The 144179-nt window shown below is 39.6% G+C and overlaps 2 protein-coding genes across 9 annotated transcripts; one reads left to right on the forward strand and one right to left on the reverse strand.

Moving 5' to 3' along the window:
• Positions 1–1215: 1215 nt before the first annotated feature.
• Positions 1216–37850, forward strand: LOC131228597 (uncharacterized). Of its 4 annotated transcripts, XM_058224373.1 has the most exons (4): positions 1216–1273; positions 1356–1448; positions 1531–1638; positions 1724–2134. In XM_058224373.1, exons 2-4 carry the CDS (start codon positions 1446–1448, stop codon positions 2000–2002), a joined length of 390 nt encoding a protein of 129 aa, XP_058080356.1. In that variant the 5' UTR covers positions 1216–1273; positions 1356–1445; the 3' UTR covers positions 2003–2134. The 4 variants fall into 4 exon arrangements, 2 of the variants coding, with proteins under 2 accessions (XP_058080356.1, XP_058080347.1); XR_009163022.1 differs by lacking the exons at positions 1216–1273; positions 1724–2134 and adding an exon at positions 37747–37850 and having other exon boundaries at positions 1293–1448; XR_009163021.1 differs by lacking the exons at positions 1216–1273; positions 1531–1638; positions 1724–2134 and adding exons at positions 37561–37641; positions 37747–37827 and having other exon boundaries at positions 1293–1448.
• An 8508-nt stretch (positions 37851–46358) lies between these two features.
• On the reverse strand, positions 46359–114497 carry LOC131237062 (protein DETOXIFICATION 45, chloroplastic-like). 5 transcript variants are annotated; one of them, XM_058234706.1, is made up of 15 exons: positions 114308–114497; positions 106115–106518; positions 102821–102963; positions 82577–82720; positions 82265–82443; positions 81564–81699; positions 78000–78096; positions 72905–73005; positions 54589–54752; positions 52597–52668; positions 52143–52259; positions 51962–52057; positions 51731–51852; positions 48538–48592; positions 46359–46656 (listed from the first exon to the last, which is right to left on the reverse strand). In XM_058234706.1, exons 2-15 carry the CDS (start codon positions 106462–106464, stop codon positions 46633–46635), a joined length of 1800 nt encoding a protein of 599 aa, XP_058090689.1. In that variant the 5' UTR covers positions 106465–106518; positions 114308–114497; the 3' UTR covers positions 46359–46632. The 5 variants fall into 5 exon arrangements, with proteins under 5 accessions (XP_058090689.1, XP_058090693.1, XP_058090692.1 ...); XM_058234710.1 differs by having other exon boundaries at positions 46359–48462; XM_058234709.1 differs by having other exon boundaries at positions 46359–46666; positions 114308–114495.
• Between the last annotated feature and the right edge of the window lie 29682 nt (positions 114498–144179).

A 144179-nucleotide genomic window follows, 5' to 3' on the forward strand; every position in this document is an offset into this window, starting at 1 on the left:
GAGGAAAAATTATGCCATCGCAAAGAAATTCTGGAGCTGATGGAGATATATAACTGCGGGAAACGAGATATAGAAGATGCGACTCTGTCACTTACACATCTGAATGGATTCCCAAGAGACCAGATTTCTCCTATCGTGACTAGCATGTTGGCTGTAAATATGTCAAGTGCTTCACACGAAATGACATATGCTTCTGAAGCATACGATAGCTTATGCAGGGAGTACTTCGGATAGTTTACCTCAAAGTTGTTTCGTATTACAATGAAATATGTGTATTTAATATAGAATGACAATATATAATGAAATTTCCAATGGTTATAAATTAAAGTTTACAATTTTATTATATTCTGCTTGCATTATAGTGTAATGGTCTAATCATATTTTAATCATCTCTCTAAGCATAAGCACAAATGCATTGTATCGTCAACACTACTTGTATATTGTTTTAGTATATTCTACTTGTATTGAAATTGTTTAAATTTATAAGTTCGTAGCTCACACACATTCAGTGATGGCACCAGGTGGGAGAGTACGTCGTTCACGCACTGGATCTACCCCTTCTACCCATGATGCGACGGAGCCAGCATCACCGCCACATGTTGCATCGCAGGCTTTTGATCCCTCAGTTATGCATACACCGGGCACTGCATGTAAGTCTAGACGTATATTTCTTTTAATGATTTCTGTTTATGTTTAGACTTACATATTTCTTTTGCAATGGCGTCGTCGACCAGCCGACGAGGACGTGGACCCACGGGCAGGTTGCTTTTAGAGTAACTTATGCATGAGGGTAGGGTGACGGTAGAGTTCCCACAGGACTGCATTAGACCTATTAGGAACAATGCCATGTTGTTTACGTCGGAGCTCGGTGTCTTATGCCGATCTCTGATCCCCCCACCACTCCCCGTTGGGGAGAGGTGACAGATGATGTGCGGCAACTCATCTGTCAGCGCCTTCAGGTAAATTTTAATAAATTAAAATTTATTTTATAAAAGTTCATTTACAGTTAAGTTATTTTCTTAATAAGTTTATTGTCTTAATCTATTATTTACGAAACTGTAAGATAAATTTGACTTGAGTTTGAGTGTTCCGTACATCTCTCATGCCGTCAACGACATGATGAAGGAGCGGTTCAAGGATTACCGCAGTAAGTTACACCGGTAGTACAAGCGGTGCATGAGCCACGAGGAGGCCGTACAGTCCGCACCGCTGCACCGTGACCGATGAGGACTAGCGGATACTCTGCGATAGGTTTTCGTCTGATTCTTTTTAGGTAATATTTACATATTTATGATATCTTAACGTAATAATTAAATTCACAATTAATAACAATGTATTATGAATAATGTGTTCAGAAGAGGAGCAAAATAAATTCTGACAACAGAGGAAAGTTAGAAGTGAACTACATAGCTGGTTCAAAGTCATTTGTACAAATTCGTCACGACATGGTAATAAAGTACTGATAATTATTATGTTTATATATTCTTTCCATGCATTTATATTAATTCTATTATCTTTTCGATTGCGTAGCGAGATTCTATCACTAGCCAGGAGCCCGGACCAATAGACTTCTACAAAGGGACTCATTGTCGGCAGGCGACAGGATCTTGGGTACATCATAGAGCCAGTGAGATTTGGGTAAAGATCCTTACATTGTAAAATTTATTTACATTAAATTATAATAATGTCATTTATTATGAAAATTCATATGTTTTCATTACAGGAGGAGATGGACACCTTACGCAATCAGCCCACTCCCGATGGTACTCAGTGGAGTGAGCCAGAGATCTTGAGTCAGGTGCTTAACACCCGTTCTAGATATGTGCATGGATTTGGCCATGGTGCCAAGCTCATGGCACCCGCTAGAGCTGCCTCTAGCCGATCCATCGTCATTGGCGATAGTGCCGTACGCCGAGCTGATATCCTAGAGAGAGAGGTTCAGCAGCTACGGGTCATCGTCGATGACATCAAAGATCAGCTGGACAGGCAGAGGGAGGAGTAGGAGAGGAAGATGATGGATCAGCTGGCGAGGTAGAGGGAGGAGCAGGAGAGGAGGATGGAGGAGATACGGGTGGAGCATGAGCAATGGATGATGGAGATGTTTCAGGTTATCGCTGCACGCTTACCCACCGATGCCCCAGCGCTTCCGCCTTCATCTGTGTGATTTTTTTATATATTTGTTTATTATTTAAGTTTATATGTATTTATACGTGAATGAATGTGATGCGGATAAGATTGTTTGTGTTTGGATGAATGTAGTTTATGTTTGGGTTTAGGTTAATTTAGATGGATGTGAATGTGAATATGATGAAATATATTATATAATAGGTGTATATCAGGATGAATATGATGAAATATATTGTTAACAGGTGTATATCAGGAATTTTCTGCGGAATTTTGAGCTGTATATTAAAAAAAAAGGGACTTTTAATGACGAAAATTTTCGTAGCTAAAAGTTTTCTAAATTTTTAGCAGCAAAAATTTTCGTTGCTAAAGGTGTAACGAATTTTTTGGCAGCGAAAAGTTTCACTACTAGAAGCCATGTAAAGGTTTTTTAGCGACGAAAATTTTCGTCACTAAAAAGAACCAATTTTTAGCAGCGAAAAGTTTCGTTGCTAAAAGTATTGTTCGGTTTTTTTAGCGACGAAAATTTTTGTCGCTAAAAGTTGAAGGATTTTTTTTAGTGAAAATTTTTGCTGCTACAAGTCTTGTACAGTATTATTAGCGACGAATATTTTCATTGCTAAAGGTGTAACAAATTTTTTGGCAATGAAAAGTTTCACTGCTAAAAGCCATGTAAACGTTTTTTAGCAATGAAAATTTTCGTTGCTAAAAAGGAACCAATTTTTAGCAGCGAAACTTTTCGCTACTAAAAGTATTGTTCGGTTTTTCTAACGATGAAAATTTTCGTCGCTAAAAGTGTAACGAATTTTTTAGCAACTAAAACGTTTCACTGCTAAAAAGTCTGTACATGTTTTTAGCAATGAAAATTTTCGCTGCTAAAAGTCTTGTACAGTTTTTTTAGCGACGAAAAGGTTCGTCGCTAAAAGGGTAACGAATTGTTTTAGCAGCGAAAATTTTCACTGCTAAAAGTCTTGTATATTTTTTTAGCGATGAAAATTTTCGTCGCTAAAAAGCTTGCTTTAGCGATGATTTAGATTTTTCACCGATAAAATCCTTGTACGTCAGTCTTTTAGCGACGAAAATTTTCGTCGCAAAAAGTCTTTTAGCTACGAAAATTTGACTTTTAGCGACGAAAATTTTCATCGCTAAAAGTGGTATTTCTTGTAGTGTCATATACTTTAAGCATCAATGTTCAGAGCTACATCGATAAGAAGAGTACATTTCAAGACTCAAGTACAACTCAAAATGAAGTTCAAGCTTTTGAAGATCTCAAGATCAAGCTACATCAAGATAGAGATCTCAAGTTTCATAAGGTTCAAAGGTCAACCTACATCTGAAAGGATGAAGTTCAATTTTCATACTTCATGTCCCAGGTATGATAGACCTTAGATTAACCTTAGGGTAGGTCATTTTGTATACATAATTCAAAATGAATCTATTGATATGAATTGGTTTTTTCTAAGACTAGTCCTGGACCTTATTTGACTAGTCCTAATACTGGTTCAACTAGTCCAAGAAATTCCATGACCAGTCCTAAGTTGTTGAAGATTTTTAAAATTTTTTGGTTACTCTACGACCAGTCCTGGAGACTGTTCGACCGGTCGTAGGGAGGTCGCGACTTGACCTTCGACCAGTCCTAGAACTACGACTCAAACTCCAACAACCAAACCTGGTTCTCTACGACCAGTCCTAGGTCAGATACGACCGGTCGTAGGTGGTCCACAACTAGTCGTAGACTCCTTAAGACCAATCGTAGAATGGTTTTCAAAGATCGCGCTTAAAAATTCAAAATGTCATTGAAGCTACAACCAGTCGAAGGGTTCTTAAGACCAGTCATAAACGTGATTTCTGGTTCTATAAATTGAGCATGAATCTCAGAATTTTACAACTCAATTCAAAGAAATTTAAGGCTCCACTCTGAGATAAGTTAGTGTTCATTTTAAGCTACTTTGTGCATAATTAATATTTCCTTTTATTAGCTTATTTTTATTTGATTTTGATCTACATTCCAATCTGATTTGAAAAGGGGAAATTTTATAATTCCTTCTTCTTGGAATCAAAATCAAATAGAGGTAGCCCATTGGATTTAATTTAAAATCAATTAGAACTTAGAACCATTTTAAGTGAGTATTGGACATTGAACGTTGATTCGAACTTCTACTCCGATTGGTTCTTCCGGGCTACTATGAAAGGAGAAATCCAGGTATTTTACGTTTATGTAAAATTTGTTTGAGATTCGCCAGAAAAATCTCATTGTGTGGTTATCTAAGGAGAGCCAGAAAACTCAGACAGTGTGGGTTTTTGGATTGTGTAAGCCCAAGTTAAAAAGACACAATTGTGAAGGTTTTAGGAGAACCTGTGAAACCTATTTTGTTAGTTAACGCTAATATCCCCTGTGTGAGGATATTAGGAGTGGAGTAGCATTCTGTGTGGCTGTTGTGAAACAGTTGGTGTACACACAGGTGAACCACTATAATTATTTTTTTTGTGGTTTGAATGCTTGGTTAAGTTTTATATCTTTTATCATTCAAGTTTGTGGGATGTATGTGTGGATGTGAATGTTGTAAAATTTATATTTAAGCTAGTGCGTGGAATGTTATAATAATCTAGATTTAAATTCCTGCAATTTATTTCAATTCCTTGTTATTTATTTATATCTCTTCAGATTGAGTTTTTGATACAAAGGACATTCTAGAAATAAGGTTGTCCTGCCATAAACCCTTGGTTTTTATGGTGTAAGGTTGTCCTTAGAACTGAATTCATATCAACCTCTCAATACTTGTTTATTGAGGTTGATTTTATTTCAGCATTGTGAATTGATTTATTTTATTTGGCTATCTCTTCATTTTATCCTGCTATTATAATTATTATTTGGTATCATCCTATTCACCCCCCCCCCCCCCAATAGGGCGTATAGCTAGGCAGTTTCAATGACACATACAATTTCAGAGTGCATTTATCTATGAATGGTGATACAGGCGTTAAGGGGAATAGCTGCATCAAGATAGGGGGAGAATGCTGTTGTTAGGGGGAGCAGCTACTGATCATGTGTATGGTTTCACTAGACATTGTAAAATTGTGTAAAATACATCTACACACAATTTAGGGTGTGTTTGTCTAGATGTTGTTCTAGGGTGTTTTGGTATTTTGTCATGTAATTGACAAAGAGGGAGATTGAAAGTGCCATGGTTTGTCAATTAGTGTGAGTGTTGAGTCAGCTAGACTGCAGAGCCTTATAAGAAGATCGATCAAAGCGTTTGCCTCAACCAGATGTGTGCACGAACTCACCACAGGTAAATCTAAGCCTCACATCCCTTATCCCAAAATACCATGTGATTAAAACCCTTAAAAATTGACTAGAATATTATAGGGTTTTTGAGTTAGAAAAATTTTCAAAATATCAAAAAATCTCCTAAATTTTCTACCTCTGTCGATTCATTGATATGCTTATCGATATAATCGAGAAGTGTTGTCGATGTCCTCGATGATCAATCGATACCATCGAAATGAGGACCAAAGATGTTTAGCAACTACATATTCATCTGGACGGAATTATCGATGTATCGATACCCCTATCGATATCATCGATATTTGAAACTCGAGTCTATCAAAGTTGACTCGATAAAATCGACAACAGAGTGTATGTGTCCCTATTTTTTATAAGAAAATCATATAGATCTTCGTTATATTGAAGTACTCCTTAATATCTTCGAAATTCAAATACTGATGATATTGGAAGGCCTTCGATGATATCGATTTTGGACACAATTTTTTCAGCAACAATTTTCAGGTGGTTTTTATCTTGGATCGAAGGTCACTCGATAGAATCAATATTCAAATATCGATGATATCGAGGCCGGATCGATGGCATCGAGAAATGACATAAACTGTCTAGCAAGCTCACTGATAAAATCTTTGGATTTATCGATGCATCAACACGACCTTCCATATCATTAACATTCAAATTTCGATGATATCAAGTGTACCTCGATCATATCCTTGACCTGAAAATTTTTAAAGGCTTTCTCTCTCATTTTCAAATATCGAGGAATTGAACCTCGTATCGATAATATCGGAGTTCGAAATTCGATGTCATCGACACCTGTTTCAATTTCCTCGATCAGCTGACAAAAAGTTTCAAAAGCGTATGACATTTGAGTTTGAGTCATCGAGTGGCCAGTCGATACAATCGAGAGTACACGCTTGATGATATCGACCCTATTCGATAATATCGAACTCAATCATAAATGTGACCGTTTTATATCCATTGGAACATTTTGCCTATATATAGAGAGCTTGTCTTTTGTTGCTTGTAGAGAAAGAAGAGAGTGCTTTTGAGTGTTTAACCTTAGATCATATACCCAAAGCCCTTTCTCTCAAGGAAATTCATCCTCTAATGCACCCTCATCATTGATATTCAATAGAGTGGATTGAGGAATAAACTTTCGCATTCAAGAATCCTTCAGCTACCACCTTAATGGCAAATCATTGAACTGGGATGTCTTAAATGCATAGATGATTAGAATCACTCAATCTCCTTTATAGGAAAATATTTGAGAGTAGGATTCCATCATAACCTTGGCCCAGCCCGTCGCCATACATTGGTATATCTTCTAAGTTGCGGTTCAAGGAAGCTGAAGACTCTTCATCAACAAAGGAGGAGATCTTCGACAACGAGCAAAAAGGAACTCATCTAATTATCTGTAAGTTATCAGAGTCCAGAGGACCCTTGTGATCATTCCTTTATAGGATTAGGTCTAAAGTATTTCTCACCCCTTGCAAGTCCTCAAGGAGGCCTCTGGTGGGAGTGTACGTGGTGGGTGCATTGTATTGACCCTTTTTCTGTAGAGAGCATAAACAGTTAGGGTCTTATGGAAGATCCTTAGCTAGTGTGCCTAAAAGTGGGTGCGTTGTGTTGACCCTTGCTTGTGAGAGCATAAACAGTCAGCCTAGGTGTAGGTTGTAAAGGTTAAAGGTGAACCTGATTTAAAACCTTGAGTTTGGGGTGAACCGTGTGAAACCTCCTTAGTGAAATCCGGTACACTTAAGGGTTGAGTGCGGTTACCGAGAGTGGAGTAGACAAGTAGTCGAACTAATGCAGGCAATAGGCAAAGCTGTACCATTTCCAACTGCAAGAGCATCATCGCCTACATAATTAGAATAAATGGATAGGTTGTTCAAGTCAGAGGTAACATAATTTGTAGCAGTAGAGTCTGTAAACTAGGTAGAATTTGTCCCAAAGTCATTGTACTTGGCAGCAGCCATAGCTTGAAGCTTTTGAGGGGGCTGGCGGCCTTGAAACAAAAGATCTAACCGATGGAGGCAGTCAAGAGCAAAGTGCCCCACTCGATTATAGATTTGGCACAGTGCGATAGAAGAGATGAATGTCCACTATGCGGCGCGGTAGAGCTACCCCTTACACCAAAATTGTGACCATGGCCACGTCCACGAAACATAGGTCTACCACGTCGTCCATCATGAGATGTAGAACCACGAGTAGTAGAAAGTGCAACTGGAAATTGGTCATTAGTTTGGATGGAATGGCGGGATTCTAAATGATGTTTAAAAGTGAGAAGTTGGCCAAATAATTCTTCAAAGCAAATCGGGTGAACCATATTAGCAATAGAGGTTTATACAGGGTCATGTTCTTGACCAAGGCCATTAAAAACTTGATTACACAAATCAAATTCAGTGACTGGCTAACTAATCGCCTCAAGCTCATCCGCTAAACTCTTTATCCTATCAAGATAGTCAGAAATTGAAGAGCCCCCCTTTGTTAGATTCTGAAATTAATGTTTTAACTGCAGAAGACGTGAATGCGACTGAATGAGATAAAGGTTCTCCAATTGTTGCCACACTTCTCGAGTAGTTTGAATCCCAACTACCCACTGAAGAATTTGACGAGTGAGGGTGGCACTGATCGGTGGCACTGATCCATAACAACACAAGTGAATCATGTTCTATCCACTCCTCATAGGTAGGATTGATAGTCGATGTACGGTCACCATTGTCATTTAGAAGAAATTGATTCGGGCAAATAGGGGATCCATCCACAAACTGCAGTAACTTATTGGTACGCATAATGGGAAGAAATTGACTCTTTTAGAGTAAATAATTTTCCCGATCCAACTTAATTGACACCAAATTTGTAACATTTAAAACAGAAATCGTAGTAGATGATGCCATGTGTAATAATCAAGTAAGCAAAAGTAAGTAAACCTAGTCTTAGATTGAGCGACGGTAGAGAAAAGAATGTAATCGGCTAGATTGGTGAGCCCCTGAAAGTATGCCAATCAGTGGAGCGGCAGCAGCTTAGGTAAAGACGGAACGACCGCTCCTTTTAATTGTTGACATGTCCTGTTGTGGCAGTGGACAAATGAATGACTCAATAATATGTGCTGGACCTCACAAGTTCAACACTGTGAAGAAAACCAAATGAAAAAAGTCATGTGAAAAGTGACCATCATTTTTTTTTTTGACATGATGTTATGGAAACCAGCAACTACTAAAAGTAAGATCTAGCAGATTAGTGTGCCATAAGGAGATGACAACATCCAAGAGATGAAAACGCAGCAAATCGTCCAACGATCAGGAAATGGAGACGACCAGGACCAGAGAGCTGATTAGGATTAGAAAATTGAGAGAGAATATTCTATCTATAGTCTCTGATACCATAAAGAAATAGGTTGTTAGAAGTAAACCCACCTTGAATTGGATCACATGGATCCTTTGTATTTATATAGTTATAGAGTATACCAATTTGTTTGGATAGACTATAATTTGAATTGGAAACTAAAATTTGAAGCCTTCATGGATAGATAGGGTTGTACATCGAGCCGAGTCGAGTCAAATTGGGCCAAGCTTGGCTTAACTCGCTTGTGCTCTCCTCAAGCTCGAGCCACTACAAGAAACCGTGCTTTTACCGACAAAATTTTTTTCGATAAAAAAATTTCGTCGGTAAAAGTACATTTTACCGACAATTTTTTTTTCCATTACTAAAACTTCACTTTTACCAACGAAATTTTTTTCGTCAGTAATAATATTTTTACCGATGAAAATTTTTGTTGGTAAAAGTATTTTAATTGTTAAGGTAGAAAATTTTCGCGCTATTTTGAAAATTTCGCGGTAAGAGTTTTACCGACGAAAATTTTCGTAGGTAAAAAGCACAAAACCACTTTTACCGACGAAAATTTTCATCGATAAAAGTATTATATTTTTCACTTAAAAAATTTTGGCAAAAATGTAGAGGCGACTTTTACCTATGAAAATATTCGTAGGTAAAAAACGTGGATGGAACTTTTACAGACAAAAATTTTCATCGGTAAAAGTGTTATATAGACTTTTACCTACGAAAATATTCGTAGGTAAAAATGTGGAAGGGACTTTTACCAATGAAAAAAATCGTCAGTATAATTGTTATATTTTTCACTTACAAAATATTGACAAAAACGTGGAAGGGGCTTTTACCCACGAAAATATTCGTAGGTAAAAAACGTGCATGGGACTTTTACCGACGAAAAAATTCGTTGGTAAAAGTGTTATATTTTTCACTTACAAAATATTGGCAAAAACGTAGAGGAGACTTTTACCTATGAAAATATTCGTAGGTTAAAAACGTGGATGGGACTTTTACCGATGAAAATTTTCGTCGATAGAAGTGTTATATTTTTCACTCAATAAATTTTAGCAAAAACGTAGAGGGGACTTTTACCTATGAAAATATTCGAAGGTAAAAACATGGATGGGACTTTTACCAATGAAAAGTTACGTCGGTAAAAGTCTTATATTTTTCACTTATAAAATATTCGCAAAAACGTAGTGGAGACGTTTACCAATGAAAATATTTGTAGGTAAAAAATGTGGATGGGACTTTTACCAACAAAATATTTCGTAGGTAAAAGTCTCTTTTTTTTTTTACCAGCACAATATTCCTGATATACACCTATTACAATATATTCTTCCTGATATACACCTGTTATATAATATATTTCATCATATTCACATTCACATCCATTTAAACCCAAACTACATAAATCCATCCAAACATAAACTACATTCATCCAAACATAAACTACATCCATCTAAACACAAACAATCTTATCCACATCACATTCATCCATGCATAAATACATATAAGTTTAACATTATAAATAAAATACAAAAAAGTATTCATAGCCTATTTCCTGGTAGGGCTCACAAAATTCAGTGTGGTGAACACATCGCCGACTGTGCACACACACCTAGGTCCATACTCGTGCCTTCATGGTAGATTCAAAATAGTTTCAATACAAGGTCACAAGTTCACGTACCCATTGTGGCCGTAAGCGACTCTGGTGTATGAGTGTGTGTTAAAAGAAAAGGAAAGAAAGAAAATGCTGATTTATCTTTTGGGTTAAGCCTAATGGTACTTGGTGATTTCTCATTAGGTAGAAATTATTATTAGTTATTTTTAGAAAGGTAAGATTAGGCCACTTATAATTATATTAACATGATAAAATGTTATATGTATATTTGAGCAGACACCACAAAATAAACAATCCTAAGGAAAAAAATAAATGAAAAGAGAGAGAACATATGAAAGGTGATCCTTATCTTCTTTCATGGATCCAAGCTGCATGTGCCCTACTCAACTTCCTATAAGGAGAAGTTATATGGATCTTGGAATAATGTTGGTGACAAATCCACCTTGTCTATTAATATTATCATATTGTGTTAGGACATGACTCTAAAAATGAGATAAATCCAAATCTCAAATAATCTATGCTATAAGAGATAGATAGTGGAGATGGAAATAGATACATTGTGATGCTTGAGTTCGAGTATGGTTGCCAACAAAGCAAGATTTTCTGGTTTGTTGCCATGTGATTGAGCTACATTATTACATCAATCGGGTTCGGGTTCGGGATCGGGTTTAGGTTTGAGTTTTCAAATTTAGCTTTAGGTTTAAGTTAAGGAGTTGAGATTAGGATTAGGTGTAGGTTTGGGTTTAGGGATTTGAGAATACATTTAGGTTTTAGATTTAAGTTTAGGTTTTAGGTTATAGGTTTAGGTTTAGGTTAAGGTTAGGTTATAGGTTATAAGTTTAGGTTATAGGTTATAGGTTATAGGTTAAGGTTTAGGTTATAGGTTTTGGTTTAGGTTCAGGTTATAGGTTTAGGTTTAGGTTTAGGTTATATGTCACGCTCCGAATTTGAAAATCGGACTCACAAAATTTTCGATCGCTGAATCCGACACCGACAGCCTCCGTAGTACCCCATTCTCAGCTCCCGACACCCATACACCAGGTTCCAATCACCCACATTATATGTTTAGGTTAAGGTTTAGGTTTAGGTTATAGGTTTAGGTTAAGGCTTAGGTTTAGGTTGGAATTGAGAATAGGTTAAGGTTTAGGTTTAGGAAATCGGGTTCGGGTTCGGGATCGGGTTTAAGTTTGGGTTTTCAAGTTTAGGTTTAGGTTTAGGTTAGGGAGTTGAGATTAAGATTAGGTGTAGGTTTAGGTTTAGGGATTTAAGAATACATTTAGGTTTTAGGTTTAGGTTTAGGTTTTAAGTTATAGGTTTAGATTATAGGTTTAGGTTTAGGTTTAAGGTTTAGGTTAAGGTTAGGTTATAGGTTATAAGTTTAGGTTATAGGTTAAGGTTTAGGTTATAGGTTTTGGTTTAGGTTTAGGTTATAGGTTAAGGTTTAGGTTATAGGTTTTGGTTTAGGTTTAGGTTATAGGTTTAGATTAAGGTTTAGGTTTAGGTTATAAGTTATAGGCTATAGGTTATAGCTTTAGGGAATTGAGAATAGGTTAAGGTTTTGGGTTCAGGAAATCGGGGGTACGGGATCGGGTTTAGGTTTGGGTTTTCAAGTTTAGGTTTAGGTTTAGGTTAGGGAGTTGAGATTAGGATTAGGTGTAGGTTTAGGTTTAGGAATTTGAGAATACATTTAGGTTTTAGGTTTAGGTTTAGGTTATAAGTGTAGGTTATAGGTTTAGGTTTAGGTTAGGTTATAGGTTAAGGTTTAAGGAATTGAGTTTAGGTTGTAAGTTATAGGTTTAGGTTATAGGTTTCGGTTTAGGTTAAGGTTTAGGTTTAGGTTATAGGTTTTGGGATTTGAGAATAGGTTTAGGTTATAAGTATAGGTTTAGGGATTTGAGAATACATTTAGGTTTTGGTTTAGGTTTAGGTTTTACGTTTAGGTTAAGGTACAGGTTTAGGTTATAGGTATAGGTTTAGGTTATAAGTGTAGGTTATAGGTTTAGGCTTAGGTTAGGTTATAGGTTAAGGTTTAGGGAATTGAGAATAGGTTAAGGTTTAGGTTTAGGAAATCAGGTTCGGGTTTAGGTTTGGGTTTTCAAGTTTAGGTTTAGGTTAAGGAGTTGAGATTAGGATTAGGTGTAGGTTTAGGTTTAGGGATTTGAGAATACATTTAGGTTTTAGGTTTAGGTTTAGGTTAGGTTATATGTTATAGGTTATAGGTTATAGCTTTAGGAATTGAGAATAGGTTAAGGTTTAGGTTTAGGAAATCGAGTTCAGGTTTGGAATCGGGTTTAGGTTTAGGTTTTCAAGTTTAGGTTTAGGTTAAGGAGTTGAGATTAGGATTAGGTGTAGGTTTAGGTTTAAGGATTTGAGAATACATTTAGGTTTTAGGTTTAGGTTTAGGTTTTAAGTTAAGGTTAAGGTTATAGGTTTATGTTTAGGGAATAGAGAATAAGTTAAGGTTTAGGTTTAAGAAATCAGGTTCGGGTTCGGGTTCGAGTTTAGGTTTGGGTTTTCAAGTTTAGGTTTAGATTAAGGAGTTGAGATTAAAATTATGTGTAGGTTTAGGTTTAGGGATTTGAGAATACATTTAGGTTTTAGGTTTAGATTTAGGTTGGGTTATAGGTTATAGGTTATAAGTTATAGGTTATAGGTTATATCTTTAGGGAATTAAGAATAGGTTAAGGTTTAGGTTTAGGAAATCAGGTTCAGGTTTGGGTTCGGAATCGAGTTTAGGTTTGGGTTTTCAAGTGTAAGTTTAGGTTAAGGAGTTGAGATTAGGATTAGGTGTAGGTTTAGGTTTGGGATTTGAGAATATATTTAGGTTTTAGGTTTAGGATTAGGTTAGGTTATAGGTTATAACTTTAGGGAATTGAGAATAGGTTAAGGTTTAGGTTTAGGTTAAAGAGTTGAGATTAGGATTAGGTGAAGGTTTAGGTCTAAGGATTTGAGAATACATTTAGGTTTTAGGTTTAGGTTTAGGTTTTAGGTTTATGTTAGGTTTAGGTTTAGGTTATAGGTTAAGGTTGTAGGTTTAGTTTTAGGTTATAGGTTAACGTTTAGGTTTAGGTTAAGGTTAAGGTTTAGGTTTAGGTTTAGGTTATAGGTTTTAGGATTTGAGAATAGGTTTAGGTTAAGGTTATAAGTTTATGTTTAGGAAATCGGGTTCAGGTTCGGGATCTGGTTTAGGTTTGGGTTTTCAAGTTTAGGTTTAGGTTTAGGTTTAGGTTAAGGAGTTGAGATTAGGATTAGGTGTAGGTTTAGGTTTAGGGATTTGAGAATACATTTAGGTTTTAGGTTTAGGTTTTGGTTTAGGTTATAAATGTAGGTTATAGGTTTAGGTTTAGGTTAGGTTATAGGTTAAGGTTTAGGGAATTGAGTTTAGGTTATAGGTTATAGGTTTAGGTTATAGGTTATAGGTTAAGGTTTAGGTTTAGGTTATAGGTTTAGGTTTAGGTTAAAGGTTTTGGAATTTGAGAATAGGTTTAGGTTATAAGTATTGGTTTAGGTTAATATTGTAAGTTATAGGTTTAGGTTATAAGTTTCTGTTAATGTTGTAGGTTATAGGTTTAGGTTATAAGTTTAGGTTTAGGTTTATATTTAGGGATTTGAGAATACATTTAGGTTTTAGGTTTAGGTTTAGCTTTTACATTTATGTTAAAGTTACAGGTTTAGGTTTAGCTTTTAGGTTTAGGTTTAGGTTTAGGTTATAAGTGTAGGTTATAGGTTTAGGTTCAGGTTAGGTTATAGGTTAAGGTTTAGGGAATTGAGTTTACGTTATAGGTTTAGGTTATAGGTTATAGGTTATAGGTTAAGTTTTAGGTTTAGGTTATAGGTTTAGGTTTAGGTTAAGGTTTAGATTTAGGTTATAGGTTTTGGGATTTAAGAATAGGTTTAGGTTATAAGTATAGGTTTAGGTTATAAGAATAGGTTTAGGTCATAAGTATAGGTTTAGGTTTAGGTTAAGGTTATAGGTTATAAGTGTAGGTTATAGGTTTAGGTTTAGGTTAGGTTATAGGTTAAGGTTTAGGGAATTGAGTTTAGGTTTTAGGTTTAGGTTTTAGGTTAAGGTTTAGGTTATAGGTTAAGGTTTAGATTTAGGTTAAGGTTTAGGTTTAGGTTATAGGTTTTGGGATTTGAGAATAGGTTTAGGTTAAGGTTATAAGTTTAGGTTTAGGAAATCGGGTTCAAGTTCGGGATCGGGTTTAGCTTTGGGTTTTCTAGTTTAGGTTTGGGTTTAGGTTATGGGGTTGAGATTAGGATTAGGTGTAGGTTTAGGTTTAGGGATTTGAGAATACGTTAAGGTTTAGGTTTAGGAAATCGGGTTCGGGTTCAAGATCAGGTTTATGTATGGGTTTTAGGTTTAGGTTTAAGTTATAGGTTTAGGTTTAGGTTAAGGCTATAAGTGTAGGTTTAGGTTTAGGTTTTAGGTTTTAGGTTTAGGTTATAGGTTATAGTTTAGGTTAAGGTTTAGGTTTAGGTTATAGGTTTTGGGATTTGAGAATAGGTTTAGGTTATAAGAATAGGTTTAGGTTATAAGTATAGGTTTAGGTTTAGGTTTTAAGAATAGGTTTAGGTTATAAGTATAGTTTTAGGTTTAGGTTTTATGTTTAAGTTAAGGTTATAGGTTTAGGTTTAGGTTAGGTTATAGGTTAAGGTTTAGGGAATTCAGTTTAGGTTATAGGTTTACATTATAGGTTAAGGTTATAGGTTAAGGTTTAGGTTTAGGTTTAGGAAATCGGGTTTGGGTTCGGGATCAAGTTTAGGTTTGGGCTTTCAAGTTTAGGTTTAGGTTTAGGTTAGGGAGTTGAGATTATGATTAAGGTGTAGTTTTAGGTTAGGGATTTGAGAATACATTTAGGTTTTAGGTTTAGGTTTAGGTTTTAGGTTTTAGGGTTAGGTTTAGGTTATAGGTTTAGGTTTAGGTTAAAAATGTAGGTTATAGGTTTAGGGAATTGAGTTTAGGTTATAGGTTATAGGTTATATGTTATAGGTTAAGGTTTAGGTTATAGGTTAAGGTTTAGGTTTAGGTTTAGGTTATAGGTTTAGGTTTAGCTTAAGGTTTAGGTTTAGGTTATAGGTTTTGTTATTCGAGAATAGGTTTAGGTTATAAGTATAGGTTTAGGTTAATGTTGTAGGTTATAGGTTTAGGTTATAAGTTTATGTTAATATTGTAGGTTAGGTTTAGGTTTAGGGATTTGAGAATACATTTAGGTATTAGGTTTAAGTTCTAGGTTTTGGTTTTGGTTTTACGTTTAGGTTAAAGTTACAGGTTGAGGTTATAAGTATAGGTTATAGGTTTAGGTTCAGGTTAGGTTATAGGTTAAGGTTTAGGGAATTGAGTTTTGGTTATAGGTTATAAGTTATAGGTTATAGGTTAAGTTTTAGGTTTGGGTTATAGGTTTAGGTTTAGGTTAAGGTTTAGGTTTAGGTTATAGGTTTTGGGATTCGAGAATAGGTTTAAGTTATAAGAATAGGTTTAGGTTATAAGTATAGGTTTAGGTTTAGGTTTTATGTTTAGGTTAAGTTTTAGGTTTAGGTTTAGGTTATAAGTGTAGGTTATAGGTTTAGGTTTAGGTTAGGTTATAGGTTAAGGTTTAGGTTTAGGTTTAGGTTATAGGTTTTGGGATTTGAGAATAGGTTTAGGTTTAGGTTTAGGTTTAGGTTTTAGGGTAGATCTAAAGCTCAAGTAGACCTCGAAATGAATTGGGGCCACAAAAGTTTTCGATCAAGCTGATATTTGTGTTATTCCTTCTTCAGGTCTAGGTCTGTGTGAACTTACCAACAAGTTGGATCTCAAATAACCACCATGGTGGGTCCCAGGAAGGAATCAACGGTCGAGGGCACTATCTCCACCATGATGTTTAGTTTTAGATATTAGTTCTAAGTGTAGGTTTAGGTTTAGGGTTATACTAGGGCTACTCCAACAATTTCGAGCTAATACATAAACATGGCCTGTCTAAATGGCCAGGCCACTCTAATGTTGTCCATAGAAAATGGACAGCTTCATCATAGTCATAACAGCAGTTCCTGCCTTCTAGGGACCCCCGTTCAACATCCGGATAACTCCGACGCACATCCGAGTTTGCTACATCAATTTCGAGCAAATACATAAACACGACCTGTCCAAATGGCCAGGCCACTCTGATGTTGTCCATAGGAAATGGACAACTTCATCATGGTCATAACAACAGTTCCCACCTTCCAGGGACCCCGCTCAACATCCGAATAGCTCCGACGCACATCCGGGTCTGCTCCATCAATTTCGAGCAAATCTTATCAATCTCAGTGAAACATATATCCCCAAACCTATCCACTATCAGTCTAAAGTACTAGGCCAATTTTCAGCCCAATCTTAGCCCCCTAATTGTCTTATAAACAACCCTCAACAACTGTCCCTATCTACAGTCAAACAGACCCAAACTCAAGCACTCTATCCTATTTTAACAAAAATAATAAAAAAAAAGCTATAGAATACACTAACAAAGAGTGTAGACAGACAATAAAGACATACAATAAATGGAGTTGCAATAAAACTCAAGCACTCTTATCCTACCATCAACTATCTAACAAAGTTAAACACTTTCCTATCAACCTTGAGTTGGTGTAAGTGGGGTATCAACCTAGGGGAATCGTACATGAGAGTTTTTGTCACGCCCCAAACTCGGAAACTGAGCTCACAAAATTCACATTCGTCGAATCTGACGCCGACAGCCTCCATAGTACCCCATTCTTGGCTTCCAACGCTCATACGCCAGAATCCGATCCTGGGATCCTATAAGGAGGATTTTCAACATGAATTTGTTTCATAAGAAGCATAACCACAAGTATACCCAAATCCTAAGAACAACATCATCACCACATATCCACTAATATAATCATTTGAATACAATACTGAAAAGGAAATACATGCATATAATAAAATCTCCAGAAGCTCTGCCGCATGCTCCTGCCCTAGTTCGACTGCGTCCTATCATCACCTGCACGCATCTATCGTGCATAAGCTTATAGAAAGCTTAGAAGGTGGTGTAAGTGTGTGCACAAGATAAGTGCCAAGTATTAAATGCAATGCCATAATCATACAATGTCAGAAATATTGGTAAGATCATGAATCATACGATGACAGAGTAAGTGGAAATACTAACATGCTCATAATTCATACAATATCAGAGTAATGCGAAAACATATTAATAGGCCCATAAATACCATCAGCCTTATCCAGGCTATGAGATGCAGAAATATAGTAAAAATAATATCATATACTGATGAAGTAATGTAGATCAACTATGCAATGCGGAGACAGTAAGCTAAACATCAGATGCTGATGATGCAATGCAATATGCAAATCCTAATGAGTCAACGAATACCATCAATCGTATCTAGGTCGTATAAATGCAGAAATATAATAACCCAAAATACCATATGCTGTGGATGTAATGCGATATTCGGTGCGAATGGAATGACCATATTGGAGTGTAAAGTCGGGATGATAGTACATAGTATCGTAGGCTATGAGGTCCATCACAAGGGACATCTATCCAAACTAGTCCCATACCTAAATTTGGATAGTCAGACTCAATGTGGTAAACTGTTGATCTCAAGTTAGTCACGCGCTCCAACCGAAATTCTGGCTATTGCGAAGGCACACGTAACAAATAGTTGCGCACCACCAGCCCGAGTGGATAGTGAATGAATGAATGAATGAATACGCAACTCCTGCCCAATCAGTACTGTATATCCCTAGGATCATCACCACGGTCTAGTACACTCCAAACTATCTACTGCCCTGCAGGCCGCATAGCCCAGCGAGTGAAAAAGACCTCACTACTAGCCTACCAGCAGTATATCAATGCCTACCCGGCTCGTCGATAGCGGACCCATTTAGGAGTTGGTCAGACTGAGCCTAGCTATGGCTACTCCCTCAAGCGGGTAAGGCCACACCCCCTCCCAACTGACCACAACACAGTAGGAGACGCGGCCTCCTGGTATTTGACACTCAAGCGCTCATGTATCCACTCAGTCTCGATGTTGAGGCGTCCTCTGGTACCAAGAGGGTTTAGAGATTTTCACCCAGGGCCATCTATGGTCGCCCGATGCTAGTAACAGATTTTTAGTGTCCCATCTGGCCATCTATGATATACCTGTAGAGGATACGGCCCAGATGTCGCTAGGGCGTATAGTAATCACAACACACAATGCAAGATGCATGAGTTATACAATCTAGTCATGCATCAACCCTGTACATACCGTGCGCTCATGTGAGATAACCTCTGCCTATCGGGGAGTCTCATAACAATCTGCCCAATGACATATACATTGGTCAACTACATCTCATAACAAACATACAGATGATGCATATGGGCATGTATCATGATGCTATTCTATCACATACTCATAATCGGTATTAATAACTAGCATTGACAATATGGACATTTAACCAACATTGCCCCCAAGGAATGGCCCACATAGAGCCTAACATATAGTGGACACATGGCCTCACACAAGGGCCTAATATACAACACCATGGGCCTCACTCAAGAGCATATTTCACATCACGATAGGCCTTTCACATGGGCCTAACATACATCACAATGGGCTCCATCGCCTGGCCCTTAAATGCATCACAATAGGCCTCATCCCATAGGCCTCATATACATCACATTAGGCTTTAAACATGGGCTAAATACACCACAACGGGCCTCAAATACGGGCCACATATACATCACATTGGGCCTCAAACACGGGCCGAATGTGCATCACAATGGGCCTCAAATACAGGCCGCATATTCATCACATTGGGCCTCGACAATCGACCTCGATATCTAGCCTCGACAATCGGCCTATACAATCAGCCTTAATAATCAGAATTGATCAATAATTGGCCTTGATGATCGAAATCGGCAATCGGCCACAATAATTGAAATCGATCGATAATCGGAATCGGTAATCGGCCACAACAATAAGAATCGATCAATAATCGGCCTCGATGATCGGAATCGGCAATCAGCCACAACAATCGGAATCGATCGATAATCAGCCTCGATAATCGGAATCAGCAATCGGCCACAACAATTAGAATTGATTAATAATCGGAATTGGCAATCAGCCTCGACAATCAGCATCGATAATCAACCTTGACGCAAGGCAGAGTCCATAGATGGACAACCGAAGATGGATTAATGAAAATCAATGGGGCCCAAGCGTTTGGGTTAACCCCCTAGAGAATGATGAGGAAGGGCCTAACAAGGCCTATAGGAAGGTCACAATGTGGACGTCCAACCATCATTGCCCACTAATGTGGAGCTTTAACCAACATTACTCCCAAGGAATGACGCTCATAGGGTCAATCGTGTAATGGATCCACAGTCTTATACAAGGTTCTGATACACATCGTCATGGGCCTCACTTATGGGGCATATATGCATCACATTGGGCCTCACTCATGGGCCAATGTACATAATATCGAATCGTATCAACGGGTCAAATCAAATGGACCAAATTAAATGGGCCGGTACAAAGGGGCCGAGTCAATGGGCCGACTCAAATGGGCCAAGTTAATTGGGCCGATCAAAAGGGCCAATACAAATGAGCTGAGTCAATGGGCCAACTCAAATGGGCCAAGTCAATTGGGCTAATCAAAAGGGCCGATACAAATGAGCCGAGTCAATGGGCCGACTCAAATGGGTCAAGTCAATTGGGCTGATCAAATGGGCCGATACAAATGAGTCGAGTCAATGGGCTAACTCAAATGGGCCAAGTCAATTGGGTTAATCAAATGGGCCGATATAAATGAGTCGAGTCAATGGGCCGACTCAAATGGGTCAAGTCAATTGGGCCGATACAAATGAGTCGAGTCAATGGGCTAACTCAAATGGGCCAAGTCAATCGAGTTGATCAAATGGGCTGATACAAATGAGTCGAGTCAATGGGCCGACTCAAATGGGCCAAGTCAATTGGGCCGATCAAATGGGCCGATACAAATGAGTCGAGTCAATGATCAAAATATCATTTGGACCACATCATAAATAGCAGTGAAAATAGTGATTTTCACTATTAGAAAATTTCATAGAGACCACCATAACATTTATTTTCCATCCAGACTATTCATAAAGTCATAAAGACCCGAATAGGAGGAAAAATAAATTTCATTTTGGTCCAAAACTTTTGTGACCCAAAGGATTCCAGTGCTGGGCATTCAATCCTCACCCCACTGTTATGGCAGTGTGGTCCACTTGATAACTAGATCAGTCTTATTTTTCTTCTCAAGCTCAAGGACGAGCTCACCAAATGTATGGATGGTTTGGATGAATTACGTACATCAAGTTGGGGTCCACATACGTGGCCCACCTGAGATATGAATATGCTTCATTTTTTTGCCCAAAGTGCTGCTGCTGCACTTGCAGCAGCAACTGATATCGGCCGCTGGCCCACCGTCAAATCAGATAGATGGTGGGGATTCAAAATGGATGGACGGCGTGATGTATACATGCATCATGGTGGGGTCCTACAGCAGATGGGCCCCACTGTATTGGATGCTAATACAGCAACCTTTAAGCTCCGTAGGATCGATGCAGCGTCAGCTGCTGCTGACGATACAGGTGGGTCCCACACACGGCCCACCACCATGTATTTTAAGGCATATATGTGTGTATATATATATATTATTATATTATATTTATATAATATAATATAATATATATATAGTATATTATATAATAGCATAACATACAAACAGGAGTCATATAAAAAAAAGAGCCACCATCTAGACCCTTGGGTGCTCTGAACAATGCTGATCTTACGCATAATTCATGGTGGGTCCCACATGTGTGGCCCACCTCTCATATATATAATGTATAATATATATATATATATATATATATCATACTTTCTTCTTCTTCTTCTTCTTTTTTAAGTTAGCTAGTTAATACATTCCAGCATCAGTCCATAATACACTGTTAGCCACACCCCATGCTGTCCACGTCCAACCATGTGGACGGTGGACAGTATGGAATCAACACAGGCATCATGGTGGGTCCTGCATGGACGTGGCCCACTTGTTGGATTGATCTGATGTTTGTATTTTTCCTTTCCATCTGGGCCCGTAACGAGCTGAACGGTGTAGATCTAACACATCCATCGGGTGGGTCCCACAAATGTGGATGGCATGGATAAGATACATACTCATGGTGGGCCACACACACACACCATCCTTAGAAGAGAGAGAGACGGTGAGATAGAGGGATCCCACCACTATGGGCCCCTCTCTACATTACATACATCGATGTGGGTCCCACAACAAGTGAGCCCTAAAATTGAAATTAACGGTGGATCACCCACCTATCGTCCTTCTTCTTAGCTCCTTGAACTCCTATGCCCCTTGGCTTACCTTTTGAAGGATGTTGATGAAGGATGAACGGTTGGGATGGAAGATGAGTGAGTGGGAAAGTGGGCCACACATGTTGCTCTTGGAAATGCTTGGACATTGGAATTTGCTCTTGGGTGTTTGGAGAATTGCTTAGAGAATGAGAGAGAGAGGGAGGTGATGGATTGATAAGGAATGGTGGTACGAGTGTTGTAAGGAATGAGGATGGGAAGGTATGGGTTTAGTTGAAAATTGTGTAAAAGAGGGATGGGTAGGGGGAGAGAGAGTTGACTTGTGGAAAAAGAGGGAATGAGCATTGTACTTATTATAGGGTGAGGTGACATTGAAGTATGGTGGTGTACTTAACTTGATTTGATGTGACGGGTCGTAAAGATTCTCTTAGAATTCGCAATGCGCGGCATTTTCCTAGAGATGAACACGGGCCCACATCTCCTGGCCTGGGTTTCGGATCGGTGCGCGAGTCACGGCGTTGGAACCGCGGTGATGGTGCGGTCGCTAATGTCACGTCCCAAACTCGAAAATCGGGCTTACAAAATTTTCGATCACCGAATCCGGCACCGACAACCTCCATAGAACCTCATTCTCGGCTCCCAGCACCCATTTGTCAGGTTCCGATCCTGGGATGCTACGAGGAAGATTTTTAATATCAATTTAATTCGTAATAAGCATAACCAAAGGCATAACCCACAAACAACAACCAAAAACTCCATCACATTTCCACTATGATCAAAACTTTACAATTACAATGAGCATAAAGGAAAATACAATGATGATGAATAAAACTTCAAAATAATCAGCCACGTGCCCAAGCCTCAGCGCTGCTGCGATCCAACGTCACCTGCACGCAACGGTCGTGTATAAGCTTATAGAAAGCTTATAGGGTGGTGAAAGTGTGTGCTCAAGGTGGTAATGCAGTTATGTAGTATCAGAGTAATGCGGAACATGCTGATGAAAGCTAAGAATACCATTAGCCGTACCAAGGCCATGCGGTGCAAAGAATGATGTCGGTCATACCAAGGCCATGCAATGCGAAATGCAACTCAAGTATACAAATCCTCATCAAGTCCACATATCAATACAGCTCAAATTCTAGAATATCACCGGGGTCTAGTACACTCTAAACCAGATCGCCGCCCCATCCCGCGCAATAAGGTAAGTGGAAGAGACCTCACTATCTGCCTACTAATATCGGGCTCAGCTCGTCGATAGCGGACCCATTCCTCGAGCTAGTCAAACTCAGCCTAACATTGCCTCCTACTTTCGAGCGGGTAAGGCCGCACCCCCTTCCAACTGACCATGACACAGTGGAAAGCGCAACCGTCTGGTAATCAGCACTCGGCGCTCATGCACCCACTTGGTCTAGACGTTGGAGCAACCTCTTGGTACCGTAAGGGTTTAGGGACTTTCACCCAGGGATATCTATAGCACCCCATGTAGAATAATATTTCTAGTATCCAATCCTGCCAACCACGATACGTTAGTGGAGGCTACGGCCCTGATGTCGCTAGGGCGTACAGTAACCATATCACACGATGCGAATGCATGAATCATACTATCCAGTCATACAGCAATCCTGCGCGTATCATGCGCTCATGTAGGGCAACACCCTCTATCCGGGAGCCCCTAGACAATCTGTCCGAAGGCATATGCTATGATTAGTCACTTCTCATATCAAGCATACATATGATGCGTATGATCATGAGTTATGGAGTTATACTACACATGTTATAAAGTAATGCACTATCCTTACAACGCAGATGGCTTAGACGGCCTACACACGACAAGTATGGGCCAAACAATGGGCCCTAAGAAGAGTTGTAATGTGGAGATTTAACCAACATTATACTTGCAATGTGGATGTCAAACCAACATTGCTCCCAAGGCACGACCGTCATAACATCATTACATAAACCATATTGGGATGGCACATTGCAATGGACCTGAGGTACATCCCATTGGGCCTTAAATACATCAATTGGGCCATATCAATGGGCCGCACCAATGGGCCTTATGTACATTGCAATGGGCCATAACCCGTGGGCCTTAGAATGTATCAAATGGGCCTAATCTCATGGGTCTTATGTGTATCAAATGGGCCACACCAATTGGGCCCCATATGTACATCAAATGGGCCTCAACCCATAGGCCCCAATACATATTAATGGGCCTTAACCCATGGGCCCCTAATACATCAAATGGGCCTCGACCCATGGGCCTTACATATATATTAAGGCGGGCCTCAACCATGGGCCACAAATACAACTAATGGCCTCATAACATGCCAAGGTGGGGTCCACTTAGACTATGGATCTGGCTCATTCTCTAAGCCCATGCCATAAAATGGGCTTCTAAGATGGTTGGACGGATTGGGTGCAACCCATGCATCATGGTGGGTCCCACAGACCCTGTTGATGTCAACAGCAGTGGGACCCCCCTGTCCCTGTGGAATGGGTGGACGGCCTGTCCAAAACACATGCCCCATAGTGGGTTCCACCGTCCCTGGGCGGTGGGAATAAAACACATCAATCATTGTGGGTCCCAAGTGAGGCCCACCACAATGTTTGTATGCCATCCAATCTGTCCATACGGTCACAGAGACCCGAACGAAGAGTAAAGAAAAATTTCATATTGAGTTAAAAAAATCCTATGGCCCAGAAAAGGATTTTAAGGGTAGCCATTTAATCACCGTTGTTTCCTATGATGTGGGCCACCTGAGCGTTGGATGCAGCCGAAATTTGAAGGGAAGTGGGCCACCTAATGAACGGCATGGATGGTAAACAAGCATCATGGTGGGGCCCACGGCTGGGACCGTGGGTCCCTGGTCCGTCCGCCCGTCCGCCCGCAATTGGCGTTGTCAGCGCCTCTGACACAGCAGCCAACGCTGCTGTGTCATGTAACACTTTTTTTTTTTTATTTTCTGACTTTCTGTGGTTTTTCACAGGTGGAGTCCACATCCAGAAAATCAAACCCAGCCATTGGATTCCACATCTCAAGATAAGCCATAAGAGTCCAATATTGAGTATTTTTCGGTGTATTAAACTATCAGGGAAGATTTCAATGGTGAAAACTACCATTTGCTATGGTATGGCCCGCCCGAAGGTCTGATTGGTCTCATCTTTCGGCTCAACGCCTAAAATGAGCTTGGGAAAGGAATGGACGGTGTGGATCGAATACATACATCAAGGTGGGGCCTATATAAGTGGGCCACCCCCATTGGCTTGGAACCAAGCTAATATTTGTGTTTTCCATGCACGTCTAGCGTCCCTGGACGCTGGACGGTCTGGGCCTCACACGCACAAGGTGGGCCCTATTTAGGTGGGCCACCAAAGGGTAGGTGGTGTGGGTGCAATACATATAAGGTGGGCTCCACTTGAAGATGGTTTGGATAAAATACATGTTTCAAGGTGGGGTCCATCCAAGTGGGCCATACAACCCTGTTATGATCACATAAAAAATGAAATAGAGAGGGAGAGAGAGAGAGAGAGATAGAGAGTGGGACACGCATGATGGAGGGACCCTGGCACTATGGGCCCTCCCTTGCAACCAAACATACATCAAGTGGGTCCCATTACACATGGGCCCATTAAATCAAAATCCAACGGTGGAGATCCCTTCTCCACTAAAATAGACAGTCTAGATGACCCTAGGTATGCAAGGAAAATAAACATCATGATGGGGTCCATGGAGAATGGCCACATCATGGAATGATCATGATGATCCAAGTGGGCCATCGGCCACATCTTAGGGTCCAAAGTGAGATCCAAACCATTGATCGGTTGGCCTCACTTGACCTATCTTAAAATAAAAAAAATTAAAACTACCCTATCAAAGCACCCACCACTTGATCTTCTTGCTCCCTTGGCTTCCTTAGCTCTTTGTGCTTCTCTTTGATGGAGGAAGATGAGAAATGGGTGGCTAGGATGGGAGATCTAGGGATGGAAAGGTGGGCCTCACACATGCATTTTTCTCTCCATGGGAGGGCTTGGACGTGTGGAGTTCTTCCTTGCTTACTTGGGAAGTGAGTTGAGAGAAGAGAGAGAGAGAGAGTTGTAAAGAGAGATAGGTGATGTGTGATGGAGTGATGGATGGGAAGAGAGGGATGGGTGAGTAAGGCTTCTTTTGACTTTTGTGGTTGCTTGGTGTAAGAAAAGCATGGGTGAGTAAGAGACTTTTTGACTTTGGGGTTGCTTGGAGATGGGTGAAAGGTGATGTGTACTTGACATGTACTTGACATGATGGGATTGATGGGTTGATTGATTGATGTGACATCTCGTAGAGATTCTCTCAGAATTTGCACGCGCGGCGTTTTCCTCGCACCGAACGCTGGCCCACATCTCCTAACCAAGGTATCGCCTCAGCGCGCGAGTCGCGGTATCAGAACCACAGCGACGACACGGTTGCTATGGTAACGGCATAAGAATCAAGGTCGTGCGCAAATACCGGTTAAGGGTCGAGGTTGTCGAAATTCGACCGGGAAGACTGCGGAAGCCTATGGAACGGTACGGTCTAGGATACGTGTCTTACAGCTAAGGTACAAGTTTCGGGTCGAGCCAACTTTGTTACGCTGGACTCGGCTTAGGATCGCGTGCAAACGTCGGATATAGGTCGAGGGTTGTCGAAATTCGACCGGGAGGATCGCGAAAGCCTCCGGAACGGTACGGTCTAAGATACGGGTCTTACAGTTTTTAATGAGTTTATTATAATCATTAGGTTGAATCATATGTACACTAATTTAGGATATTAAAGCTAATTTGGAATATCACATATGTACTTGTGAATATGTTGAAAATTTCCAATGCATTCCCATTCCTCTCATTTACTCCCATGTAACAAAGCCATTTACTCCCAATTCATTTAACTCAAATTACATATCCTATTTACTTCCATTTACAAGATCCAAACCAGTAGTTATTTACTTTTTTTGTGAATGTATTCTGTAAGCAAGTCTCATTCCATTTAATGGGGGAAAAAACATGGCCCGCCTAGATCAATGGATTGGATGTGGATCAGTTTTTCTCTGAATTTCAATGAAGAACATGTCCTGACTATATATGGACACACATACTAAGACATATGTGTGTGAGATTGGTGAAGCTAAATTTCAATGGATCACATTAACTCGACAAAATCAAATGTCAAGTTCATTCTTGGGGTGTTGTCATTGCACTATTAGCTCATATATGGTAGTTACACAGATGATGAACGGTTCTAATCTTTGGATCATCTCTACATGTGGGCCCATGATGGTGATCCTGAACCAGCACGTAGGGGAAGCAAAACCTATAAAGAAGATCTACCCCTAGCCAAGCAGCCACACAGACTATAACAACCATCAAACTATATTCATACAGGTCATAAAGAAATAAGAGAAGGAAAAAAAAAAGGCATAGATGTTGTCCTTACTCTAAAAAAATTAGTGGGGCAGCCTCTCGCTGCTCATCATCCCAACATTTCAACATGCAATGCCCAAGCAAGAAGATTGAAAAAACAAAACTAAAAATAAAATTAAAACTTAAAAAAAAAAAATTTACATGATTCATGTTTAATTAAACAATATTCAACCTTTGCTCTTTCTAATAGTAACACTATTGTTTAATCCTTCTTTGTTTAAAGTATTAAAATCCTCAAGATCCCTAAATCCCTAAAATCCTCAAGATCCCTAAAATTCTATAATTCCCAAATCCCTAATTTGTAATATCAGAAAATCCCCAGTCCACATTGAAATCTGTAAGCCCTAAAATCCCAAAATCCCTAAATGAGGGTCCACACCGAATCAGGAATCCACAGATTGCTAAATCTCCAAATCCCTAAATCGGTATTGAGATTGAGAGAGATTGAGAGAGAGAGAGATACCACATGGTCAGGAATGAACCAGCCTTCAACCGAGCTTCAGAGAGAGAGATAGAGAGAGGGCGCGCGTGAGTAGGTCATTCGGCAATAGTAGATCTGTGGTGGAGAGAGAGAGAGAGAGAGAGAGAGAGGAAAAGAGAGACAAAGAGAGAGAGGAGGGAGAGGGTGTGAAAGAGACAGAGAGACGAGGGAGAGGGTGCGGGAGAGAGGAGTGGGAGAGGAGAGGGTGCGAGAGCCAGATAGAGAGAGAGGGTGCGAGAGACAGAGAGATAGAGAGGACTGGATTTGGGTGGACGTGGATTACATTCTAACAAGGTCAGTAGCCAAATCGCTACTGAAGTGACGTCACCAAGCTATGTGGACCCCACCATGGTGCATGTGTTGTATCTATACTATCCATTAATTTGGAGAGATAGTTTTATGGTATGAGAAAAAAGAATGAGATAAATCTAAAGTTCAAATGGACCCCACCATAGAAAACAGTGGGGACAGTGACATTCACCGTCCAAAACTTCTCAGGGCTGATATTTTTGTTTTCACCTCATCCATCTCTATGTTAACTTATGAATAGGTTGGATCTCAACAATACATCATGGTGGACTCTATAAATGTTTCAACGATGGGTATGACTGCTCCCATGGTTTTCTGTGGTGGGTCCACTTGAACTTTACATCTATCTCATTCTTTTTCTCATGCCATAAAATGATCTCTACAAATGGTTGGACAGTATGGATACAACACATGCATCATGGTGGGGTCAGTGTACGAAAACGGATTGGCTACTCCCCCAGTGGCCGGTGTTCATACTTTGTGAGCCCCACCATAATGTATGTATTTCATCCATTGCGTTCATCCATTTTTAAAGATCATTTGAGGGATTTATTCCAAAAATGAGAGGTATATAAATCTCAGGTGGACCACACCACATGAAAACAATAGTGATTGGATATCCATCATTAAAATCCTCCTAAGGCCCACTGTATTGTTTATTTGACATCCAATATGTTTATTAGGTCATACAAGCATAGATGAAGGGGAAAAACAATGTGGAATAATGATTTCCATCGTTGATACCTTCCTTGGGCCCACAGTAATGTTTATTTGTCATCCAACCTATTCATAATATCAAAAAGATATGAATGAATGGAAAACACAAACATCAGCTTGATCCAAAACTTCTATGGCCTCTAAGAAATTTTCAATGGTAGAGGTTCAATCACACTATTTCCTGTGGTGTGGTCTACTTGAGCTTTGGATATGCTTCCTTTTTATTTTTTAGACTTCAAATTATCTGTTAACATGAATGAATGAAGTGGATAAATTAAATAAATAATGATGGACCCCACAAAGTTTACTCTGGTAAGGTTAATGAGTAACTCACCTAAATGTAGTGGAGAGAGGTTTCCTTAAAACATTCATAATCATATATTGGGCTTGCCTAAATATGATTCACATATCTAACCCACCCATTATGTGTGTCCCACTTGGATGAGGGGTCAAACCAAGTTTTAGCATAATCAAAAACTCATGTGGGCCCCACCAAGTGCTTTTATATTTTTTAGGATGTCTTCACATACTTTTAGATGGTATGGCCCACTTGAGTTTCGTATACAGATGATTTTTGAGATATCTCATAACCTAAAGGGGACACATCAAATCCACGGTGTTGATGTTCGACACACATCATGATGGGGCCCACAAAACTTACTAACATCAATTCTTAGGTTCTCACGAGGTCAGTAAGCTGGGTCACAATTTTGACCAAAATATTTTGCCCATTTTACATGTCTGGTCCGTTCACTTTATTTTACTGATCAATACCCTTAATTTGACTAGTTACTCTCCTCAATTAGGCTACATATGGGAAAAGATATTGGGCATATCAAGATTGATCAACAATTTTAGTGAAATTTGAATTAAACATCTGAAGTTATTTACTCTTCAATTTAAACTGATTAGATTGTCCAAAAAATGGTTAAATGTTGTTCATAATATCAAAAATATACGAATGAATAGAAAACACAAACATCAGCTTGATCCGAAACTTCTATGGCCTCCAAGAAATTTTAAATGGTAGAGGTTCAATCACACTATTTCTTGTGGTGTGGTCCACTTGAGCTTTGGATATGCTTCCTTTTTGTTCTTTAGACCTCAAATTATCTATTAACATGGATGAACGGAGTGGATAAATTAAATAAATAACAGTGGACCCTACAGAGTTTACTCTGGTAACGGTAACGAGTAACTCACCTAAATGTAGTGGAGAAGGGTTTCCTTAAAACATTCATAATCATATATTAGGCCTGCCTAAATGTGGGACACACATAATGGGACCAATTAGTACTATTAAGCATCAACGATTAAAATACATTTGGGGCCATAAAAGTTTTAGATCAAGCTGATTTTTGTTTTTTCCCTTCATCTGGCCTTGTATGACCTAATCAACATATTGGATGTCAAATAAACAATACAGTGAGACTTAGGAGGATTTTAATGATGGATATCCAATTAGTACTATTGTTTTCATATGGTGTGGGGCACCTAAGATTTCTATGGTGGGGTCCACTACAAATTTTTATCTGCCGCATTCTTTGGCTCATGACTTAAAATGATATCTCAAAATGGATGGACGGTGTGGATATAACAAATACATCATAGTGGGGCCCACAAAATTGGTGTCGTCACCATATGGCATCTAAGAGGGAAACGGATTGGCTACTCCCCCTGCAGACCCATGGCTGGTGGTCAGTGCTCTATGGGTCCCACCATGATGTATGTGTTTCATCCATGTTGTCCATCTATTTTTACATATCATATTAGGGCTTGATACCAAAAAAGAGAGGGATGTAAATATCAAGTGGACCACACCACATGAAAACAATAGTGATTGGATATCCACCATTAAAACCCTCCTAAGGACCACTGTACTTTTTATTTGACATCCAATCTGTTGATTAGGTCATACAGGCCCAGATGAAGGGAAAAAAATATTAGATTGATCCAAAACTTTATATGGCCCCCCAAAAGGTTTCTAATGGTCGATGCTCATTCAACACCGTTTCCTATAACGTGGTCCAGTTAAGATTGGGATATACCTCATTTTTTGTCTCATACCATAAAATGAAATGGAAAAATAGATGGACGGCAGGGATGAAACACATACATCATGGTGGGGCCCACAGAGCAATGACCACCAGCCCTTAGCGCTAGTGTCAAGGCGAGCAGCCAATCCATTTCCTGAGAGAGACAAAAGTCTCTCTCTCTCCTCTCTCTCTCTCTCTCTCTCTCACTCTCGTGCCCTCTCTGTCTCTCGGACCTCTCTCACCCTCGCGCACTCTCTCTCTCTTGGTCCTCTCTCTCTCTCTCGCCCTCTCTCTCTGTCTCTCTCGGTGCTCGCTCTCTCTCGTGCATCCTCTCTCTCTCTGTCTCTCTTGGTCCTCTCTTTCTCTCACGCATCTTGTCCCTTCTCTCTGTCTCTCTCGCATCCTCTCCCTCTCTCTCTCTCTCGGTCCTCTCTCTCTCTCTCTCTCTCTCTCTCTCTCCCCTCAGAGCTCGGGAACCCTATTTTCGGTGTGGACTCGTGAGCGGGGCTCCAACTCAAATAGGAAGTTGTTCTCTTCCTTTAAAGCTCAGTTAACCATGAGGTGTATCTCTCTCTCTCTCTCTCAATCTCTCTCAATCTCAATACCGATTGAAATGATTTGGGGATTTAGGGATTTAGGGATTTGAGGATTTAGGGATTTGGGGAGTTAGGGTTTTTTGGGATTAAGGCGGGCCCTACTGAGTTTACTTAGTACAATAAGAGTGTACTGAGTAACTCAGTATGCAATCCGATTTCCTCTGCAACACCTCCTATGTATACGGGCCCACCATGGCTAGTGGTCGGTGATCTATGGCCCCACCATGATGTATATATTTTATCCATGCCATTCATCCATTTTTACAGATCATTTTAGGGCTTTATCCCAAAAATTAGAGGGATGTAAATCTCAGGTGGACCATACTAAAGGAAAATAATAGTGTTTGGATATCCACCATTAGTCCAATGTGGATTAGGTCATACAAACTTAGATGAAGTTAAAAAACAAAGATTAGCTTGATCCAAAACTTTTATGTCCCCCAAAAAGTTTTTAATGGTTGACGTTCAATCAACATTGTTTCCTGTAATGTGGTCTACTTGAGATTGGGATTTTGAGTTGGGTGGATGCATGTTTTCTTAATCTTTAGTTCTCTATCAAAAATAGACTTTTTGTTAAACACCCTACCACATTTTTTTCTGATTAGGTAGATCTTTAGCTTTTAATTAGAATCATTGATTGCCATAACTAAATAATTTTAAAGCACCTTGTCTCCCTGTCTAGATTGGGTTCGAGTCGAATCCACTTAGGTCTATTACTGTGTTGTTCAAACCTGGCCGATCTAGAAGTAAGAAAAGGATAACTTAAATAAGGCCCTCTTAGACAAATCAATTGCCTTTTAGTCATTAGCTAATTGGGTTAGTTTTTAGGCCAGGAGGAAATAAAAGGTCCATATCCATATCCAAGTTGATTTATTATTAGCCAAGTCTGGTAATCTGGTGGATTAACCCAACCCTTAGGATGTGTTTGGTCCGTGGAATTAAATGGTATTGAATTATATTAGATGTGATTAACATCATTATTACATAATGATTGTATGTTTAGAAATACCATGGTATTGTAGCCATCCAATCTCATGTTTAGAATATAAATTTTGCTAGGGGAAAACACCAAATTAAGTAAAATCATGTTTGGTGAACCATGGGATTAAATGCAATTCTATCCCACTTAATCCCAACCTTTCCCATCTTCTCCAAATGCGGGATGGAATTGCACAGGACCAAATGCAATTTTATCCCACCTAATCACATCTAATACCCTACATTCTAGAGCTTTTCTTTCATGTAAAATTTTGTTAGATTTATTTACTTAGCATTGTATTTCTGTTCTTAGTATGAAGATAAAATGTGTATATTATTCCATTGCCTTCTGTTGCCTAAAATTGTCCTTGCAAACCCTAATAAGCTTGTATATTACATTTTTTTGTCTTAAAATATTATTGTGATTAGTTAGTTTATACTTGTGACTTATAATTGTGATTTGTAAGTTAAATAATTAGTTGCCCGTTTGAGGATTTCTATGGGGCCATACATAGATATGGTGTGTTTTTGGTGGCATAGAAATTGCTCAAATTGTCCCATTTTGGACAGTTCAAGGCTAGATGGATAGTATGCTTTCATATAATCTATTTAAATGTTTATGCCTGATCCACGGTCCATCTCCTCGTTTCTATCTGGATCTGTTTCTTCCGTTCCGTATCCAATGTCAAATATCTTCACATTGCTTTAAATATTTAACGTCGGAATGTAACGTAAGATCAACTTATCTGGAGAGGCATGGGGAGATGCTGCCAGATTTTTGGCGTGGACTAACAAATGAGAATATGAAAGTATTACAATCTATCCAACCTTAGATGGGTAACTAATTTAGGATTTAATTGAGCGAGGGTCCCTAGAAGGTGAGAACCGCTGTTATGACCATGATGAGTTGCTGTCCATTTTCTATGAACAGCAATATGGGTGGCCTGGCCATTTGGACAGGCCCGTATTTATGTATTAGCTCGAAATTGATGAAGCAGACCCGAATGTGCGTCGGAGCTATCCGGATGTTGAGTGGGGGTCCCTAGAATGTGGCAACCGCTGTTATGATCATGATGAAGCTGTCTATTTTCTATGAACAGCATTTGAGTGGCTTGGCCAGTTGGACAGGCCGTGTTTATGTATTAGCTCAAATTTGTTGGAGCAAGCCCATGTTTATTAAAATTTTAGTGCTTTATCCCAAAAATGAGGTAGATCTAAGTCATACTGGACCACACCATGGGAACAATTAGTGATTGAATTTCCACTATTAAAACTTAAACCTAAACCTATAACCTTAACCCATAACCTAACATATAACCTAAACTCAATTTTCTAAACCTTAACCTATAACCTAACATAAACCTAAACCTATAACCTACACTTATAACCTAAACCTAAACCTATAAACTAAACATAAACCTATAACCTAAACCCATAACCTTAACCTAAACCTAAAACCTTAACCTATTCTCAATTCCCTAAACCTATAACCTAAACCTAAACCTATAACCTAAACCAATAACCTTAACCTATAACCTATAACCTATAACCTAAACTCAATTCCCTAAACCTAAACCTATAGCCTTAACCTACAACCTATAACCTATAACCTAAACTCAATTCCCTAAACCTTAACCTATAACCTAACCTAAACCTAAACCTATAACCTATAACTTAAACCTATAACTTAAGCCTATAACCTATAACCTAAACCTAAACCTAAACCTATAACCTAATCCTAAACCTAAACCTATAACCTTAACCTAAACTTAAAACCTAAACCTGTACTTATAACCTAAACCTATTCTCAAATCCCAAAACTTATAACCTAAACCTAAACCTATAACCTAAACCTATAACCTTAACGTATAACCTAAACCTATAACCTACACTCAATTCCCTAAACCTTAACCTATAACCTAAACCTAACCTAAACCTAAACCTAAACCTATAACCTATACTTATAACCTAAACCTAAACCCTAAACCTAAACCTTAACCTAAACTTATAACCTTAACCTATAACCTATAATTTAAACTCAAATCCCTAAACCTATAACCTATAACCTAAACCTATAACCTTAACCTATAACCTAAACATATAACTTAAACCTAAACTCAATTCCCTAAACCTTAACCTATAATCTAACGTAAACCTAAACCTTAACCTATAATCTAACGTAAACCTAAACCTATAACCTGCACTTATAACCTAAACCTAAACCTATAGACTTAACCCATAACCTTAACCTAAACTTAAAACCTTAACCTATTCTCAATTCTCTAAACCTATAACTTATAACCTAAACCTAAACCTTTAACCTTAACCTATAACCTATAACCTAAACTCAATTCCCTAAACCTTAACATATAACCTAACCTAAACCTAAACCTATTACCTACACTTATAACCTAAACCTATAACCTATAACTATAACCTAAACCTAAACCTATAACCTATACTTATAACCTAACCTAAACCTATAACCTAATCCTAAACCTAAACCTATAACCTAAACCTAAACCTATACTTATAACCTAAACCTATTCTCAAATCCCAAAACCTATAACCTAAACCTAAACTTATAACCTAAACCTATAACCTTAACCTATAACCTAAACCTAACCTAAACCTAAACCTATAACCTAACCTAAACCTAACCTAAACCTAAACTCAATTCTGTATATGATAATAAATGAAGACGTTGTGCACTAGCAACTCTACGGATGCGTCTGATGCACTCTATTCACTGGCGTGTGGCCCTGATAGACGTGTATGTAGATATACAGGTTATATTACAAATAGGATTCAATTCCACATTGAAGAACGTGAGAAGTATAGGACCACACAAAATAGTGGGGTGGTTGTGAAGGGAACGCATGAGGAGATAGAAATTGACCTTTATGGCATTTTGACGGATATTATTGAGCTGAGTTATTGTATAAAAAAGTGAGTGTACTTATTTAAATGTGATTGGTGGGACATTAGAAATAAGAAGTTGGGAATACAGACTGACAACTACTTTACGAGCGTAAATTTATCTCGGAAGTGGTTTAAGGATAACACATTTGTCCTCGCTAGCCAAGCTAAACAAGTATTTTACCTTGCTGACACCAAGTTAGGTGGCTCTTGGCACGTGGTACAGAAAATAAAGCCCAGGAACATATTTGACGTTCCCATACCAGAAGTTGAAGATAACGAGGACGGGGGAAATGAAATGTCTACATTTGAAGAAGCATATGAAAAAATATGTCATCTAGGGATACAGGGACTGATTCAAGTGTTGATATTGATGTGGTGCAATTGGACAGAGATGATGTACCACCTGATCATATTGATGCCTCAATAATACATGACATTGTTAAATATGATAGCGATTTCATTGATGACGACGTTACAGACGATGAAGAGAAAATATTGATCAGTGATAGTAATGGTGAATAAGAAATAGTCCTAAGCGATAGTTATACAGACGACGATTATTAAATGTACACATGATTTACATATCATTTTTCACTTCGAATAATTTATGTGTTCCAAGTATACGTGAAAATTACAAGTCATGATTTATTCCTTTAATTGACTAGTTTATAATCCACATTTGCAGTTGAGTCAATTTCTGATCATGTCCTCCTCAAATCAGAGCATAGCGAAAGCACGGGTCATACTTCATCAGCTGTTACAGATGGACTCTCCAATCCTATCTTCTTCGGGTAGGGCCAAAGAGATACCCAGTCTGGTCAATGAGTGTACCGCGGAATATATCAACGATGACTCAGATGAAAGATTACATTATCTCAAACAAATTTCAGAGCTGATGGAGATATATAACCGCGGGAAACTTGCTATGGAAAATGCGGCTTTGTCACTTGTATATCTGAATGAAGTCTCGAGAACCAGATTTCGCCTATTATGACTGGCATGTTGGCTATAACAATGTCGAATGCTTCACACAATATGACATATGCTTCTGAAGCGTATGATAACTTACACAAAGAGTACTTCAGATAGTTTACCTAAAAGTTATTTTCTATTACAATGAAATGTGTATTTAATATATAATGAAAATGTGTAATGGAATTTTTAAGGGTTATAGATTAAAGTTTACAGTTTTATTATATTCCGCTTGCATTATAGTGTAATAGTCTAATTATATTTTAATCATCTTTCTAAGCATAAGAACAAATGCATTGTACCATTAACACTACTTGTATAATGTTTTAGTATATTTCACTTGTATTGACATTGTTTAAATTTATAAGTTCGTAACTCGCACATATTTAGTGATGGCACCAGGTGGGAGACCACGTCATTCGTGCATTGGATCTACCCTTTTTACTCGTGATGCGATGGAGACAGCATCGTCGTCACATGTTGCATCGCAGGCGTCTGATCCCTCAGTCCCGCATACACCGGGTACTGCATATAAGTATAGACATATATTTCTTTTAATGACTTCTATTTATGCTTAGACTTACATATTTCTTTTACAATAGCATCGTCGATCAGCCGACGAGGACGTAAACCCACGCGTGGGTTACTTTTAGAGTGACTTACGCGTGAGGGTAGGGTGACGGTAGAGTTTCCACAGGACTGCATTAGACCTGTTGGGAACAATACCGGGTTCTTTACATCGGAGGTCGGTGTCTTATGCCGATCTCTGATCCCCCACTACCCCCCATTGGACGAATGTGACAGATGATGTGCGGCAGCTCATCCGTCATCGCCTTCAGGTAAATTTTAGTAAATTAAAATTTATTTTATAAAAGTTCATTTATGATTAAGTTATTTTCTTAATAAGTTTGTTGCCTTAATCTATTATTTATGAAACTGCAAGATAAATTTGACTTAGATTTGAGTGTTACACACAATTCTCATGCCGTCAACAACATGGTCAAGGAGCAGTTCAAGGAGTACCACAGTGACTTACACAGGCGGTACAAGCGGTGTAAGAGCCACGAGGAGGTCGTACTGTCTGCACCGCCGCACGTGACCCATGAAGACTGGCGGATACTCTGCGAAAGATTTTCGTCTGGGTCTTTTCAGGTAATATTTTCATATTTACGATATCTTAAGGTTACAATTAAATTCGTAAATAATAACAATGTATTATGAATAACGTGTTCAGAAGAGGAGCAAAATAAATTCTGACAACAAGGAAAAGTTAGAAGTGAACCACGTAACTGGTTTAAAGTCATTTGTACAACTCCGTCATAATATGGTAAGAAATTACTGGTAATTATTAAGTTGATATATTCTTTCCATGCATTTATATTAACTCTATTATCCTTTCGATTGCGCAGCGAGATTCCGTCACTGGCCAAGAGCCCGGACCAGTAGACCTCTACTGAGGGACTCACTGTTGGCAGGTGACGGGATCTTGGGTACATCCAGCAAGAATTGGGTAAAAATCCTTATATTGTAAAATTTAATTGCATTGAATTATAATAATGTCATTTGTTATGAAAATTCATACGTTTTCATTATAGGTGGCGATGGACACCTTACGCAGTCAGCCCACTCCCGATGGTACTCAGCGGAGTGAGCCAGAGATTTGAGTGAGGTGCTTGGCACTCATTCTGGATATATGCGTGGGCTTGGCCATAGTGTCAAGCTCATGGCACCCGCTAGAGCTACCTCCAGCCGATCCATCATCATTAGCAATCGCGTCGTACGCCAAGCTGATGTCGCAGAGAGAGAGGTTCAGTAGCTACGGGTCATCATCCATGACCTCAAAGAGCAGCTGGATATGGACAGGGAGAAGCTGGAGAGGAGGATGGAGGAGCTGGCGAGGCAAAGAGAGGAGTAGGAGAGAAGGAGGATGGATGAGCAAGCGAGGCAGAGGGAGGAGCAGGAGAGGAGGATGGAGGAGATGCGGGTGGAGTATAAGTGACGGATGTTGGAGATGTTTTAGGCTCTCACTGCACGCTTACCCACCGATGCCCCACCACCTCTGCCTTCATCTTTATGATTTTTTGTATTTTATTTATGATGTTAAACTAATATGTATTTATGTGTGAATGAATGTGATGTGGAAAAGATTGTTTGTGTTTAGATGAATGTAATTTATGTTTGGATGGATTTACGTAGTTTAGGTTTAGATGGATGTGAATGTGAATATGATGAAATATATTATATAATAAGTGTATATCAGGTAACATGTGTATATTAGGAATTTTGTAATGGAATAATGAAAAAAAAAAAAAGACTTTTACCTACGAAAATTTTCGTAGGTAAGGTAAAAGTCGTGAAATGTTTTTACCTACGGAAAAACTTGTCGGTGAAAGTTTGTACTTATTTTTTACCAACAAAATAATTCATCGGTAAAAGTTTGATACTTATCTTTACCTATGAAAAAATTTGTCGATAAAAGTTTTACATATTTTTCACCGATGCAAAAATTCGTCAGTAAAAGTTTTGTAAATATCTTTATCGATGAAAAAAATCGTCGGTACAACTTTTTAAGTTATTTTTTATCGACGAAACAATTCGTCAGTAAAAGTTTTGTAAATATCTTTACCGACAAAAAAAATTGTCGGTAAAACTTTTTTAATTATTTTTTACCGATGAAAAAATTCGTCGGCAAAAGTTTTCTAAATATCTTTACCTACAAAAAAAATCGTTGGTAAAAGTTTTTGTACTAACAAAAAAATTCGTCAGTAAAAATTTGTCATTGCCGATGATTCAAATTGTCATCGGTAAAAGTATTTTCCTTCGGTCTTTTGCCGACGAAAAAAATGCTTTTAACGACGAAAATTTTCGTCGGTGAAAGTGGGTTTTTTTGTAGTTTGCTCAACCTTGAGGTTACCATTGGAGCTTGGCTTGTTTGCCAAACCCTTCGAGTCGAGCTAGTGAATCAAGTCGAGGCGAGCTTACCTTGAGTCGAGTCGAGTTGAGCCTGCTCCCAACCCAACCCAACCCAGCGCCCAACCCGCGCCCGACTCAACCCAGCAACCCGACCTAATAGGCACCCAACCAAACTCCAAATCAAATATTTAATTAATAATATATATATATATATATATATATATATATATATATATATTAGATAGAGCCATAGAGGTGCCCTGTTATTGGTGTTAAGAGAGAGAGAGAGAGAGAGAGAGAGAGCTCGGGCGAGTGGCCGAGTGCAGGCCGTATGGTTGAGACGAGTTGGGCAGACACTGAATCGAGCTTGGGCGAGTAGGCAAGTGTAGAGAGAGAGAAGTAACGCCCTGAAAATCGGGGGTCGAACAAGAGCCCAACTCCCGAGTCCCAAAACATCACTTATGCAACATATATGATGATGATTAAATGTTGTCTGTATTAGTGTATTAAACGTGAGTGAGATTATACCAAATCAGTATATCATACTCCAGAGGCAGTTAAATAACGCAAACAGAAGACTGAGAGATGTATATAAGCGTATATAGAACATATAGACCATTGCCGATCTCTAGAGTATGAATACATTACCAGGTCAAATAATTACATGTATTAGTTCAAAAATACAAAATATCAAAGATAGTCCAACTACAAATGATAAGCCATGTAGCCCCCGTCGATCAGGACAGTCTAAGTAAACCCGCCTAATAACTGCATGTAAGAGAACTCCTCCTCGTCGTCGTAGAACTTAGGCTCTGCCTCACAGAGTCTGCTTGGTGTTTAAAATACCGTCCCAGAACATGGGAGTGAGTGATCAACTCAGTGGAGATATAATGCAAATGTTAACATGTTATCAATTTAATCAAGTAGAAATGATAAAGCAGTACAACAATCAAGCCCTAAATACTCTTGTTAATGCAAAGATGGTATGATATGAAGCATGCCGTCGCCTGCACTCCCTCTATGAACTTCATCTCACGGTCGCAGCATGCACCACTCCAGACACATGCTACTTCTTCTCCAAAGCATCGTGCAATGCAATGTTATGATCGGTTAACTAAGTTCTTAGGTTTATTCATACAGTAGGGTTGAGAAGCTAAGGTACCTCCCTTATATCAATTCTCAAACAATGATCCATTCTAGGGTCGTCAGTCCTAGTAAATCTCATACGATGTTGCGGTTCTAGGTCACTACAAAGGGCTCGTCACCTGATCAGTGTAGGCCTAGTTTATACTTTAGTTGCTACGAAAAGGCTCGCGCCTCAACGCAGTCTCAGAGTACACTCGAGGTCACTACAAAGGGCTCGTCACCTGATTAGTGTAGGCCGACAGCTCGAATACAGTGTCACATACCACCGTATTCGGCTCACAAGTTTGGGTTGCTCACTGGTCACTACGGGGAGGCTCGTCACTCCAGCGTAGGCTGACAGTACGAATACGGTGTCCCATACCACCATGTCCGGCTCATGAGTCTTAGTGGATCGTGGTACCATGGTTAAATGGGCTTTCCACTGGTGAGTTTGGTACCTTAGGTTCAAGCAGTAGCGTCCATACATGGTGAACATACATTAGGTCAATCGGGTTACTTGACGAGCTTGATTAATACGAGTGTACATCGAGATGATCAACATGAAGTGCGTAAGCACTCCGTGTGACCTAACCACTGTCGACAACCGAGGTACGACTCGAACTCATCGAACACATCCTGAGTGGCAAAATGACCTCGGCCACCAAACCAGGACCTGTTACCGATTGCGTGGACTATACCATAGTCCCAAACATACTTCAAATACAATAGGAATACATATGCGCTAGTCCAAAACAGCATGTAGCAACCAACTTAAACATAAATCTCATTTGAGCATTTTAACGAACACATAGTGTACATAATAGTGTACATAAGCATTTCAACCATAAAGCATGTAGTAGTATATAAGATACATAATGGAAAACTATAATTATGGTTAAGGGAATTGAGAATCCTAACTCAACACCCTCATTACATACATTCTAACAAGTATTTCCTCATTGAGGCATTTTATCAAACACTTAGACTACACACATTACATACATGTAATGACTTAGTTAAAACACATGTTATATCAAATCCTTTCACAAGGAGATGTCACATATACAACGATCATGCATTTACAATCAATAATCATGGCAAGTATGAATCATAAATCCATATTCATTCAAGCATATCAACAAATACATGGATTTCACTATATTCAATATAGTTAATATATGTGTGTAAAGTGCGGGAAACATCGCATCTAAGGATGTGGTATCATTCAAGTCAGTCATAAATCATTAACTGATATTGAAAGCCTTGAAAACCATAACATAAACATTTATAGTCCGCACCTTTTGCCGGTAGACTCATAACGAACTCAGTTTAAAAGCTAAGTCTTTATCTACGGCACCACAACAACCTATAACAGGGAATAGGTTAGTTATTCCACCATTTACACTATTAGAAACCCTAAAACATATTAGGGATAGGTTTTCTTACCTAAGAACGGAATCGAAAACACCGGAATAGCGACATGGGAAGAGTGGTTAAGTGCGTGGAGTAAGGGGATTGAATCCCAAGAACAAACTCTAGCTTTCTCTCTCACTTTCTCTCTTTCCTTCTCTTTTTCTCTTTTCTCTCCCCTAGGATTTAAAAATTCGTATGGAGTGAGAGAGGGGGGGTTTTAAGACTTTATATAGGCCCAACACTGATGGAAATGGCCCCAAGGCCAAGGTATACTTAGGTTATATCCAAAGGTCGTCTGTTTCAGTCCAACGGAGCACTTCTGGTGGCCTCCCTTCAGCATGCGGTCAGACTTAAGCTTCCTAACATTGGATCTAGGTCAAGCTGAGTTTTCGATCCGATCGGATTTACAAATCGACCGTGGCGGATCAGTTTCAGTTCGACAGTCACCGGTACTTGATCATGGCCACAAGTGCACCAACATGAGTTGAAAATTTTTCCTGATCCGAGGGTGTACTTGGGTCAGATTTCAACGGTCTGAATCCTTAGATTTGGGCCGCAAGCGAACGACTCAATTCACTTAAGTTTCAGTTCGCTTTCTAAAGATATTCGCATTTCTCACACACTTCGCTCCGGGCTCAAGTTGTGCATTTCTGGGCACTATTAGGACTTGATTTTCTAGGTGGTTGTCAAGTCCAGTACTGCGGTCATAACCGTATAGTTTTGTAGTAATCGGACTTTCGATGTGTGGTACAGGTCCGATGCGAAGTTTCAAGGTGCTCCCAAGAGCAACTGGGTTTAGGGATTGATCCTAGATTTTAGGGTAATGCAGCATTAACGATTCTACATGTTTTGAGTCTGCAGTTTGTGTTTATAGTGATCAGTGCTAATTTAATAGGTAATCTGGTTCAGCACTAGATAATTCTCGTCTAATTTCTAAAGGATTTGGTCCTTAGTGATTTCTGCCTGAGGTGATACTCGGGTCTTTGTACGGATTTTTTCGAGACATTACAAAGAGAGAGAGAGAGAGAGAGAGAGAGAGAGAGAGAGAGAGAGAGTGGAGTTTAGGGCACAAGAGAGGCAGAGAGAGGAGCTCGGGCGTGGCAGGTTAAGTAAGGTATGGAAAGGGTAAGAAATGGACGGACGGATAGGGTAGGGTTTAAGTTTTAACTTTTTTAAAAATATAATATATTTGAGTCGAGCCGAGTTCGAGCTTCAAGTCGAGCCGAGTCAAGTCAAGATCCACTATGATCGAACTCGGTTCGTTTTCAAAACGAGTTGGGTCATATGAAGCTTGGATCGCCTCGAGTCATCGTTCAAGCCAAGCTAAATCGAGCCAAGCCAAGTGAGCTTTTAGAGCTAGCTTGGTTCATGTACAGCCCTGTGAATAAAATGCTAACCACCTGGAGGTAGTTGCGGTGGAGATGAGGTAGAATTGTTAATTAAATATTGTATGACATCGTCCAAATCTGGTAAACGCCATAATTGGATTGGAGCCAGATTCACCATGGATTCAGTATGTGAACTCTTCCTTACCATCCAATTATTGCACATGCCAAGGGATCCAGACTGTTCAATTGGTGGGCCACAAGCCAGTAAATGGTCCAATCAAATGTTCCTAACCGTTAGATGAGTATACATCTTAGCAGACCATAGGCTATGATTGGATGGTCCAGTTTGGTGGATCAGTCTGCCAATCTTTCTATCTGATTAAATGATCCTAACTGCTAGATTGGTACACATTTTTATGCGTCGGTTCCATGAGGGCTTCGGCATCCAAATGGAAGCTATCAAATGGATGGCCAGGAATATTAAATCAGCTCAAAATTATGTCCATGGACGATCAAATAGACGGTCGGAATTTATAGGCAAGCACACCAATTGTAGGTAAAGATGGTTTCAGACCAGCTCATATTTGGATGGGATTTAGCAATCGCTGCAGTAACCATTCTTGACCATCCAAAAGCTGGCTATTGATAGGATTCACAATGCACAAATAACTACAGCTATGGCCCAATAATTAGATGGTCCAGATTGATTGCAATCCATCGAGATGCTTGCCGATCCTTCAAAAATCCTAACTGTTAGATCAGTGCATGTTTTGTACACGAACCGAGTTAGCTCGGTTAGCTCGCTTGACTCGAAAAAGCTCAATTGGAAACTGAGTTCAAGCCGAGTCGAGCTGATTTTTGGAGCTCAAAAAAATTTTGAGCCGAGTTCAAGCTTGCCGAGGCTCGACTCGACTTGGATCGAACCTCAACTCGAATCGACTCGGTGACTCGGTTATTTTGATATTGATGTTGCTTGCCAAGTGTTTGATGAAATGACTCAATGAAGTGTTGTTTTGTGTGCACACATTATCCGCGGGATTAGTTAGTAGTGAGGAAGGAACAGATATGAAACAAATTACTGAAAAAAAAAAAAACAAACTTCACATTATAAAACTGCCCTCAAATCATGATTTTGATGTTGCCCACCCAGTGTTTGATGAAATACCTCAATGTTTCAGTTACTGTTTTGCATTCTGTAAAAATTTGAAGATGCACCGTATGTGTTTGAGAAAATGCAGCATAGGCTCGAACTCACCCAACCGAGCTGAGCTGGCCAGTTAAGCTCGAGGACCGAGCTGAGCCAAGTTCGAGCTGGGGTTAGCTACTGGCCGAGCCGAGCTGTGCCAAGCTCGACTGGATTTGACTCTTGTACAGCTCTATTTGTAAACTGGTGCTAGTAACTACTGTTCACCATCCAAAAATGCTATTTTGACTAATTGATCAGATGGCTAGGAACGATTTGTAATCTTTTGAGGAGGAATGCTACAACGCATTGATGAATTTTTCATGGGGAACATGTAGTGCCTGTATAAGGTGATCAAGATCGTAGATTTTGAGGGCCATAGGGAGGAGGGCATTGGATCAAAATGGACCGCCAGATCCATTTCATAGAAATATGAACACTGCGGTGGTAATACTGGCTCAACTCAGATATAAAGACTAATTTGAGAACCCGAAAACTTGACTCAACTCAGATATATTAAGCTGGGTTGGGCCGATTCCAAGACTAGACCCGTCTGTCTCAAATCAATATTGAATAATTATAAGTTAAAAATACTTGGAATGGGAGTATATATTAGTTAGAATTAGTATAGGAAATAAAAATAAAAAGAGAGAGAAGTAAACCAGACAGCAATACACACCATAGGATGAAGATTAGTAGCTGCAATTGAGTTTTCCAGAGTTGACTTGGCTGACTTTGGAGTGGAGTCAATGAGTTTTAGAACTATGATATAGGCAACAGAAGCCATGTCATGAGAATCAAACTCCCATGTAATGAAGTTTAATTAGATTTTGCAGATATTGAGCAATGGAAGGTACAAGAGTGCATAGCACCGAGTCATAGCCAGCAGCACTAAAGTTCGATTTTCAGTCCCCCATAGTTGTGAGCCGGCGCACCGTTGCAAGGACTCCTAGAGGAGAATGGCAAGGCTGTCTACAGACACCTCTTGTTTGGGGAATAAATGGCTAATTACTTTTGAGCTAGTCACCAAGTGAAAAAGACTCCTGAGAGAGAGAGAGAGAGAGAGAGAGAGAGAGACCAGACATAATACATACACCCACACGAGGATATCTCAGAGGATACTGATTGTAGATGAAAATTTCGTGCAACTATCTGCACGTAGGGACCACTGCTTTGTGTAAGTGCATGCAACCTTCCAGCAGGGTCCCCCCACTGTCAAACAGGGAATGTCCCAAAGATCAGGCCTATCTACCCCATCAGGTGGACTGCTACATGAATCTGGAGGTTTATGAGTGGTAGCCCATTTTTTTTCCTGTGGAGTCGCCCACCTTGTGAATGGCTCCACCTGATTTCTGGGCACCCCATTTTCATGATGGGGCAACCCTACAAGTTGTATGGCATAAATACCAAGGCCGGAAATGGGTGTGTTACATAACATATCATTCACCACCAATACCATTATATATCACTCCATATCGAGCTGTTTCAAGCCAATATGGGGCACCAATACACCCACATCATTCATGGACGATACTGGTATGTATCAGGCAATATGTACCAGTTTCTGATGATACTTTAAACCTTGATAGACACGACTGTGGTTCCCACATGCAGCTAGTTGCACGAAATTATCATCTACAACTAGCTGTGCATAAGGACCTAAGCCTTTGAATCTGGGTCATCTTCCAATGATCCAAGCCATTTACATGCCAAGCCTCATTTTGCATGGTGGAAAGTCAACAAATAAAAGCTTTCAATTGGATTATTTCAAACATGAACAGTCACCAGATGCTTTGTATGATCGAAGGGTTGAAATATTCAATTGAGAGTCCTTTGGGGCATACCCCATCCAAGCGGATAAAAAGACCCAAAATCCAACGGCTAGAGTCTCGACGTATTTTATTGTAGTATGTCAAATGCATGTGAGCAAACCTCTATAGACATATACACACATAATATAAATGATAGAATGAATTGTATGTCATGCTGATTGGCTAATATATCTACATTACATTTGATAAAGTGAAGAGCAGTTTCGGTTTTAGCATTTATAATGCCCTCCCATCGATGCTCGAAAAACATTGTGAGATTCTGCCATTATTAAGAACAGCATTTCATCGCTGAATTTCTTTGTGAATATAAACTGTTCTTTGTGAATTTCTTCAATATAAACTTATATTGAAGAAAAATCAAAGACCGTCATGAAACTCATATTGGATGAGAAAGCAGAACCATAACAATATGATTGTACAAGCTTGCCTATTTATGATAAAATCAGTACTACAAGGAATATTTCGCAAAGATACTGAGAGACAAGTGACTAAACCATCATTACATGATCATATTATTGCATTGACAAAATTGCAAATGCAAAGTTTATGACAATCTACAATGGAAGCAGTTTTTCTTCCCCAGTTACAACAAAATCAAAGCATTTAATCATGGAAAATGGTAAATTACAAGTAAAATACTTGCGTCGCAGGGATAGAATCATGGGATTGAGGTTTAAGCTTGTAATCTCATCCAACTGGAGCTTCAATCGACTGTAGCCACCTTGTGCCAGTTCAACCGGTTGCGCAGGATTGGAAGTGAATTGCAACAACACAAGGAAAGAAAGCATTATTAAGTTTAGATTTATAAGAGGAAAAAATAATCAAATTCTAACATTGATCAAGTGTAACTTTATTGGTGATGCCTTCCATGAAAGATTGTATGCATATGGCCATGTACCAAAAGTGCGTGCCCACCATCTACGACTGCCCAAAGATTGTAAGCCGAATCCCAACTAGTTAAAAAGTGTGGCTTGAAAATCCCATTTTGGATTTCTGTCCACTGTCTTTGGATGATTCGAGATAGGTGCGCACCAACTCTGAGAGTGCACTGTGGACTGGAGCCCAGCCCTTTAAATGATAGGAACATAGGTACTATGCTGGTTTTTTTCCTATAATAGGAATTTATTTTCCTACTCATAATAGAAAATTCTCAGAACATCAAAGAGCAAATTTGCCCTTGATAGTTGGATGACTAGAACTTCGCTAAGCCCAAACGCATGTAGAAGGAAGCTCATGTTCAAGCCACACATCTACCAGCATGGCACATTCGCAAAAGATCCAATCCATTCATTAGGCGGATACCACTGTCTGTGCTCTTGCCTAGGTATCAGACCAGTCCACGTGTCAGGTGGGATAGTTTCTGAAAAAACTCAGCTAAGGTTTCTCGCCCATCCAAATGTTTCTAACAACATTTTGGTAAAGATGTTGAGATGGTCAGACCCACCCAATGGGCAGCTTGGACACTGCATATGTTGGCTACACAGGCACATGTGGAGTGTTGATGGTATTCCTTGTGCGTGCATGTGGGTTTAGCAAAGCTCTAGCAATGATCATATTAAAGAACTTTCTTACTTATTAATTTAAGTGCCCAGATCCAATACGAAGCTTTTTATGTGAACAATGTGAGTCTAAGTGTGTTTAAGTGCATCTAACTGCATCTAAGTATATTGCACTTATATGAACATGCACACACCCATGAACTATATCTCAACATACTTGCACTCATTTAAATACAGTTAGATGCACTTAGATGCAATAATACAAACCTTTTTATCGGATCCAAACTCTGTATTTAAACAACTATCCATTTGTATCAAATATATACTTCATATTATTAAAATAATTGACGCACACCTATCTATTTATACTGTTTGGTTGGGGTGAACCCAAATTCGGATTTTGTATATAAATTAAAGACCCAAATAAAAAGAAAGTTGGATATTTGGTTTGCCCAAAACATCCCCTCCTGAAGTAGTAACACTTCAGAATATCAATTGTTTCATTTTTTTTTTCTACTGCTGGAAACAAATTGACTGGGCCAATCCTATCCGCTTTGATTGCCAGAATGCAAACAGGCACTTAAAGCACCATCCTGCTCATAGACCGCAGATGTCTTAAGATTCCTCGTAGTTGGGGTTTATTGAACTTTCCTTGTAATTTATTAGGGTAGTCATTGAGCTGGACCTCGGTCAGTCTGGGCCGGATTTTGAAATGGTAAGGCCAGGCATATTCAAATTTGATCCCTCTCAGCCCAGGTCAAAATCTTTGATAGTCCTAGCATTGATATTAATTTCTTTAGCAATAAAAAGATATCCATCATTGAGTCAATAAGGAGCCCGGAAGAAGGCCCATAAATGGGGCGCGGCCATTTTTCACCTCAAATTGAGAGGTTAGGATCATCTGACCTGACTGATTTTTGGGCCATGGCAGATACATTGTGGGCCAGCCAGAAGAGCGGTCCAGATCTTGTGCATGCTTGCCATGTGTATCCATGGGAACTCACATGCAACAAGTCATCTGCAATTAGCACTAGTCAACTGGCTACTGAGTTATGAATGATCATCAAGCTGATGCATTGTTTTATTCACCAACCTCAGTTTCCGGCACGTTATGCAAAAACCACCATGGACCCGTTTTCACTCCTAATCTGAAAAAACAAAACAAGAAGGCTTCAAATTGGACATAGACGGAAACACAATATATAAAGACAATAACAACTGTATAATCAAAGAAACAACTGTGACAATCTCAGCATTTTAAATCAAGTAGCAGATTGAGCAGATATTATCTAAAGCAAGGCAACCTATGCTCGTGGAGCCCAGTTTTTTAAGTTCGCCTTTTGGGAACTATGATAGTAGCAGCTTTTCTTTTGTCTTGTTTACATCATATTCTGTTCAGGCACGACCTAAAGCGGAGCATTAGCAAGACAGGACTTGATCCCAAATCTCTCCTTTAGTAGTGGCACACTAACCAGCCCAAGTAGCAAGTGGGATACTGATGGTAGCTACTTGACTTTATGTATGATATTATGATATTGAATCATATTTCTTCTTTGTATCTTTACAAAATCTATCAATTCCCACATTAACATAAAGAATGTTACATACATTCTTCTTTGTTTATTAAGAAAATGTTCATTTAAAGCCCTTTTATTACCTGAAATTCTCTTCCTCTTTTCACCAATATTGCTTTTCAAAATGTTGTTCTAAATGAAACCCCACTGTCTGACATTGAGAAAAATGTTATACTTTTTTTTTTTCAATTTTCTTTTTACAATCAGCTATATCTTCAAGACATGCTCACTCACAGAGGCACCCTCCTAAAGTTTCATATTGTATAGTTCTCTCAAGGGATTGGATTTGGACAGTGACATGAGCTTCAAACATCCCTTTCAGGCGAAAGTGGATATCCCTGGCATGTATAACATATTCTGCATCTGATTGTGGAGCACATCAATACCTCGAGGCTGATATGTATACTTTTGCCACCTCGTTATCTCTTTCCCCTTTGCCATACTTGGTGGAGATGGCCAAGGGTTCCTCATTATTAAGGGACAAGAGGGGGCTCATGAATAACATAGAGCACTCGCTCTAGGGTGAGTACTAGATCAATCTTTTAGAACAAACTAATGAAAATTTTCCCAATCAATTTCTCCAACGTGATGATCTCAGGCATAGCATTTAGTTTCGACATTATTCTCTGTATGACCACAAAACCTTAGGTTCACAAGTGTCCCTCATGCCAGGGATTGTATTTTAGGCACACAAACGCAGAATCCGTCATATCATTTCCCCAGCACAACTGATGAATCCCATTGCACTATGTAGTAATGACCAATGGGAACATAACAAGCCTCATAGTGTGTTTTCTATCCATAAATCTTGTCCTCATCGTGGGCATGTACCAGGACTGTCTTGCTAATACTACACCCACCACAAGATATCACAGAACAGCATGTATCATAATCAACTGCTCTACCAAATGCCCTGTTGATTGTCTTGTCTTGTCTGAATTCATGCATTGAGCCTCACATCCAAGGAATGTAACTAGGACACTTGCCAGCATTTGTAAGGCCTTAGAGTGGAACTCAAAGTACATTCCTGTGATTATTATACTTGGATCAAGATGACCCTGCGAACGCTTCTATGTGCACAATAGGGGCTGATCTAACAAAAAACTCTTGATCTGGCCTTCTATTATAAAATCTGGACCGATAGGTGTGATTAACACATCACCATAGTGTTGTGTGCCAATTTTAAGCCCAATCCAATCTCAAATAAGCGAGATCCATCTTAAATAGATCCAATGGCCCAGATTCATTCTTGGACAGATTGGATGACCTTTGGTCAGATCTTTTCCACCAATTTTTATATCACGTGGAATAACACTTTCCTGTAAAATCTTAGATTGATTAGACCTATAACAAACATGATTTGGTCCAATCAAGGTCCAATGCACTGTCACCATCCTAACTATAAAATGTTAACAAATAAAACAATTCAGCATCCACCCCATGCAGTGTCCAACATTATATTATTATCCCATTGACTCGAGCTGCTTGGCCAAGCATGTGGCCACATGATCAAAGGGAAATCTAACCTCAATAATGAAGATGAGTGAAAGTGTAGGCATGCTCACACGGTGAGAACCATACATGTCACAATTGACTAGACATGTGGCACCACCAACCACTAAGAGTGGGTGGGCCCCACACCTCCTACACATGTGGATGTCAAATCAAAGTCTATCATCATAGATAATACATCACCAATAAAGGGCAATAAACAATATTATAAACATGTCCAAACATAAAAGGAATAATCATGCAGCTCGAATCTCTCCATGAGACCTCCTAGGACAATTTTGGTTCAGATCTCCTCGATCGAGCTGTCCTCTAGTCATTCCACACCATTATATATTTTTATGGGTGTTAATTGCGCTAGGAAGTGACTTTCAACCCAAACTAATATGAGATGAATCAGATCCATAAAAACCATGATCAAATCCGGCTAAATCTGGACAAGTAACATCCAATCCAACCGGACCATCTCGAAGAGCACATCGACAATCCCACTCAGACCAAATTTCGTTCAAAACTGATTAACGGTTAAGGAGATGTGGCCCACTAAAGGAATAACCAATTTAAGATCCAATTTTGTCACGATCCATGCCTCAACCTGGATGAACGACCTCACGTATTTGAAGAGTTCGATGTGCTGGATATCATAGACAGTCCAGATCTCCCAAAGGAGATGCCCCGAAACTAGGCCACTAGTTGTTGATGTAATAGTGAGATTATTACACTGGGATGTGGTTAGAGAAAAAAACAAGAAGAGAATAGGATAAGAGAGTTGTGTTAGTTCTTTAACTAACAGAATCATGATATTAATCAATTGAGACTAGTATGGTATTCCATATGGCTACATAAACAGAGAAAAAATAAGAACATATGGTACAAGCATAACTATAGATCTCTCCACACTATTTATGTAGATTCAATCCAGTTTTCTAGCCCATCATATGAAACTGTGAATTAAATTAATCAAAGAAAGTGCAATATGCATGTTTGTAATGTTAAAATTAGGAATGCCAACAAAACTTGACTAGCCATATTTTCAGTTATCATGACTTGTGGAATAGAATTTCAACGTATGATTTCATTTCAAGAATTAGAATGACGAGTGAGTAACATAGTGGTTTAGTGCAGCATCAGATTGGTGAACACAAATAATATCGAGCAATGGAACCTACTGCCAGTCTATGAAAGAAATATGCATAATCTTACCTAACAAGCCCTGCTACCATACGCAAGAGCATGAAAAGAGTCAAACCAAACCATACTCCCGGAAGACCAAAAACAGAAGGAGCATATACTAAAAATGCAGATGACATAACCCCAACCACCATCTGCTCAATCAAAATAGCAATATTAAAGGATTTTATAGACACAGGCAAACATCATGAACGAATACATCTCAAAATTATGCAAATTTAATATCTTGAGGCTGAAGCTCACCGAAGAAAAAGCCGCATACGAGAAGTCTGAAACACCATAATGGAGACCATCAAAAACAAAAGCTAGAGCATTGATGGGTTGAGTGGCACAGACAAACTGCAAAATATAACAAGGGAATCCATCAAGCAATATGCAACCAAGGGCTTAAATAATCAAGTTCAAGCTAAACATGCATACATACCAGAAACCCAGACCTAACAATTCCTAGCACTTCAACGTCCTTAGTGAATAATTCAGCAATAGAACCGTACCATGTACCCAGTATGATAGCTAAGAAAACACCAGTAAATGCTCCTGTCTGAGTAAAAAAGGAGAAACATGGAAGTTCAGAGCAGTTTTGGAACAACCTTAATAAAATGAATCCAGACCCTTGAAAGTATTAGAGGATAGGATATGTATGCACAACTGCATACATACATCTCATATCATCCAACAACCTCAGCAGATGTTAACAGATAGATGAAACTACCTATCTACATATCTTAGTATGTAAGTTGTATATATATGCATCCAATCCTCTAACAGAAATCACATGAAAGACGACTCAAGATTATTGTTTGAGTAAATGTCATTACGTTCTTAATTGAGTTGCAGGCTATTAAAAAATAAGATGAAAAGCATAGAAGAATAATCACCTTTAGAACGGAATAAGTAATTTCTCTCACTTTTTTGTAGTCGCTCTTTGAGAAAGAACTTGCAATTAGAGCCTAAGAATAAAAACCGCAATCCATTAAAGACATGATCAAGAAATAAATGAAAATATGCACAATCATAGTAACATGTGCCCAAATATATGCCAATAAGCACCAACAAATGTCAGAGGCAAAGCAAAATAGCGAGAGAGAGAGAGAGAGAGAGAGAGAGAGAGAGAGAGAGAGAGAGAGATGTAACTCACATGCAAAAGAGAGTATAATGATGTAGAAGGCGACCCTGGAATTCACATATTAAATAAAAGAGTAAAATGGTTTCCTTTATTTTCTTAGAACACTCTGCACACTACTTGAGTAAATTGTTGTAAAAGCCATGATGTTTAGGGTCATTGGGCTTTAACACTGTTAGAGCTCTAAATAAATCCAAGATTGACTTTTTCATATGGTCATTCTTTCTAAAGAAATGAATACATCCCTCTTACACTTAATGTAGAAGAGCAGTGTCTCGGCATGTCCAGATTATCGGGATTAGTTAAGTGGGTTCACAAATTCCAGCTTCTTGATTATTTTAAGATGAATTTGGACATCCTTATTGAAGTATAATAGACCTGCATTCTCCATGCAGATAAACAAAACAGTAGCGCCACATGGTAGCACCTGCATGTCACTGTGGTTCAAGATTTTGGTATACTGAGGGACTGATGCAATGTTCCCATCCCATTGCATTTAGAGGAACCATAATATTTGGCCGAGTAAATATGACATTTTAACAATATACCGCTGTGGAAATAACACAATGACATCCCGTTACAAGAGTTCCCTTCCAACTCTGCAGTTGCAATTGAAATAACACACTGACAGAACTCTTAACAATAGAGTGGAAAGGGTTGAGTTGATGTTTCATAGAGTAAGGAGAATCATGATTTGGACATTGGGAATTAACCTTGGTAAGGGTTGTAAGATGGAGAAATAGAGAAAGGTCTCAGAGAGGGAGAACTATGTTAAATGGGTTTGTGATCAAATCACAGTTTGCAACTTCACCTTTCTTTTCTTTTCTTTTCTTTTTTATCTTCTATCATTTTTTTCTTTTTTTTTCTTTTTTTGTATATCTACTGTAATTTTGAATTTCCATTCAATAAAAGTATTCAGCATTAAAAAAGAAAAGGAAAAAGAAAAAAATAGGATTTGTTGGGTCTTGATGCATCAAGAAATTAATAGCATCCTCATGCCCCCAACCCATACCAATAGGCACGTGGTTCATTAATCCAAACCACTGATCTGATGGCCCCAATGTGGAATGGCAATGACCTAAGATCTTGCAGATGTAAAGATTCTAGCCATCTAAGTTTAAGTGTTTTTTTTTTCCCTTCTTCTTTTTTTCTTTCTAGGACATTGTTGTATTTTTCTTAATCATATATTTTTAATCCACTGATCCAAGGGATGAACTCTTCCAATCTGGTAGATTTTTAGAGCATTTCCACTTACATTGAGACCCATCATATCAACAGTATGGAACAGAAAAATAATGGATCCCATCTCTCTGAACTGAGCACATTATGACATTGTTCACATCATGGTGCACCTGGACTCAATAAGTCCACAGGAAAAACTAATCCTCAGTTACCCCACATCCTAAAATAGAACTACATACAGTCATGAAGGAAAATGTAGAATCATAATATCATTTAATACTTGAAAGTTGCTTTCATAGTTTCCATTGGATACTTGGAAAAGTAAAGAAACTGCATCAACAAATGACTGAAAGCCAAACATTGGTTTTAGAAGAGAATTGAAGATTAATAACATATTATGAGTGCATCCACATGCTTGAAAATTTTGTGTCCTTATGGCGACGCACATTTTGAGAATAAAAAATCAGAAAGGAGAGGAAGCGAGAAAGAAGGATAAAAATAGATATCATATTCATGGTTCAAACATTAAACTTAAAGCAAGATTCAAAAGTAAAAAACTACATACCTGGCCAGCCGCACCTAACGCATCCGAAAGGAGAGAAGCAGGCAACCATACTTGCAAGCATATCTGATGACCTGCCATAGCTATTGGCCCTTGAGGAGCAGCCATTGATGTGCCTAGAAACAATGTCATCTGCACTGCTAGAGTTCTGCCAAGTAGCAAACCACCTAAACAAGAAGCACACATTACAAAAAAATGCAGGTATGAGCATAAATTCTTGATAAAGGCATCCTGTTTTCTCAAAAGTTCTCATGAAGTTGAAAAAAGGGAAATTAAAAGTATAAGGAAAGCATTATAGCAGTCAATGAGAGGCATACAAGAGAGTTTGGCTAGAAGGAGATCCCAAACTGATCATGAAAGCTACAAACATGAACAACCAACTTGAAAAATAGAAAACCTATGATGCTTCAATCCTTTAAAAATGTACTTACACTTGGGTGATTGGATAAGGATAAGGGATCCTCATTCCTAAGACTTGATGCCATATGCTTAGGAAGGGATGGGACATTGAACTGTTATGGAATATTGCATAGAAGGTTCAATTAAAGCATTAGTGTTGTGTGTCAAGCTTATTCATGTAATTTCTGATACTTGAAATATTGTTTGTTGCATAGTGTCAACTGGCTTTCAAATTATGATCTATTATTAAGTCATGTAAGGGTTCATGTTACTTTATGCCTAGCTATGTTAAATTGACCTTTCCAAGTAGGAGATGTATCACCTGTCTAGATCGAGTGATTGACATGTATGGATTTTTTGGGTGGCACACCAGGATTCTCTCCTAGCTGAATCCCATCAAATCCAACCATTTAGACATCTAAGGGCCTGTTTGGATTGAGCATTACGTCAGAAAGAGCAAGTAAAAGTGCCATTATAGTGATTTCCCGTTGATTGCAAAAAAAAAAAAAAAAAACTGTTTTTTAATGGATTCCAGCACCGAATTTCCTCTAACAATGAGTCATATTAGATCCGTGTTTTCGGACCAAATCCATCTCTTCAATTTGCTAGTCATTCGCCAGCAACCGAGATGACTGTTCAACTGACCAGTATTATTGTGGTTCACCGCTCGGGATACACCTCCACGCAATTTAAGAAAGAGATCCGAACTCCTCTGCTGCAGCATCCCTATCCATCTCCCCTTTGCGAGGGGTTCTTCTACAGCAGAACCCTCGTCTACCTGCCGATCGACTGTTTCTTCTTCCCATTAACATAAGCAGCTCATTGGAGACAAATCAGACCGGTGCACAGTTTTGGTGAAGTGCATCCTCCCGTAAGATGTCTGGAGAGCAGCAAGGTCAATAACACAATCTCTGTATTATAGGTTTCCCCACACTGCATCAACTTCCCTAACGTTATGGTTTCACCCTTTCCCGGCTTCATCCAGTCCATTGATCTTATGGCCCCATTATGAAATAACCTTAGCCAAAAAAACTTAGCAATTGGTGGAAAGATTCCTTTCTATTAATGGATTGCAAATACATGAGTGAGATGTAGTCACAAAGAAGACCCATTCAGAGAGGAAAGGACAACGATTTGACGGCCGAGTACTGCCCAATTCGATTGATTTATATAAGATGCCTTAATCCCTGTATGATGGATATGCCAGATTAATGTCTTTGACAAGCCAACCACATGCCATGCATGTCTTAGATAAACTTGTTGCACGCAGCTACCACACACAAGTTGTGGAAGCAACCTCAGAACAAATCAATAGAAAAACAAAAATTGAGCAATCACAGAGAAACACTGATTTTACATGGAAAAATGCTTGCGGGAAAAAACCACAGCACCAAGCGACAAACAATCCACTATAATCAAAAAGTTACAAGAGATGGACAACTTACAAATTCGAATGCCCAAGCTTTCTCCCCTTGCAAAACCCTAGAAATCGTGTAGGCTCTCTCTACAATACTCGGATTAACCTAATTTGGTATTACAAAGGCTTATATAGACTTTCGTATGGAATTAAAAACAAAACCCGCACTTTCTAAAACTAGCTCATCCCGTTCGGTCGACCCCACTTAACCTTCGATCAATTGGAATCACCACAGAGACTCTCGGTTGGCTGGGAACATCACAGTGTGTCTCGATCAACCAAGCAACTCTGCATAGGATTAAAGGCACTCTATCAATAATCACCACCATGACTTTAATCCTTCAGCTCCATTGTTCCAAGTTGTTATCCTCATCTCTAATCTTCAACATAGCTTCACCATTGTTTCGTGTGCACACTCCATCTTCATTCCATCTTTGCCAAGCCCCGAGAAGTCTAGCAAAACCTGAACTTCTCTGCAATAACCACTTTTGTAAGCATGTTAGCCGGATTTTCACTGGTGTGAATCTTCTCAAGAGTAACGTCGCCTTCCTCTAGCATCTGTCGGATAAAATTATGACGCACATCAATGTATTTAGTCCGGACATTGTACACCGAGTTCTTTGCCAAATTGATCACACTTTTGTTGTCACAATGCACAGACACAACTTCCTGCTGAAGTCCCAACTCATTCATATTCCTCTCAACCAAACCACTTCCTTGAATACTTCTGTCACCGCCATATACTCAGCTTCGGTTGTGAAAATTGTAACCATATATTGAAGCTTCGCATCCAACTAATTGCTCCACCGGCTAACACAAATAAGTAATTGGAAGTCGACCTTCTGTTATCCACGTTACCAGCATAATCGGTGTCCACATAGCCTACCGGTTTCCCCTCGGATTTACCAACTGACAAGACATATTCAGTCATACCTCGTATATAACGAAGTAACTATTTCATTGCCTCCCATTATTGCTTGTCGGGGTTTGACATGTATCTGCTCACAACACCCATTGCTTGTGAAATATTACATACTATATTATACACAGTGTTTTAAATATCAACAATATTGGCCGATATATCCCACGACATTTCTTGTATCCCACCTGTGCGATACAAAACGCACAAGTAGTGCGATATATCCCACATGTTCGATTCGGTGAGCATTTTTTTATTTTCAATCCTTTTTTTTGTGTAAATCATGTTAAATCAGTGTCGAATTATTACAAATCCATGTTTTTTCATGTTTTGTATGAAAATTCATGGATTGGGAGCTTTGATTTTGAGATTTGAAGGAGAAGGACCGAGTTGCGGAAAATTGAATAAAAAGTTAAAATTTTCCCAATTTCTCGCAAATCAGTTGTAATCTTTATATCCAAACATAAAATCAAACATGTATGTAACCTGATTTAGTGATTCTTCTTTTGCTTTTGAATGTATTGCTTGTGTTTCCACACGTCTTCTTACATTTATAAATTATATGAATAAACTTTGAATATACTTGCATCAATTCAGTTAGACAACGCATAAATTAGGATCCCATACAAAGAAAAGTTTTTTATAATGTTTTGATTTGTAAATGTGTATTGATGTCTTTTTTAACAATCACTGAAATTTCGTTGAAAAATTCGACCGATTTCCAATGTTTCGCCATGTTTCCAACAACAACGATACATTATGCGATACAATCGATATATCCCATGCGATAACCAATATGTATCCATATCCTAAGGGTGCGATATGTAACGTGATACCGATATTTCAAACACTGGTCGTATATAAGACAACCAACCGTGCTCAAGTAGGGCACACGAGACATGTTAGTAAGGCACTGTTCCAAAGAAATCCGAAAGTGAGCAACGTGGGGTGTGTTAACCGATTTGGCATTATCAAGTCCGAACATGACCAGCTGTTTCTTAAGATACTCCTCCTGAGACAACCAAAGCCTACTCCTTTCCATGTCCCTACCCCTGTGTACATTAATGCCGATAATCCTTTTTGCAGCCCGCAGATTTTTCATCTTAGATGTCCTTGATAACTAAGCCTTCAGTATGGTGATTTCAGACATGATATGGCTGGTAATAAGCATATCATCAGTATATAATACCAATATAATAAATTCTCCATCACTCGATGATCTGAAATAGACAGAAATAGACATACTGATCGAATTCGATTATGGTAAACCGCTCACCCATCATTAAAGAATCAAACTTTTTACCGCTGCCTAGGCGACTGTTTCAGGTCGTACAACGACCTTTTCAAGGTGCAAACATTATTCTTTGCTCCCTTCACCTTGTACCCTTCAGGTTGCTTCATGTAAATATTCTCTTCTAATTCCCCATGTATAAAAGTTGTCTTCACATCCAACTATTCAAGTTTCATTTTGTATTGGGCAACCAACGCCAATACGAATCTGATAGCTTGATTACAGTTGTGAATATCTCACCGAAGTCAACACCTTCTTTTTGAGCATAGCCCTTCGCAACCAATCTCACCTTGTACATATCCAATTTCTTCCAGAAAATCCACTTGCATTCATTCGCTTTCCTTCCAACGGGAAGCTCCACCAGTTCCCACATTTTGTTCTTGTACAGAGAATCCATCTCATCATGCATTTCCACCATCCACTTCTTAACAACTACATCATCTAATGCTTCCTATAAGGTAGACGGATCCCCCTCATCCGTAATGAGAGCAAATGCAACATTAGAGTCATCTCTGTATCTCAACAGTACTCTATGATTTCTCGGTGGTTTCCTCCTAACAGGTGGTGCCACCACCTCTTCCTCTACCTCTTCCGGCAACTCAACTTCTTCAAGTGTTTCACCTCTGTCTATTTTCACATCAACAACCAATTTTTTGGTTTTCTTGTGCTCATCCTTCCAATACAAAGAACCCTAGTCAAATTTGACGTTACGGCTAAATATGATTTTCCATGAAACCTGGTCGTACCAGCCTATACCATTTCACTCCATTACCATAGTCGACAAAGGTACACTTTTTTAGCCATTTGGTTTAACTTATCTCTCTCAACTGACGGTATATGAGAAAGCATCACAACCAAAATTCCGTAGCCTCGAGCAGTCGACTTCCTGACCACTCTATACCTCTTGCAAAAATTTTTAATCAATCGGCATAGACGGGGAATGATTCACTAAATAACAAGTCGTGTTAACAGCCTCATCCCATAGTTCCTTGCCTAACCCAACATTACTCAACATACTTCGGGCTCTTTCCAAAGGAGTCTTATTCATCCACTCTGCCACACCATTCCACTTTGCTGTATCCCTAATTATGTTATGCCTCATGATACCCTCGTTCTTACAAATTAAATTAAATTCCTTTAAAGTAAACTCTCCGTCGTTATTGGTCCAAAGAACTTTTAATTTCCATACTAACTGTTTTTCAAGCATAACCTTTCAAGACTTGAAAGTGACAAACGCATCGGATTTATTTTTCATGACATAAACACATTCCTTTCTAGAGAAGTCGTCAGTGAATGTTATGAAGAATGACGATGCTCCTTTAGAAACAAAAGTTGACAACCCCCACACATTAGAATGCACGTCGTCAAGCTATCCTTTACTAATATGTTTTTTGGTTTTAAATAATAATCTTAATTGTTTACCTTATATGCAATGCTCACATACATCCAAATCAAAAAAAATTAAAGCATGAACTAAACCACGATCGAGTAGTACCTTCATATCGCACTCGCTCATGTGGCCTAGTTGCGCGTGCCACACATGTTCTGACGTGGATTCCACTACAGACGCTTCAGCTCCACCCAATACAGTGCTCCCAAATCCCAATCATCCTATAAAGGTTTCTGCTTCTCTGTGCCTTTATTACAGTGAGTACCACACTTTAAAACTTTCAGGGCACCATCATAGCTGGAGAACTTGCACCTGAGTGTATCAAGAGCTTCCAGAGATATCAAAATCTTCTTTAGGTCTAGAACGTGCCTCACATCAATCAGAGTACGCTCCAACCCATCAAACATTCTAATGCGCTACAAACCAATTCCAATCATCTTACAGGAATTTTCATTTGCTCATAAGAACTAGGCCACCATCGTACTCTTTGTACGTGGTGAACTAACTCTAATGAGGACACATGTTATACGATGCCTCCGTGTCCAAAATTCACTTGTTATACAAGTGTCCAACCTTAGACACAGACAATATACCACAACTACTCATGCCTTCACTTGATTCCGCTGAATTGGCCTCCTTTGGCGAATTATTTGAATTCTCATCTTTCTGGGTTTGGGGACTTGTGCAGTCTGTCTTCATGTCATATCCTGCCACAATTCAGCACTTTAACTTCCATTTGCCCTTCAACTTGGACCTCGATCGCGACTCACCCTTCTCTCATTCAGACGATCTTCCCCTTACAACCAGTGCCCCCGCAAAAGTACCTTTCCCATCGTTATTCCTTCTTAGCTGCTTCGACTGAAAGGCAGAGATAATGGTATCGAGGTCTAAGGTGTGCCTACCATGGCACAAAGTATCCACCAGATTCTCGTAAAGTATCCACCAGATTCTCGTAGGAATCCAGAAGAGACGTCAACAACATTAGAACTTTGCCTTCTTCATCGATCTTCACCTTCACACTTGTCAGTTCGCAAACAAGTTTGTTGAAGGCGCTAATGTGTTTAGAGAGATCCGACCCTTCCGTCATCTTCAAAATGTACAACTGTCTCTTCAAATTAGGCAATTGGAGAGGAACTTCATCATGTAGAGGCTCTCCAACCTCGCCCATAAGCTTGCGGTAGTCATCTCAAAAATAACATTATAAAGGACATCATCGGCCAAGAACAATTGAATTGTGCTAATCGCCCTCTGATCTAGGTCATCCCAATCCTCTTCCTTCATAGTTTAAGGATGTCTCGCTTTGTCAAGGAGTGCCTGTCACACCCCTTACTGACTTAGGAGGGCTTTTATCTTCAACCTCCATAATTCGAAGTTTCTTTACCTGTAAACTTCTCCATCTTGAACTTCACATTCGATCCCTTCGAACCCATGTCTCAGATTCAATATAAAACCCCAACTTAAAGCCTATGCTCTGATAACACTTATTGCACATAGCCGCCACATGTTAGGGGTGGAAGCAACCTTAGAACAAATCAAACACGTGAATAGAGAAATGAAAATCAAGCAATCACAGAGAAACATAGAGATTTTACGCGGAAAAACCCTTGCAGGAAAAAACCACGACATCAAGCGAAAAATGATCTACTATAATTAGAAAGTTATAAGAGATGGACAACTTATAGATTCGAAAGCCCAAGATTTCTCCCCTTGTAAAACCCTAGAAATCGCGTAGGCTCTCACTACAATACTTGGATTAACCCTAATTCCATATTACAAAGGCTTTTATAGACTTTTGTAAGAAATTATAAACAAAACCTGCACTTTCTAAAACTAGTGCATCCCATTCGGTCGACCCCACCTAACCTTCGGTCGACCAGAATCACCACGAAGATTCTCAGTTGACAGGAAGAGATCTCAGTCAACTGGGAACATCACAGAGTGTCTCAATCAACCCCAAAATGTCTCGGTTGACCAAGCAACACTGCAGAGGATTAAAGGCACTCTATCAACAAAACTCCACCTGAAAGTACTGTTGTTGAAATATTTCAATAAATGACTAACATGATAAACCTCAAGATTTTCGATTGTTTACTAATTTTAAAATATGATACATTGAAGGGCCTATATGGTATGGGTTGTGTGTGTGTGACTTAACTGACTTTTACTTATTATGATGACTACCATTCTACCTATTGAAATCCAAATGACCATCAAATGATTTCCATCATTCAGATACCCTTTTCCAAAATTTTGGCCCTTTCATTTTCAAGCTCTTCTTTCTTACTTGCTACACGAATTAAGCAAGAAAGAAACATGGAAATAATATCGTCTAAATTTGGGGAAAAAAGTGTAGTTGAATGAATTTTTACTCCCACTTTCAAGAATAAAGTGTCAAAATCGAACAATTGCCTATGGCTTTGCCCCTCTTAGGTGTTGCATGTGGTAATCAAGAAGATAGGCAGTAAAGAAAAGAAAGATGTCAAATATATATATATATATATATATATATATATATATATCAACTCAATGAGAAGGATCCATGTCTAAGTACTTATGGCATGCACAACAACTCCTCACCCCACAACCATGTCATGGTGCAAGACTTTACATAGCAAACTTCCTAGTGTTTCAGGGGTCCATTTCCACCCCCCACGGAGGTCTATGCAAGAGATGTGTATGCTCTAATTGGCATTCTAGTTGGTGTCTTTGTTTTGGTCTTGTCTATGTACTTTATAGTTAATAGTTGAAGGTGTAGCAAGACCTTCATGATTGTATTAGCCAATGTTTTAAATATCGACGATATCGGCCGATATATCCCACGATATATCTTGTATCCCACCTGTGCGATACGAAACGCACATGTAGTGCCAATATATCCCATATGTTTAATCCAAGGAGCATTTTCAATTTTCGATCCCTTTTTTTTTGTTTAAATATGTTAAATCAGTGCCAAATGGTTACAAATCCAAAGGTTTTTCATGTTTTGCATGAAAAATCATGGAGTTGGAGCTTTGATTGCGATATCCATTGGTTCTTCATGTTTTTCTCAAAAAAATCCTTCAACCAACTATCAATTGAGACTAATTTTAAAGTATTTAGGAGTATTTAAATGGTCATCACATATACTCTAATTTTGAAATTTGAATATTGATGGTCCGATTTGGGAAAAAATGGAGAAAAATCAAAATTTTCTCAATTTCTCCCAAATTGCTTGCAATGTTGCACACCAAATATGAAATCAAGCATGTATGAGGGCTGATTTACTGATCTGTTAAGCCCTTGTCAATTTTTGGAAAATAAAAATCATTTTTAATTAAAAATTAATAAACTAATTATTCAAATATTAATTTTTTTTCAAAATTTCCCTTCAACCAACTATCAATTGAGACTAATTTCAAAGTATTTAGAGTGTTTGATGAAATGATCATCACATACACTCTAAATGGTATGCATTCAATTTGAATATAGTTGCATTAGTTCAGTTAGACAATGCATAGCTTAGGACCCTATACAAAGGAAACCTATTATGTGCACCTTTTTTGAGATGTTATGATTTAAAAGTGTGTATTAAGGTCTTTTTTTAACAATCCCTGAAGTTTCATTGAAAAATTCAACCATTTCCCCAATGTTTCCCAAAAAGTGAAATAAATTACCCAATACAAACGATATATCCCGTGTGAGAACCGATATGTATCTGTATCCCGAGGATGCGATACGTAATGTGATACCAATATTTCTAACACTGGTATTAGCTTTGTTACATTTCTTTCTGCACATGTTAGCAAGTGTTCTGTTGATGCAAACTCTTTAGGTATGAATTCTGCAGAACCTTTTGTGAAGAAAATGTCATCGGCCCCAAATCTTGAGATTTTTGGTAACCTGATACCTCTTTGCCTTTGACTAAAACTTACTGCTAATTTAAAATAACAGTAACCAAATCATTTCATGTTCTGATATGATGATGATGTTAAAAATGTAAGATTTTTTGGTAATCACTGCAGCTATTTGAAGACAGTTCTAATTCATTTCAGTGTGTGTTCTTCTCAAGATGTAAGTGTTGGATGTAAGTTCTCCCTGCTGAGATATTCCCCAGATCTAGTTCACAGATCATCCTGAAGAATGATGTCCACTCTTGGGTTCGATGTGCGTAAACAGACATAGTTGGACATTGCGAATTTGTTTTGCAGTGTAGGTCCCCAAATGTTAATAGTTGGTACTCCGCCTGACCCCATGTAGTTTTTGGGTGTATCCCTCTTTACTTGGAAGAAGCCTACGAGTGAATTGTGCAACTGGTCAGAATGTGTTTGTTGGGCATGTAATCATTGTTAGTGTAAATCAACGTATTGATTGCATCATCCAGACGGCAGAAGTAATCCTTAGTACGTTAGCACTGCAGACCACGATATCATTTTTGAAACAGTGATAGGTGGTTTCTATTGTCAATCCAATCGACAGAAATAAGCAGTCAGGGTTGCAGACGCATAATTACATTGATAAAACTAACGTGAGTTATGGAGTTTAAATGCAGATGTTTTTAGGAAACAAGTCTTGTAATTCACAATCATTATGTTTTTACATTACATTACCATGGTAAAACCCAATCCAAACAGGCCCTAAAAGAAGAGAATCAAAACAACTTTGGAACATACAACAACTCTATTTTTATTGACACTCATAAAAAGTAACATAAAACAAACTTTATTTTTTATAGCATTCCTGTTAAAAAAGAAAAGCCACTTGTACAAAAGATAAAGCAATTCGGTTTCCGGTTATTTCCCTTTTTTTCTTTCTTTTTTTCAAAGATGTATGCTATTGTTTCTTTCCCTCCCAATTTTAGCAAACCTTAAAATGGTAAATGTATGGTGGGTTCATTGGAAACATCATCTTAGATCTTGACTATTTGCAAATTCCCTTTTGTGAGTAGCCCCTAATTGTTCCTCAAAGCTGCAACATGGGGTGTGACTGCATTGGTATGTGAGCATTGCTTTGTAGAAATGTATCGGTAGGCTCCCTTTTATTTTATGCAGCCACTCAAGCATGCACTTTTCATTTTTGGTCTGATCGTAGTACATAAGCATGCATTTTTGGTATATGTGTGTGGATAGCAGGGGATGTCGCATGCATTAGACCTTAATGGTTTGTATGTTCTCCTTGCCAATAGGGTACAATAGTTATGCAACAGTGTGGCATTGGGTGTGACTGCATTGCCATGCGAGTGGTGTTTAATACATAATGATGGGATCCTCATTATTTTCTGTAGTCAACTACTTGAGCACGTACTTCTTCCCATTTTTGCTTTGATGGTGATGCATGTGTGTTGGTACTCATAACCTACACATTAACCTTTTGTGAATTCCCCTCTGTGGGTAGTGTATAATAGTTGACTAAGGGGTAGTGTGGGGCATGGCAGCATTTGCATGCAATTGGTATGTGCTAAATATGTATCAATCGGCTCCCAGCTATTCTGTGCATTCAGTTACTCAAGCATGACCCTTCGTGTGTACGCACCTTTTGTGCTTGGTGGTATATCTGACAACTGCCACTCCATGACCATCTTTGGAGGACTCACCCTCTGGGGTGGGAGCACAATATTGGTGTGGGGTTAGTACGAGATGGAAATGGTGTTGACGTGCTAAGAGTGGTTAATTTGGACCTTCATCATGACCGGTTTCAGAGCCTGGGCAAAAGAGGAAGGGTACTGTTTGGTGGGCAGCTGATCATAAAACTTTTGACATTCTACCCTTTAAAGACAATTTGAAATTGATGGGAGAAGGCTATGGTGATGGTGGCAATGGTGAGTTGATTTTAAAATTAAAACACTACCATGTTTCCAGAGGAAACCATAAAAAGATTTCAAATGTTGTATTGTATCTCTATCCAAGAAGCTAAAGAAAGGAATAGCATGATACTCTTGCAAGCAAAAGGATTGTAAGCACGTACCCACCTACAGTACATGTAGAATATCTCAATCATTAAGAAACAACTACACATAAGGAATAACACAAATATTGCATAATTCCTTGCCAGAAAAAGCAAAATTGTTAATGAAAGATTATACCATGCTGCATTGGAGGGACGTTTTGTTTTATTTCTTAAATTAATTAAAATTTTACGTTGAATCAACAAATCCCATCTTTTGGAGTTCAGTAAATTTGACACGTGCAGAGGTGGGCACAATGCGAATCGATCCGGCTAACTCGACTCGTCCGACTTGTTCAGATCTGACTCAACCCAAACCAAATGGGTGAGTCGGTCTGAACCAAGTAGGCTTCACCCAATCCGAACTCAAACCGAGTCGAGTTTGAGTTGCCCAATAACTCGACCCGACTCGACCTGAAACTCAATCCGGTTAGACTCGACTCTATCCAAAACCCGACTCGACCCAACTCTCTAACCCTACCCGCCGCACACTACCCCGACCCAATCCCAACTCTCTCCCTCCCTCCCTCATCCTCCTCCTCTTCCAAGCCTAGCAACCACCCACCACCATCACCCTCCTCCTCCTCCTCTCTCTCCTCTCCACTCCCTCCCTCCCTCATCCTCCTCTTCCAAGCCTGGCAACCATCCACCACCATCACCCTCATCCTCCTCCTCCTCCTCTCTCTCCTCTCCACTCCCTCCCTCCCTCATCTCTCAATCCAACTCGATGCCAACTCGACCTAACTCGACACTTCTAACCGAATCGGAATCGGTCCGGATCAGTCCAGGCCAAACCGAACTCAGATCGAATCAGGCATGCTGGACTCGGTCTTGAGTCGGATCGAGTTCAGGTGAGGCCTATTTCAAAACTGGATCGAATCGAGTCAGCCCTAACTCGGTCTGACTCGACTCGACGCCCAGCTCTACACATGGTGCTGGCAGTGTTCGAAATATCGGTATCACACTATGTATTGCACCCTTGGCATACAGATACATATCGGTTATCGCACGGGATATATTGTTTGTATCGCATAATTTATCACACTTTTTGGGAAACAGTGGGAAACATTGGGAAAATGATTGAACTTTTCTACGAAACTTCAGGGATTGTTAATAAATACGTTAATATACAAACTTAAATCATAACATCTCAAAAAAGAAGAGCATATAATAGGTTTACTTTGTATAAGGTTATAAGTTATGCGCGGTCTGACTAAACTAGTGCAACTATCTTTAAATTAAACGCATAACATTTAAAAATAGTGATTATTGACTATTAAAAACCTTTTGTGGGCCACAAATTTTTTAGATCAAACTAATATTTGTTTTTTTCCCTTTCATCCAAATTTGTATGAACTTATCAACAACTTGGATGGTTAATAACCATTACAGTGGACCTTAGGAAGTTTTTAATAGTGGGAGATCATTGACCACTGTTTCTTATAGTATGGTCCACTTGAAACTTGTATGTGCTTCATTTTCTTATAGATGGACGGCGTGGATATGCAATACATACATCAAGGTGGGCGCCAAAGAGTTTAGTCGGCTTCCCTAGCTCCACGCCCACTAGGCAATCCACTTTCTATAATAGTGGCCAACCATCCCATTGGTGGGCCCCTAGCCGTGGGGCCACCTCGATGTAATATGGTGTATCTACACCGTCAATTCATTTTGGCAAATCATTTTAGAGCATGGGCCAAAAAATGAGGCAAATTCAAATATGAGGCGAACAACACCACACGAAACAATGGTTGTTCAATGGCCACCATTAAAAACTTTTTGGGGCACAAAAGTTTCAATCAAGCTGATATTTGGTTTCTCTTCATCCAGATCTTATGTGATAAAATCAGCAGGCCCTAATAAGTGGTTGGATGGCAAATAAATGTTATTGTGGGCCAAAGAAGTTTTTAATGTTAAGCGTTAAATTACCACTATTTTTTTAGTGTGGTCCACTTGAAATGTGGATCTAACTCAATTTTCGGCTCATGCCCTAAAATGATCATCCAAAATAGATGAACGGTGCGAATAAAACACACGACATCATAGCAGGGCCCACTGAACATGTCAACTCGAATGGTTGCACGGAAGTAACACGTAAAGGGGGGGAGCGGATTAGCTCTTACCCGGGTAACACCCCAGTGGATGCTACTCTAACCGTGTGGGGGCCACCTCTATGTATTTTTTTGTATATCCATGTCATTCATCTATTTTTCCATCTCATTTTACGGTGTGATCCCAAACCTTAAGAAGATCTAAATCTCAAGTGGACCACAACACTAGCAACAAAGATGAATGACCATTAAAAACTTTTTTTGGGCCAAAAAAGTTTAGGATCAAGATGATCTTTTATTTTCCCTTCATCCCAATCATCTTTACATAATCAACAGGTTGGATTGCAAATAAACATTATGAAAACCCTACAATGGGCCATTTGGAATTTATAATGGTGAGACACTCAATCACCACTGTTTCATGTGGTGTGGTCCACCTGAGCTCTAGATCTGCTTAATTTTTGGGACCCCATCCTAAAATGGGCTGGAAAAATGGATGAACAGTATAGATATGAACTAAATCATCAAGATAGACTTGGACCCCATGTAAGGGTAATAGCCCATTTTATCCCAATGGTGCAAGAGACGTATGGACTTGTCGGGGGATCTATGAGGCCCACCATGTTGTATATGTTTTATCCATGCCATCCATCCATTTTCCCAGGTCATTTTAGGGCGTGATCTAAAAAATGAGGCAAATTAAAGACTTAAATGGACCACACCATAGGAAGCATTGGAGATTAAATGCATACCATTGAAAAAAGAAAAAGAAAAAGAAAAAATTGTAGCAAAAACAAGTTTTGGATCAAACTAATATTTAATTTTTACCTTTATCCAGCTCTATTTGACCTTATGAACAGGTTGGATGGCAAATAAACATCACGGTGGGCCCTAGGAAGTTTTCAACAGTACCCGTTCAATCTCCACTGATTCCTATGGTGTGGTCCACTTTAGCCTTTGATATGTCTCATTTTTGGAATCATGTCCTAAAATGATCTTCCATAATCGATGGACGGATTAGACAAAACATATACATCATGATGGGCCCCACAAAGCCCCCGACAAGACTGTCCGTCTCTAACGAGACCTGGTGAGCGTAATACCCAATTCGCGCCATTGTAAAATGGCTTCTAAAGCCATTTTTTAAACCACGAGGGTTCCGTAACCCTAAAATCTCACCCAAAATCCAAATCTCCAGAATTTTGGAGATTTGTTGCCGAAATCATCTCTGCAATTTCAATAGATCATTTATTCGAAGAAAAAAAGGGGGCGAATTTGAGATTTTTTGGCACAGCGCACCACTGTCAATCACGGCCCACCAAATTCTACTTCAGATAATGCAATCCACTTCTACGGGTACCAAAATCTCCTCTCTTATGTGGATTGAAAGCTTTTCCCCTTTTTTATTTTATTTTTTCAATTTTTTCGGGTAATTACGCATCAAAAAATGATAAAATCCTCCAATAAAACACGAGAAAGATGATAATATCGGCGATATTGCAAAATATCGTGCGATATCATGCGCTATATCGCACGATACAAATAATTTTGGAAATTTTTGGCATCTCCAAAGGGTTTCATGTCGACGGTGGCCAATAACGATAATATCGGCCGATAGTATCGATATTTGAAACACTGGGTGCTGGTATTGGATTCCAACACTTGTATTCATGTCCATGCAACTAACTATTAAGGAAGTATCAAATAAGCAATCATTACCTTAATGGTATGGTGCTTTGGGAGTGAACAAGATGCATTATGATGGCCTGTTATCCATGTAAACATGGAAGGAAGGAGGTTGGCGAATCCCCAGGGAGAGGGGGAGACTAGTATGTCCTCAATAGGAAGCTTATTTGGTATATTCCTTTCAGAAGAAACCTCAAGGAGCGAGAAGTTGAGAACAAGAAACCTTCTCCTATCTAGAGGTTTACATGTGTAGAGAGGTGGAAGAAAGGATTTGGACATGGCCACCTAACAACGTTTTCTCTTGTGAGAAATTTTTTCAAAGATCCTCACTCTTGATCATCTAAAGAGTTGTCAATGCCACTTCCCTTTCATTTGAAGGGAATCCGAAGAGCCTATCAACTAGCTTTTTGTAAACTTTAATGCAAAAACTTTTTTTTTTTTGGTGTGTTCTTCAAATTTTTCAATGTTTCATGGGTTCTTCATGGTCAGGTGCCCGAGCTCTTCAAAAGTTGGGATGAAGGTCTATGTAATTCAAAGGGTAACAGTAATGGAAGATGCCCTCATTTTCTATTTTGTGAGGCATTTGGAAGGACATGAAAATAAAAATCTTCCAATGTCTCATCCACATACTAGAATGAGTCTTCACTAAAATCACACCCAGATCCATAGCTCAACTGGCAGACTGAGTGGAGATGCCTTGTTTCAACACTTGAGGTCTTGGTATCGATCCGTAGTGGGGGTGGCTAACATGGAGTGTGTGTACTAACAAGCTAACCCCCAAAAAAAAGAAAAAGAAAAAAAAAAAAGAAAGTCTTCACTAAAATCAAAGGACCCGCTGTGCAGTGGACCCTGCCTTTTAAATAGGTTAATAGTACCTTGGTGGGAGATATTACTGGAAATTAAGATGCTATGGTTTTATGTGGGAATGAAGGCGACATGTGAGCACAGCAGGGACTCCATCCCCAAAAAATTTTGCGGCAGACGAATGTGGGTGGGTATTACAAAGACAAACAGGGTCAGACAAGTGGGCCTCACCATCAATAGTTGTTGTAACTCCTCACTATTGTTGTAAACAGTGTTCGAAGTATCTGTATCGCTACAAGTTTCGTTGGCCAGGGATACGGAAACAATATCGATATCGCCGATAATATCGCTGATAACCGGAAATGCGGGGAAACATGGGGAAAATGATGGAATTTTTAGCAAAACTTCAGGAGACGTTAAAATGTACATATTTATATATTTAGGGAAAAAAAATGCAAGGAATGCATACATAACAAGTTTCCATTTAATGGGGCCTTAAAAGCATGTTCTGTTGTAAGAAATCAGTCCAACCATCCCATCTGGCTTATTTAACCATGTAACCTTCCATCCAAACATCCATCGATATTGCATATCAACACATGATATTTCACCAAGAAATCATCAACGATTGGAAAGGAAACGAAAGATTGTAATCTCAATATTGCACATGTTGCGATATCGATAAGATAGAGATATTATCAATATTATCAATGACAAATTGAACACTACATACAACCATGTACCCATGAAAAAAAAAACTAAAATAAAAACATTTTTAATAAACAAAATTTTGATTATATCAATACGTTGGCGATATTATTGAAATATCACCGATACACTTATAATACAAGAATGACCTAGACTTTACATAGTCGAAAACATTGGCAATACAAACGACACCTAGAATTTACATAGTTGAAGATATTGGCAATTATATTAACAATATTGATATTTGGCGATACTTAGTGATACATTGCTAACACCTAGAAATTTTTATGCTACTAACGTTATCGGTATCGCTACCAGTGTTATCAGTATCGCTGAGCTAGAGATAAAGATAATATCGGAGATATTTTGATAATATCGGAGATAATTCGAACACTGGTGGTAAACTCCTCACCATTGTTGAACTCATGTAACTGATTGTTGTACCAGCATTCTACATATTGACGATACAACAGATCATATCAGCTGATCTTACCAGCGTCATGCCCTACTGATACAAAACATAGAAGGGGAAAAAAAGAGTTTGCAAAATATCGAGGATATTATCAATGATATTCGCCGATGCATGAAAATATCATGAGATATCAGCAAGTCACCTCCAGTCTAAATGCATTGTATTTTCGATGAATGCAATATCATCACTTGTATTGACAATAACAGCGTAATTCCTATGAAAATCAGAAAAATTTTAAAATGAAAAATGAAAAACCTATAATTGGGGTCGAATATTTGCAGAGAGAGGATGGCTTGAATAGACATTCATTACATACTGTGAATTTTGTTCTTCATTATCACCCACCACCAGCATCATCATCATCTAAACCAATGAATTGGGGTCAGCTATATGAATCATGTTCCGCCATTCCACTATTTGGAATGCCATATTGTTTGGATACATGTTGGAAGTTATGGCGTAAATCTGACACCAACTGCCAATTGCAACCCTCCTTTATCTGGGCTTTGGACCAACAATGAGAGCATAAAACTCCCATGAGTGCAATTTAATATAATACTACATAGGTTGATTACAATCAAGCGCTATCTAATAATCTATCTCATGAGCACATTGCTCTAATAAAGTTGTTAGGTATCAAAAGATAAAAATTGTGAAGGATGGCTTAGAAACTCCACCTAGAAGTGATGCAGGAGCTGGTAAAAGCCTGGATAAAAAATAAGGGTTGACGTCAATTGGGCAGCTCGTCCTAGAACTTTGCCAAGCAATCATAAGAATAACTTTCTTGAATATGATTGGAGAAATATGATCCATAAAGCTGAACCCAAATAGTTGGGACAAGGGTATGATGATGATAATGATTAAGCTTTTATAAAAGAAGATATTCATGTTTGCTCTAGAGAGCTTATGCAACTCCAAAAAAAAAAAAAGTAAAAATAAATTAAACACTAAGAAGGCATAAGGTTCCATCGAAGGTTTACAATGTGAATGTTTCACCAAAATAAACCAGAAAGAACATTACATAAACCAAATAACTATCTATATAAGGGCTAATAAAAGAAGGATTTTAAAATGCCACATAAAATCAATGCATTGTTCACCTGCTCATTATGCAACATAAAGTACTGGGGCCTATCCACCAATGTTTATGTCCCATAAAATGATTTGAGAAGTTACAATCATGACATACAATCTTATAGAATATTATGATAAACAGAGGTGCAAGTCTTGGACTTTTGAAATTATCCTGACAATCATACTCACCAGATTTCATATATCCATCAAACTGCAAATCTTCAATCTTGGGAGGCAATAATACAGCTCTCTTATTGAGAAACCAAATAAGCAAAAGGGTAACAATATACCTATAACATGTAAGTGCAATGATCATCAGAAAATTTACGAAATTGTTTGAATAGGTGATATAAATCTCTGTTTCACAACTGACATATTGAATATGCATTTAACATAAAAGTTCCAAGTTTGTATCCCATAAATATCCTTAATATGACAAAAATATTCCTTACAATCATGCAAACGTAAATATTTTGTGAATAGCTCATGAATATTTCAAATATCCAGGTAAGATAGACAACTCTATTTAACAATAAATGCCAATTCACTTATATATGCCACACCACATGCACTCAATATGTTGTGCTAAGTTTTCAAGACTGAAAGAAATTTTGTATCAAAACCAACAAGAAAAACAGCCTACATTATTTTTCTTCTCTAAGCAATACTATCCCAATAGATAACGTAAAGCATAAAAATGCCACATGCAGAGGCCTCTGTTCATCATCTTTCCTAAATTCAACTCAACTTCTATACTTTGACTTCTAACGAAGACCTATAGACACCTACTTTTGTCCATTTCAAATTCCCTAATGCCTTTCTTTAAACAGCATTAGGGAATTTCAAATGGAGAAGCATAGGTGTTTGTATGTCTTCTAGCATTTACTCGACCAATAGAGACCAACTTCTCCATTCCAAATTCTCTAATACCAAATTAGAACAAAAACCAAAACAACTTCCCCTTTAATTATAAACTCTATCCTTAACAAAAACCATTTCAAAACTTAAAAAAAATAAACATATATAGGTCCAAAATCAATGAAATATCCAACTGACTAATCTTCTCGATTGGTCGCTTGGACCAGAGCCTAACTAGGCTGTCTTCTAATGTTATCTTGATGCAAGTAAGAAGGGACGTTAACAAGCCTTCTCACTGGACTTCTTCATCCCATTCAATGGTTGGGGGTTGTGAACAGTGGATCCACGTGCTACTTGAACAATGCTCCTCTCAATTAGCATAAATGATGAAAAGCTCCTAGTGGGACATGATCAGATGGTAATTACTCCACTGCAGTCAGCTTGAGGGTGATCAAAAGTGGCCATAACCCACCCACGATGCTTTTCATGGTGGAATCGAACCGCATTGAGAAAACCATTCTCAAAGATGGCGTCCAATTCCTCGCAGGGTCTTCTTCTCATCACCACAACATTCAGGGTATAGACCACAGTCAAGAACCACTCAAAGTTGCTTTCTACCAAATTAAACATAGTTATAAAGAATTCCAGCCCACAATGCCAAGGTTCATTTTCAGCATTTTATTGCTATTTTATAGCCATAAGAATTTTGTTACACTAAACTGTAAATTTTATCAGACAATTCTAACATGCAGACTATATTAAAATTTTAATCATCCTGCCTCTTTTACCTCTTCTTATTAATATTGATTATTTTGAATATAAGAAACCTAGATGAACCTATTGAGAAGCATTAAATGTACCATATCATATCAATAGTGCATCAGATTGCCCGAGGTGCCAATATGATGCAAAGAATGATATTTTAACCCGATGGTATTGACGTGCAGTGGGCATATCATATACATATTTGTACTGTAATGCCGTATATAACCATGTAATATTGGACTTCCTTTTTTTTAAGGGTATATTTGACTCTGATTAGAAGTCAAATAAATCAGATGAAAATAGTACATCAGGTGGGAATCAATCCTTTGTAGGATGACTCACCGATGGAACATCAATCGGACATAAATTAAGAGGTTGATTTAATGACTTACTAGTTTACTTGTATTCTGAAGAACACTAAAAGAACTGCTAATATTCAAAACTCAATGAAATTATCAGTTATCATTTAATATACAATTCTTGCATATATTAATGTCTAAATAACCCTGCAATTCACCTTCAAAGTATTCTCAGGCATTGTCTAACTGAAATATTTTCTTCTCTTATCAAACTGAGTGAGTACCATCGTATGAAATATTACAACAATATGGTGTACTTCATCACAAGTCTTCATGAGAAACAACCAGGTGTAGCGGAAGAAATCTTCCACAAAAGAAAGAAAATAGCAATAGGCATCCATGGAAACAATGGGAGCAGGTCCCCACACATCAGAATGAACAATATGAAATGGAAACACACTTTTATTCAAACTTAGAGGAAAAGTTGATCTACAACGTTTGGACAACTTACAAACTTCACACTTTAGATTATGACTCAAAACCAACTTAAAAAAGTTTAGAAATTACAACTTTAATGATTGAAAAGACAAACTTCCTAAACGATTATGCCACAACCTAACCTGGGCATTATTATCATTCCTACTAAGACTACTACTTGACTGCAAGCCAAAAGGAGAACAAACAATATCCAGAAGGTAGAGACAATCCTCTTCGTGACCACTCCCAATCATTTTCCTCATCACCAAATCCAGGAAGACGCTGTGTAATAAGTAAAGTTACACAGTTCAATTTTTTTGAATATAATGTATTGTAATGTTTATTGCCGCCCAACTTGTCTGTGGGTCCTACTGTGGACCCCCACCATGGTGCATGAGTTGTTTAATCCACCCTAAGTAGGTTCCACCTTGATGTATATAATGTATCCTCACCAATTAGCCGTTTTACATTGTTAATGGCCCAAGTGTGTGGCCGATGCTAGTCTCTAGTGGACCATGCCACCTAGACCTTTACGTTGTTAGTGGGGCCCACCAAACGGGTCCCACTCTTTGTATTCTGGGCCATTCAAAGCTGAACATCGCATGATATGCTTGATAACATGCTAGTGTACTTAGCCTAATAGGTTGATGTTGATAAGATGCTTAGTGTAATAGATACAATGCCCATTCATATGGCCATAAGCATCATTTGTATGCCTGTTATGAATGACGATTGATCATATCATATGCCTTTTTGGCTTGAGATACTAAGGGAACCCGGATAGGATCGGGTCATCCCACATGATCGCGTGGTATGCTTAGGATTGATGCATGTTTTGAATAGTGTGATTCATGCATTGTGCATCATATATGACATGCAGTATCTACTCCCCAATGACACTAGGGATGTAGTCCCACAGCCCTGTTATGGCTGGCAGACAATTTGATGGACACCGGAAACTATTGAAGTTATAAGACGTCACAAGCGTCCCTGGGTGAAAGTCCCTAAACCCTATGATAACAGTAAGATGCTCCAACGTCTAGACCGAGTGGATTCATGAGCGCACAATAGCTGAATACCAGTAAGTCACGTCTCCCAATATGTCAGGGTTGGTTGGAAGAGGGTTTGAACTTACCCGCCCGGGTGTAGAAGGCTATATGCTAGGTTGAGTTTGACCAGCTCCTGAAATGGGCTCGCTATCGACGAGCCGGATGGTTTTATGTGTACCACTGACGAGGCCGATAGTGAGGTCTTTTGCACTCGCTAGTTCTTGCACACGATGGGTGGCAACCAGGGTCGGAAGTGTATTAGACCTCGGTGATGATCCAATTGAGAACTATTCTAATATGTAAACTAGTGGAGGATTGGCATGTTGTGTTGCATCATTAGCATATGACATTTAGTCATGTAGGCTCTTGCATCACATGGCCTAGGTATGGTTGATAGCATTTATGGACTTGCCAGTTTAGCCCACCATCATTTCTACTTACTCTGATATTTGTATGCTAGGTACATGCATTACGTATACACGCACGTACTCTCTAAGCTTCGTAGTAAGCTTACGCACGTTACTTACGTACATGTTATGCTAGACCGCAGCAGCATTGAGGCAGGAGCATCTGCTTGATCTTTTGGACTTTTGTTATATCATGTATTTCCCTTCTAGCATTGTACTCAAACTGATATTATAGTGGAAACGCGATGATGTTTTTTGTTTTGGTACACTTGTAGTTATGCTCATGTAAAAAAAAAAAAAAAAATCACTCTAAAAATCCCCCTTATGGGATCCCAAGATCAGAACCTGACGTTTGGGAGCTAGGAGCCGAGAATGGGGTACTACGGAGGTTGTCACCGCCGGATTCGGAGCTCGGACACCGAGTTTGGGGTGTGACAGACTGGCCCTAACCCAAGCTACTTATAAGCACCTTATAAATAGGAATATTATGGTTTAATCTCTAAACCTCCTAAATAGTACTGATGGGCCTAAATGAGATTTGTTAAGTAAATTAGTCAAGTCCAATGAGGCTTGGCCTAAAAATTTGTTTATAAGCCTATACCCGTTTAGTAAATGTGTTGGGCATGCCTTACAGGTGGGGTTGTGGGTCCAGCTCGGGTTTAAATTCTTGGCCCATTTAGTAAACAGAAGGGGTCTAGACTAACCCTGACTCAACCTAAGCTGACACATTGCAAACCCAATTCTAAACTATGCTCTGTGTACTTTCAGAGCATCATACTAATGGTTTACATAGTCATGTGTTCCTAATGGACACCATATTGATTTATATATCTTATTTATTATCCTTTAGTTGTCTTTTAGATATTTTTGGTTATTTAATTTGTTTCGGTAAATAATCTCTTTCTAAACAGAAGATTAACTTTGTAATCAAGAGATAATAAATAAAGGATTCTAGAGGAGAAAGCACACATTCACTCTTCTTTTCCCAATATTTACATAAATAGATTTTCCTCTGCAGTGGTGACCAACTAAGAACTCCAACACACTCATTATTTCAAGATTCAGTATGGAATATATTCCTATTTGTGTCATTATTTCAAGATTCAGTATGGAATATAGGATGTTCTAATGTTGGGTTGCAATGTAATATAGGATGTTCTAATATAGGATGTTCCTATTTGCCTGATAAGGGAGGAATATAGGATGTTCCTATTTGCCTGATAAGGGAGGAATATAGGATGTTCTAATGTTGGGTTGCAATGTAAGCCTCAATGATATGTAGCATGCTATTAAACTGTTGGGCCTCAATTTTACAAATCTAGACATTGAATGGCATGCTGAAATTATTGATCTTTATAAGTAACTCGAAAAAAGAAAAGAAAAGGAAAAAAAAAAAAAAGAGCGATACAATAGACTGTAGAGGACGTACTGAGATGTAATGGTAGCAATGGCAGCACCAATTATACCGAGGCGAAAAGAATACATGAATAATGGAAGTAAAAACACAGCTGAAATATTACCCACTCCTGCATAAGACCACTCGTACGAGTAAGTACGAAACAGAAGCATGCTAAAATAACAGCAACTTTGAGTTGGTTAGGGATGATGACAACTAACCATTTGATAAGTAATAAAGCATATGGCAAAGATGTGACGACGATTGTACAAAATCATCAAATTATTAGGGAATGGACACCTCACCATTACACATGGAGGAGCTTGTGCCATTATCAAAACGAAGCATCTTGATGTTCCAAATAATTAATATCTGGACCACAACCAGATGCTTGCTACTTAGCATCTAAAGGGACATTTTCAGTGGCACTCACTGACATGGAAGAAGTCAACATGTTTTTTGGTATTTGGATGTAAGCATGTCATGAAGTCCTTTATTATAGACATAGTCAAAAATAAAATTAATACAAAAATTGTAAATTTGTACTCTTGAGCACCCTTGAGGGTATTCTGGTCCTTGTACAATTATGCTGATTCCTTTTGATGCCCATGGATTGCATGCTGATTTCAAGTTGTTTCAAGTAAATCCTTAGTATCATGCATATGACATGAACATTTGATTAAATCTACAAAGGCAAAGCAAAGCAACAACCAGAGAATTACGAACGGAATCAAATTTTTTTATAAATAGATAAAGTCAAACAAATGAGGTGTCATTCAATTTACATTACATCATCATCTGGTTTGCTAGTAATCCTTCATGGCTTTACATCCCATTCCCCAAAACATGGAAGTGTATAATTGGAATTTATCCATAGGAAGTGAATCACCTTAGAAAATGTACAAAATACTGCGAACTTGGTTATGTTAAATTTTAGCTCTCTGAATTCTCCAATCACCCGCCAACATGATGATGCCAGTAACAGAATGCATCAGTGTTCCAAATACTAGTGATATTATCAATAATACCATCAATATTATCGATAATACCATCGATATTATCGGTATTGCCAAACTGGCGATACCGAAACCCCTGGAAACATTGATATTTCCCCGTATCGTTGAGAATATTGCTGAAAGGGCTGATATATCACAACAGTGTCAATACAATGAAAATATCACCACATGCTCAGTTGTTTAAATAGCTGGTATCGGCAATACTGGCAATATTGTTGCTGACATCAATTCTCTCAGAAATACAGTTGTTCATGCGATAATACTAGAAATTCAATTTAAGAGAGAGAGAGAGAGAGAGAGAGAGAGAGAGAGAGAGAGAGAGAGAGCGCATTCATTTGAGAGAATTTTTTTAAGGGGGATCAGTTGGGTGTTGGATTTTGAGCTACCTATCTGAAATTTTTTTTTTAGCATGAAGCTTCGATTTGGGGGAGATTCGAGCAACAAGAGCGATGATGAGTCGGATCTTCAAAGGTGAGGTTTTTTTTTTTTTTTTTTTTTTTTTTTTTGCGAAAATACTTATTTTTCTTAAGATTTGAGATTCGATTTCAACCCAAATCCATAGCTATGCATGATTTTCATGCATCGGCAGGAATTTGAGTTGAAAATCTCAACATTTGAGGGTCAAAATTGGGAAATTTTGTGGAAATCTTATGTTTCCCCATTTCTTCCCTAAAATTACTCATTGAGGGCCCAAATTTTAGTATGTTGATGAAAGTTGGCCAATCTATCCATTCATATAAATTTTCGGATATTTCAGATATTTTTTAATTATTTAAAATTTTTTAAAATAATTAAAAAAAATTTACTTGGAAAGTTAACTATCTATTTTATTTTATTTCTTTTTTATTCATGGTTAGATGTTGACGATTGATGAGGTTCAATTTTTTAGAAATATATTATATTTTCAAAGATTTTAAAAATATGATAAATATAAAACTGTTTATTAAAAATTATTTTTCATTTCAAAAATTAATTTTTACATGGATGTATGGTTGTATGATATATTCATGTGTGGATGGATGCATATTTTGAGGAATGCATGCATGTACGTATGTAATGTATGCATATTGCACGTATGTTTGTCTGCAAGGATGAATTGAGGAATGGGTGGATGGGTTGATGGGTTGATGGGTGGATGACGAATCAGGTATTATAAATCTATGTTATTATGTATATATGCATGCATGGATGGATGGATGGATGGATCATGCATAAACATATGTATGTATGCATGGATGGATGGATGGATGGATGGATAGGTTTGAGGGATAGCTGGACAGGTATGCTTTCCATTCTCTTTAGTCTTTGGATCTCTTAATTATTGTTTACTACCTACATTTGTATGATATGAACTTTTTTGCTTACTATTGCACTGGCCTTTTACAACAGCACATGGTTTAGGCCCCTATTTAACTTATTATGTGTGGTTCTTTTTTCGCAATTTATTTTATTCCTAATTACGTAAACATGTGTCTTTTAGCATCTCTTGAAGTTACATTGCATAATTCCACCTATCTCCATGTTTCCCTCAGTCAGCAATATATTTCTTGGTAGCAGTGACATTATCGGTGATATCGATACATGGTTCTGTATCCCTGGTCAGAGATACATGTAGTGATATCGACACTACAAACACTGGGATGTATTATATCTCTAACAGGTGATTATCAGTTCCAACATCACAGCATGAATAGTGCCCAGATGTGCCCATTCTGCATGAGCAGAGCCCATGATGCAGTGGCCCAGCTGATATGAGGGGGGACACCAAGTAGCTTGGCTCCCCAAAAGTGCATTCCTTGTAGCATTTAAATGATATTATCTCATGCAATGTTTTTTCCTATTATGCTATTGTAAACTCTGTATATGTACATATTCGATAAATGTAAACTAATTGGACTGTTAGTGTACATAGTTCTGTGTGTATGTGCAGTACACGACATTGTAAGTGTACACAGTACTGTGTGCATGCAACCCACAATACCAGAGAATATCTTCTGTATTTGATTTGTTCTCTCCATTCGTTATTCCCTTCATCTATATGGTTCTTTTTATTTTTATTTTTTTAGAGAGCTTGATTATTCTCTCTCACAATTTTTATTTATAATCATTCAGGATACAAAGAGGTAATCCCAAATTAAATATAATACAATCATAATCCAATCATTTTCTCTCTCCGTTTGTTCCCTTCATCTATATGGTTCTTTTTCATTTTTTTTTATTTTTTCAGAGAGCTTGATTATTCTCTCCTCTCACAACCTTTATTTATAATCACTCCAGATGCAAAGAGATAATCCCAAATCAAATACAATACAATCACAATCCAGTCAAATCATATACAGAAGATATTCTCTGGTATGGTGGACTCCATATACACTAACAAGATGGTGTACTGCACATACACACAGAACTATGCACGCTAACATATTCCATAAACAAGCAATGGAAGTATCAAAATTTGTGAGGAGAAGAGAAAAGAAGTTTCAATTATTATCAGCTTAATTGAATAAACTCAGAGGAGTTTTTTATTAGGACTAGGAAGTAGTAAACTCCATAATAACTTCAAATGTAGACTGACACTTGCCCAGACATAACAAAGGTGTTCTTGTATCCTTAAAACCACGAAAGATTCCTTGAATAGCCAGAGAAAGTACAACTGCGGGAGCACCAAGAGCCCTTAGTGAGAGAAATCGTTGTGCCGGAATGCGCATGGGTGAAGCCTGTTCAGAAAATGAGTTTTAGGAAACAGTCCATCCCTGTAAATGAAAAGTCAAGGATATGAAAGAAATGAAAATAGCGTAAAACAGAAAGGTGAGGAGAGAACAACATGCTGGATGAAAGAATGCAGTACCAGAAAACAATCAAGCAACTCTATCGGGTAGCAACACAAAAATATAGAGAAATGGGAACAAGCTTGTTGGTATAAAAGAAGAATTGATAGAGGCTTACTGATTCTAATATGCATGTAGACCACAGCTCCTCAACACATGGCCACATGGCCAGCATGGTGCATGTGTGCTAGATCCAAGCCATCTATCAAGTGGGCACATCGTGTAAGTTCCCTGGCCCATGAATCAGAATGGTCTGCACATTAAATAGGTGACCATAGCCTGACTACTTTGACTTGGCCACCTGGCCTAGGACATATAATGGGCCCACCTGATGAATGGCTTGGATCTCCCACATGTAACATAGGCATATGCAGCTGGGTGTAGAGGCACAGAGCTAAAACATGTGTAGAATAGCAAACCATATGGATACAAACTCAAAAGATGCATAACTTACTAATGGTAAGCCCATCATGTTGAGAAACATTCCGGCTCCCAAGTACAAACCTGCGGCTTCAAGGATTCCAATCCCAGATGCTAAAAACAAGGCAGTAGAGACTGAGGGTAGCTGCATTCTTTCTGGTGAAGCTTCAAAAAAAGGTTTACCTACACCATTCTCTTCTTGAGGATCCCTATCTGTAGAAAATCCGGACCAAGTTCAGATGGATAAACATAACCCCCTGTGCTGAATTGTTCTCCCTGTATATGCAGTAAATTCCATATAAAATTCTTATTGGCAGGAACACATTAGATGTCTATCCAGACTTACCTAAGACAGAGTCCCTGTGGGCATTCTTTGCAATGTCTTCAGCCACAAATGACGTTGTGACGCTAAGGAGAGGAATATTAAATAGCTTTGATATGATGTTAAAGATTGAAACTGAAACACCAGCCGAAGCCAACTCCAGGGGACCTTTCAGAAACAACCAAAACAGATAATTGAGATATCTCTAAGTAACGGACAACAAATAGGATTTTCAGGAGATCTTATGCTCAAAAACAAGTTACAGTATAACAAATCAAGAATAACACTGCAATAGCTATTCGCAGGAGTCGGATATCAACTCGTACAGGCCTACTCTTTCTACACTTGTGTGATCCAGGACATTAATCAGGTGGGCCCCACAGCATGTGTACTGTGGCCTGAAAATGAGGCTGGTCCAGTCATCAGATGGGCTAGACGTGTATGACGATTGACAGGTGTGGACCGTATTTCCATTAACCATCCTTTTTCCTGTCACGTGTGACTCACCTGATAACAGGATCTGTATAATTTTCAGGCCACCACATATATACAGTGGCTTCACTTGATGAACACCCACACATGATACATTGGCACCTGTTGGTAGAGTATGAACGGAACTCTACACTTGCGAACAGGCATTGAGTTTCTCGATAAAGAAGCACTACAAAAATAGGCTGTGTAGCAGGAACTACATTCATAGAGAACTGATGAGAAGAGGCACTCAAAACGGATTGCTCGTCTAATCTATAACAGTATGAAATTGACCTGCTTTTGCAAAATTGAAAGACCAGATTGGCTTGTCAGACAAAATCAGTGTTCCATGTCAACTTAGGTATAAATAGACATCTGATGCCTAACATGGGTTAAATGGGCTATTTAAAATATTAAATGATGAGCTGAAAAAATCTCAGGAATTTCTATGACTATGATAAATCTGTTCCCTTCTTCTAGTGGGTATTGTTTTGGAAATAGCGGTGACTAGGAGGTAAAAATCCAATTTGAAAAGCCACCATGTCGCATACAAACAACTTAAACAATAATTTCAAAAAACCAAACAGCCTGACAATCAAGATATCATTCCATAATATTATGTTCCTGCAAAAAATGATTTAGGACAAAAGCAACGGTCCTCCTCAAATATAGTTCTAGATATCTAAAGTTTCTACCGTGCCATACACCAAGAGAACATCATCTAATATCCATTGTTGAAGCCCGTTACATATGTAATAAATATCGTTTTCAAAAACTGTTAGAATTTCTTCAGACTGGAGGGCAAAGAGAATTGCACATTAACCAAGCAAACTGTTAAACCACAAGAGAATACACTGGAAATTGCAAGTTCTTTCTTTCTCACAAAATGAATAGAATACATAGAAGAGATGGGGGACCGGTAGGGATTTGGAGAGATCCCAACAGATACACATCTTAACAAACAAGGAAATATCCTAACCTAATAAGATTACTCTAATCTACTCTAACATCACCCAAAAAAAGAGAGAGAGAGAGACTCAAAAGTGCACCAAAAGGAGTAAATTGAGTTTGAAATGTACGATGGACATTTATTCAATAGAAGAAAATTTTAACAGTAACGTGACGACAAAACGACAAGTGACATGAGGCGAGCAAGCACTTTTGATGACTTTTGGGATGAGAACCATTGGCACTTCAACAACTAGCAAATAATCTAGTGGCATTTCCCAGTTGTCGAGATTTCAATCATTGCTCTTTTGATCGATACACACTTCCAATGGCTTGGAGTTCAACTGTTGCTCTTCCGGTAGCTCTAGATGTTCCAACAATAAAGAAAAATAGATCAGTCCATACACCCAACACAATAACAAGTCTGGTCCATATGCCCGACGTAAACAAGAAATGCATCTTGTCAAAAGGCCCAGAAGGGAAAGATACATCATCAAAGGTGTGCAAGGTGGTGATTGTTTGAGGCCCATGATGCTAAGGAGATGAGGACAGGTGCACTATTGATACAGCATACATGATCACTAGAAAGAAGGGCAGCAGCAAAGTGTCGAAATAATGCAACAATGTTGGAGATAGTCGACTAATGCTAGTGTTTAGGTGCCAGCACCGAGTTAGAATGATAGCTACCATCAAATTCATTACAGAATCCCCCGCTTCCCATCTCCCAACAAAACCACTTCAAAAATTGGAATAAATTTCCCAAATTGCAACATTCAAAATTAAAACTAACACCCGAAAACTGATCTTTCTTCTAATTGACAATGAAATCCCACACCTCCAATCTCTAAAACAAAATCCACTTCCAAAAAACCAATCCTTCTTTCATATTCACGAAAAAATCCAACACCATACAACAAAACCCACCTAAAAAATGGAAATAATGGAAAACACCCTGCCTTTTAATTCCTAATGCATTTTGAAAAACAATGGACGGTGATGTGTTTCCAGCGAGATAGCAAGTTGTCAGAGATTTGGTGGGTTCTAGGTCTCGGATAGTGATGGACAAGGCGGATCTCAAGATCTATTACAAGAGAACTGGTGATACCAAGGATCAGGTGCAATAGGAGCCATCGGAGAAGATGATGCATGTTGTGGTAGGTCCAGAGATTAACAACAGGGGCTCGTTGGAAACTTGGAAATGATGGCAGCAATGGTGGTTTGCCAGTGATGCAGGACATGAAAATTAAATATGATATGCGAGATTTCAGGCTTAAGATCACGTTAGTTCAGAAACAATTACACAAATTCCATATCCCACATGAAAGTCCAAACATTCAATTAAGGGGAATCTATGCGGGTCCAGGCCTACACATGATAGGACTGGATCAATAAAAATTATGAATCAAATGATACTCAAAGATAAGAAACAATCATCCACACATACGTAGTAATCAGTCCCTAATCCAAGGGATTCACCAATTTCAAATCAAGGAACCCTACGATAAGAAAAGGGGCATAAAATTGGAGATTTGAGTAATCTAGGGTTAGGTTTAGGGATTTGGGGTGAAAGTGGAGTGAAAGAGAGGAGAGAGACGAACCAGAGAAGTACTGCATGCATGGACAACAACAATGGCCCAGACACACGTGTGTGTGATCCCGGCCGCACGTGTGTAGGGCCCACTATTCAGAAAAAGGCCACCTTGGCCCTAGTCGGCTAGGGATGGACTCCAAAACCCCCAAATCTCAGCTCGATTCGATGTACGGTTTGTGCGTGGTGCTCCACCGAAGTTTTAGCTCTCCTGTAAGGCCAGATTCTGAAATTCTGCTGTGGGGAGGAGACTTGCTGCAATAGATGATTGATTCGAAGTGTAGACGATGGGGTGAGATGAGAAGAAAGGATGGTAGAAGATGGGTAGTAGACATGGCAATGGATGGGGGCGAATCAGTATACATGTGGCTTCGCACCACGGTAGTTAACTCTTCGATAAAGGGAGGGCTTCGCACCCAATTAGGCTTCGCAACTCAGAGAGTATGAAAACGCAGAATTTTTATCAATATTCAAACAAAATCAAAAGAACTACAAGGGGTGCCTATTTATAGGAAAACCATATACCCCAAAACTCGCGCCATGTGCACAACTTATTACTTGGCGATGAAGTAAACTAAAATAAAAAACCAAACAAAGAAATCTAAAGCGTTCATGATGTTCTCAATAATAACAAGAAGTAAAACCTAAAACATGAAATTAATCTGACTAGTGGGCCACGATCATGAGATCCCATGATGGGCTTTTCTTGACTAACGGGCCCACTCTTTTGAATCAAAACTTCGTCTTCTAGCTAGGAGGCCCTCCTTGGACGTCGTCATCGATCCAGATCAACGGTGGGGCCCTCCTTCTGGCGTACGTGCATGGGGGGGCGGCGTGAGTGCGCGTGTGCGCGTGATGTCCCCATCAATTCTCCTCGGCTGCGAAGATTTCGCCACTAGCGAAATAAAACTCCTAAACCGCTCCAGGATGTCAGAATCAAGTCTCTAAAGCTCCCTCTTAGTGAGCCACATGCTGTCTGAAGCTGGGCGTGACTTCCATTTAACCAAGTACTTCTGAAACCCGCCGTCCAACGTTGAAACTATCTGATGGTCCAGGATATCCTCTATTTCCTTTTTGGGTGTGTGAAGGTTAGGTATGGGAGGTAGAGGCTGGGAAGATGGGTCGGGACGAGTAGGTATGAGAGGTAGAGGCTGGAAAAATGGGTTGGGAATGGTAGGTATGGGACGTAGAGGTTGGAAAAATGGGTCGGGACAGGTAAATATGGGAGGTAGAGGCTAGGAAAATGGGTCAGGACGGGTAGGTATGAGACGTAGAGGCTGGAAAAATGCATCGGAAAGGGTAGGTATGGGAGGTAGAGGCTGGAAAAATGGGTTGGGAAGGGGCCATGATTCAAGGGATAAATATAGGGAATCAGGATGGGAGGGCGAAGGGCCGAAAAAGGTATCAGTGGTCTCCTAAAAAGTAACTAAATCCTCCACATCAGATGTGAAACTAATTCCCATGGAAGGTGGAAGATCTACCTCATACACATTGAGACCGTTTCGTTTTATAATTTTGAAGGGTCCAGCGATACGCGCGTGTAACTTACGAACGGGCCTCGGAGGGTACCGCTCGGGGCTGATGCGGACCATCATGGAGTTCCCAATATTGAATCCTTTGAAACGTTTATGCTGGTCTGCAGAAAGTGTGCAATGTTCATTACTAGTCATGATCTTCTGCCTGATTTCTTGATGCCATGAATGAATGTGATGCGCAAAAGACTCTGCAGACTCTGACAGCCTATGGGACAGTGACATAAAGACAAGATCAGTAGGTTTCCTAGGTTTATAACTAGTAACGACTTCACGAGGACTTAGACCTGTGGACCTATCAACAAAACTATTCAACGTAAACTCGGCTGTAGGTATTACGGTGTCCCATGTTTTGGTGTGCTCTATATCCCTCCTAGGGGGAGACTCATTCGGTAGATCATCAGAAAAGACATTACGTAACTCATCCATTACCGGAATGGCCTCAGTGGGTAACTCTACACTAGCCTCTGATGCACTCTCTCCAGCCACAAGGCCGCACATATTGTACCTCTCAAAATAGTGGTCTTGATGTCTCTCATGGGGTAGGTGCACGGGTGCACACCCATAATTGATTCCTTAACCAACTCCATTCATTGGTCTATCCTCCAGGCCACCTGCCTGAAATTGGACATCTACCCTGATGGTGGGGTTTGTCCTGGTGATGGTCTTTAGTCGGGTAATGCGTACATCAAGCTGTTCAAAGCATTAGTCCATTTCTAAGCGCTTAATCATGAACTTCAACTTTTGGGACAACTTGTTTAGTGACTCTTGCAATTGTTCCATGTTTAGTGTAGGTTGTCAACCAAAATTAAGCAATATAATTGTCAAAATATAAGATTTTTTTAATTTTTTTATTTTGTTATTTTTTTTATTTTTTTTTAAGAAACAGCCTAGTTTCTAAAAACGAAAAAGGAAAGTTTTTTTAAACAAGTTAGGAAAGTTTCTAAAAAAAAGCAACCTAGTTTCTAAAAATGAAAAAGGAAAGTTTCTAAGAAAAAAAATTAGGAAAGTTTCTAAAAAAAAAAAACAAATTAGGAAAGTTTCTAAAAAAAACAAATTAGGAAAGTTTCTAAAGAAAAGTAACCTAGTTTCTAAAAACGAAAAAGAAAAGTTTCTAAAAACAAATTAGGAAAGTTTCTAAAGAAACAAATTAGGAAAGCTTCTAAAAAAAAAAAAAAAAAAACAAATTAGAAAAGTTTCTAAAAAAAAACAACCTAGTTCCTAAAGAAAAATAAAAAGGAAAGTTTCTAAAAATAGTGAGTAAGTTAGTTTCTAAAAAAGAAAAAGGAAAGTAAACTAATTTTTAAAAAAGATAAAGGAAAGGAAATTAGTTTCTAAAAACAGATTAAGAAAGTTTCTAAAAAACAGAAAAGGAAAGTTTCTAAACCTATAAATAGAAAGCTAAGTTAATTTCTAAAATAATTCAAATAAGGGGATACTAGAAAATTTCAGCAACTTATGTCAGGGTTTATGGACTTCTAAACAGCCATATATGATGAGAATTGATGCGTAATGGACATAAACAACCAAACCCTAAACATGTAATGAATTCCCCTACAAGAACCCTAGGCTTTGATACCAAATTTGATGCAGGACATGAAAATTAAATATGATATGCAAGATTTCAGGCTTAAGATCACGTTAGTTCAGAAACAATTACACAAATTCCATATCCCACATGAAAGTCCAAACATTCAATTAAGGGGAATCTATGCAGGTCCAGGCCTACACATGATAGGGCTGGATCAATAAAAATTATGAACCAAACGATACTCAAAGATAAGAAATAATCATCCACACATGCGTAGTAATCAGTCCCTAATCCAAGGGATTCACCAATTTCAAAACAAGAAACCCTAGGATAAGAAAATGGGCATAAAATTGGAGATTTGAGTAATTTAGGGTTAAGTTTAGGGATTTTGGGTGAAAGTGGAGTGAAAGAGAGGAGAAAGACGAACCAGAGAAGTACCGCATGCATGGACAACAACAATGGCCCAGACGCACATATGTGTGATCCCGGCCGCACGTGTGTGGGGCCCACTATTCAGAAAAAGGCCACCTTGGCCCTGATCAGCCAGGGATGGACTCTAAAACTCCCAAATCTCAGCTCGATCCGATGTACGGTTTGTGCGTGGTGCTCCGTCGAAGTTTCAGCCCTCCTATAGGGCCAGATTCTGAAATTCTGCTGTGGGGAAGAGAATGGTTACAATAGATGATTGATTTGAAGTGTAGATGATGGGGTAAGATGAGAAGAAGGGATGGTAGAAGATGGGTAGTAGAGATGGCAATGGATGGGGGCGAATAAGGATAGATGTGGCTTCGCACCATGGTAGTTAACCCTTCGATAAAGGGAGGGTTTCGCACCCAATTAGGCTTCACAACTCAGAGGGTAGGAAAACACAGAATTTTTATTAATCTTCAATCAAAATCAAAAGAACTACAAGGGGTGCCTATTTATAGGAAAACCCTGTACCCCAAAACTCGCGCCATGTGCACAACCTATTACTTGGCGATGAAGTAAACTAAAATAAAAACCAAACAAAGAAATCTAAAGCGTTCATGATGTTCTAAATAATAACAATAAGCAAAACCTAAAATATGAAATTAATCTGACTAGTGGGCCACGATCATGAGATCTCATGATGGGCTTTTCTTGACTAACGGACCCACTCTTTTGAATCAAAATTTCGTCTTCTAGCTAGGAGGCCCTCCCTGGATGTCGTCATCGATCCAGATCAACGGTGGGGCCCTCCTTCTGGCGTACGTGCGAAGGGGGGCGGCGTGAGTGCGCGTGTGCGCGTGATGTCCCCATCAGCCAGAGAAGGTGGGTTTTTGCTACAGCAAATCGGTGGTGGTTCGGATGTAAAAGAAACATATTAGATATGTGGTGGTGGTGGTGATAATGGCCGACAGCGGAGAAGTTGATGGTGCCAAGGGCATAGGAAGATGGACCAGCGGCGGCGATTAGTAGGAGTGGAGAAAGATGGTTTTGTGGTAGTGGGTTTTGTTGATGGCGGGTTAAAGTAGGGGATTTCGGCAACAACGGAGAATCACGGGTCTTGGTAGCTGAAAAGTGGTGACAATGGCAAGAGTTTTTCACGGCGTTGGATATGGACAAAGGTTGTGGCAACAAATGTGAGGTGGTAGTAGCGGCTTGGGGTTTGCAGCGATCAATGATTCATGCTGAGATGGGGCACTTGTAGAGCTACAACCTACGGCTGCAGTAATGTGGTTTGAGCGTTGTCGTCGAGAGGAAAGAAGAAATAAGAGTGGACAAAGATGGGCAGGCGGGTTTGGAGACCAGTGATGGCTGTCGAAGATAATGGAGATGAGTCGCTGGAAATGGAGATGGTAACGATAGACTCCGATAATAGATTGATAGAACCGAAAACAATGGGTTCCCACAGATTGCAGCAATAATGGTGGAAGCAACAGTAGGAGATTCCGACAATCGGCCTGGCCACAAGAGATGGAGCTATGCGCCGAAATGAATGGGGGTATAACAAGGCCGGATCTAGAAGGCAATGGTGATGGGTGGAAGATCCGATAAGGTGATGAGCTGACTAGCAACAAGAGCAATCACAACAGGGGTTCCGATGGATTGCAACAGAGATGGCGGTGGTGGACAAAGATGTAGATTTGGTTGAAGGTCCAATCGAGATGGAAGGTGTGATGCTTGGTGATGGTTGTTGTTGTTGCAAACGGTGTGATGGTTGGTGATGGTTGTTGGTGTTGTAAACGGTTAGATGGGTCTAATTACTATAGATCTAGAGAACAAATATGGCCTAAGATGCAAACAACAACTACTGAATTTAATGGCTGCATAGATGGGTTTAGTGCGAGCATGTGCCAGAAATGATGGTGATGTTGAAAATGGTGACAGACTGCGAGATTTACAGTGGCAGTTATAAGATCATCGAACGAGAACAAATGGTGGATGGGAACGGATGTTGGTGGAGACATGGTAGATTATAACCACAAGGGCGTGTTTGGCCAGACCGATGCCATGGGATTAGGAGGGATGGAATGGAATTTAATGTAATGATGGTGGTGTCAGTGTTTGTCCCCTGATCCCATGGGTTTGGGATAGACCATGGGATACACCGCGGAGTGTTTGGACTGTCACTAATGGATGGGTTTGCATCTCCACTGCTTCTCATGGTGTGCCCCACTCACTGATGGATATCTGCCTCAAAATAGGTTTATGGCTAAATGTAGGCCGGTGAAAATGATGGACGGAGTGGATATCTCATTGATATCTCAGTGGGCCCCACAGCCATGAAAACATGCATCCCGGGATTGGCAGGATCCGGGCGGCGTTTACGAGGGCGCAGTGGATGAAATACATCCCCGCCATCCCAAACAATAGACGGGATGGGATGGGTAGGATAACCCTCCTAATTTCATCCCTCTTGACTGTCCAAACACGCCCTAACGTTAATACCATGTTAGACCACAAGAGACTACATTGTGGAAATTGTAACTTCTTTATTTCTCAAAAAATAACTAGAATATATAAAAAGAAATGGGAGACATGTAGAGATTTGGAGAGATCTCAATAGATACACATCTTAACTAATAAGAAAATATCATAATCTAATAAGGATATCCTAATTTACTCTAACACAAACCAAGCACGTTGTTCGGGAATTCATTCCCCAGTTTTTACGTTTCCTGAAGAATGTTAGAGTTGACCAAATATTTCTTAAGAAATGAGTAACCTTATGGTACCATCAATATGTTGGACATGGTCCTATGGGGCCCACTTGTGGGCAATCTTTAGTGGATGGTTCCCACGAGGTTTTCCCTCTGATTTTTTAATCTATGTTTTCTCTCGAAGGTTTAAAGTTGAATTTGAACTTCAACTTTGAATGTAGGAGATTAGATGAGACCAAACAACCTCCAGCCTCATCCAAACTCTCTGAGGCTTCCCTATAAAAGGGAAGGAATTCTCTCGCGAAAATCATCTGAAAATCACGAGAGCCTAGAGAGAAAATAGAGAGATAACTATTATATACCTTAAATGTCCATGTGGCCCATCCCTTAAATGATCTAAACTATTCATCGAAATTTGGGGCCATCTACATCATTGAATCAAAGAGGTGATCAGACCCATCTACGCTTGTAGTGGTTAGGCAAATCGTTGGACCTGCACTGTTAATAATTGACTTTTGCAGTCCCATACCATGTAGGCCATCGGATCCTACAGGCCCACTCTTCCGGGTCGACTTTCAGTGGTATTAGAGTGACTCAACTACGGATCTCCGATTTAAGCTAAAAAGGATCATATTGAGGTAAGTAGGCCTTTATCATTAAATCTACGATTTTATCATTTTTCTACTAGTGCTTTTATTTTATTGAAATATATCGATCTCCATCTTTCTATCTTTTTAAATACTTAAATGGAATTAAAGATATCTCATTTATTCCTGAATATCTGAGGAATGAGGAATGAGAAATTAATATAAGAGAGGAATATTATTCCATTACCCCAGTAATCCAATTACATGCATAAATGGAAGATTTGAATGGGCCTAGGAAATGGAGAAATTAGAAAGAGAAAGAACCAGCCAAAAAAAAAAAAAAAGGGAAAGGAGTTTGGGGATAACAAGGTTGGCCTCGCTCGTGTGCAGTGCGCGTCAATGCCACTTCTTGTGGAAGGCATGCGAAATTGCTGCCATTGCAGCAATATTAACCATAGCCGCAACCGCCACCGCTAACAGTGGCACAAGCAAGAAACAGATGCTATAGGCCACCCCCCTTTTCTTCCTTTTCTCTCCATTTCTGCCTCTCTCCCCATCTCTCTCCGCCTCTCTCTCTCTCTCTACCCTTATGCTGCAGACGCAAGCAGTGGCGGCCATGGCAGCCGCCACCGCTAACAACAATAGCAGCGGCAGCCCCAAGGGTCACGTCTCTCTCTCTCTCTCTCTCTCTCTCTCTCTCTCTCTCTCTCTGATCCTCTCTTCCCTTCATGGCAACCCTGGCTGCCTGCCGCACGGAGCAGCCATGGCCGCCAGCCGCAATCGACAGCCATGACCACCACCGCCACCCCCATCACAAGAACAACACCCTAGCTGCAGAGCGCCAATATCTAATGAAATGGAGAATTTTATTTCTCCATGGCCATTTTGCCCTTTGGTTTGGGAGGAGACCTCAATAATGGCTATCATTTTTTTGAGAATATGGTTCAATAAACCCTTGATGGAGAAGACAAAGAGAGGATAGCTATGAGATTTGGGCCTGTGTAAAGGGCTTGTTGGGCCTGACTTGTATTGGGCCTGCAAGAGTGGGTTTTGTGGACCCATTGCACAGCCCAGAATTTTATATGGGCCCTTTTAAGAAAGAAGAACATTTTGGTTGTTTTTATGTGGGCCTAGATAAAAGGTTTTTGGGCCTTTTCTTTTCTTTATTCTGTTTTTTTTTTGGGGGGGGGGGGGGGGTACTCTTTTTTTAAAAAATTATGTTAGAGGTCGAAATTCGAATATATTCCTAACCATTAGAAATAAATGGACGGTAACATGATATTGATTATTGTTGTTCACATTCTCTTAAAATGAGGGCCTAATATTAAGGCTCGGGCCCATTAACCCTTCATTTGCTTTTCTAATACTTTTTATGATATAATATGTCTATCATGTGTGTAAAATTTTGCAGACCATTATATACTATCCACAAGTGGTTGGACAGCCCATATGGCCCCATATTTATGCACAAATTCAAGATTAAGCGTATCTTGTTAAACCTTTATTCGGCAATTTGTGGGCTGATTCAGGCCGAATGTTGGTAATTGACTTGAGGTTTTTCGGAAAGATCCAACCGATGGTGTGGTCCATTTTTTGTATTAATGGTTAAAATCTCTTGTATTGATTATGATCGATATATGTGTTCATATAAAAGGATAGAAAATGATAAAATTTTGGATTTTCATGATCTTGATTGTGGTATATTAATATTGTGATTGTGTACATATTAGTAATCATGTTAGGTGGGCCACACATTTTGGAACACAATAACCAAAATGTGTAACCCCATGTGTCCCTTGATTATAAAATGTGTGTGTGCTGCATTAATGCACGCGTGCATGTGAATGTAGATCACTCTCAATTTCCATCTAATCACTATTGATCATGGGTCCGTTAGTGATCGGAACCATCATCTACCATGATGATCGACATTGATGAAATGATCCATCATCAATGGTGATCATTAAAGGTAATGATTGGATCCATCACGAATGGAGGAAGATCAATGGCGATGTTCGGACTCTCTAAATATCTTGGCACTTATTTCCATTAAAACTTACGATAAGGTTAGAGCATGTGCTTTTAATTAGGCTTGATGTGTTTAGATTAAGATAGTACAAATTTTATGCTAGGATTAGGGGTGTACATCGAGCCGAACCGAGTCGAGCTGGCCTCAGCTCGACTCGGCTCGACCACTAGCTGACCTTAGCTCAAACTCGGCTCGGCTCGGCTCAGTACTCGAGCCTGACTGGCCAGCTCGGCTCGGTTCGGTCAGCAGCTCGAGCCAATTCGGGCCGAGTTCGAGCCAAGATCGAGCAGAGTTTTTCTGTGCGGCATTTTCACAAACACCTGGACTGCGCCTTCAAAATCCCATTGTCTGTAAAACAGCAGCAAAGGTTATTTAGGTATTATATCAAATACCTTCCAAGCAACATAAAAATCCAATAAAAAAGGGTATTTGTTTCATATACATACTTTCCTTGCCACCAACCACACTTCGTTGAGTCATTTCATCAAACACTTGGTGAGCAACATTAATATTAAAGTAAACAAGTCACCAAACTGGTTTGATCCGAGTTCGATTCGAGCTAGGTTCGATCCGAGTCGAGTCGAACTAGGGCCAGCTCGAACTCGGCTCAAACTCATTTTCGAGCTTAAAAAATCAGCTCGACTCGGCTCGAACTCAGCTTTGAACCAAGTCGAATCGAGCTTTTTCGAGTTGAGTCGAGCGAGCTAACCGAGCTAGCTCGGTTCGTGTACACCCCTAGCTAGGATAATCCCTACATATACAGGTTGTACATAACCTGAGTGAGAGTTAAGTCTCCTCCACCAAATGATGCATGCAACCTATAATGGAAGGTTGCATGTTATACAAATAGATTCTTATAAAAGCATCATATTCATCTTAAATTAGAGAACTTAATTGATCAGCACCGCCCATTAGGGTATGTAGACTTTCAAATCTCATCTAAAAGATGGATTGATCACTTTTATAACTTGAACTTTTGAATAATACATAAAAATGTTGATGATTAGTACAAATACCTTATATCATAGTTAAGTAATGATACTTGATGCAATGTAGAGATAGCCACCAAGGTATTAATCATTGAACAACTCAAGAGTTAACAATTCGACGGCAACAACTATGAAGACTGGTCTCGCGCAGTTCGAAACCTTCTGGACAAGGACGACATTTCGTACTCTTAATGAGGTTCGAGAGGAACCTATAATGGCTGGGGACGGAAATCTAGGAGAACAAAGGGCTGCAATAAACTGCTACAACAAGTGGCGTAAATAAAATCATTCTGCCCATAATATCCTAATTAACACCATGCATAAAGAAGTCATACCAATGTATGAAATGCATGAGACCGTTAAAGGGATCTGGGATGCACTGACAAATGCCTATGCTCAGAAGTCAGATGCAAATGTTCGAGTAATGGAACTAGAGTTCCAGGAATACAAGATGCCAGTTGACTGCCCCATCAAGGATCATATCTGCAAGATGGAGCAGATGATAGGCGCTCTAAGGAACGTAGGGTGCAAATTAACTGAAAATCAAAAGATAATCGCAATGCACTGTTCCTTGCCGGAATCTTGGGTCCCAATCTAACGGATGTTGAACTAAATTGATTATATCACTACGTTCAAAGACTTTTATGGTCACCTGGTACGAGAGGTTGAAATGAATGCAATTCAGCTAAGTTCAGCCAAGGCCTTTGCAATAGAAATCCACAAGCGGAAAGCTAATAGGAGACGGACCAAAGCTCGCAAGAAGGCAAAGAGGAACAGAAAAGAACAGAAGTCCGCAACGCCTCCTCCAAATCTAAAGAAGGGGAAAGGAAAGAAGAAGACGAGAAAATCCAACTTGGTTTGCTATGTCTGAGGAAACTCCGACCACTATGCCCGGCAGTGTGCCCATAAAAAGACAGTAATTCCTAAGTCACTAGATACTTTGTTCGTAGGCGTTTGTTCTGAAATCCTTTCTATTGATACTCTTTCTAACGAGTGGATTTTGGATTCAGGCACAACAAAGCACGTGACACGAGATCATTGAGGACTTGAGGATTTTTGACTTGTAGCTACGGGGAGTTACAAGGTATACATGGGGAATAACGCTGCTAAAAACATGCTAGGGATTGGTGTTTATCGTCTCTGTACGCGCATAGGGCAAATAATAACCCTCTATGATACTCTTTTTACACCGGGCATGCATCGGAATTTAATCTTTATTTATAAGTTGTTAGTTGATGGTTTTGATATTCATTTTTCCAGAACAAGAGCTTCTTTAAGACTCAATAACCTCATCTTTGCATGTGGAAATTTGATTTCAAATTTATTTATTTTATACATAGATAGTAATGATGCATTTCTTGATTTATCTGCTATGTCGAATGAATCTGTAGTATCTGAATCCATAAAATGACACGCGATGTTAGGTCACATTGGAAGGGATCGTATGACAAGACCAACTCGTATTGGTCTGTCAAGTTCATTATCCAAAGTTGATCTGCCATTTTGTGAATACTATATCCGGGAAGACTTCCAAGAAACCATTCCCTAAAGCGTTTAGGTCCAAGGGTCTGCTAAAGATAAACCATTATGATATATGTGGACTCTTGAATGCACGTGCTAGAAATGGATGTCAATACTTCGTCACTTTCATTGACAATTACTCACGTTATGGAATGTGTATCTCATCTCACACAAATCCGAGGCTTGTGATTGTTTTCTCAAATACAAAACTAAAGTAGAAAATCAACTTGAAAAAAAAATTAAAATCCTTGGAGTTAATAGAAGTGGCGAGCATATATCTGAAACATTCAAATCATACAGTGAAAACATTAACATCGTCCAGCAATACACAATGTCTTATACTCCATAGCAAAATGAAGTTGCAAAGAGAAGGAACATAACACTATTGGGCATGGTTAGATCGATGATGGCACATGTTAATCTTTCAATCACATTCTAGGGAGACGCCTAACAGTCGCCTGTCCTTAATAAAGTTCCATCTAAATCCATTCTTAAGACCCCATATGAGATGTGGACTGGGAGGATTCCTTCTCTAGCCAACCTACGCTCTTAAGAATCTTTGGGATATGTTTTGTTGCCTGCTCTGCACAGAAGTTGATAGTAAAACTATCGAGTAAGTATTCATTAGGTACCCCATGCACTCAAAAGGATACGTTCTAGTTTATGAGGACCGTGGAGGATAGACTAAGATAGAATCTCAAGGCATTACCTTCGTCGAAGACAGATACCCCAGCCAAAAGAAGCAAAAGGTTGCGATTGAACTTTTTCAAATTCCCGATGTATCTCAGGAGAGTAAGAGTTCTGCTTCTCAAAATGGAGATGTTATAGTTTGTCAGGACAGTGGGAGTACATCTCAGCAGGCCCCTGAGTTGCGTCGAAGTAAAAGAGGATTGATTCCCAGAACATACTTTGATATCGAGGGCCAATCATTCTCTTGCATTGTGATTGACGATGATAAACCTGATTCTTATTAAGATGTGTTGTTGTCTTCAAATTCGATTGATTGGGTAACTGTCATGGACAAAGAGATCGCCTCCATAGAAAAGAATAAAGTCTAGGAACTTATAAATCTATCTTCCAATCGCAAAGCAATAGGTAACCAGTGGGTACTCAAGATTTTATTTTTATTTTTTTTTAAGATAGATGGTACGGTGGACAAGTATAAAACACAGTTGATTGTGAAAGGTTTCACACATAAAAGTGTTGATTACGAGAAGAGTTTTTCACCTATTGCAAAATTCTCCTCGATACACATGATCTTGTCCATTGTAACAAGTTTAGACTTAAGAGTTAAATCAAATGGATGTAAAGACCACATTCTTAAATGGTGACTTGGATGAAGAGATATATATGCAACAGCTTATGGGTTGTGTAGATAGAAAGTACCCAAAGAAAGTCTGCAAACTGCCAAAATCTATCCATGGGCTAAAACAATCTTCAAGAAAGTGGCACATGAGGTTCCACTTACCCATCACCACTTTTAGTTTCACAATGAGTCAAGAAAATCATTGTGTATACATGAAACGGTCTAAAAGATCTTTTCTGATACTATCTCTATATGTAGACAATATCCTACTAGCTGATAATGACATGCAATTGTTGATGTTAACTAAAGGTTAGCTCTTCTCGAACTTTGAGATGAAAGATCATAGTGAAGCCAACTTTATTCTCAGGGAAAAAAATCATCCGCCCTAGGAGATTCTTAGGCTTGTCTTAAGCCACCTACATACAAAAGATCTTAGAGCGGTTCATGATGGAAAATTCAAAAGCTGTTGAAACCCCTATGGAGAAAGCTACCAAGTTAAATAGGAAATCGTGTCCCCAGACTGAAGCCGAGAAATTGGTTGTCCTCAGTAGCTTATGTAAGCACAGTAGGCAGCTTAATGTATGTTATGCTTTACACCAAACCGGATATTAGTTGTGCAGTTGGCATAGTCAGTCATTACCAGAGTAACCTGGGACCGTCTCATTGGCAAGGCATCAAACACATATTCTGTTATCTTAGAGGAACAAAAGACCTGATATGAAGGCACGAGTCTTAAGCTTAAAGGATATTCCAATGTTGCCTGGGGTAATGACGCCAACGAGGGAAAGTCTACTTCAGGATTCTTGCTCGAAGGGGGAGCTATCTCATGGTCGAGTAAGAAACGAACGTCCACAGCCCTTTTATCTATGGAGGCCGAGTACATTGCGTATTGTGATGCAGTTCAAGAATGTGTATGGGTTCGCAAATTCTTACTAGGTCTAGGTGTTATACAGGGCATTCGTGAGCCTATATCATTGAGGATAGACAACATCTCTACCATTGACTTAGCAGAGGACCTCAAACACCACCAACAATCTAAGCACATTGAGATAAAGTATCATTATGTCCATGATCAAGCGAGAGATAAGAAGGTCGCCCTCGGCTACATTCCCACCAAGGAGATGATGGCTGATCCCATGACAAAACCTATAGCTAGAGATCTATTCCAGGTTCACATCAGGCAGATAGGATTGAGGAGAGTTTGAGTGTTATGTTTGTATCATGTACCTTTAATCTTTCATTAATGAATAATACATTCTTCTTTTTTTGTATTGAGCACTAATATTAACTAGGTATGCAGATCATCAATATTTACGTTAAAATAATGTATAATTTACAACCTTATCAACAGGCCGATCACCCACTCGCATGAATTGACCAACCCAGAGTGTACAAGAGATGTACATTCAAGGTGATGTTCATACGTTGAGGTATGAACTACTCTTTATTATGAATAATAGAGGATGAGGATATGAGTGAGTCCTATCCGCCTTCAGTCCCAAAAGGATTAAAAATGAGACCAATCAAGTAGAATAACATAATTGCAACATTGCTCTTCAAGCAATGAATGTTATGGCATGAATTAAAAGCCCAGTTGTGAGGATATGAGATGAGTAATACCCCATGTGAGACGACCTGCGTACTGCAAACCCGACATGCCTAGTATTGTCTACTTTACGATGTGGATTGTAGCCACGTGTAGGAACCTTTTACCTATTGATTGCTTTGATTCAATCTAATCATTGCAACGTGTGAGTAGCCAGTCCCGTAGGTGACTCTTTGTGTTCTTAACTACCTTTCTCTTGTGTATAAGAGGATGAGACTGAGTGTAGCTACTTTAGTGTACGATGATGAAAGGCCCTTGATTGGGCAGACTCGATTACGTTAGGAAAACAGCTTGACCGATTCCAAATTACATATCTGCGTGGGGAAGATCCCGCGATAGCTACACCAAGTTTATAGAACTATAAACACACACTTGAAGACTTATCCACTGGCAGTATTGAGTTTTTGATAGAGTTTTTGCAACCGATATTCTTTTTCAAAAGTGTGTATGTGTATGTGTGTGTGTGTATATATATATATAATAACATTATTTTAAAAGGATTTAAATCTATGTCTACGAAAACCAGATTTTCAGAATAAGTCAATAAGTTGGATAAGTACGTATGTTGGCTGAGTACTCCAGATCGGGAGTTAACTCCATCCGATGTGGTTATGTGAACTAAGACAAGCATTGCAAAGCTTGAGTTATTGAGTGCTAGTTAGGTAGTCACTTACTACTCAAACACCTGTGAGAAGATAACAGTGTTCCAGCTGGTCTCACGCCTCTGATTCTTTTGATCGCGGTGTTTAGTTTTGCTTGTTATGAGACAAGCTAGATGAACAATCTTCTTTGTACCTATTTCACAACATGATTGAGTGAGAGATGTTGGACATGGGCCTATGGGGCCCACTTGTGGGCAATCTCTAGTGGATGGGTCCCATGAGGCTTTCCCTCTAATTTTTTAATCTGTGTTTTCTCTCGGTAGTTTGAAGTTGAATTTGAACTTCAACTTTGAACGTAAATTGGATAAGGAGATCCGATGAGACTGAATAACCTCCAACCTCATCCAAACTCTCTAAGGCTTCCCTATAAAAAGGAAGGAGTTCTCTCATGAAAATCATATGAAAATCACGAGAGCCTAGAGAGAAAATAGAGAGACACTATCATACCCCTTAAATGTCCATCTGGCCCGTCCCTTAAACAATCCAAATCATTCATCGAAATTCAGGGCCATCTATACCGTAGAATCAGAGGGGTGATAAGACCCATCTACTTCTATAGTGGTTAGGCAGACTGTTGGACTGCACTGTTAATCATCAACTTTTGTGGTCCCATATCGTGTAAACCATCGAATCCTGCAGGCCCACTCTTCAGGGCCGACTTTCATAGTAATTGAAGTACATTTTTCTAACAGTGCCTAAAGTTACACCATAGCAACAACAGTCTAACTCGATGACTTACATAGCATGAACATGCATTCTTCATGCAGTCAAGATTGAAATTCATATTATGCATGTGCCCCTTATGTTTCTACTACACGCATGTTTTACTAAGCAAATAGAAGTTAATGCATTATGCAAAAGCCTAAAGGTATCTAACAAGAGGTCTTATAGGATGCTTGAATAGGTGTTTTTCTTTTTTTGGTCAACCCAAAAAATGTACAAGGAATTTTATATTTCCTTAAAGAATAAACATCTACAAGACAAAGTAAGATTTTTGGCAATTAAATTATGCCTAAAGGAACAAGAAAAGACATAAATGAAAATTTTCCAACAATGAGCAAGTATTAAGTCCATATGAAACAAATAATGAAGGCAAAGATTTTCCAAGGCATTCAAATTGTAGGAAGATGAAAAGGCCACGTGAAGCAAATTTTTATTTAATGTCCAGATATTTTGTATCTTTGTTTAAAGCTCTATAGGGAGGAGAACATCGAGCCACATCTTGTATCACATTTGAAACTTAAACCCCGAGGGGGGAAAATATTCTTGCTCCTTACCCATATAGCTGCTAGATATTATATTCTCTTATTCTTGACACTGATTTACCTTCACTGCTCAATTGACTATGTTAGCTTCTCTATTTTCTTTGAAGAATAAAAGAGAGATTATAGAATCCCTTCGCTGCTCAATTGGCTATGTTAGCTTCTCTATTTTCTTTGTAGAATAAAAAAGAGATTATAGAATCCCTTCACTGCTCAATTGGCTATGTTAGCTTCTCTATTTTCTTTGAAGAATAAAAGAGAGATTATAGAATCTCTATGCCCTTTTACTCCTCCGATCTCTTTATATGCTTCTTTCAACGATCAGAACTTCAAGACTCTTTTTTTTTTTTTTTTTTGTTGAATGCAAGTCATTCTTGCTCAACTGTCTACTTCCAGGCCTTGACCAAATGGTTAAGATCTTTCAGGCTGGAAGATTTCAAGTCATCCCCTATCTACAGTGGGTCCCATCAAATCAACAATTTGGATCACTGAGCCATGGTTCCACACGTACAGAGACATACACATCAGCAAACTATGTTTCCTCATGAGCAGACCCATAATTCCTTCAGGACCAATTTCTGCAAATCAGTCTCAACGTATTATATCGGTCATCACCTATATGGGGTCATATCACCCCCGTATCAGCCTGTTTCAGGCCAATACAACCATATAGTTCATGGGCAATAGCAATGCATATAGGGTGATGTGTACGGGTTTCGGACAAACACCAAACCATGTTCTTGACCCTACCTCTTGATCCTAATAAAGCAGTGACTCGTGACTCCAAATCCACCATGATCTTTCATCTCCTATAGTCTTATACAAAGGAAATCTAATATGACCATTACATGGAGTGTGTGGAGATTGCCCACTGAATGTCCAATTCAATAAAACCAAAGAAGTCAAAATACGATTGGAACACATCAATCATCATGGTGCAGAACTGATAGATGTAAAAAAAAATCACCCTTGATATAATAGACAGAATAACACAAACACGAATGTCATATTTGATGAAGTACTGATGAAAGATCAAATAAAGTGTTTTCTAACAAGACCAAGATGATTAGATATGTTTATTAGAGTACATGTAGCAGCATAGAAAAAATACCTAATCTACCAATAAATGCTGTCTCCATCAATTGAGAGAAGGGTTCAACTGCTTGTCCTATAATTGCTGGTAAAGCAAGAATTACAAGCTCATTATCAACACTTCTAGAACCTGACCCGGTGGTAGGAATTCCCATCAACTCACTGAGAACAAAACGAAATGGGAAGCAACAATTGAGAGGATTACAAACCTAGAACAACGAAGTGTAAAATTAAATGTCATTCAAAAATTTACAGAAAATATAGAAGCATAATATAAAACTTAGAAGAAAAATGAAGAACCAAATACACGCGCGCACAACTCAATTGACTTTTCCTTTTTCATTTTATTTACATGGAGTTTCAATACACGCGAATGACAGTAATGGTGGTAGCAAAGCTTATATAGTATCTTTTGTATGTTATATTCTCCTTTATTGACATCAAAGATCCGATGGATGAGAATATGAAAACAAAAGACATCCATAAATTATTTTATCCAGATACAATCAACACACTTACATGATTGAATAAAAAAATACAGGCAATAGAAACCTACTAAAGGAATGTTAAATTCCAACAACACTATAAACTTTGGGACTCTTATATGATTACAAATCTCGATGCTCGCACCAATGCAAACTAAGAAATAGAAGATCATTGACCCGTTCATACTCCAAGTGGTAAACAAGTGTACTGTTCAGTGAGGTCTTCAGAAGAAACCCAATCATTAAGAATGTTTTTCTTTCCTAGAAAAGAGATTGTCAGTGCCCATTGAGTTGGACATATCATGATTGTTTCAGGCAAAGTAGACTGATAGATACTGCCAAAGTCACCTTCCGCAGTAGACCTGCCAAAGTAACCTTATAGAGATAGGAGAACTTGAGGGAATCATAAATAATGCAAGAGTGCAAACTCATTGATTGTGATCAACCTATGTAATAGACTATTAGATAGCGCCTGATTGTAATCAACCTATGAAATAGTCTATTTCATTGCGTCTGTGGGAGTTTATGTTGATAACAATGATGATGATTCTGAGGACGGTAGAATAGGAGCTTATTTTTCCAAGAGAGAAGAAGGATGGGGATGGAATTATGGCTGAATTTAGTAGACAAAGACACATAATCCAGATGAAGAATAGACAAGTAGAAATTAGGAGGGAAATAAGTCTGGGATAAAAGAAGCAAACTGAAACTGTGGAGTATATCAGAGTATCAGAGAGAAGTCCATAGAAAGTGTATATTTGTAGCAAGTTCATAAATTTCGAAAGATGAGAAAAGAAGAGAATGAAGCTACAACCATTAGAGAGGAGTGTACTTGAAGAAGAGTGGGTGTTGGAGAGCAATTGGAGTGATGGGCTGTTGAGGTTGATGATAAGATATAAAAGGGGTTGCCAATACGAAACCATGCCAGCAGGCCAAACATCAATGGTTTTCTTTCATGAGAGGTTGGCCCTGAACCTAGATGGGGATCTCAATGAGTTTAAGAGTATGAATGGAGTCAATGAAGAAGTTTCTCCCATCGCCTGAGTGGGAGCAACATTTTGCTGAAATCCATTCAAAAATTGAACAAGGACCATTTAGATATCTTTTAGCCACATTTATAGGTGTTAGGAAGCTAAAACCATTTCATTTATAGGTGTCATATTTCATGTTTTGGCCCTTTGGGAACTTCTTGAAGCTTAAAGAGGAACAAAATATACTCCCGATACGATATATTCAAAACTAGAGAGACCGTTCCCAACAAAACATGCTCTTAATATACTTAGAACATTGTTAACATTAAGGGCATATAAATTATGACTGTCCTACTACACAATGACCAAAACTATCGGCCATAGAAAATCAATCGAACAGATGAACTACAAGAAAAATGTTTGTTTGTTTGTTTTTTAAAAGGTACAAGAAAATATGATATCTCTACAACCATATAGGAGTATTTGTGAAGAACCCACCTAAAGGCTTAAAACCCTGGAACTCAAAGGTCCAAATAGCAATAAAGTCTATGACATTAAGCATTACATTGTTTTCAGCTTGAAGGATTAATGGATCATATTATGCCTGTCCCTGAAGAAAACTTGTGAATAACAAGGGCCAAGGGTGAGAGCTTATTACAGAGTTTGGGGGACAACTTTCATCTCACATCTATCCGATGAGTTAAGTCAATTTATTTCTGTGATGTGTAATTATTGAACCTTAAGGAGTTTCATATCTTTAGCACAAGTGAGACAAGTTCCATCACAGAAGGTGCATGTTTTCTTGTTCTGGCAGAAAGAACAACAGCTCTTGGCTATAGCTCTCTTTGGAATCATTAAAGAGATGAATCGTTGCTTCTGGGTGTTTGAGCTATGGTGAGCCGTCAATTTCGAGGCATATCAAGAGGGGACCTTCAGGACTGGAGATCCATGTCAAGTGGGGCAGAAGCAATGTCCTGGTGCATTACAAGGTGTTTCATTTTCCATTTGTAGCACTGGTCTCCCTTGATCTTTTGTATTCTTTTCTTCTTTTCTTGGAGGCTGTCTAGGTTGAAGTTGGAGCAATGAGAGATCGCTCTTGTATCTTGTTTTCCATTTTGGCCTCCAGGCAATTTGCCCTCCTTTTTTTTCTTGTTGTTTATAAATTTCAAAAATAAAAAAACAAAAAGTAAAAAATAAAAAAACACACAATGGTCTTTCCTTGGCAATTTTGCCAATGTGTTGCTTTCAAGCAGCAGTGCTCTCTTGTTAATTCATCGCTCGCTGGTTGGTATAATCATCTTGACATGTATTCTATGCTAGAGGAGAAGCCATGTCTCCATAAAAACACAAGTGACTGATAACAGCATAAAAGTTGGAGGCTGAGCAAGCAATAAATATTGAACAAAGATATCCCCAAACTCTTTTGTTTGATTTATTTCATGTATAGCCATCAGGCAACAGTAACTCTCCTTATAGCTTGTATGTTGGCATAATCGTAAACAATCTAACCAGAGTGATGAATTCATATAACATGAGCTTACTGGAAATATGGCATATAATAAAGGAAATATATGATAAAGTTACAGTTTTTTAAAGCTTATAAGTAAACCTTTATAAAGTTGGTAATATTGAATATATTGTTCATGTTATTGTCTGGGTTGTGTCTGACTGCAACAAGAAAACACCCTGAAAGAGAGTATCCCCTATAAAATCAAGGTTCTTGCCAATGAAGCACCCTTTGAAATACACATCCAATGGTCCATCATGAGAGCTCCCATACATTGGTTGAATGCAAAGGAAGGCATGCTTGAAAACATTATACAACAGTAGAGAATAGTGGTGGGTCTCGAAGCTTACAAAATTCCCTCCATAAAACTGCCTAGACGATCTCCTTTCTTTCCAGTAAAACTCCCCTCATCATAAGTACCCGCACTGTAATCTGAGCGAGATTGGCTATTGACCACTGAAAAGATGCGCTTTCTGTAGGCCATCACTGGTGAAAAGAATGGTTTATTATGGCCACCAGCCAGATATAAAGGCTTCACAATGTTGGGGGCACTAACTTCATTGTCCATTATCATGAGATTATGGATTTCAACTGAACATCCAGATGCAGAGGACCTTATCATTTTTTTCATGGGTTTCTCTTCATGCCGAGAAGCTGTCAACCCATTAGGAAGTGGGCCTCTTAGTTGGGTGACCTTCATGGTAAGAAACTCAGTTATTTCTTCCGATTCAGGTGCCAGGCATCAGGTTAACAACTGCACATAAAGCAAAGAAAGTGTCAACATCTACAATTTTCTGAACAATAATGCATCTGTGTATGTCTGTATGTATATGTATGTCATGAATGCATGTATATTTATATCTATATGCACATACGCACGCACATTTATATTTATATTTATATCATTATCGTATTGTAGTCATCTAAGCCTTATCCCAATTAATTGGGGTCAACTACAATCCTATTCCACCATTCCACTCTATCACAGGCCATGTCCTCAATAATACCATAGCCCCTCAAGTCTTTTCTTAGTACCTCCACAGCTCCACCCACATCGTTCCAGGTCTTCCCTTGCCCTTTTATAGCTTTCAACTTGAAACTCACTCCTAATCAATGTAGTTCTTGGCCTTCATTGCACATGACCAAACCACCTAAGCCACTCTTAACAGGTGTAGTTACTAGCCTCCATTGCTCATAGCCAAAACATCCAAGTCCCCACAGACACAGGGACACACACACATGGCCCAATGATTGAAGTCCACACACACACACACAAGCCCTGCCGAACACACATGAGTGCAAACTCAACATAGCAACTCCTAACTCTTCTACTGCTGTGAATGTCATTTGATTCCCAAACTCTTATCCCCAGTCACTCAAAACTATCTGCTATGTGGTAGCATAGGCCAATAAGCACTAACAATGCAAAATTCATCCGAACATTCTCAGCACATTAGGGATTCAATAATACATACACATAATTGTGACTGGAGGTGGGCGCGCCTTAACTTGCGCTTCTTCATCTTTTGTATCACTACAAAGATGATTCCACCTCAACGTACTTCCTCATCCTAAACATACCTCCCACTCGGATATCAGAGGTGGTCAATTCTCATGCAAGTGGGGAAGACTAGCCTGATGTAGCATGGAAATGTTTTAAGTATGTCGGGTTTGAAAGTTTGGCGCCTATGCCTCCTTGTGGGAGTTTGGTTTCTATGGTTAGAGAGGAACAACCGCTGCTTTAGGAATCGGGACGGTAGAGTTTTAGAAGTCTTCAACAGGGCTAAGATGCATGTGAAGGATTGGGCGGTAGCTTTGAAGGCTACTGTTTAGTTTCTGAAGTGTTGGTTTGAGTTGTAATATTTATTCTCAGGTTTCTCTGTATATATGTACATTTTGGTTGGGACCTCTGCTAATAAAGTACTAGCCTACTGATGAAAAAATAAGTGAAGGACATGATCCACCACTAATGATCTCAATGCCTAAAAAATTGACTGCGCGAAAAATTAATTAATGTGTGGGTATTTAGAAAATTCATGTTATAGAACAAGTCCTAGATCTCAAATACTATAGAATGGAATCTCTATCATCATAACCAGTTGGGAGTATAACTAAAAATCTCACACAAAATTACAACACTCCAACTTTTAAGAAAGATATCAAGCTATCGTGGGTCCCATCTGCCTGACACATATTTCAAACATATCTCTAGCAATCGATTTTGTCATGGGATCAACTAAAATCTCTCAATTGGGAATATATTTGAGCACTACCTGCCCGTCTTTCACCTAATCTCTGACGTAGTGATATTTAATCTCAATGTACTTGGTTTTCCTTTGGTGTTTTGGATCCTTCATAAGATCTACAGCTTATGTGTTATCCATTTTTATCAGGAGAAGACCTTTAGTAGTAGGAACAACACTTAAAGCTCTCAAAAATCTCATAATCCACACACCCTCTTAGCCATTACACAACATGCAATACATCAGTGTAGTCGAAGATTGTTTCCTACTACACCATGAAATGGCACCTCCATTCAGTATCAACACATAATCTGAAGTAGACTCTCTTTATCTTAACCATCTGCCCAAGATGCAACAGAATAAGCCTTTTTTTTTTTTTTGAGTTAGCTTGTTAGTACACACCCATGTCAGTACACCACCCCCGCTAGGGATCGATACCAAAACCTCAAGTGTTGAAACGAGGTATCTCCACCCAGTCTGCCAGTTGAGCTATGGATCTGGGTGTAATTGTGCACCTTGATAACATAACATGTAATCCCTTGTTCCTAAAAGATAGAGGAAAATTCTCTTGACTGCTTGCTAATATGCTTGTCCTAGATTACTTTGATATTGACTCACAAGACCTACGACATGATATATGTTTGGCTAGTACATAGCACAGCATACATAAGGTTGCATGTCGCACTAGCATAAGACACGGATGACATAGATGTCTTGATATCATACTAGGAACACATAATTCTATTTAATTTAGAGTATTTATCGATTGAAGTTCCGACTGGCTTGGAATTGTGCATTGGGAATCATTCAAAAGATCTTCTTAATATAAGATGCCTACGATAATCCCAAAAACTTTTTCGAGCGAACTCATGTAATTTTCACTCCTAGTATAAAGTCTACATCACCAATGTACTTCATTTCAAAATTCAATAATAGTCATTCCTTGATTGAGAGAAGCATTCCCAAATCATTGTTTACTAATACAATATCATCGACATATAAGATAATATCAAGAAGTGCTTTTTAGATTGCTTCACGTATAGACAATGATCTTCTACACATGCAGTGTTCGAATTATCTCCGATATTATCGAAATATCTTCAATATTATCTTTATCTCCAGCTCAGCAATATCAATAACACTGGTAGCGATACCGATAAAGCTAGTAGTATTAGAAATTTCAGGTATTAGCAATGTATCGCTAAGTATCGCCAATGTATCATTATCGCTAATGTAATTGCCAATATTTTCAACTATGGTGTATCGCCAATATTTTTTACTGTGTAAATTCTAGGTAATGCTTGTATCATAAGTGTATCAACGATATTTCAATAGTAAATTTTTATTTCAATTTTTTTTCATGGGCACATAGTTGTATGTAGTGTTCAATTTGTCATTGATAATATTGATAATATCTCGATATTATCGATATCGCAACATGCGCGATATTGAGACCACAATCTTTCATTTCCTTTCCAATTGTTGATGATTTCTTGGTGAAATATCATGCGTTGTTAATATTTTGCAATATCAATGGATGTTTAGATGGAAGGTTGGATGGTTAAATAGTCCAGATGGGATGGTTGGACTGATTTCTTACAACAGCACATGCTTTTAAGGCCCCATTAAATGAAAACTTATTATGTATGCATTCTTTTGCAATTTTTTTTATTTCTAAATATGCAAATATGTCCATTTTAACATCTCCTGAAGTTTTGCTGAAAATTCCACCATTTTTTCCATGTTTCCCCACATTTCCGGTTATCAACGATATTATCAGCGATATCGACTGAGGAGAGGATATGCATGGGCATGCTAGCAAGGACGTGCTGAATGAGAACCACCTTTGCAGCCTGATTGAGGAGTTTAGCCTTTCATCCAGCAATTCTATGTTCGATTTTTTGAATGAGGGGTAGCATGTGGCGATATCAAATCCTCCCTTTTAGCAAGGGAACACCAAGATATGTGATGGGGAAAGAGGATCGCTAAAATCCAGTTATTCTTTCTATCTGCCTGGCTCTATTGAGAGGAGCTCTCTTGGGAAGAATGAAGCTGCTCTTGGAGGAGTTAACTTTCTGACCCGACGCATTTTCATAGGACTTGATGAAAGCTAGCAACGAGCGGATTGAAGAGAGTCTGCCATTCAAGAAGATAATGGTGTCGTCAGCAAAAAGAATATGAGATATGATGGGGTAGCTTCTTGGGAGATTATATGGGAGGCATCTCCCCTACTGGAAAGATGGATTTGAGGCCTCGGCTAAGGACCTCAGCCGCAATAATAAAGATGGTCGATGAAAGAGGGTCTCCATGGCGAAGGCCCCTCGATGATGGAAAGAAATCATGCAGCTTCCCATTGATGATGATGGAGAACCAGCATCCTTCCCAACATTGCCTAGCCAACTGGACCCAAGATGGATAAAAGCCAAATTTAAGAAGGATGGCGCAAATGAAGGGTCATTCCATCCTATCATAGGCTTTTTCCATATCCAGTTTCATGATGATGTTGCCACCATGCACTCTGTGGTCAATGTCGCTAGCCATTTCCGAGGCTATGGAAATGCCTTCAACAATGGATCGGTTCTTGACAAAGGCGCTTTGTTCTTCGGATATGATGGAGGGGAGGACTTTAGACAGCCTGGTTGCTAGAATTTTGAAAAGGATCTTGTGGATGCAATTGCATAGGCTAATAGGACGATAATCTGGAAAGGAAGACGCATCTTTCTTCTTGGGAATGAGGAAAAGAGACGAGCATCGAAAGGATCTCGGTATGGTGCCTCCTTGGAAGAATTCCATGGCAGCTTGATAAATCTCTCCCTGGACAATATCCCAGCAAGAGGAGAAGAAAAGGCCCGTGAAGCCGTCCGGGCCAGGCGCATTGTTGGCTGGGGTGGCAAAGACGGCCTCTTTTACTTCGTCCAGGGATTAATATTAGATTTCTTCTCAGCCTAGGATCAAAATTCTCTCTAACTAGAGACATGACTAATATTAGATTTCTCGGCCTGGGAGAAAATTTCTTAGAGTAGCAAAGAGTGTCATATCTTTGATTCGAGACAATAAGTACCAATTCCGATAAGGTCCTCAAATCTATTGTTTCCCATATACAACTTGTGACTTACAAGTGGTATAGTCTGGAAGTCCACAAAACTTTCTTTGTCCTTTATCACATGCCTTGTTTCCCCTGAATCCACAATCCATTGATTAAAGTTTAAAGCAACTATCAACACCTTTGTACAAACGCAACTAATGGTTTTAAAAATTACCATTTTAGAGGCAAGTTGTAGCCCTATGGCCTTATTTTCTGCACACAAAGCAGGAGCCATCACATTCTCCTCTGGCACTTTTCTTATTATCTTTCCTTAGTTGCATAGGTTCAACATACATGTCATGGGGTTGTAGTGATTTAAAAAGTCTCATGGGTTGATATCTAGGTAGATACAGTCAACTATGAGGTGAAAATGGTTGGCATCGGGGTGGTTGTTTTTGGGAACAAGCTGACTGTGGACGGAAACGTAGAGGAATGGGTGAACAATAAGATGGGTTAGGTTTATTATTAAGAGCATTCTATCTACACATTATCCTAAACCTTTTCTTTGACCGAATATCTATTTTTCCAACTTTCAACAGTAAAAAGCACACTACCACTACACTGAATGACCTGTGACTCAACTTCATGTTCTAGGTGATGAGCTAAGTCCTTATAGGTCTTGACTGCTTCATTGTAATTCAGGATGTCTTCAACGTGAGCCCAAGAACCCGGCAGATATCAAAACCTTGCTATAATTTTCTGATTTTAAGTCAAAACACGACCTACATTTCACAAATTTGTCATCGTCTATTCCATTTTCCTAGTATTGTCCTTAATGGAGCATCCAATTGTCATTCTATATGCATCAAATTCCATCTGTATTATTCTGATCTTGGCATCCAATATTTTAACATAAGACTCAATCAAGGCATCCGAATTTCCTTGACAATCCCATGTATTTTGCATGTGATGGTTAACTCTTTATGCATAGAACTAAGAATGATATTTCTAGCAAATCTGTAAATTTTCCTCCATTTCTTTCTTCTTCATCTTCTTCTTCTTCTTTTTTCTTTTTTTTTTTGGCAAGCTTCAAATTACTTGTCAAAACATCCTTGTTTTCTATTTTTGTTCTTCTAACAGTTTTTGGCAAGTATAGCACGTTCCATTATCCAATAAAATTCTAATAGACCTACGACAGTCGTCGAAATTGTTCCCATCAAATTTTCTCTCTTTTCAAGAGATCGACAATGACTAATTTGGATGCCATTAGTGGTCACTATATCAACCAAGAAAGGGTCCTATATTAGTCAATCGAGAAACACATCCGAGACACTTTATTTTAATTATTCATGCGCAATCATCATTAATGGTCTAAATTGGCAACACTCAAACCAATTGACATGAGGGTAATAAGTCGTTGTCCGTCCATGTCAAAAGTTGTACATGTTTGGAAGTAGCAAAAGAAATCAAAGCCGAAAGGACAATAAAGGATCTCTCCATGGTAATAGTCAACTGGTACCCATAATAAATTATTAAAATTATAGATCATATCCAAATGTTCATGTAGTGCATGATAAATTTATTTGTTTTATGACATACAGGTGCTATGCTACTATGGACCAGAGTCGTGAAATGCTACACACTTGTTGCAGAGATTATAAATGCATTGCCCACTACATATTCCCATATCGTGTGACTTGTACAACCAATAAGAAGTCACACCAAAATCCATTCTACCAATCCCTCTCATCAAAATTGTGTCAATCACCACTCAAATACCACAGTCAGGCGCATGCAGACAACATTTAGTGGATCGAGTGACACGATTACATGACGACCAAACTAGGGAGCTAAAACATAAAAATCGGCAGCACACTTTAGTTAATCACACAATGGGAAGACGAGCCAATTCACTTACCTTACTCAACGACAGCGATGGTAGCTAGTAAACGCAGTTTTGATCAAGCATGCGAGTGGGCCACACCTCTTCTCTTCCTCCTCACACTCACACACACAACACACTCTCTTCTCTCCTCCTTTCTTCGCTCTCGCTTCTCTCTCCCCTCTTTCTCTTGTTTCTCTCTCCCCTCTCTCTCTCTCACTTCTCTTCTCTCTCCCCTCCCTCTCTCTTCTCCCTCCTCTGCTCCAATGGCATGCCAACACTCACTCTCTCTATCTCTAAATAAGAGAGGATAGAGGTCGTGGGTGGTGGAGACCAGGTACTTTGCCATGATTGTCAATGGGCTGGGCTAGGTCCTAGCAAAATCAAATTTTTTAATAGGCCCGGCCTGTCAGGCCCAGCCCAAACAGTTCAAAATCCGGGCGAAGCCAACCCCAGGCCCAACCAATTGACAACCCTAACGGCATATGCTTGCAAGATCCAGGCCGTTCATCAAGTGGGCCCCACTGTATCTGCCACCGCAGTAAAATAAAATAAAATAAAATAAAATAAAATCAGGCTGGTCAAGTCATCAGTTAAACCACACATGTATGACAAATTACAGACTCTTGGATCATTTTTTTAAACCGTCAATTTCTACGACCTAATGGCCAGACTGGCCTAGTTCCTCTACGACAGCAAAACCTGATAAGGCCCCTCTACCTGGACGAACAGCTTCTTTCCAAATCCTACTATCAGGAACAGCCACTGCATCTCTCAAGAAAATTGGAAAAGATTGTATGGTGTGTACACCGGCACTGAGTCCATCACCGAATGTGGCGGGAATCCAGAAAATCAGTTCAATTACAGGATCCCATTTTCGAGACATGCGTCGAGATCCCCGCCACACCCCAACTATCAGCATGCACCATTGAACTAGCCAAAATGTGGAGAATGCCAACCAAACCGTTCATTAGATGCAGCCACCATGCTCCGCCCAGAGCCCAAAAATAATCCTAGTCCGTAACTTATGTGGACCCCACCAAAGGAGAAAATGGCCCCCATAATGGAGGGGGATGCCCACCATAGAAGCTTCCAGACGGAATGTGGGGTCCACCGTGTTGTTAACATCCCATCCAGGCCATTCACCAAGCGCAACCCACCAGGATGAAGGGACATACCCAAACCCAGGTGGGCCGCACCGCGTGAATATATACATTTTAGGTGGGACCGTGCATTGGTGTGGCTCAACTGATTTTTGCGCATCGAGATGTTTCTTGCTCAACAGTAAAAAAATGAAGATTTCGCACCAGATGCACGGTTCGGATTTCACAAAAACATCATGGGTGGGCCCCATACAGCTTCCAACATGTATGCAAGAGCGAGAGAAATGTACCTGTACGCTGTGGAGTTGAGAATCTTGAGAGGACGAAGAAGAAGGGTATCTACAAAACCTATTTTCTGGAATTGGAATCCATCCAAAAGCTTTCAACAGACGTAGAAATGGCTATTGTCTTTCCAACGCCTATGATTTTGAGGTGAGGTATCTTTGGAATATTGTGGGCCCCCCTCCCTATCGTTTTCCCAATCATTCAGGCCACGCCTTAAAATCACGACCCTCCAACTTCCACGTGACGATACTGCCCTTAATGATTCTTCGGGCGTCGTACCACGTGGGCACCTCGACCGACAGCGAAGAAGACAGAATATACGAACTCTTTGGCAGCGGGAGTAGCCAATCCGTTACCCTTTCACGGGAAAGTGGACTTGGTTCACAGATGCCAACGTGGCATTCGGGTGAGAGATCACCGCCCTTCATCAGGTGCAGTGCAAGTGTACAAAAATAATGGACGGTTATGATAAGATGTTCTCTATATTCCAAGAACACATGTCAGCCACTTGATGAGCTGACGCATCTGATGCTACATTTTGAAGGAGGTGGTTGCAGGAGTTGTGCATTTACGCTGAAGAGGACTGAGGCCCGCGACCCGGAGCTGGGCAGGACCGACTCGGTCGGATACTACTCGACCGGAACCAAATGCCAGGGTTGGAGTCGGATGGAGTAGACCCACCCTGATCCGAATCCCAACTGAGTAGATTTGGGTTACATAGTAAACTGATCCAACCCGGTTTGAAATCCAATCCAATCCGTACCCGACTTTAACCGGATTCAAATATTATAAATTAAACTTTTTGTTTTTTTTACCTTTACCATTTCATCTACACTAACCCTGCCCGTGCTGGGGCCGCATCGAACCCGATCAAAATGCAGGCTAGCCAATAGCCCAGCGCCCGATCTTTATCGGTCATCCTCGTCCATTCATCGAGTATGTTTATTTTTAAAGTTTTTTCGGTGTTTTTTGGGGCTCGGGATCACGGGTGCAGGGCACTGGTGGCCTGCCCTGGCTCGGGACCTCGGGTGCAAGCCGTTGGTGGTCCGGCTTATCTTGGGAGCTCAGGTGCATGCCGCTGGTGGTCCGGCCGAGATCGAGACCTCGGTCATGCCCCACCTTAGCTTTAGATAGACACGGATTAGCTACTCAAGTGACATCATCATGTTCTTTGGGCCCCACTATGATGTATTTGTTGTATCCACACCATCCATCCATCCATTTGGAGATATCGTTTTAGGGCATGGTGGCCCCCCTTGGCCCGACCTCGCTAGTGACACTAGTGGCTCGCCCTAGCTCTACCTCGCTAGTGAACTGCCTGACTCGACCTCGCTGGTGGGCGGATCCGAAGCGTACCCAACTTGATCTGACTCGGTTTCTTTGGCCGAGTCGGACTCGTTCGAGTTAGCCCAGCAAAGATTTGGTTCAAATCGAGTCAAGCTTGCTGGACTTAGTCTCGAGTTGGATCAAGTTTGGATAAGGGAGTTGGCAAAACTAGATTGACCTAACTCAGTCTGACTCGACTCGATGCCCACCTCTACATGCAAGTAAAACATATAAGGGGCCTGACACACACATGCCACGTGCCATGTGTGGGAGATCCAAGCCATTCATTTGGTGGGGTTGCCAAGCAAATGTTGCATAGTACCCTTCCTTTTCTTTTCATTTCTTTCACACACACACACACACACACACACACACACACACACACATATGAGAAAAGGTACTATGCGCTCGACACTACAAGACCATCCCATGGGGTTGAGTTGTGTGGGCCCCACCGTGATGCGTTTCGAACATCTACCCCATCAGTCATATGCACCATTCCATCGTGGGCCTAGGTCTCAAAAATCAAGTCAATCCATGACTTGTGTGGGCCACACCACATACAGAAGTGGGGAGGGGCTGTGCACCATTAAAACATTCATAATGGTTTTTTGGGCCCACCGAGATGTGGTTTGCAAATCCAGCCCATCCATTATGTGTGTCCCACTTGGATGAGGGTTCAGATCAAGTTTCAGCAGCATTCAAAACTCAGGTGGGCCCCACCAAGTGCTTTTATATGTTTTTGGCATGTCTTCACATGATTTTAGATGGTATGGCCCACCTGAGTTCTGTATACAGCTGATTTTTGGGATATCCCATAATTTAGAGGGGACCCATCAAATGCACGGTGTTGATGGTCGACACGCATCACGGTGGGGCCCACACAGCTCGACCTCACAGGAGCTTATCGTGAGGTCTAGCAAAGTACCTTTTCCTTTTATATAATATTCATGGGTCCACCTGATAAGGGACTCGCTCGATTCATGGGTCCACCTGATAAGGGACTCGCTCGACTTTTAGGTCAGGACATGTTTACAGTGGGTCCACCAAATGAATGATCTGGATCTTGCACATCGGCCTATATACTGATTTATTGTATGTATACTCGTTACTACCACAAATAAGCTATGCCTTAGATTGGGGAATGTAGAACACATCACAGGTCCGTACTTTGTTTACGTGACAAAGCCAGTAGCTTCACCCTAATTCATGTATTATATCCACGTTGTCTATTCAGTTTTTTCGTATCATTTTAAAATACAAGTTCAAATGTTAAAAAGATCTCTAAATTAAGCAAATGACACCGCAGGAAACAATAACATTGAACACTTAGAAGCTGTTTGATTTCCTAAATTGTCGGTGGTAATTCAAGATAAATTGGTAATAATTATTTACCTTTGAATTTTCATCTGCATTTGTCTTCATTTTATAATACTCTCATGTCACCCCATGAAATTTTTTTTTTAAATATTTGTGGGCTCCACCATGATATACATGTCTTATCCACACCATTCATCCCTTTAGTCAGTCCATTTTAGGGTATGATCGGAAAAATAAGGCAGATATAAAGTTCAAGTGGACCACACCATAGGAAACAATGGGAATTGAGCTCCTTCCATTGAAAGCTTTTTGAGGACCCTATAAGTTTTCGATCGGGTTGATATTTTTGTTTTCCCTTTATATATGACTCTGTGACCTTATCAATAGGTTGGATGACAAATAAAAATCAATGTGGGCCCTAGGGAGAAAATAGTTTTTAATGGTCAGCGTCTTTAAAATCATTGTTTCTCAAGGTGTGGCCCACACGATCTTGGGATTTGCCTCATTTTTGGAGTCATATCTTAAAATGTGCCATTCAAAAGGTTGGATGGTGTGGATAAGTCACATAGATCACAATGAGGCCCACAAATTTAAATCGGCAACATATGATTTTTGTGGACCAATTTTGGAGATGAAATTCCTCGCCTATATTTCAAAGAGGTGAAGTTAGTCATAATTACCTTTTTACATGTATTTACTAAGAAAAATTAAAATTCAAACAGACCCTTATCATCCTGAACTTATTGAAGTTGGAAAAGTTTTGTACCAAGATGATATTTGTGTTTTCCCCTCATTCAAAGTCTCCATGACATCCTATGAATAGGTTAGATGGCAAAAAAAACATCATGGTAAAACCTTGTAAGGTTTCAACAGTTAGTGTTTGCTATCCATGGTACTGTAGCATAGTTGAGCTTTTGATGGACATATGTTTTTGACTCATCACTAATATAACTTGAAAAAAACCAATGAATATGGTGAATATAACACACATCATGGTGGGCCTACAAAACTCTGCCACCTTAACTCAATGCTAATTTAGTGTTGTATCATACACTATGCAATCCAAGTCAAATAAGCTATCATTCCGTTGTCAAAGCTTCAAATGATCTTAACCGTCAAAATTAAAAGTTGATTGAGATCCATTGAACTCTTTATGTTGTTCTGAAATCACCTACATGCTAACAATAACAGTCGTGAACATCCATTCAACCTATGGTTTTTTTTTTTTGTGGTGGCTCGATCGAAAGGATCCAAAACATAGACCACCCACCATATGGAGCCCAATAGATGGCTCAGGAGTGCCGACGGAGGTCAAACAAACTCACTCGGGAATCACACCGTGTGGAATAGAAGGGTGGCAATAGAAACCATACTTCATAAATCCCAAACTCGATTGAACTCAATGCTCAGCCGACTGAGCTCGACTCAAACAGTGGACCCACTTCATGTAACTCGAAGTTCAACCAGATCGACTTGACTTGAAAATTCCTCCAAGTAATATATAGCAATCCCTGCTCTCTCGTGCCAATCGCATCAGCCTCTTATTCATTCTCATTCGATCACAGCGGATGAGCAAACCAAACTAAAAAAAGTCACGTTGAGCCAGGGTCAGGCTTGTGTTGAACGATGTACACCAAGCTTGACCCGGCCCTAACGAAGCCCATTGACACCCCCAACGGCCAGACCTGACTAACCGAGTTATCCCGAGTCAGGATCCAACCAGATCCAAGAACGGGTTTCTCAACAACTCGGTCGACCCAGCCTAGAAGTTCGGTAGCGAGACGTCGTCATTCCCAGTTCCCACTATCCACATGACATGTTGGTACGGTCTAGAGCATGTGTTTGATGAACTTCCACGTGGTGGACCATAGCCGGGAAAATGTTGGCCATCAAAACATCTTAAATTATTCAGTGGGCAGAGAAATCAGATGGCTACAAACAAATCGGTAATGTGTCCACATCCATCATAAAAAGTTGGACGTACGAGACAGCCTGGGTTTAGAAAAGGTGCTGAGGAGGTTTTATAATCCCACACGCGTGTGTAGGTACACAGTCACACGTGCTGCGTAGGTGGAATAACTCTGTGAGATCTGAGCTTTCGATCAGATGGGCTAAACTATTTAGATCTTCCGGCCTTAAAATCGTGTTACTTCATATCTCGGTTAGGCCACAGCATAGAGAATAAAAATGAACGGTAGGAAACCATCAGTTTACTTTGTATATTGTTGCTGCATGGAAGGCCTGATTTTGTGCCAGAAGATCCAGCAAGTGTAGTCCACTTGATGGAAAGCTCAGATCCTGTACGTGTTCTATGTTGGCACGTGCACATGCGTGTGGATGGGTAGGGATCCCAACCGCGTGCGGAATTAGCAAAGAGGATGGGAATCTTGAGAAATGACGTACCAGAGTTATGATACAGCCATTTTTTTCTTGCCAAACATTTCATATTTGTAGAACATCCAATCCGTGCAAAAGTTGGGATACACTACATTGATTACCTGTTATGAAAATCAGGTGGAACCACTGATTGAGTTGGCCACAGCAATACACTGTATTGTACCATTGGGTTTCAACTGATTTTGATTTTGTGTACCACCAGATGAGTGGATCGGTCCGACTTTCATAACAGATTATCTTCATGGTCTGACCCACCTTTTTCACGGATTGGATTTTTATATATATAACATGCTGGCAAAAAATGGCTGTACCAGAACTTCTGATACGGCCACGGTGTTTTATCATTTCTCCTCTTTAAATTGGTAGTTTACGAAGATTTAAACATGAAATAGACGCATTGATTTGACCACTATCAGACGACGAAAATTGTAAAGACAGGCGGAGTCTGATACTACTCTAGCTGAGTACGATAGATCATACGCATGCGTTGAGCAATCACACACGTGGCACATAGGTCATCGAACCATTGATTACATGGGGTACCGTCATATTAAAAGATTTGGACCATTGAAAACAGCGTTGGCTCAGAATACTAAAATGCCGACCTATCACAAATGAAACCAACCTTCCAAAACCAAGGTCCTTCGTGATTCTCGGAGCGGATTGAGTGGTGTGGTGACGCGACGTCATTAAGTTCTGTGGCCCTACCATCATGACGATGATGTATGTGTTATATCCACACCACCAATTTTGCGAAATTATTTGATGTCATGACCTGAAAATAAGGCGGACCATATTTCAAGTGAACCATGCCAGAGATAGCAGTGGGGACAATAACGCCCACCGACCGGACGTAGAGCCACTACTGAAGACGAGCTAGCAGACCGGGCTGTGAGATAAGAAAAGTAGAGTCCCAATCAGCCTAGTGTGCGAACCACGTGGTATCTTAGGCACTCAAAGACCTCGTGAAGGATGGCCCACCCTCACCCAAGAGTGCTTATTTCTGGAACTCCTGGCTGGAAACTATTCTTATGGTTTATGCATCCGGTCAAAATAATAAAATCAAAGTCCAGGTTGGTCGGTGAGCTTAGTGATAGGAAGTTACTTGGTTCGGAGAACACTTGTTGAGTTAAAGATCCGTTTGTTGCAAAATGTTGTGGCCTAAATGCTGAACTATTGACCCTACTTGTTTGGATGGGGTGTTCAACCCAAAGTGTTTTTAGACTGCATGCATACATTTGTAAGTAATTTAGTGTAACACGGCAAATTTTATTGAGAGAAATCAGTAAAGAAAAGAAAAACAAGTCCTTATGTGTGTTTCAGAGATTGTCCTTGAGCTGAGGAGTGTCCACATGAGTTTGTTAAGGTGTCTACACAGGCCTGCAGTCCTCTTTTGTATTATGTCGAGAGTTTGAATTGCTCCACCCAAGTAGAATGAAAAGGAGGAATTGGAAATTCAAGGGTCGTTGGGCAGCTTTCTGATCACTCTCCTAGTTTGGCTTCAATCAAGACCCATTCATCGGGAAATCCTTGTCTTCACCCTCTATGGGCTTGAGTCGGACAGTCCCATTGTTACATCAACTATTTCATAAGGGCCCATCCATATGGTTTGGAACTTCCCCGGGAAATCTCCATATTGTTCATCATATATAAGGGCCCCCCGGGCTGAAAGACGCCTACCATTGAAACATTCTTAATGCTTACCATGATATTTATTTGCCATCCAACCTATTCATAAAAGGTCAAATAAACATAGATGAAGGGAAACACAAATATCAACTTGATGTAAGACTCTAAGAAGTTTTCAATGATAAGTGTTCAATCTCCATTGCTTTTAATGATGTAGTCCACTTAAACTTCAAATTTGCTCCATTTTTGGACCCATGCCTTAAAATAATCTCAAATAAATAAATAAATGGACATTGTCAATTTAACACATTTGTTATAATATGGTTTGCAAAACACGTAATGCCAACACACCATTGAGATTGGTGGCGTCCATTTCCCCTCACCTTAGGAACAGCAATGGGATGGGGTGAGCCAAAGGTGGTCATGGCCCAACCCTATTCCCTCGGTGGCTCATGGGCCTTTGTCCCTCACAAGCTGAAAAATGTCTAAGCCTTGGTGCTGTAAACCTATGAATCAAAGAGTTTGGTGATAGAAAGCAAATTAGGTAAAGCTTGGCCTCTAGTAAACCTTGACATGATAAGATTTAATTGAGTAACGTGCTGCTGTTAGAGATGGGACACACAAAATATGTTCATCTGATGGGGGTAGCCCAATCAAATCTTACTGGATTAGAGACTTATCGTGTTAGGTGAGGCCGAATCTCCTCCCTCCTTTAAAAAAGGTTTTTTTTAATGGTCCTTATTTCAATTGAATGTCCTCCCTCTCCACAATAAAGTGTACATATAAAATAGTTGGAATCATTAAAACATGACTTAAGATCTAATAATTATTTTCAAACTACACGTATCTCACATGCGAGCCATTAAATTGTATTTTTAAACCATTATGTTATGCTTAAAAAGAGAAATTTACCATTGTAGATGTCGCCTTTTATCCAGCGTTTTTATGAAGCATACGAAACTTAACTTACCAACTTAGACCTTACATGTATGCACAATGAATTTGAGGACGAAAATACCCCTCCTTTTCACTGTCGTTGCTTTCACCCCCTTTCCTCACTCCATTTCCACTAAGAAAGACAAAAAACCCATTTTCTCAAGCACAATAATTCCTCCACTGGATCGCACCATTCTCCCATTGGATTGCATCCTCTCCATACATCAGCATTTTCTCATCTTCTGAAAATGGCTGGTCCACTGAAGAAAGCATGCACCACAGGTATATTTTAATATATTGCCTGTTGGATGAAGCTTGCATTTAGGCTTTTGGTTCATCTATGTATACATCATCCGATGAACATGATGGATTACAAATAAAACATCATTGTGGGACGTAGCAAGTGAAATCGGATTGCGTACCGAGTTACTCAATACGCTCCTATCGTACTGAGTAAACTCAGTTGGGCCCACCTTGAATGTATGTAGTCTATCCATGCCATCCATCCGTTTTTCCATCTAATTTAAGGGGTTGAGCCCAAAATTGAAGCACATCAAAAGATCAAGTGGATCATACCACGGGAAATAGTGGGGATAATGATTTCCACCATTGAAACCGTACTAGGCCCAACAGTGATGTTTGTTTGTTATCAAACCTATTCATAAGATCATTCAGGCACGGATGAATAGAAAACACAATTATAAGCTTAATCCAAAACTTCTGTGGCCCCTAAGAAATTTTCAACAGTAGAAGTTCAATTCAAAATTTTCATGTGGTGTGGTCCATTTGAATATTGGATGTACTTAGATTTTTGGGCTCAAGTCATAAAATTATCTGTTAAAATGGATGGACAGAGCGGATAAAATACATAAATGATGGTGGATCTCTCGGGGTTTACTCAGTACGCTAAGCGTAGTGAGTTACTAATGTGCAATCCGCTTCCATAGCAAGCTTTCTACGGTTGAATCAATGTTTCCTTTCGTATGATCCTCCTGATATTTGGATATGCTACGATTTTGGGCTCAAACCCTTAATATAGATGGAAAAACAGATGAATGTCGTGGATAGTCCACATACATTCAAGTTAATGTGGGCCCAAATCAGTTAACTCAGCACTATAAAAGCATACTGATCAAAATGATTTCAAATTTCAAGAGTTCTTGGTCTATTTGACCTACTTCTCGGCAATATGCACGAGTTGTTGCTGACATTCTTGGTTTATGATTGGTTGAATTCCCCGAGTAATACATGAATTTGATGTTTGGCTAGATCAATCGCATTTCAAGTTCATTGAAATTCATGTTAGGCTAGTTCAATTGCATTTCAATTATGTGTTAGGCTAGTTCAATTGCATTTTAAGTTCATTGAAAATCGTGTTACCCTCGCTGAATTTTCAGTTTGCCCTGCTGAATTTTTAGTTTGCCCCGTTGAATTTTCAGTTTGCCCCGCTTAATTTCTAGTTTGCCCCGCTCAATTTTCAGTTTTCCCTGCTGAATTTCATGTTTGCCCCGCTCAATTTTCAGTTTGCCCTGCTCAATTTCATGTTTACCCCGCTGAAATTCAAGTTTGCCCCCACTGAATTTCATGTTTTTCTCGCTGAATTTCATGTTTGCCCCGCTGAAATTCAAGTTTGCCGTGCTGAATTTCATGTTTGCCTCGCTCAATTTCATGTTTCCCCTGCTGAATTTCATGTTTGCCCCGCTGAAATTCAAGTTTGCCCCGCTCAATTTCATGCTTGCCCCGCTGAATTTCATGTTTTGCCCGCTTAATTTATAAGTTCTGTCCCTTAATTTCTAGCTTGCCTCGCTGAATTTCCATGCTTTCCTCATTCCAACTTAGACTTTACATGTACGGTCAGAGCAATTGAGGATGAAAATACCCCAGCTCTTCACTGCGGTTGCTTTCATTGCCTTTAACAAAAAATTCACGCGCTCCATTTTCAAAATACCTACCTTTCACTCCCTTGCAACGAAAAACCCACGCACGCACGTTTTTCTTCTCATTTTCCTTACTGGAATCTCCATTTATCATCTACATATTATCATTCTACATTTGCCATTTTCCATCTTGGCTAGTGTTACGTGAAATCCTACAAACTGGTTACATCTGCAATCCTTGAAAAGGTTCAAAATATTCCCTTACTCCAAAGTACCTTTCTTCAACTTGCATTTGACTGGTGCTATGGTAGTCGGAGGTATAGATCTTTAAAAAAACACTAGGCTCATACAATTGCATTGCATGCGAAGTTCAGTTAATTCCATGTTAGGATCGGTGAATTTCTTGGGGGAGTTATTTGATGCTAGCTAAGGTCAATTTAATGCAAGTTGATACACATGTGTTAGGCTTAGTCAATTTCATGTGTTAGGCTTAGTTAATTTTATGCGTTAATCGATCAAATTCATGTGAAACTCTCTCAATTTCATTTGAAGCTCACTTAATTCCATGTTAGGGCTCACTCGATTTCATGTTAGGCTCGCTCAATTTCATGTTTACCCTGATCAATTTCATGCTAGGATCGCTCAATTTAATGTTTGTCCAGCTTAATTTCATGGTAAGTAAGGTCAATTTAATGTTTGCCTCGATAAATTTCATGCAAGGCTCGCTTAATTTAATGTTCGCCCAGCTCAATATCATGTTATACAAAGCTCGATTTAATGTTTTCCCAACTCAATATCATGCTATGCTCGCTTGATTTAATGTTTGCCCAGCTCAATATCATGCTATGCTTGCTCGATTTCATGTTATCCCATCTCAATTTCATGGTATGCTCGCTCAATTTTCAGTTTGCCTTGCTTAATTTCATGTTTGCCTCGTTCAATTTCATGTTTGCCTCATTCAATTTCTTGTTTGCTTGCATAGCTAAATTTATAGTTTACCCCACTCAATTTTCAGTTTGCCCCGTTCAATATCTAGTTTGCCCTGATTAATTTCTAGTTTGCCCTGCTCAATTTTCGGTTTGCCCCGCTAAATTTTCTAGTTTACCCTGCTCAATTTCTAATTTGCCCCGCTCAATTTTTTAATTTGCCCCGCTCAATTTCTAGTTTACCTTGCTGAATTTTTGGTTTACTCCGTTGAATTTTGAGTTTACCCCGCTCAATTTTTTAGTTTGCCCCACTCAATTTCTGGTTTGTCCTGCTGAATTTTCAGTTTGCCCCGCTGAATTTTCTAGTTTGCCCCGCTCAATTTCTAGTTTGCCCCACTCAATTTCCAGTTTGCCTCACTGAATTTTTAGTTTACCCCGCTGAATTTTTAGTTGCCCCGCTCAATTTTCTAGTTTGCCTCGCTCAATTTCTAGTTTGTCCCGCTAAATTTTTAGATTGCCCCATTGAATATCCAACTTGCCCCGATGAAGTCTAAGATGTTTTAAGCTTTGTTTTTCTTTAACGAGGTTATTGACTCGATTTCTTATACATGAACATGTACTATAGTAGTTGGGACGAAAAACTAAAGCAGATGTCATGTATGTAAATTCCTAACGAAACAACTAGCAACATGTTAGTTATATAAGGATACTATCTCGTATAGCAAGCCTGGTTTCTAAAATACAAAAATTAGAACAGTTAGAAACAGATAAAGTGTAGGGTGCTAACTTCCTATTGCCAACACATATACATACACATACATATACATAGTCATCTGATACTTAGACAAAAACAGTTGTCATGTATGTAAAGTCCTAACGAAACAGCTAGCAACATGTTAGTTATATAAGTATACTCTCTCGTGCTTGTTGCTTAAACTGTAGGGTGCTAACTTGCTATTACCAACCAATGTAGGGTGCTAACTTACTATTACCCACCATGTTCAAAATATCGGTATCGCTACAAGTTTCCCTAGCCAGGGATATAGAACAATATCGATATCGCTGATAGTATCGCTAATAACCGGAAACCATGAAAAGGTGTATGACATAAAGTAAGTAAATGCTTACAAGCTTACTGAGTTCATTAGAAGATTTATCTGATCGCTTATATAAACTTTCAAGCCTTGAGTTATAATATCCTTGTTGACATTAGGATCTCTTCTATAAATTAATGATATGAGAGAAAATGAATGTCCAACAGTCTTAAAAATTAAATATGACGCCATAACAAAACGTAAACTGATAGTGTGAGTGAGTGTAACCATTTGTATCTATCAAAGAGAAAATAGACAACAGAAAAAATCACAAGAACTGAATACATAAAAATGATAATTAAAATGGAACTCTGTTCTTAAAAGCATGGAACTAAAGAGTTATAATTACCTTTACAATGGAAGGATTGAAATGATAATTGAATTTCAGTCCTTGGCTGATTAGATCATATGGTCTAGTATAAAAACTAGTCTAATTGATCTACAACAACTCTTCTATATTGTAAATCGGATATCTTGCTTGTTAGACTTATGTTAACCTGTGTAGTCTTATGCATAGGCATGTGGGCTATTGGGTGACTGATCAAGAATATAATGCTAAAAAAAGAAATATCTACTTTTTTCAAACTGCTCTCTCTTATCTAAGTTTCCTTCTTGGACAGAACTTGGAGGTCTAAATCTGCAAACTGGTTCCTTTACCTTAAGACAAATTAAAGTTGTCAGTAACAACTTCGATCCTGCAAACAAGATTGGTAAAGGTGGTTTGGGACATGTTTACAAGGTATTCTATATACATACCAGATATCTTAATCCATTGCATTCAAACTGAATGTAGGCATCTTTTCCCCATCAAGGTCATTTAGAGAACTTTATTACCCTAATGCAGGGCCTACTATCAGATGGTAACATATTTAACTATCCAACCTTCCATCCAAACATGCATGGACATTGCAAAACTTATTAGGGGGATAAATGAGAACATACAAAAAAAATATTAAGTGGATTTATAAAAAAATATCATTATAAAACCACAGACGGTAACCAAAATGACTACCCCAAGTTTGGGTAGTAAAATCATCATCCAAACTCTACTCTCACGACACTAATAAATTCACCAACAAACATGTTCTCCCCAGGTTCATATAAAATTAAGTCTGCAATGGCGCCTGTAAGACCCATATCTTAGTCCGTACCGTTCCATAGGCTTCCACGGTCCTTCCGCTCAAATTCTGGCAACCTTCGACATATATCTGACGTTTGCACTCGATCGAGCCCTGTATACCAAAATCGGCTCAACCTGAAACTTGTACCCTAGCGACCGCGCCGTCACCGCGGTTCCAACACCGTAACTCGCACATCGAACTAATACCCGGGTCAGGAGATATGGGTCTGCGTTCATTCTGAAGAAACGTCGCGCGTTACGAATTTCGAGAGAATCTCTACAATATATCCCATCAATCAATCAATCAATCAAGTCAAGTACACCCCATACCTCAAGTACAAGCATCCATCCCTCCTTTTTCCACAAGTCAACTCTCTCTCCCCTACCCATCCCTCTTTACAAAATTTCAAACGAAACCAAACCTTACCTCTCCATCTCCTTTCCTTACAACTACCACTCCATCCATCCCTTCATCCATTATTTCTATCTCTCCCTCTCATTCTCTAACATTTTTCTAAAATCTCATGAGAGCTCCAACATCTAAGCTCTCTCCCAAATAGTAAGTGTGGCCCTCCTTCTCAACTCCCATCTCAACCTTCCAATCAACCTCCATCAAAAGTGAAGGCAAGGAGCAAAGGAGTCCAAGGGGTCAAGGAGGAGTGCAATAGGTGGGTGATTAACTGTCGGATTCTTTTTTTTTGGGGCCACTTGTGGTAGGATCCACTTGATGTATGCATTGTACTTGGGAGGGCCCAATAGTGGCGGGGTCCCTCCCCTTCTCGTTTTTCTCTCCCTCTCTTATGGATGTTGGGGTGTGTGTGTGTGTGTGTGACCCACCATGAGGTATGTAACTCCTCCATGCCATCCACCTTTGTGGGACCCACCTGATGGATGTGTTGGATCTACACCGTCCAGCCCGATGCCGGGCCTAGACGGAAGGAAAATACAAATATAAATCGACCCAAGCAAGTAGGCCATGTCCATGCGGGACCCACCATGATGCCTATGTTGAATCTATACCGTCCAGTGTCCGGGGACGCTAGATGCGGCCACCGGTGGAGTGTGTGGACTGACAATGAGGTGTGCTGGCGGTGGAGTGTGCCTAATAGTGGGGTGTGGCTAACTGTGAAGTGTGAACTGACCGTGAGGTGGGACCCGTCACGTCAAACATCCATTTAGATGGGCCACACCATTGTATGTGTAAGGTATTCACCGTTCAGGCCGTCCATCTGGATGCTAGAGTGGATGAATACAATATATGAAATAATGTATTATATTATTATATAGTTATATCATATATGAAATATATTAATATATTATATATGTATAATATATGTATAATATTATATTGTTTGTTTGGTGGGCCCTACGTGGGACCCACCTCTATGGAAATCCAGTGGCTGAGGTTGTACAACAGCTAGAGTGCTACTGTATTAACGATACATCAGCGCCCGTTTTTGTGAGCCGTGCATATGGCACGTGCCATATCTAAACCGTCCATCCATTTCGCACTTGAGAGCCGTGCATGTGGCATGTGCCATATCTAAACCATCCATCCATTCATGTGGGGGCCACCATGATGTATGGGTCTTATCCACACCATCCAAACGGTGGGCCCTCCCCTGATGTATGTGATAAATCCAAACCATCCATCCAATGACAAGCAAGTCTTATGGCTTGAAATAAAAAAAAAATTTAAAAAAAAATAAAATCAGATCTACTATCAATTGGTCCACATAGCAAAAGCAGCGAGGGGTTGAATGCACACCATTAAAACCCCTCCTGGGTCACAGAAGCTTTGGACCTATATGAAATTTGTTCAGGTCCTTGTGACATTACAAACAGACTGGATAGAAAATAAAGTGGTGGCCCTATGAGATTTTAACAATGAAAATCACTATTTCCGCTACTATTTGCAATGTGGTCCAGATGATCCTTCAATCATCATTTTTGCTGTTATTTGTAGTATGGTCCAGATGATTTTTGATCTGATTCATTATTTGGATAATGCTTTCAAACGACCTCTATAGATGGATGAATGGCTCGGCCCGTTTGACTCGACCCATTGATTCGGCCCATTTGAATCGGCCCACTTGACTCGGCCTATCTGACTTGGCCTATTAATTCGGCCCATTTGACTTGGCCTGTTTGACTCGGCCCATCTGACTCGGCCCATTGATTTGGCCCATTTGAATCGGCCCATTCATGTTGGCCCATTCAACTCGGCCCATTTGATCGGCCCATTTGAATTGGCCCATTTGATTCACGGCCCATTTTAATCAACCCATTTGATGTAGCCCATTTGATGCATGATTGACCCATTGGGAGCGGCCCACATGATGCAGCCCATTAGATGTATATGAGGCCCAATGAGACATATGTGAGGATTTTATGTGGGCTGACTGTGATGTATATGAGGCCCGTTGCTATGTGGATTCCACCGCGATGTGTGTAATGATGTTTTGGCGGCCATGCCTTGGGAGTAATGATGGTTTGACGTTCACATTGTAAGAGCAATGATGGTTAAATATCCACATTGATGGGCGATGATGGATAAATGTTCACATTATGGCCTTCCCTTAGGCCCTTTGTTAGGTCGATTATCGATTCCGATTATCGGGGTCGAGGCCGATTCTAATTGCCGATTACCGATTCCAATTATCGGGGTCGAGGTCGTTCCGATTATCGAGGCTGATTCCAATTGCCGATTTCGATTGTCGAGGCCAGATATCGAGGCCGATTGTCGAGGCCCAATGTGATGTATATGCGGCCCATATTCGAGACCCGTTGTGATGTATATTCAGCCTGTGTTTAAGGCCCAATGTGATGTATACGAGGCTTATGTGATAAGGCCTATTGTGATGCATTGAGGGCCAGGCGATAAAGCCCATTGTAATGTATGTTAGGCCCATGAGAAAGGCCCATTGTGATGTATATTAAGCTCTTGAGTGAGGCCCATGGTATTGTATATTTAGCCCTTGTGCGAGGCCATGGGTCCACTACATGTTAGGCTCTATGTTGGCTATTCCTTAGGGACAATGTTGGTTAAATGTCCACATTATCGAGGTCGATTGTCGATGTCAGTTATTGATACTGATTTATAAGTATGTGACAACATAGCATCATAATACATGCCCATACGCATCATCAGCATGTTTGTTATGAGATGTGGTTGACCATTGCATATGTCATTGGGCAGGTTGTTATGAGACTCCCTGATAGGCGGAGATTGTCTCACATGAGCGCACGGTATGCACAGGGTTGATGCATGACTGGATTGTATGACTCATGCATCTGGCATTATGTGTTGTGATTGCTGTATATCCTAGCGACATCAGGGCCATAGCCTCCACAGGCATATCGTGGATGGCCAGATGGGACACTGAAAATATATTATTAGCATCGGGCTGCTATAAATGACCCTAGGTGAAAATCCCTAAACCCTCTTGGTACTAGAAGACACCCCAACGTCGAGACTGAGTGGATATATATATGAGTGCATGAGGGCCGTATACTAGTAGGCTGCGTCTCCTACTATGTCGTGGTCGGTTGGGAGGGGGTGTGGCCTTATCCGCCTGAGGGAGTAGGCATAGCTAGGCTGAATTTGACCAGCTCGTGAATGGGTCCGCTATCGACGTGCCGGGTAGATATTGGCCGACTACTGGCCAGACGGATAGTGAGGTCTTTTCCACTTACCCAGTTGTGCGCTTGATGGGGCGGCAAGCTGATGTAGAGTATACTAGACCCCGGTGATGATCCCAGAGATGAACAGTACTAATATGTGGACTTATTGGGCAGGAGTTGTATACTCATTCATTCATTCACTATCCACTCGGGCTGGTGGTAAGCAACAATTTGTTACATGTGCCTTCGCAATGGTCAGGATTTCGATTGGGGAGTGCGACTAACCTGAGATCAGGAGTTTAGCACATTGAGTCTGACTATCCAAATTTAAGTATGAGACTAGTTTGGATAGAAGTCCCTTGTGATGGACCCCATAGCCTGCGATACTACGTACTATCATCCCGACTTCACACTCCAGCATGGTCATTCCATTCGCACTGTGTATTGCATTACATCCAAGGCATATGGCATTTTGGGTTACTATATTTCTTCATTTATATGACTTAGATAAGGCTGATGGTATTCGTAGCTCTTCCGAATTGCATATTGCATTGCATCCTCGATATCTGATATCTAGTTCATTGTGTTACTCTCTCAATATATGACATTGACTTACTATGTCTTTTCATCGCATATCCTGGATGAGGTTGATGATATTCTTATGGACTTGCAATATTTTCGTTTACTCTGATATTGTATGATTCATGCCAGTAATTCCGATATTGTATGATTAAGGCATTGTATTGAATACTTGACACTTATCTTGTGCACACACTTACACCACCCTCTAAGCTTTCTATAAGCTTATGCACGATAAATGCGTGCAGGTAACGATTGGACACAGTCGAGCTGGGGCAGGAACGTGTGGCAAAACTTCTGAAGATTTTATTATATGCATGTATTTCCTTTTCAGTATTGTACTCAAATGATTATATTAGTGGATATGTGGTGATGATGTTGTTTTTATGATTTGGGTATACTTGTGTTTATGCGTCTTATAAAACAAATTCATATTGAAAATCCTCCTTGTAGGATCCCAAGATTGGAATCTAGCGTATGAACGCTGAGAGCCAAGAATGGGATACTACAAAGGCTGTCAGCACTGGATTTGACGATCGAAAATTTTGTGAGCCTAGTTTCCAGGTGTGACAGCGCCGTTAGGCAATAAAATTTAGAACTTGAACACTTCCTCTCCCACTCATCGGAGGATTATACTTTGCCCCACTCAATATCCAGTTTCCCTCACTAAATTTCATGTTTGCCCCACTCAAATTTCTGTTTGCCCTGCTGAATTTCATGTTTCCCTCGCTGAATTTCATGTTTGCCGCGCTAAATTCCATGTTTCTCTCGCTTAATTTCAAGTTCTCCCTGTTCAATATCTAGTTTGGCCTGCTCAATTTTCAGTTTGCCTCACTCAATTTCATGTTTGCCTCGCTCAATTTCATGTTTGCCCCACTCAATTTCCAGTTTCCCCCGCTGAATTTCATGTTTGCCCCACTCAATTTCATGTTTTGCCCTTCTGAATTTCATGTTTGCCCCGCTCAATTTCCAGTTTCCCCCGCTCAATTTCATGTTTGCCCCGCTCAATTTCATGTTTGCCCCGCTCAATTTTATATTTGCCCCGTTGGATTTCATGTTTGCCCCGCTAAATTTCTAGTTTGCTCCGCTTAATTTCATGTTTGCTCCGCTCAATTTCTAGTTTCCCCTGCTGAGGCTCATTATTTCAAATTTTGGACTGTTGGACCATGGACCCCACATGAACGTAAGTCTTAACTCTTCAACAAATGCTTGATGGCCAGGAACCATAATTCCTGTACAAACTAAGAGCTAACATGCTTGAATCCCCTGCATTTTAGGTATAAGACTCAAGCAACAAGATCAAGTGATAGCATGTGTCTGAATTTCAGTAGGGTCACTTCACTCTTTAAATCATTACAAGGCCTAATCCAACAATCGTGAGGTTCAGGCCACTACTAGTGAATCACGAAACATAAACCAATACCATGGAAATATGAACAGACCAGCTAACTGTGGTTGAAATGTCACCAAGATGAGTACACTACAAACATGTAAGAGATAGGACCTAACTTGTCCATTGAAAAAAGGTAGCTTTGACAAGATATGCGCCTTGCTTAACATAATAATTAATGATAAGGAACCTTTTTCTTTTAACATGAATCTAGACCATGATACATGCTCATACATCAAAATTAATCAAAGAAAATCAACTTGAAAATTACAATGTAGGCCGAGTCATTGCAAAACCCGACTTAGTTATGTATGTCATTTACATCTTATTCGAAATTGTCATTGAAATAATAAATCTTCCAAGATGCTTCAAATGCAATCTCAGGCTAAGTTTTCCTAAAATCATGCATACCGTCCTGTTTTGACTGCAGCATCAAATGACATGAACCCTAAAATAAAGTAGATCCAAAAATTTGTGGGTCACAAAGGTTTTGAATCAAGCTATTATTTATGTTGTCTTTTCATCCAGGTCTTTCTGACCTTATCAACAGGATGGATTGCAAATAAAAATTCCAGTGGCCCACAAGATGTTTTTAATGGTGGGTATTCAATCATGACCGTTTCTTGTCATGTGGTCCACCTAAGGTTTGGATCTACTTCATTTTTCGAAGTATGCCTTAAATTGAGCCATCAAAATAAATGGATGAGTATGTGTGAAATATATATATATATATATATATAAAGGATGGGGGAGGCTACCAAATTGGCCTATGGTACCTAGGGCTACGGTTATAATTCGTAGCCATAGTGGTGCTGCCAAATCGCTGTGGTCCTGCCAGATAGGTCAGCAAGTGACGTGGCTACGGTTATAATACGTAGCTAGAAGTCTACTTTGAAATGGGTATTTTCGTAATCAAATTTGTTGTCCGTACGTACAAGGTCTAAGTTGGTTAGTTAGGTTTCGGATGCTTCATAAAAGACGCTGGATAAAAGGTGGCGTCTACAGTGGTCAATTTCTCGCTTACAAGTGCATTGGGCACACACCCCGCCCCGGCAAGCCATTTATCATCTGCCTTGCCCTGCCCGGTGCATTCATCGTAGATTTCAGGACGGGGCCAGCTCTGAGTGAAGTTTTGGGGCCTGAACCCAGTCCTATAACGCCGGGTCACCTAGGCCGGCGGGCCGATTGCCTCACCTACCTGATCCAGGGCCTGTGATCGGCAAAGGACATTTGTCACGTGTGGAGGATCCAAACCATCCATCTAGTGGATCCAATCTCTTGACCGTCCACAGGTAAAAATGACACAAACACTTTTTCCCTTCCCAGAGTTATTGTTGTTGTTTGTTTGTTTCTTTCTTTCTTTTCACATACACCACATGGTACTCGAACGCATGGCCTCGATGTTGAAATGCAGTCTACCAATGGTTCATGGGCTGGAACCCCCTTTTGAATGTTTCTACGGACCACTTGAACGAGACAGTTCATATGGCTAGGATAATCCGTTTAATGTGATTTCGACCTTGGGCCATCCTTGGATGGGACCCACTACATGACACTCTCGATCCTCACCAGGGAAACAGAGAAATGATCAAGGCTATTGAAGGAAGGTCGCTAAAACAAGGGATCCGTATATGTGAGTGTGCCACCCGTGTGCTTGATTGCAGCTTTTCATCAGATAGTTAAGGAATCTGGCTAGTTCACCCATCAAGTTGGCCACCACAACCAACCTAAAACGGACAGCCAACAGAACACAACTGGGACGTTCATTGGGCGTTTTTGATGAATGGCCCAGATCTACACACGTGTGGGACGCTTTTTAGGGGAATTTTATAAATTTCTGCCTCATTAATATGGTATTTGTGTCCCGGCTTTCGAAAAGGTTTTCTGTAAGATATCCTTCATCCAGCCACCTTGGGGGTTGGGCTGTGCGAGCAAATGGATCAGAGGCTCGGGTAGACCCCACCATCATGTTTAACCACCAAGTGCGAGCAATGGATCAGAGCCGACAGTGATGTTTAATTGTCATCCAACTTGTTCATTAGATCACAAAGACATGGATGAAGGGAAAACTCAAATAATAGCTTGATCCAAAACTTCTGTGGCTCCCAAAAGTTTTTCAACGGTAGAATTTCAATTTACACTGTTTCCCGTGGTGAGGTCCACTTGAGCTTTTTATATACTTCATTTTTTGGCTCAAGCCCTAAAATTATCTTTTAAAATGGATGAACGGAGTGGATAAAATACATAAATCACGGTAGACCCCACAGACTATACTCCGTACGCAATCCGCTTCCCACTCCATGTTAGGCTCGGGTCCCAAAAATCTTATCCATTCATACTATACGATTGCATTGGCAGTGGCTTTTTGATGATAGCCTTCAATCGCTCATCACGGCGTTCAAGTTTTAACTTCCCGTAGCCAATGGGCCCCACTCTATACTAGCATCTACACGCAACCACACACGTTAAGCACATCCCAGCCGTGTGTCAGGTAGCGTCCACTATGTAGATCATCTAGCCTAAGGGGGGTGTTTGGCGCATGGTATTGGGAAGGATCAGGTGGGATGGGATTCAAAAAACGTAATTATTATATACGGCAGGGATTGTCCCTGGTACTATGGGATAAGCTTAATTCCATGCAATGTTTGTAATAAGGTGGTATATTGAATGGATTTACCCACCATCTTTCAAAACTATTGAGAATAACACACGTGTTATATCCAGACTATTCATCTGTTTTGTAACCTCATTTTATGGCATGGGCCTAAAAATGAGGCAGATTCAAAACTTATGTGTAGAGCTGGGCAATCTTGACTCGATCCAGTGGATTCGACCCAATCTGACCAGATCTGACTCGATCCGAATCGATTCGACGGCCTGGATCGGTGCGGATCGAGTAGGGCAGTCCAGATCCGAAAGATTTTCGGGTCGGGTTCGGATCTATACCTACTCGGACCGATCCGATTGGATCCAATTAGATCCGACCCGACCCGATCCGGCCCCATCATCATGTATGTGTTTCATCCATTCCGTTCATCCATTTACATATCATTTTAGGGTTTCATGTAAAAAAATGATAGTGATATAAATCTCAGGTGGACCACACCATAGGAAAACAATAATGATTATATATCTACCATTATAATCCTCCTAAGGTCCACTGTACTGTTTATTTGACATCTAATAGGTTGATTAGGTCATAAGAACCTAGATGAAGGAAACAATAAATATCAGCTTGATCAAAAACTTTTATGGCCTCCAAAACGTTTTTAATGGTCAACGTTCATTCAACACTGTTTCCTACAATGTGGTCCACTTGAGATTTCAATATACCTCATTTTTTTTAATCATAACATAAAATGATCTATAAAAATAGATGGAGGGCATATATGAAACACATACATCATAGTGGGGCTCACAGAGCACCGACCACAGGCCATTTGCTGGTCGTAGGGGGAGTAGGCGAGTAACCCATACGACGTCTGCGCTCCTCAAGCTCCGGGCGTTCCTCGAGCTCCGAGTTGTACGAACAGTTCAAAGGAGATCAAAGTTATATGGGCCCTACAGTGATGTATTTATTATATCTACACCGTTTATATATTTTAAGAGATCATTATAGGACATTATCCAAAAAATGAATAATATCCAAAGATCATCTCAACCACACCACAAATAGCAGCAGAGAATGATTTTCGCCGCTAAACAATTTGTGTAGTCCACTTGATAGTTAGATCTGTCTTATTTTTCGTCTCAAGCCTTAATACGAGCTCACCAAATAGATGGACGGTTTGGATATAACACATACCCCATGATTAGACCCACATAACTCGTTAATGTCGATACAAAATCACAACTGTGCAAGCTGTGCTTGCGTGAAAAGTAAGTCACAATTTCTTGCCGTGCACGTCAAGTCAACGTCTAGTAAAAACATGCATGTGGGGCCTACCTTGATGTATATGTTTTATCTAAGCCATTCATCCATTTCATTTTAGGCCTTAAGCAAAAAAATGACATATATTAACGGTTGAAGTGGACCACATGTAACGCGCCGACTTTTCAGGACCCGAGTATATGACTCGTTTCTCAAAAATCCGAGTGTTAACCTTAAAGGATGGTCAAATTCGAGTATATATATTTTTTTCAACTATCAGAGTAAGTAGATGAGCATAGAATGGACAAGTAAGCATAAAGGGAAATTTCATTTACGTTTAAAATGTACAAGTGGTTGCCCATAATGACTTATACAAACCAATGTCTTAAAAATTAATAATTATGAAATGAAATAATATTACATGTGAAACAAAATAAATTACAATAATCTTGGGATGTAAAATCCTGGAGGAATCCTTAGCGAACACAATCATGCGCCCTTGTCAATTATAACCTGCTCCTCATCAATAAGAACGTGAATATCATCTGGGCCACCTGTGCTACCTGTACGGTTATATTTATTTGATGGATGAGTGACCAACTCAGTGTGAATTCTCCTCATGATTACACGCCGCCGCATTAAGTAAGCATAGTTATAAAACAAAGCATACAAAACAATACATGATACAAGTCTTATTATGTGCATGGATGCGTGAATGCAATCATCGCCCTGGAGATGCTCATCCGTGTGGATAGTGGGCTCGTCACCCATGCAATCATCGGCCTGGGAATGCTCATCCAGTCAAACAGAATATGTACATCACGTACGATAGCGATAGACCTTGATCTATGGGAAAAGCATCCAGTCGGATATCATCGATCTGGGAAAAGCATCTAGTTGGACAAATACATACATCACGTATGATAGCAATAGATGCTGGTATATGCCATATATGCATGATTAGCCAACCTGCTATTAGTCCAATTACAATCAGCCATTTTAAATAAGCTCAAAGGTCACTACGGGGCTTGTCACCAGCGTAGGCCGACAGCTCGGGCATAGGTCCCATACCACCATCACCAGCTCATGAGGCTACTATCTTAGGATATTAAATGGAAACCTGTCGATTAATGGCCAATTTTATTACAGCATATGGGGTTTACCATCACATGGTTGCATAATATAAAATATCGAACCCATATAGGAAAAATACTAAAACAAAGCCACATAGGGCGATATCAAAGCAAGCCACATCGGGCGAGTATCAAAATAAGCCACATAGGGCGAGTATCAAAACCATGCGACAAAAGACCATCTTTGAAAACCATTGGACACAACAACACTGGATGGTAGGCCCACATCATTGATCAATTTAAACCACCACTCCATAACCACCAAGCCGAAGGTCCATTTCAATCACAACTAGTCGGGTTACATCCCAAGTATTGGTGTACATTTATAAGTGTGGGTTTCCTACTGATGTATTAGTTTAAGTTCCATAAGCAATCCACAAATAATCCACAAACATGCAATAAATATGCATGATTAATAATAAGCATGTAATATAACAATTCAATTCCAACAATTAACGCATGTGACTATAACATGAAGATATCAATTATCAATCGAAATTAAAATGAAAACTATCGCTTAAGTTAATGAGAAAATGAAAAGCTCAAGGGGAAGAATCATCACCTGACTAGTCGAATCGCCAATGCTGACTAAGGCTGCTAGGAAACGCGCGCACCCTTAGAATCGGATCCCATCATGAATTGTGAAGTTGTACATGAGATCAATGTTCTACAAAGTATCCATGGTCAAGGTTAATATAACATAGGGTTTAAGATCATAGCCTAGGGTCATCTTTTAGGGTTTTAGTGTGGAATTAGGGTTTTATCCTAGAGTCTAGCCCCATACTTGGATTTTAGGATTTGAATCCTAACTTATTATTATTAATGTTATTATCAATATTATTATTATTGTACAATGGGTTAAATAATATTCATAGTAAGAGTATCAATCCATCAATATTAGTAACGATGGTTCATAAGTTTATATTTAAACATACCGATATTATCTAATATACTCATAACGACTAATAATCTCTCAGATAATACAAGTCATAATGATAGGATATTTTCTAATGATAATACAATAAGGTCTAACAGTAATAATTATATTAACAAGTGTTTGACTAATCCCATAAGGGAAATGATAATATTTTCTAATGATTTTAAATCATATCTATCAATCCCAGTCATGATAATGGATACTATGACCTACCATGAATTTGAAATTCTTTAGTTAGATCCAATCATAACACATTATTTAGGGTTAAGGTCTTAACCTAGGTTTAGATTACCTAGGTTTTAGGGTTTCCTCCTTGGGTTAGATTTAGGATTTTGAACTCTAGTTGGGGTACCATCAACTATGATGTAATTTAATAATTACAAAATAATTATTAGCATTAGTGTTATTATTCATGGTGGCTAACATAATAATAATTGCTATGATGTTATCTAATATTATGACCTACTATTAATGATAATGATTTGGAGTGGCAACCAAAGCACTAGGATTTACTAATGGTATTATTATTATTATTATTATCTATCTACAATAACTATTATTAGTGTGGAAGATTTACTAATGGCTATTCATATCTACCACTAATAATCCTAACAATGATATCAACAATGCTAATGGTAATCAAAATAATCTCAAAATGGAGGAAGACGTGGACTCACCTTAGTCGACTCGGTTCGAGTTGAGTTGAGTTGGCCCAACGCAACCATCACCCCTACATTCTCTCTCCTCCTCCTCCTTCTCATTTCCTTTTAACATGTCCAGCAAGGTTGTTGGCTGAGCAAAGTCCCAAAATGGTTGGGGATTCGGGTCAGCCCCCAACTCAATGAGTTAACTCGGTTGAAACCGAGTCGACTCCGACTCCTCCCTCTCTCTCCTTTGTTTCTCCTTCTTCTCCCTAATTTTCTTTTCATCTCTCTTTCTCTTCCTTCATTTCTTTCCTGTTCTCTCTCTCTCTCTCTGACTACTGAAAACATCCAGCATGGGTGTTGAGTTTGGCCCGACTTAGCCCAACTCGTCTCGGTTGAGCTCAACCCAGCAGCCACTCCCTCTCTCGCCATTCAATCTCATCTTCTTCTCCTTCTCTGTTGCCTTTTCCTTCCTTCTTTTCCTTCTCATTCACCGCTGGAAACGTCCAATAGTGGATGCAAACCTGGCCTAGCTTGGACCGAACTCAGCCCGAGTCGCGTTCGCGACTCAGCTTAATGTGGTGCTGCACCACCACCCGAATCCTCCCCCTCGTCCTTCTTCTCATGCTCCCTCCATCTCCCTTTCTTTCTTTCTCTTCGAGTTGAGAAGGTCTAGCAATGGACATTCGGACTAGACTCAAGCTCGGTTGATCTGAGTCATGCTGGTGCAGCTGAACAACGAAGAAGGAGACCCACTATTTGTCACGCGCCGAACTCGGAAACCGGGCTCACAAAATTTTCGATCACTGAATCCGGCGCCGACAACCTCCGTAGTACCCCATTCTCGGCTCCCGGCACCCATACACCAGGTTCCGATCTTGGGATACTACAAGGAGGATTTATAATCATCAGTTTGATTAATAATGAACATAACCACATGCATAACCCACGAACAATAACTACAAGAACACCATCACAAAATCCACTATGATAAAAAAACTTTTGAGTACAATGCGTGTAAAAGAAAAATACAAGGTGATGATAATAACAGAAACTCCAAAAGCTCGACTGCACGCTCCAACTCTGACAAGGCTACGGCTGCGTCCTGGCGTCACCTGCACGCATCAATCATGCATAAGCTTATAGAAAGCTTAGAGGGTGGTGTAAGTGTGTGCGCAATATAAGCGTGCTCAGAATGCAAGGTCAGAGTAATACGGAATCATGCTGATGGATACATGAATGCAATTAGCCGTACCAAGGCTATGCGATGCAAGATATGAATGCCATTGGCCATAACACGGCCATTCGATGCGAGATGCAACTCAAGCATGTCAATCCTCATCATATATTAGTACAGTTCTCATTCTGGATAATCACCGGAGTTTAGTACACTCCAAGTGGCACTGTCGCTCTCCTAGCCGCATAGTCCAAGTGAGCGTAAGAAACCTCACTATCCACCTGGCCAATAATCTACCAATACCTATCCAGCATGACGATAGTGGACCCATTCACGAGCTGGTTAAACTCAGCCTAGTATTGCCCCCTACCCTCTGGCGAGTAAGGCTACACCCCTTTCCAACCGACCACGACACAATGGGAGATGCGGCCTCCTGGTATTCGGCCCTTGCGCGCTCATATATTCACTTGGTCTCGACGTTGGAGTCATCCTCTGGTACTATCGGGTTTAGAGATTTTCACCCAGGGACATCTATGACGCCCGTATGCTAGAACCAAATATTTTCAGTATCCAATCCAGCCACCCACGATGTGTCTGTGGAGGCTATGGCCCTGATGTCACTAGGGCATACAATGAGCACAATCACACAAATGCAAGTGCATGAATCATATCATCAGACATGCAATAATCCTGCGTGTACCATGCGCTCATGTAAGGTAACTCCACCTATCAGGAAGTCCATAAACTATCTACCCGAAGGCATGTGCAATGATCAGTCAATCCCCACCTCAGGCATACATATGATGCGCATGATCATGAATCTATACTAAGCATATTATGTGGTGATGGGTTCTGATCAAAATGAATATGCGCCTAGACGGACTATATGCTACAGGTATGGGCCTATTAATGGGCTTTAGGGAGAGAGTGATAATGTGGACATTTAACCAACATCATCCTTACAATGTGGACATCAAACCATCATTGCTCCCAAGGTGTAGCCCGCTATAAAATCAACACATATACCATGGTGGAATCATACTACAATGGGCCTTATGTACGTCCTATAGGGCCTTGACCCATGGGCCTCCAGTACATCAAATGGGCCTCATACATGGGTCTCGTATATACATATCAAGGTGGTCCTCAACGACGGGCCACAAATGCATCAAGATGGGCCTAGCCACATGGGCCTTGCATACATTACAATGAGCCTCATAATATGGGCCTTATACAAATCAAGGTGGGCCTCATGGACGGCCCACAAATACACCAAGATGGGCCTTATCACATAGTCTTAAAATAATTTCCAAATGATTGGACGGTTTGGATGAAACACATGCATCATGGTGGAGCCCACACTAATGGAGGGTGTAGATTACAATACATACACAAGTGGGTCCCATGTGAGGCCTACCATAATGTTTATTTTCCATCCAACCCATTGATAAGGTCACTCAGACCTGGGGCCCACAGTAATGTTTATTGTTTATTTACATCCAACCTGTTGATAGGGACACGTGGACCTGGGGGCCCACTGTACTGTTTATTTGCATCCAATCTGTTCATAAGGCCACGTGGACCTGGGTGGGATTGGGGCCCACTGTAATATTTATTTATCATACAATCTGTTCGTAAGGCCACATGGACCTGGGTGGGATTGGGGCCGTCACGTTTATTTGCCATACAACCTGTTGACAGGGTCACACGGTCAGGGAGCCCACTGTGATATTTTTATTTTATTATTATTATTATTTATCACGTGGACAGGGAGCCCTCCGTGATGTGGTTCACAAATCCAGCCCACTCATTAGGTGCGTCCCACTTGGCTGAGGGTTCAAACTAAGTTTCAGCCGCATCCAAATTTCAGGTAAGCCCCACCAAGTGTTTTTATGTGTTTAGGCACGTCTTCACATGATTTTAAATGGTGTGGCCCATCTGAGTTCCGTATACAACTGATTTTTGGCAGGGGGGCCACTACCTTAAGGGCCCACCCAATGCATGACGTTGATTTTTGAAACGCATCACAGTGGGGCCCACAGCTAAGGCCATGAGGCCCAGCCCATCCGCTGTCCGTTAACGTCCGCAGGCAGCTGCAGCAGCGTCAGCGTTGCTTCCTCCTTTTTTAAAAAAAATAATTTTTTTACAGATTTTCCATGGTGGGGCCCACATCAGTCTGATCCGACCCAGCCATTTGATTCTACGGCCCATGATCGACGAAATGAGACCAATATGCAACGTGTTTTTGGCGAATAGAAGGATCAAAGTGGGTTTCAATGGTGATACCTCTATTTCCTATGGTATGGCCCGCTTGATTTATCAGATTGGTCTCAAAGTTTGGTTCAACGGCTAAAATGAGCTGGAAAATGGAATGGACGGCTTGGATTATATATATACATCAAGGTGGGGCCTGCATGCGTGGCCCACCTCAAAAGCACCCTTTTTCCCCTTTTTTTTTGTTAGCATGAAAGTACACACCCTGCCAGTACACGCAATCCGTGTTAGCCACCCCTGCCCAGCGTCCAGAGAAGCTGGACGGCTACAGCATCATGGTGGGTCCCATATGCACGTGGCCCACCTGCATGTATATACATATATATAATATATATTTTATATTATATATATAATATATATATTATATTACATATATTATATAAAATATAATATATAGAAATAATGGTGTATTGGGTCCATCTAAATAATGGATGGTGTGGATCATCACCTGCAATAGGGTGGGTCATTCCGTCTGATGTTGGTGGACGGAGTAGATATAACACATTTTGGTGGGATCCACACCATCACAATGGAAAGAGAGAGAGAGAGAGAGAGAGAGAGAGAGAGAGAGAGAGAGAGAGAGAGAGAGAGAGAGAGAGAGACGGTGATGGAGAGGAGGGACCCCGTCACTATGGGCCCTCCATTGATACAACACATACATCAAGTGGGTCCCACAACAAGTGGACCCTAAAATTTAAAATTAACGGTGGATCACCCACCTCTAGACCTTCTTCTTACTCCCGTAGGCTTGTAAGCTCCTATGCTCGACTTTTAACGGCGGATGATGGAGTTTCTATAGTGGGGATGAGAGATGAGGGGGTAGGAAAATGGGCCACACTTGTTGCTCTTGGAATTGCTTGGGAAGGTTGGATGTATGGAGCTTAGGAGAGTAGAGATAGAATGAGGGGAAAATAGAAAAAAATATATTAAAGGGGATGGGTGATGTGGTGGTTGTAAGGAGAGGTATGGGTTGGGTTGAAATGTTGGTAAAGGAGGAATGGTGAGGGAGAGAGAGAGTTGACTTATGAAAAATGAGGGATGGGTGTTGTACTTGGGGTATGGTTGTACTTGATTGATGGGATTGATTGATTGATTGATGGGACATGTTGTAGAGATTCTCTTGGAATTTGCACGCGCGGCATTTTCCTCGAAATGAACGTGGGCCCACATCTTTCAGCCTAGGTATCGGTTCGGTTCGCGAGTCGCGGCGTTAAAACTGCGGCGATGGCACGGTTGCTAAGATACAAGTTTCGGTTCGAGCTGACTTCAGTATGCGGGACTCGGCTTAGGATTGCGCGTAATAGTCGGATATGGTGTGAAGGTTGTCGAAATTTGACCGAAAAGACCACGGAAGCCAAAAGAACGGTACGGACTAGGATACGGGTCTTACAGCTCTCCCCTACAAATAAAAATTTTGTCCTCGAAATTTACACAATCATTGCAAAAAAACATAACTCATAAGGATGAGGAAACATAACATCATCATATAAAATCGGAGACATCATACAAGATACAATATGTGATTAATCATCAAAGAGATGGTGATAGCGCTCTCGAATCTCAGCCTCGCTCTCCCAAGATGCCTCATCAATAGAATGGTGGCCCCACTGAACCTTCACCAAG

This window comes from Magnolia sinica, chromosome 2 (genome assembly GCF_029962835.1).
Source record: "Magnolia sinica isolate HGM2019 chromosome 2, MsV1, whole genome shotgun sequence".
Classification (NCBI taxonomy): domain Eukaryota; kingdom Viridiplantae; phylum Streptophyta; class Magnoliopsida; order Magnoliales; family Magnoliaceae; genus Magnolia; species Magnolia sinica.

What these genes read in the sequence shown, in the direction of transcription:
- LOC131237062 (XM_058234706.1), bottom strand. Translation starts at nt 106,464, where the DNA reads ATGAAGGTCACCCAACTAAGAGGCCCACTTCCTAATGGGTTGACAGCT. An exon ending in AGTTTTATGGAGGGAATTTT is followed by an intron (nt 102,964 to 106,114) that starts GTAAGCTTCGAG and finishes TTTTGTTCTCAG; the next exon opens with TGAGTTGATGGGAATTCCTA. An exon ending in TTACTTATTCCGTTCTAAAG is followed by an intron (nt 52,260 to 52,596) that starts GTGATTATTCTT and finishes TTTTTTACTCAG; the next exon opens with ACAGGAGCATTTACTGGTGT.
- LOC131228597 (XM_058224373.1), top strand. An exon ending in ATAGAGCCAGTGAGATTTGG is followed by an intron (nt 1,639 to 1,723) that starts GTAAAGATCCTT and finishes TTTTCATTACAG; the next exon opens with GAGGAGATGGACACCTTACG.